This window comes from Diplotaxodon limnothrissa, linkage group LG20 (genome assembly GCF_057381915.1).
Source record: "Diplotaxodon limnothrissa isolate DT_005_m linkage group LG20, D_limnothrissa_male_GT1.1, whole genome shotgun sequence".
Taxonomy (NCBI): domain Eukaryota; kingdom Metazoa; phylum Chordata; class Actinopteri; order Cichliformes; family Cichlidae; genus Diplotaxodon; species Diplotaxodon limnothrissa.
In genome coordinates, this window is record NC_140615.1 from 29,784,569 (window position 1) to 29,928,747 (window position 144,179).

Below are 144,179 nucleotides of genomic sequence, written 5' to 3' on the forward strand. Positions count from 1 at the left end.
TGATCTCTTAACAAGTTTGTCTCTCTTGTGAAGCTTCAAGGAACATTTTGTCTTCCTGCAGGGGGTCTAGTTCTTTTTTTCCCCTCCAAAGGTTGAAAGGGGTGATGGCTGGTAAACACAGACCCAAGCAGAGTCCATAATTAGAGAAGCCAGCACACTGCCAAAACCAAGGCCAAGGGCTTTTACATGTCACCTTGTGCAAGGCTGAATTAACCCAGCTAATGACTTTGTCAAAAAACTAAGACGGCTGCAGACAAGATTAAGTACAAATTAAATAAATGAGCTGTGAAATGTTCAGTATTATTAACTTAAGATTTATTCAGATCATTAATTCACAATGTCTAAATCAAACAAACAATACAGGATGCTGATGAATAAACGTGCTTTGAAATGCATAATTTTCATCTTATTTTAGTATCACAAACTACTGGAAACGCAGGGTTTCAAACATGATGCCATTTTGATCATCATTAGACGATAAAAACAGTGTTTAGAATATTAATTTTCATATAAAATATATTTGCAAAAAAAAGCACAAGATTCGGATAAAGGTTACAGTACATAAAAGACATGCAGTCAGCATAAAAGGGCTAAAACTTGGTAGTACAGCACTGCTTCAAAACACAGCATCTAAATGCTGCAGCATGCCACAGATGAGAATGTTAGCAAAACCTGGTCAAATTACACTGTAACTACTACACAAAGAGAAATGAAGAACTTTAAGAATCGTTCCTTTCTTCAGCAAAAACATGAGATGAACCTTGGCTTTTAGCATTGAACTACACATCTTCCACAATGATACCATGCCATCAATTTAAAAAATATTGCTAGTGGATTAACGGTCTTATAAAAATGCATATAGTATCTAACTTTTACCACAGCCAAAGTAAGTTATTCCACTTCAAATAAATAAAAACAACACGTCTTTGAAAAACATGTAAACGTGTATTGCTACTGTATTTGTAAAAAAAAAAGAAAAGAAAAAAAAAGAAACAACGAATAAAACCCTTGAACATGAGAGCAAATGATAGCCAACGAAACCAACATAAAAAAAAATTCCTGGTATTTGTCACTAAACACATTCTGGAAAATATCTAACATTTTGTGCAAACAGATTTCAGTATTTGTTGAACATTTTCAAGACGTTTCCTGATTGCACAAAAAATGTACATCATTGGTTCAAAATATACAACATTTAAATGTCAAACAGATTGTTCATGGATTACTAATAAGTGGTAAAACACCTTTCTTTAGACCAGTATTTTGCAAGATTTGCAGCTTTTTCTACAAGAAAGAAAATATTAATAATATAAATAAAATAAAAAGTTTTCTGCTGGAGCAAATTTATTCCATACTAGTTTCAGGCTTTCTCTCTTACAATCAGTTTAAAGTCAGCCAGTTCTTAGAGATTGAGCAAAAAAGAAACTGTAATGTTTTCAGGGTCGGTGGAGGTTTGGGATTGTATAGGGGAGGCATGTGCAGGGCATCTGCAAGGACTCTGGGACATGAAACAAGCACCTTCGGGGATTCCAAGCTCCTCAATGGGGCTACTACCAGTGCTAAGAGTAAGCCTAAAGCTTGCACCTCTGTACTGGAACACTTTGAAGCTTCAGTCTTTCCTGGGCCTCCCTGGCCCGGTTTGTAATGTACCACACTCTGCTTTGGCTCCTGGAGGCAGTCCCTCGAACCAGGGTCTTATCACCTTGCTCTTCTGGGAATTCTTTAGACCCGTGAAGCGAAATCTCCAGCAGTCAGGGGCTCCACATCAGTCAGCTTCCGTAAGTGTTCTGTAAAGTGACTGGCTGAGTTCTGTGGGCTGCCATTTGGGAATTGGTCTTTGGTTTGCCTAACAGTGAAACTGCAGATGATGCTGTGGTACTTACTATCAAAGTTGCACCATATGTCATCAGAGGTCAGATCTCCAAGGCTTTTTGGACAAAGAAGCTGTAGCTGTTGTGGATGTAGCTGGAGGTGATGAAGATTGCTTCAGTTCCTCTATGAAGATCTGGCTCCAGGTGTGGCTCCTTTGACTCACTCTGCTGGCTCACTCTACCAGTGGTTCTGCAGAAGACAGAGATTAAGCTGATCTTTGGGGCACTCATTTTGCTAAAGATTGAGGTTTGACTTGCTCTTGCATCGTCGCAGACAAACGCTGGGTGACAGCAGCTGGCCCAGGAAGCGTCACAGGTATTGCTGGCTGTAGATAGACTGTTGAGACTCTTTCTGGCCAGGTTAGAGAGATTTCAATGGCAGTGTCACTTGAACAGATACTAGAGGAGGATGATATGCTGCCGTGGTGGTTGCCTGCCTCCAGTTTCCTCCAAAAACAATCATTCACGGTAGCATCTGCACAGATCTCTGGTACTGCTGACTGAGCCAACCTAGCTGAGGTTACATCTCCTCGAGCATGGCCCTCACTTTTTGTTCTTCTTATTGGAATGTGAGATGGCACTTGGCTAAAAGAAGCTCTCCTAATCTGAGCTGGAGGGACTGCAGGAGTTCTAGCCGACACGGTTGCATGAGGAGGTAGCTCTGCTTGGTCATCAGACTTTAACTCTTGAATCACTTTTTGTTTCTGCTGTAGTGTCCTGGTTTGGTTTGATTTGTGCTCCATGTAAAAATAAGTGTTTTTGTTGGTTTTGGGGTCTTTACTGTATCCTGATAGTAACATTTTCTCAACAGGGTTTGCCAGGAAGAGGGATGTGGTTTTGGAAACTGTAGAAGGTTTCATAGCATCTCCATTCACCACAATAGGACTGTGTACCATCCCATTTGAAGGAATGGTGTGCTGTGTTGAATGTACTGATGTAAATGAGGAGCGATGTGAATATTCTTCCTGAGTGGAGGCAGGATGAACAGAACGAATGCTCTCGGTGTCTTCTGGGGTTTAGTGCAAGAAATGGAAGAGGGGCATCTGGTCTGTGTACTGTAGAACAATCTGTCGAAAAAAAGAAGGAACTCTATAAGCTTGATCACAATACTGACCTAGTGGCGATAAAACCTAATCAATTTGAAAACTGGAGATCTTTTGATCTGATGTATTTGGTATCAGCTTGGATATTGACATGCTAATGATTTGTATATTGCATAATTTAATATTGGCTAAAATAAATGCTTTTGAAATCATACATAAGTCAGTACCATGAAGCTGATGAAATAATCTGGCATGCTACTCATTTCTGCTCAGAAATGAGTAGCATGCCCTAAAGCACTAAAGTTGTCAAACAACAATAACCAGGCAGTTGTATCTTAGCTGTGTGGCACAATGGCTTATTCTCAATGTTGCCAGTAAAATGACAGAAAGCTAAAGTTACAATCTCAGTATTAGCTAACACTAGCAAGAATAATGGCGTCCCAGTGTAAGACCTGAATTTTTGCACTGTTCTTTTGCCTGCTCCCTTTACGGTTCACCACAGTGGCTCCATCTCATTATGTCACTAGCATCATCTTCTGTCAAACAAACTCTCTGCATGACATTTGCCACTACACCCATGAACCTTGTCTGAGGTCTTCTTCTTTTCCTCCCCCCTGGCAGCCTGATATACAACATAATTTGGCCAAAGTATCTGCTATCCTTCTGCTGCACATGTCCAAACCATCTCAACCTGTCCTCTCCAACTTGGTCAACCTAAGCTATCCCTTTGATGTACTCATTCTTATTCCTGATCATTCTGCTTCCTCTAGCTCTGCCTCCTGTCTTGTTGTTAGTGCTATTGCTGTGGTGGCAGGATTGGTGTATGGCTTAACTGCAGGGGAGGGGCAGTGAGGTGGGTTCAGGGGCATTGCCAGGGAAGGCTGGGAGACGCTTCTGTCAGTAGTTGCCAAACCATGTCTCTCATATTTATACAATAGTAGGGATGATGTGTGGGACTACTATGCAGTACAAGAAATGGAACTGGCAGAAGAGGAGAGTGACCACAGCTGGCGGGCAGTGATGTAAAGCAAACAGTACAAAATAAATTGTGTGAAAATAAAAGAGAAAACACTGAACAAAGACACAGTGTGTGATGGTGCAGCTCCTGTAGCAGCAATTTGCTAAATTGGCACACAACTTTCCCCAACGTGAAGATGTTGGACCGACAGCCCGTGCAGCTGGTGCACACATTGGTTCAGGTGGTGGTAGAACTGGCTTCAATACACCGACAGTAGGAGGCAGTGCAGCTTAAGCAGCTGGAGAACCTGCAGGTCCAGGCCAAGTGTGAAACTCAGGTTCTGGACAACCTGGTGGCTTGATATGGGTCCACCCTCACAGCTCCCCACAGCACAAGCTATCATGCTGGACAAGATGGGAGACAGATTATCTGCATTCCTGGACATCTTCAATGCCACAGCAGAATCATGTAGGTGTCTGGAGACTGATTGGCCAGTGCGGCAAACACTGGTGCGCTGAATTATTGGGCATTAAGTCTATTCAGACAAGCATCTATCATCCCAGGACTCCACAAGATGTTATTCCTTTAAACTATTTGGCAGGGAGCCAGGGGGAGTGTTGGACCTAATTAAGAAAGGGTGAGTTTCTCATTCTGAAACTCACCCTGGCATGACGATGTGTTCACTGCCCTACAAATTACCTACAAACAAAGGCAAATACTTCAGAAGGAATTGGCTGATATGCTGGAGATGGGAGTAATATAAGAGCCATACAGTGGATGGTATGACCTCTTGGTTCTTGTGGTGAAAAGAGGATTCTGTAGAGTTCTGTGTAGACTAGCACAAGGTAAATGTGGTGTCACAGTTTGATGCGTATCCCATACTCCAGGTTGACAAACTGCTCAATTTTCCACAATACTTGATTTGACCAAGCACCACTGGCAGATTCCCTTGTCTCCAGAGTCTAAGGAAAAAACAGCCTTCTCTACTCCATACGGTTGTATATGGAGCCATGGCCACATTCCAGTTCTTCTTGGCCCAGGTGATGCAGCAACACACTGCATAAGCTGCCGCCTACCTGGATGATGTTATCATTCACAGTAACATCTGTGCAGAGCATGTGCAGCAGGTGGCTGCAGTCATGTAGTCTCTGCTGAGGTGGGGGTTCGGGGTTCATGGCCAACCTGAAAATGTTTGCAGTTGTATGAGGGTTACCACCTGAGAGGCAGACAGGTGCGCCCTCAGATGGCGAGGCCAGCAGTCATTGCATCCTGTCTGTAACAAAACCAAAACGGAGGTGAGGCAGTTTTGGGGCTGGCTGGTTCGTCCCGAACTTTGGGGAGCAGACCAGTCCCTTAACAGACCTCACCCAGAAAGTTGCCCCCGATTTGGTCCTGTGGATGCAGCAATGCCAGGTGGTGTTTCATGTGAAACCCTGCTCCAGACCTAACTTCTTCCCTCCCGTTTATTCTGAGGACTGACACTTTGCACACAGGGCTGGGGGTAGTTTTGTCGCAGCAGGAAAAAGGGCTGATCACCCTGTGGTGTATTTCAGCTGAAAACTGTGAGTGTTAGACTTACTGTAGCACACCTGAAAAAGAGCGCTTGGCTCTGGGGTGGTGGTCTCTCTTTATTCCTACGTCCTGGGGTGCTCATGGACCCTTTGCTCAAATCACGCCCCAATGCAGTGACTCTATTGCATTAAATATTCCAATCCCAGACCACCATTGGTATCTAGGTCTTACAGCCATATAAGTTCAACGTGATCCATAGGAGAGATATGATGATCACCTCTCCTCTTAACCTAGCTTCAATAGCACTTTCCCATAGCTTGATGTTAATGCTCATCAACTTCACTATAACCTTAAAAGCTCCAGGAAATATATAAGGACTTTCAAATATTTTAGCCACTTTTTTTTTTTAAATGATAATTACAGACCAACTTAAATTTTAAATTTTTTAAGGGTTTTTTGTACTACATCATGCAGGTCCTGTGACATTAGTTTAATGAATTGTCTTTTCCACTTGTCCACACCAAGTCTCTATTTAAACCCCTAAACACAGATGAAGCTGAATTGGTGCATTGGTGAGGTACAGTATTTTTGAGAACAGGATGAGAACAAACAACTATGGTGGGAAAGAGAAAAGTTGGTGATGGATGAATTTAAGAGGCTGCATGCATTTAACAAAGTTTACCTGACTTTGGTCATCCTCTCAATTCTGCACTAGGATGGAAAGAGAGCATGCAAAAAGGGACACAGAGGGAAAAGGGTAATTTAGACAAACTGAGAAGAGAAAGACTGTAAGCAAGGAAACAGCTTTTTGGACAGAAGAAAAAACATCCTCACAAAAACTGGTCTCCATATCAGAACAAATCTCTCTCCATGTTAGACTGAAAAGAAAGATAATAGATAACGCTGCTAGAAAGGATTTATCTGCCAGCATCATATGACTTAACAGATGTCAGCTTGTAATCAGGCCAGAAAACTTGTAATTCAGCTCCCTACACAAACTTGCTTCCCCCATAAGGTTCATCAAACAGCAATGGCAATCACATGATGAACTGCAAAGGGCTCAAGGGGAGTCAGTTTAGGTAGAACAGCTGGTGTTTATAAGGAAGTCAACTCCTCTAAAAAATGTAATGTGTGGCTCAAAGGGGGATTGTGTGGACACCAGTACCTCGTGACTCGCAGGACTCAGCGGTTGTCAATTAAGTACCTAAAATATTCTCGGTTTCAGGACTCAAGCTGAATATATGTTGATTGCTATTAAATGCAATGGTGAAGTAAAGTAAAGGGTTTTATAAGATTCAATGCAAAATCCAGAATCCGAAACAAATACCCATGAAACATTCCATGGATAGTTGTTCTGGTGGCAAATTCTTTGTATTTCTATATTTTAAATAGAAGAACACATCTCTGAAGCACCAGATGTCCTTGAACAACATTTTCTAAGATGGATGTGGGCAATCCTTGCCCGATCAAAAAATAATTTCTTTCGCATCCACACAAACCATATTTTTCAGACCATAACGTGCACTGGATTATAAGGTGCATTAAATGAAACAAAACAGTCAGTTAAGTCAAACTTTACTCATCTCATTCTTCTTGCTTCCTTCACTTCCGTATCATTGATTCATTAATGTTGAATTCTATCACAGCTGCTCTATTCCCATGTTGTTGCAGTATATTAATCACCAACCTCGTATTGTGGATGGATTATCTCAGTTGTTCTCCTGACTGAAGTTTGGTTTATTTGGTTTATTTACAGCATCCTGCCATGCGATTGCATTTGTCCCTAACCATCAGGAACCCTCACGTTAACTTTCATCGATTGGAAAAAAGTTCACGTTCATCCTCCAGCTTCACTGTCTTTATGTTATGCTAACATAGCTGTGTCGCTAGCGATCACGTAGCACATCATTATATACCACCTAGCCCAACTTCAGTAACTCTACAAACGTCACTGCTGTTTAGTTTTCTGTCTTCATTTATGTTGGAAGTGATAACAGAGCTGTACGTTTTAATTTGTTTCAGAAATCTCTCAGTCAGAACATGCTATATCATGTTTAGGTGGAGGCTAGCGAGCTAACTTCCTGCTAACTTCTAACTCTGTTAAATTTCATAAATGTAATAAATTCTGTTTTCATGGATGCCTGGATGTTAAACTTAATTGTTACACCTGGTAAAGCAGCAACGCTGATCATTTTATTAAAGATGAAAGATTTTAGACAGTTTTTAACTATCAGTGATTGACTTTGGGACCTGAGGCTGACGGCGTTTAGGACCCAGATTACTCCGCGAGGCTGAACGACCCATTGACCCACCCATTGAACAGAATTTGGTGGTGAAAAATGTTTCTTATGTTAACCCAAGAGCTGTTAAAACTGACCGGGAACACTAAAGTAAGGGGTGGGGGTGAACGTAACCGGAGGGTTAAGCGGTGCGGCTTCGTAGCTTACCAAAGTCGAGTTTTGAGCACCGTGTAGCACATAAAATCGGTTCTAGGTCAGTAAGCACAACCAGAATTCATACATAAGGTGCACCGGATTATAAGGAGCACTGTCAATTTTTGTGAAAATTAAAGGCTTTAAAGTGCGCCTTTTAGTGCAAAAAATACAGTAGTTGAAAATCATGAAAAGTGATCTTTTTAAACTTTTATGAAGACTTTGCTAAAGCTAACCTTTCAAACATTAACCAAAGCATCCTACAGAGCAATTTTATGTAATTAATAGATCTACTACCACATTTTGCCTTATCTTTAGAAATGTTTTGAACTGAACTAAATGCTTTAATACCCCTGAATTATTCTCTAAAAACAGTTTAGGACAAGCACCTGCTTGACAAATTAAAAGAGTCTAGTTTGAGTTTTTTTGTACTTTGTTCAAATTGAATGATTACTATTGTTTCTAGACAAAAACTTACCATTTTTCTCATCTGTCAAGCATGTGGGTAAAGTAAGAGGATTTTAACGACATAAGCAAATTTGAAACAATTTCAATCATGAGGCTTTGATGAAAGCTACTGAACTCTAAGAAACGATTGATAGGGTTGGATTTGACTTCATTTTATCAGAGGCATGTTGCACAACACAGATCTAACTAACGGCAAAAGGGAAAGCTGACAGCACGTGCTACTAATACTGCTACAGCACACCATCTACCTGGTGAGTTCTACATCTGCCTCAGATACATCTTACCAGCAAAGAACATTGGAGACTTATGGCGCAACTCTTCCATTTTCTGAGCAAACAGGGCATTCATCTCTCTTTGAAGGGTACCCACAGCCCTCTTCCGGGTGTCAAGAATAGAACAAGGGGGCAGCGTAGGAAGAGACTCCAAACTGCTCAGACTGCCAAAGCTCTGGCAGCTACTACTGTCACTGAGCAAGAGACCTGAATTCATGTCACTGTATGTCAGTTTAGTGAGTACAGAGCCATAAACAGCACCATAGTTGGGTGGTGTCGCCTGCTGCCAACAGTGAGTGCTCCTGCAGTCTGGTGCGAGGCTTGGTGCTGGTGTAACAGCATTGGAGGATCGTCTGCGGGGAATGCTGCAGGAACGGGTGTACCTCTGTGACGTACCAGGTCGATTGTGGATATACTGGGCACCAAGTGTTTGTCTGAACTTAGATCTGGGGAATGGCATGGGCGAGTACTGAAATTGGGCCTCCATACAAGTCTTGGGTGTGGGAGGAACCTGCTGTACGTTGGGCTGGGCACCTAGGGACCGGGGCATGGCATCAGGTTCTGACTGGACTTGTCTCTTTGATGAGGAAGAGTGGTTACTTTTCTTTGGTCTCTCCCCATCTGTCACCTTGGACTTTTGCTCAACCTGACCCTCTCTTTCAGCCTCTGGGCTCCCCCTTGAGCCAGTCACACATGTGATGCAGTTGGAGGACATCCCCACACTGCCCGAGCTGCTAACAGCGAAACGTGCAAACACATTTGGCTTCGTGTCCAGCCGAATGGCGCGCTTGAGAGGTTCACTCATTGGTCGTCGCTGAGTGTAGAACGAGCGCTTACCTTTACCTTCCTCGGGATGAAAATTTGTGTCGGAATGGTTCCACGGTCCCTTGGTTTGTTGGGGTGCCAGTGAATCCCCATTGTGGTGCTGAGAGGTAGCAGCAGAAGCCTTTTCTCCCTCCCCGGACTCTCGTTCCTCACTAGCTCCCTCTGAGCTGTAGTCTTTGGTGTCAATTGCAATGTCTGGTAAACCTTTCTTGATTTTGGGTTGACCTTTGGTAGGTGCACTGGCTGTGCGGCGCAGGAGGTGGGCCCCAAACGGGTTCTTACGGCTGTGCTGTACAGCAGTGTGACTGTCCAGGGAAGCCTGCTTTGGGTTTCTGTGAAACAACCCTTTTATGCCGCTGGCTGCTCTTGCCTGACAAAAACACAACAGGACATCATTGCCAAACACAATTCCCAAATAAGTTGAAGATATTGAAAACAATCTGCCAAATTACACTAAATTCATTGCACCCAATGAATTTACTGCAGTAGTACATACATAGGATTAGTATAATGAGCATGCTTAAAATAAGGAAAGTAAATTAAATCCACATTTCCTACAGAAACGCACATGTGTGACTGATCTCTCATAGATCACACTGACATGATCATCCAGCTGCAACCATGCTGACTAGCTTTGAAATCCACTTGGATTCAAAGTGTTAGACATTTTAAGCAACCAGCTGAAGATCCTGTAGCAAAATATCAGTTACATGTACACATGCTTGAAGGTAACTGGCAAAGTTGAACAAAAACCTTCTCAACACTGCATGGATGTTTTCACTAAAACAGAAGGTCAAAGGTTACAATGACTGGAACAAAAGAAGGACACTGTGGCCGTGATGATTGTGAAACTCAGTGTCTTGGGGTCTTAACTGACTAAACTAACTAAAATTAACTTCCATCAAGATGGCTGTAAATTCAAAAACAGTCCCAGCCTAGAGATCATAATTTGTGAAGATCATTTGTAGACCACGGATTTGCTGACTAGTCAAATTACTAGGACAGTACTGTATAACCAAAGGAACAAAGACCATGTCAGCAGGCTAACTCACCTCATCTTTTCGGGATCTTGACTATTGTAGAAAGAGTTCTTGGCAAAGCAATTCATTCTTAGAGAACTTGGAAAGAAAGCAACTGGGCTTCTTTAAGTTTCTGGAACGTCTAGTACATAGACACCTATACTGAAAGAATTTCACTGCCTAGACCAAAAACTGCAGAGGCTGGGGAAAAAAAAAGTGGGACCAGAACAATCGCATTCTACCACCTTACAATTTTCAGTACTTTAATTTAATGGACAGTTGAACAATTTGAGGGGGTGTGCACTGAGGAGAATGATGCAGGGTATGTGGCTCATGCAAGATTCTGACTGGATCTCACTACACCCAAGTTTTGAGTGGCAGCTTCAGGACTCCTAAACATTGTCTGCTTCTATGTTGAGCATTTCATAAAAGAGAGGTCCACTGCAATCACAAACAGACATGGGGAGAGAGTGGAAATGAGAAAGGAGAATGATAAAAGGAGAAAAAAATAGGTGGGCTGTGGCTTCAAACAGGAGTCACACAGCAACTCGAAGAAAGGCAACTTCAAAACAAGGACAATGTGGACAACAAAGTGGTCATTTACTAAATAGCTACTGATAGCTGAGGGCATCGAAAATATGGGCTGAATGAGGAATAACACTGAAGCTAGTGTGATCTGCAAAAACAGGTGCAGTCAGTATATTCTTATGAACAGAAAACTGAAATTTACACTGAAGTTTAAAAGCATAACAATAATAATAATAACAATAATAATGTATATATTTTACATGTCTGAATATGGTCTAGGTTACATAGTTCATAGTTCAGTTTTTGCTGAAATAACCACAAAGCAATAAACAAAAGGAGGCAAGGACGAGTGGCTAAGATTGGAGTGGATATTCTGCTATTAGAAAGTCTCCTAATCATAAGTACTGACAAGTTTTGTTTTGTTTCTAGGATTTTTGTATTTTCAAACAATATTTCAAAAAGAAAATGAAAAGAAGTTTTTGTAGAAAAACAGTTTAAAAACAATTTAAATTATTATTATTATTATTATTATTATTATTATTATTAGTAGTAGTAGTAGTAGTAGTAGTAGTACTAATAATAATAATAATAATAATAATAATAATAATAATACCAAAACACAGATTTTGGTATTATTATTTGGTTTTTGGTGAAATAACCTAAGGTAAAGTTTATTGTATATTCATTACTGTATATTCATTTTATTCATTCATTATTCATATATATTCATTCATTTTATTCTATTCTGTACAGTTGTGTACTGTATTTATTCTTATTGTATTCTAATTTTTGCTTCATAACTTTTGCACTGTCCACTTCCTGCTGTGACAAAACAAATTTCCCACGTGTGGGACTAATAAAGGTTATCTTATCTTATTACAAGAACATCTGTAAAAGCTGTCAGTGCACAACGCTTTCATGAACATTTCTGTTTGAGAGCAAAGTGAGCAAGACTTTAAGCTGGTTTCTGCAGTAATACCCACCTTACCAGTGACGTCATTAACAGCTACATGAACAAAGATGGAAGCTTCCTCCATTCCTTCCAAGTACACATGGCGATAGCCTGCATACAAAAATGTCAGAGACAGCTGCCTTATCAGGGACTCAAATATAACAGCCACAAAGGAATAGCTGTAGCCAAATACCCAATAAATACCAGCTCAACCAGCAGCAAAACTATCAATTGACATGATGTTAGCAGAGACTCGGAATCAAGAGCACCAAATTAGTTATATATAGTAGATGTATAGTGAGTTTGTACAGTGAGTTTCCGGTTTGAGTTCCTTGTTTAAGTATATAATCACTAAAACACAGCAGAAAACCTTGAACGAGTGTTAGTGCCATCCAAAAGCAGCACCATGTCTTACCTGGCATCATGCTGTTAAAGGCAATGGTACGCTGGCCAATGAAGTCCTGGCCAATTGGGTCATGATCCCACACAAGGAAACGAATCAGGGCCAGCTCGGGCATGTGAACCATGAACACCAAAGTCTCCTCCCACATCGGGTTGAAACCTACAGAACCATCCCAAATAGGGATGCAGAAGGGATGGGATAGGGGAGATATGTGTGGGAGGTGAGTGCAAAGGAAGAGCAGATAGGAGAAATAATATGATAGATAGCACAATAAGAGTAAGGCAGATAAGAGGACAGCATTTTGGCAAACGGGCATATAAAAGAGTAATAGAGACAGGGCAGCAAATTATCTTTGCACTCATCAATTATTCAGGGTGTGTTTGAGAGAGAGAGTTTTTGGTGCTGCCTGTGCATGTCTCGTCTTGCTGGGCTCCTCAAGTATATATCAGAAAGCTGTCAAACTATATACACAGATTCACCATATTATATTATATTATATATGTACAAAGCACAACAACAAACCACAGATGTCTACATGCAAACACCTGGACATTGACGTGACTGCGAGTGTCCACAGAAAACTCTCGACTACTTTTAGAAGCTGCAAGAAGCGTCTGCTTCACAGGAATTGCAAGGTTGAACTTGCAGTAAGCTTCATTTGCACGGTGCTTTCAGCTGACATGTTTAGTTGAATTTCCTGACATTACTCCTACAAGTTCACCCTGACATGGCTTTGCACACCACTAGAGGTCAGCAAAAACTAGTTAGCTGTTCCAAAAGAACAAACAAAAAAAAAACCAGCATCTATTAGCAAGAAACTACATCACTGATAGCAAAGCTCCTCTGTTGTTTTTTATATATATAATTTTTGCCTGTGTGCGTCACAAAAGCAATCTTGAGCACCATTAACTGTCTAATGAGATCCCCATTCAGCTTTCTGAACGTGTTCCTGTAATTATTTCAGGTGGTGATATTGTATTTTCAAACTGCTGTATGAATGAGTTCATTCAGTTTAATATGTCTGAACTGCAGTTACCTTTACACCCACGGTGATGTCTTTCAAAGCACATAAACCTTTCAATACTGAGGCTAAGGTCACTCTTTCAAAATAAATTCAATCCCATCTTTAAAACACAGGTAACTGTTAAAGAGCTGGGCCCCAAATGTTAACATTTCTGTTTAGCAATGCTGGGACACAGGTCTGACCTTTATCAGATTTAAACCAAACACTTAACTATGTACTGCATTTATGGCATCAAAGGCTCAGGAAGCAGAAAATTCTGCAGAGTGAAAATAAAATAAACAATAAAAGGTGAATCAAATGGACCATTATGGCAAGGCTGGGATGGTCAATTTGGTAAAGTAAATCCGTTGGATTCATCTTTCTTTGCCTTTAGACAACAATTCTGATGGCAAAAGAGCCAAACGGGACAGGCAAACAAAAAAAAAAAATTCTGCAGAGTTTAAAAGGTAAAAACAGTTGGAGTCCATAAACAGCTTCATGTTGGGATGTCATGTGGAAACTTGTTTTTATCTAAAATCCAACAGATGGAAACAGCTGTGGTTGCAAAAAGACTTCCAGTCATGACCTAACCTCTTTAAACACTTCTTCTTGGCTGAGTTTATAGGCTGAGCCACTCGTTCTGACTCATACTAAATGAGAAAACACTGTTTTTTTACCATGTTTAAGATGGATGATTACCTGTAGTATGAAACCACACACTCATTGGCTAACGACTTGTCAATCATCAGTCATCAGCTAATAAGCTTGCAGTCTGTTTCTCAGTCAGATCCGCCCCTTGGCAGAAGTGCTGAAGTCAAGACTTCAGAAATCAATGGACGGCATCACTCTAGCTGTATATATTTATATGTATTTTATCTCTTTGTAAAGTTTATTTTATCTGTTTTCATTGTAAACCTACATCGGTTTTTATGTCGTTTTCTTCTGTGTGTCAAGCACATTGAGTTTGAGAAATTGAAATGCACCATTTAAATACAATTGACATTTCATGACTAAATGGAGACCCACCATTATCATCCACCACTCTAGTCTGTTCCTTGCAGCAATCCACTGGGAGGCCAATGATCTCCACTTCCACAAAGGGATCAATGATCTGTCAGAAAGACATTGCACAGTTTTAAGACATCTACAATTTTGACCATTCTTTCAGCAGTCAGAGGTCAGGCCTAACTTGCAGTCTCTGCTTTAATTAAAGGTTTTTATCAGGTTGAGGTCAAGACTGTGCAGGTCCACGAAGTTCTTCGACCCCAAACTCTCTCATACATATCTTTGTGCAGTCATGTTGGAACAGGAGGGAGCCATCCCCAAATTGCTACCACAAAGTTGGGACCATGAAATCTCATTTCTGCTGTTCAATACCTAAGAAACTTTAACTTTTACAAATGATTGCTCAGCTGTGTCTGTAATCAAACATCTCTAACTTTGCTCTGCTTCACTTCAGCAGCTTCAGGTAATGTTCAGATGCTGATTCATGGTTTTCTTCAGTTTTGATCTACTGCAGAATAATTTAGGTTATCTGCTATAAAATGTCAGGCCAGGAAAATCTCCTTCATGCTTTTCTGTTTTTATCCACAGTTACTTTGACACAAAGGCATCTGCTGTGATCCTCACACCTCTGATGAAGTCTCACAGTGTCAGCTTTGTTTTTATACATTGATAGTTTACACTGAGTTTGTAATTGCAGAAAAAACAGTCAAATTGTTTAAAATTTAACATTTTTAATTGTTACGACCCGTCTCAAAAGCCGCAACATAAATAAGGAGACAAACACCAGATTGTAGGTGAGAAGAGGTTTTAATCCTAAAATGCATAGCAGGTTGGCTAACATGGCTGGTACCACCAAGGCAAGGCTAGTGAGGCTTCCTGAAAGCCTGCCTCAGGTATCCTTTTGTCCACACCTGGTCAGGTGTGGTCAATTAGCAACAGCTCAACCCACTGAAGAGATTAGGGGCTGCAGAGGGACGTAACATTAATTTAGAAGTACATATAAAAGATAAATGATCAGGATTATAAATCGAATCGAAACCTTGTGAATTTGAATCAGTTGTAGAAATCAGTGGTGATACCCAGCCCTACAAATACCCATAGAACAGCAAATAGCTTACATTGGCCTGCCCATAAATCATTCAGACTAAAAGTAAGGCGCCTTCTCTGCAAAAAGACATTTTGAGGAGGTGCTGCTTGTAAGGATGATTACAGATTTATCCCATATTCATTCAGTTCAACGTGGAACTTCAATCCTATAAATCTAGTCTGTGGTCCTACCTCTCCTCGGTCTCCCAGCATTGAGTCTTTGGGTTTGGGCAGCTGTTGTCCACTAATGACCTTTAACACCAGCTGTTTCTTCATCTGACCAGGAATGGGGTCTTCCACGTTGGGGTTAAAGGCATCTGCAGTGGGTAAAATGATTACACTCTACTTGTGATTTTTCACTTATTGTAATAAAATGACAAATGTCAACCACTTCAACTATGAATTTTTTAAACTTTATTTTGTGATATTATAAAAAGCAGGACACACACATCCAGTCTGAGCCTACCTGGTTCTCTACACAAAACACTGGAAAACTCAAGTGAACTAAAGAACAGTAGAGGAGAGGGAGAGCATTAAATAAACTAAATACTGAAAAATTAGAAGCAGTTAGGGACCTGCTCAGTTAAAAACAAACAAACAAACAAACATGGAAAGATGCACAGCCTCTTTAATTCTTCTTCTTGCTACATGTCCTGTACAGTTATGGATGATATCTCTTTCTCCATCTTCCTCCACTCTCACATTAACCAAAAATAAGCATCAAAACTAATGAAAGGCAATGAAACTGATAACACACTGAAAAATGACAAACTAGTGAAATACCTTCGCTCATGAAGGCCGGTTTGAGGATGTAGCCACAGTTGCCATTGCTATAGAATTTGGCTCTGTTGAGTTGGAGGACCCGGCCTTCAGACTGGTAGTTGAGTGCAACTGAAATCAAAGCATTTCACTTCATTGTTCATAGATTGGAAACCTTTAATATGCTAGGTAACAACCACTGAGGGAAAACCAATTGGCATGAGCACCACCTACATTAGTTTAGTCATGACAAACTGAAAGCATCCCTCATAATCTGCTATTACACTAAATGTTTGGCCATACTGAATATAGTTTCAACATTCATACCAAGCTGGCACCCAGCATTCCAGAAGGGCTGAGGGTTGAAGTTGGAGGAGTCCACACGGTACGAGGAAGGATAGATGCGGGACAGCTGCCGCTGGTTGAACTGAATGAAGGACGATGCTTTTTGCTGCATCACCTGGTGGGCTTTAGTCTCACTCAGAGATGACACCTGCCAGCCACAGTTAGCTGCCAAGGATAGCACAGTTTTCTTCCTGAGGCTCATAAACTTTCCAAGTAAAGAAAATGCAGTAGTAGGTACATTGCACTTATAGTTAGGGATGGGAAACTGAGAACTGGTTTTTGTAGAGAACCAGTGGTTCAGTTCCTTGGAATTGTTAGACTGCTTGCCTTTTGATCTCAGTTCCACTTACACTTCAGTTCATGTGCAGGAAGAGGAAAATCACAACATGGTGCACCGAGTGCATACGGACATTTATTTTATTTTTACTGCGCAAAGGATGCGAGTGCATAGAGCACAGAAGAAACTGCATTATGCTGCTAATATAACTTTGGCTAAGCTAGCCAAGAACCAAGAGTGATGTTAAAGCTGCCGATCACAGCCCAGCAGCCAGACCTTCAACTTCAACTGGTAAAACCAGCAGTGATGAGCAGTTAGGCTGCAGCCTCAGTTGCTACCTGTTCATGTTTCTACTGTAGAATCACTTTGCCCTGGTTTTCATTTCTGCATCATGCTATCAACAAAATAGCATTAGGATAGAGATTTGTGTCGGTGTGTGGGACTGTAGCGTATAGCTTTATACTGTTAAATAGTAATGAAGAGTTTCACAGGAAAGTAATGTATTGAGTAGTGTAATAAGTTACTTTTCTCTGGGAGCAATTAAGTAACATGCTGCATTACTTTTAAGAAAGGTGTTCTGTGTAATGCATTCATTTTTTGAGTAAGGACCAACAACAGAGTGGAACTACCTCCAACATGCACAGATATTTGACCTCACAGCAAGCAATGAATTTATACAAATGTAATCCCTTTGACATGCTGCTTAGCAATGGTTGACTCTCAAAGCAGAGCCAACAAGAATCGATAAGAGAACTGATAAATAATCAAATCGATAGCTGATAATGATCAATTCCCCATCCCTACTTATAGGGCACTGTCACCATAAACTAAGCTTTGTGCAGTGAAAATACATTTGCTAACCTTGTGCTTCGATGTCATAGAGACCCACAGACCGCGTGTATTTGACTAGATCTGACAGAGCTCTGGACAGCTTCATGGTTTTCTTCTTTCTGTAGAATAGACAAAAGACAAAAGGTGACACATGTGTGGAAACAGCTGGCAAGATAAGGAAAAAACATCACACAGAGTTGATTTTGAGTCTCCAAGTCTCAGGGGATGTGGCTGATTCAAGTGTTGGTGAACGTGTCAGCAAAACACAGTTGTTCATTTGAGCTGAAACCTTTTAGTGGGCGCTCAGGTCCTCCAGGCGATGCACTGCCACCCTGACCACTCCCATCAGGATAGAAATGTTTCATCATAGGATAGAGCTGAACAGGGTTCAAACCTAAAGTGTGTTTCTGTAGTTTCATTCATTTATTTTTTGGACCTCTGTCCATGTGTGTAAATAATGACTGTTCTTGCTTACGGTCTGTTTAGATCCACACAAAGATGTAATATCCCAAAAGGCTAGTATTAGGCATTGTATTGAAAAAGTAGAAAGTGTGGTGTACACCCCTCTCTACACCCTTTCTTATGATATTTTACTCGATATAGTTTCTTTTTTTGAGTTAAACTTTGAACACGGGCACCAGCCATGACAGTCAGAGTCAAACGCTTAGCCAACCAAGGTGTTCGTGTCCCTCGAGGCCTGGTATATGTTTTGAACAATCCATAAAAAATTGTCAGTAACGTAAAGTTCTTTTTACATTGGGTATGACCTTGACCTGATTTTCAACAAAATTACATCAGCTCAAGCTGTTTTTGATCTAACATCACACAAAATGTGAAAATTCTATCTAGAAAATTGTGGATATTGGACCACTAAAAAGAAAGACAAAGGGAACCAGTTAGACACACCTCACACAGACTGAGTGGCTTTTGCTTCTGCACACTTACACTACAATCAGCTGATTTCAGCTCATATGCAGGAGCAGGAAAATGGTGGTACAGCATTACAGATTTTCAGGACTTTTCCTTATAAAGTGTTTGATCTTCTCAACAAAATAACCTCTCGTCTACATAATCAGACGATTCAATTATTTTTTTTAACTGGAAGCAAACACGCAGAGACCAGTACCTAACTCTTTGACTCCCACCAACCTCTGGAACACAAAATCATCAGAACCCTGAACATAGGGGAAAAACTGTTCCCTCAGTCAGAAAGAGCTAGAAGGGAAATAAAAGGAACACACACATGTAAAGAAAGCTCTTAAAACATTGGGCTTAATTGGGTTTTCATCAAATTAGTACAGTGGTGGGAAAGAAGCAACTAGGGAGAAACAGTACGACACACAGAACAATGACAAACAGCCACACACTCAGACACAAACTGGTTCATCCCAAAGACAAAACTCCCAAACACAAAGTAAACAACACAGTGTGTGCTGTGCAGCGAGGAGTGCTCAGACCTCTACACTGGAGAAACCAAACAGCTACTCTATAAACACATAGCACAACACAGAAGAGCCACCTCAACAGGACAAAACTCAGCTGTCCATCTGCATCTAAAGGTCAAAGGAATCCAATGTTCACATTTTGGACAGAGAAGACTGAAAGAGGAGTGAAAGAAGCATCTATGTCCACTGTGGATGACCATCCTTGAACAGCTTATGACACCAACTGTCTGCCATCTATAATCCAGTTTTGAAATCCTTCCCAGACGCCTTAACGCCCACTCACACCTTGCGTCAGGTGATCTCAATAGGTCACATGACAGGGTGAGGCAAAGTCTCACAATGGTTTCACATGAAGCTTATATTTCTGGTGATTTAGCATTCGTCAAAATAACCTGATGAGACTAGAGACTGGCGGCACTGCTGTGTTGCAGTGGGTATGCCTGTATGTGATCAGCACAGTGAAGCATTCTGAAAATGTTCAGACCCTTTGAAAGCTGCCACATTTGGTAAGTTTCAGATTTGTCTGATAATCAGATTTTTCCACAATACCCACAGTTACAAAATAAATATGATCTGAATATATAACAGACTCAAAAGTTCCGTCTGAACTTTTTACTGACAGCACTTCTTTGTTAACCTTTCTGCATGGAGACTGTGTGTCTGAATGAAACACTGGTGCGTTGGTGTGTCATACTTGTTGTGATGCAGCAGGGCACGTGAAGCACTACTTGTGCTTTCTTGGTCTGTGTCTGTGTCTTCAAAGCTTGAGACCTTCTTCAGCTTGGATGCCTTTTTCTGTGAGGAGTGAGGAAGCACACGAGACTGTTCAAAGTTTTTCTTTCATTTTGAAAAGACAAGAAGATGACATTTTAAACCATCATGGACGCTTTTGATTAAATGTATAATAACAGACATAAACTTAATTTTAAAGAAGTCTTTTAGTCATCACAACAAAGGATGCAAATAAATGAATGCAGGTTAACCATCTTTTGTAAGAGTGGCAGTCTAGTCAATATCAAATACATAAAGATGACATTAATAGATTAATTGAATCCTACTTTAATTAACAAAAAGCAACTCTCTTAATTAGTGTGCTTATATTTAAATATGCTTAAATATGCTGTCTTCACCTGAACCAAGCAATAACTCATAATAATGCAAACTCTGTGTCAACAGGTCAGTTCTACAGTGTCAGTGTTTGTCGTCCTCACAGAAGCAGAAAACTGAATGAGACAACAGGAGAGTTTACCTTGCGTTTAGAGAAGCTCTCTATGAAGGAGCGGCCTGAGCGCTTGTTGCTGCTTGGAAAAGCCTCATCTGCTGTGTCCATCGCATCCTTACGTTTACCCTGACAAGAGAGGAGTAATGTATGTTTTAAAGAAATAAAGAAAATAAAGGTATCACTAGCTACATTTCCACCTCATACTGGAAGGCAAATACTTAAATGTGGAACACAATCTCAACTTTAAAGAGATGAAAAAAATCCATCAAAACTGTGGCTCACGATAGATATGGAGAGATAATTTAGGTGCATCTCAAAGATTCTAAAGGAAGAAAACATGAATTATTACATATATGCCAGTGAAGTCGGAGAGCACTGATTTCTCCCACAGTGGTGCCCAACCTCACACGCAAACTACAGGAAACACAGAAAAATAAAAGCTATGTGTAATCAAACTTAATGTCAATCATGACTTTATACTTGGAGATCATTTTGATTTAGCCTTCTTATTTTAACAAACATGAAATTATTGTTCTCTTGCCTCGGAATTTGTTTCCCACAAAGTTTCAACCCTATTGGAAGGTGTTACACGGTTCGACGTTGTATTCTTCCTACTCGTCTCATTTGGACTTCCAGATCAGCAGAAAACATGAGACACAGTGAAATTATTAGTTGTTTGGTGTATCCACTTTTTTGTTGTACTCACTGGTCTGTGGGTCCATAAATTCAATAGATTTTTAAAATTTGAGTGCAATTCATACACAGATTATTGTCCCATATGCACTAAATAACTTGTTTTTAGTGCATATGAGTCACATGATCGTTGGTGTTTTCTCTGTATTATTGTAAGGGGTTTACCTTACAGTATAAAGAGTCTTGAGGTGACTCCTGTTGTAATTTGGCGCTGTATAAATAAAATTGCATTGAATATAATCTTTCCAGTGTGTCCTGGGTCTGCCCCGGGCTTCTCCTGGTGGGATGGTGCCCAGCACGCATCCTTGTCAGATGCCCAAACCACCTCAACTGGCTCCTTTCGTTGTGGAGCGGCTCTAGTCTGAGCCCCTCCCGGACAGCATACCTCCTCACCCTCTCTCTAAGGGAGGGGCCAGTCACCCTTTGGATTGACCAGTAAATCGAGAGCTTTGCTTTTACACTCAGCTCTCTTTTCACCAGAACAGACGAGTGCAACGACTACATCACTGCCACTGCAGCCCCAATCTGTCTGTCAATGTCCCACTCACCCTCACTCACAAGACCCCAAGATACTTAAACCACCCTTTTCTGGTTTAGGACCATGGCCTGCGACTTGGAGGTGATGATTCTCTTCCCATCGCTTCACACTCAGCTGTGAACCACACCAGTGAAAACTGGAGGCCACCTGATGAAGTTGTTCAACTGCCTCAGTGACTTCGCCCCCAGTGATGGATGAGTCTGTTTCTCTAAAGAAGACATGTCAATGGGATTAAGGAGGTCCTGTGGTCCTGTGACCTAAGGTGTCCTGGTGCCACGAGGACTTATGTACACTCTTATGTTCGAGCATGGTGTTCGTTATGAACAGTTTGGATTGCCAAGAAGGGCGTTCCCCCAATTGTGCCCCACTCATGTGAGAGCTAAAATATTTGAGTAGGACAACAGAGTCTTCATGTGGAGCACCCTCGAGCACCCCCACCCAGGGACTCCAAGAAAGCCGGTTATTCTGCACATAAGTACAGAGAACAGTCAGTACCCGTTCCCTGACCCAAAAGCGCAGTGAGCGAACCTTATTGGACACTGGCAAAAACTCCAATCTTGGTATCCCACCCCAGTCGCTGCCTCTCATCGAGGGCAAACCCAGACTGGGACAGAGTCCAGCCCCTCTCCACAATGCTGGTTCCAGAACCCAAGCCAATATCTAGGCGTTACGTCTCAACCTCACAAACAGCTCGGTTCAGGCTCAGTCTCTTTCCCCACCAGAGAGGTGACGTTCCATGTCCCAGTCGCTAGACTTGGAAGCTAGTAATCAGTCTGCCGGGGCCTCTGCCTTTGGCCGCCACCAAGCACAAACTTCACCCGACCCCTATGGCGCCCTCTGTGGGTGGTTGAAATGGATACTGAGACAAAATATTTGCTCTCTGTGTTTACCTTACTGCCAGTTTTATCCATGGTCTTCCCAGCAGGAGGGAGGGCTGTGATGGTAAAGCTGTCTGGATCCTCTCTGTCTCGGATCTTGGATTCCTTCATCAAGTTGTCAAGCTTCTTCTTGGCCATGTTCTCTATTTGGTTTCTGTCAGCTGACATCTGGAGGAGGAGTTAAACAGATTCATTTCAGCTGTGACACAACAGGTGAAAAAGTCAGCAACTCTAAAACTGTCTTATTGAGATAGATTTATATCATCTGTAATGAATTACAGGATATGTAATGTGGACATTAATTTATTTTGTGACACTTTCCCAGAGGACCTCAAAGTACACAGGTCTGGGATGATATTTTTAAGGTCACTCTTTTTGTTGCTGTTTGCGCTCTTGTTTTTATGTATCATTTTCTTCCCTGTCACAACCTTTAAGCATCATGGTATCAGTAATATTGGTAACACAGTAACACATCAGTATCATTAACACTGCTCACTTTGAAAACAGTTCTGGTGTTCTACTGAATTTAGGTCAGCCGAACATGCTGGCTGTTAAACGCCCATTCAATTCCTTCGTCCACCAGGAACTGTCTGCATACTCTCAACACACGAGGATGTTCATGCACCCGGGGCCACTGCACCAATGTAGGGTCTAACAGGTCCCAGGATTTCATCTTAGTGACAAGCAGGGTGTCGTTGCCCAGCCTATACAGGTCTGTGGGCCCCTCCATTGGATATGCCTCCCCAGACCACCACTGACCCACTATCAAACTGATCATGCTGAATGATGTCACAGGCAGCATAATGTTCTCCACAGCTTCTCCAGACCCTTTCATATCTGTCACATGTACAAAGCACAGGACACCAGCAGTGGACCTGCCACCACAAGACAATGCCAATCATTTTCCACAGTGCCGAGCAGTGAGCACAGGGCGCACTAGAGGACGGTGTGTTGTCAGAGACATTCCCACCAGCAGCTTGCTGGAGTCAGTTTGTAGCTCTTGGAGTGCTGATCCTGTGACTCCTTGCATAAAGGAGCAGATTCTGTTCCTGCTGAGGGTTAAGGACCCTGTCCAAGTGCCTCGAGTAGCTGCCTGTCTCCTGGAATCTCCTCCATGGTCTTGAGACTGTGCTGGCAGATAAAGGAAAACTTCTGGGAATGGCACATGCTGAAGTTCTATCTTGGAGGAGTCGGACTACCTGTGCTACCTCTGTACGGTCCAGGTACTGCCTCATGTTACCAGTATTGATACTGACCCTAGCCAAATGCAAAGGTAGTGAAAAACGTTCAGAACAGACGAAGAGAATGAATGTGAGTGGCCTCCACCTGTGCATCCATTCCTGTTTAGAGGGTGGTCTCATTGTTGCTCCTCTAATGAAACTAACCTGCTGTTAATTCCATCAGCACATGCTGAAACTTGTTAACAACCCAGGCTGCTACTTAACTGATTAAATCAACATCCTAGAGTTGTGAGATTATTATACTATCTTATGCCACCTTATACTTCTAATCATATAGACCACATTATGCCTTGGATTAAAGATTGTGAAATCATTACACTGTTTTATGATGCATTATACTGCTGATTTATAAGAAATACTGTTTTCAGAGAATCATGGCCTTATTTGTCTGATTAGAAAGAACAGGAAGCGAAAGCACAGCAGCATTCCTCCAGAGGCCGTCCAAAGGTCAGGTTTCATCATGTTACATAACACAGAGCACAACTGTGTCAGTGATATAACCCATTCCAGATGTGGTGTAAAATGTCATTCTTATATACTGTCTTTAACCTCCTAGGACCTGGCGTCCACATATGTGGACATCACATTTTGGGTTATTTAGACCAAAATACTAAATTTTGCTCTACAAGGGCCTGATAGCCACTTTCGAGGACATTATACTGCTACTGTTCTATCGAAATTTTAAACAAATATCCTCATATGTGGCTCTCATTGTTCTTAGAAACAAAAATCAGGTAAAAAAAAAAAAAAAAGAAAAATCTGGTAATTCTTTGTTTTTCCATTCATCAGGTCCCAATCAGCTCAAATATCAAAGATAAATTAAAAATGCATGCCATGAAAGAGTTCAGGTCTTAGGAGGTAACGACAGGATTATATTATGAGTGTTCATTGAGGTTGACAGGCATTATGTCATTTGTAAGAATACTTTGATAACAATAACCAGGTCTGAGCAGACGGGGGGAAAAAACCCATCATGCAGAAACCCATATTTCAAACAAGGAGCAAAGATGCAGCGACACATAACATTACATAATTCATGTTAGTGATGTAACACATTTCAGATGTGGGAGTAAGACTCTGCATAATAATATGAATTATACATATAGTCAGATCAGAATCTGGATATCATTAAGGAACCAGTGCAAAATGGGAGAGGGACATGAAGCATTAGCAACAAGAAATACAAGCATACCTCACATTTCATCAGCTGGACAAAAGGACGCAAATTGTTTTGCTAGACTGAACAAATAGATACCAGATAGGTACATACATCCCCATTGATCAGCTTACAGTCATCCTCCATTTCATCAGCACTGTCCTCGTCAGACACATCTCCCTCCTCTGCATTCTCGTCTATGTTGGGAGGAAGTTTCTTTCCCTGTCAGAGTGGACAAAATAAATCACACGAGATTCTTATATTCTAACACAGAAGAGATATTCACCATATAGTATGATCACAATGTGCATGTCAATGTAGTATACACATCGATGGTGGTTTTAATGTAGAGCACTGGGTTGGAGGTTAATTGGATATTGTGGCTAAAACGTGCCTAATTCAAAGTAAGTTAAAGTAACATTAAATTAACCTAGTTAATTAATTAATTAACCTAAATAACTTCAGTACTGCCTCATGTTACCAGACAGAGCAGCACGGTGGCATGGTGGTTAGCACTGTTGCCGCACAGCAAGAAGGTCCTGAGTTCAATTCCACCATCAGGCCGGGGTCTTTCTGTGTGGAGTTTGCATGTTCTCCCCGTGTTTGCGTGGGTTCTCTCCGGGTACTCCGGCTTCCTCCCACCGTCCAAAGACATGCAGCTTGTGGGGATAGGTTAATTGGATAATCCAAATTGCCACTAGGTGTGAATGTGCGAGTGAATGTGAGTGTGAATGGTTGTCTGTCCCTGTGTGTTGGCCCTGCGACAGACTGGCGACCTGTCCAGGGTGTACCCCGCCTTTCGTCCTATGACAGCTGGGATAGGCTCCAGCGCCCCCCGCAACCCTGAAAAGGATAAGCGGAAGCGGATGGATGGATGGAACTTCAGACAGGTGGAGTACGTGTTCTGAAAAGGACTGCCCCAAAATTTGGTTTTTGTCTGAAAAGCAGAAAAATTGGTTTTCAGCTGCGTCAGTGTAGAGCGCTCTCCGGGACATGACCATCCCACCACAGTGGGACGACCTCAGTGAGTTTCACTGCAGGTTTACCAATCCGCCCCAGGGGTGTGTCCTCTCTCCTCTGCTCTTCTCCCTGTACACAGTACAGTTTGCAGATCACATGACAGCATTTAGACTCATCTAGGACGGCAGTGAGTGTGGCTCTGTGGTGCAGTCAGAGTAACCTCGAGGTGAATACGCTCAGAACTGTAGGAATGACCGTGGCCTTCAGGAGGAACCCCTCTCCATGCACAGCAGCACAGTGTCTGCTATGGAAACCTCCAGGTGTCTGGGATCCACGGTCTCCCAGGATCTGAAGTGGTCCCCCAATAGAGACACAATCATCAGAAAAGGCCTGGCAGAGCATCCACTTCCTCTGCCAGCTCAGGAAGTTCAACCAGTCTTAGAAGCTGTTGAAACATTTGTGCTCTGCAATAACACAGTCAGTTCTTTGCTCATCCATCACTGTATGGTTTGGATCAGCCACCAAACAGGACAAGGACAGACTATAGAGGACAGTGAGGACAGCAGAAAAAAAAAATCACTGCTGCCAAATTCATTCAGTACAAATCAAGAGTCGAGAAACGAACAGACATCAGCTCTGCAAACCATCACACCATGGTCACAACCTGTTCCTGCCGCTCCCTCTGATACATGCTCCAGATCAAAGCATGCAGTATATACTGTATACTGTTTTGTTTTGGTGTATATATGAAATAAGTATTGAACTATTTCTAAAGGGGCTCATTAACCAGGTGTCTAACAAGAAACATCTCATGATGGGTAAAACCAGTGAGTTCTCTCAAGATCTTTACAACCTTATTTTTGCAAAACATACTGATAATAATTTCTAAACTGTTCCAGGTTCCAGTGAAAACTGTTGGGGCAATAATCCAGAAGAAGAGGAAAAAACATAATTTCACTATAAACCCGCCACGACCACATGCCCCCTGCAAGATTCAGACAGAGGAGTGAATAATCAGAGGAGCACTTGTGGACAGCTACAGAAAGACCTGGAATCAGCAGGTACATTTGTCTCAAAGAAAACAATAAGTATGGCCTGTATGCATCACACAAGACTCCACTGCTGAAGAAAAAGCTGGCTCTGAAGGCTACTGCAGTTTCTGTGTATCTACTCTATTAAGGGTTGTAAGGGCGCCGCAATCCATCTCAGCTGTCATAAATTACATTTAATCTGATAATAAATGAGGGAAACACATCTCTATCAACATTTCATCCCTCAGAGCTTTCAGAGATCTGAATGTAGCTCATGACCCAGAAGTGCACCTGCAACCAGTTATCTGCAGAGTCTGCACTTAAGATATTTTTGTACAATAACAAAAACACCCAGATAATAATCCAGCTACCATCTAGTGTTCACACACACACACACACACACACACACACACACACACACACACACACACACACACACACACATAGTCCAAAGTGATTTTTGTTTTCTTTCTATTGGCTTCATATGTCACTCTCTGCTTCTGTCTCACTACTTTGATCACCCCATTATATCATATACCTTTGAAGTTACTCTGTGAGTTTCAGACTCTGGATAATAAAAGCAGTAAGATGAGATAATTGCCGGAGGACTGCTTCCTCACACCAAAGAAAATCTGTCACTTTCAAACATCCATATTGGGATTTTACCTTCACAAGGATCTTGCCCCTGAGTGCTTCTGGGGATGGCAGCTGCCCAGATTCATCAGCTTTGATGTTGGAGACATCCAGCTTGTCCCCCAGGATCTCAATCAGGTACTGAGCCATCTTCTTTTGCTGGGGAACACTGCAGTGGTTCTCTATAGACAGGATCACTGGGTAGCTAGCAGACAATCACACAGGTTGGAGAAAGAGGGCTGTGTCAGCTGGTTGTTACAGCACAGCTTAATTATTTCACACTTTTCACACTTTGAGTTTTCTTGATTTTACCGTCAGTACAGGTGGAAGAATACTGTAAATTACAGTAATGGCAAAGCATTGGCACATACATGGCTGTGTAACAGTGTTGTTCACTGTTTGACGATGCCTGTTTGTTTTTGTTTACACTACTCTCTGTATCTGGTTTGGAGTATTTGTTGTGTTACTGAGGTTTAATTTTGGATTACAGCTGGTGGACTAATACCAACCCCATTTTAACACTACTTAGTTTAAATTATTAGTCCTTGCAATATTTTGTAAGCAGGATACTAGTTGGCAAACTAGCTGGCAGGTTTCCAGGGTAACACTACAAGAGCGCAGTAAGGTGATGGTATTAAAAAGCCACAGAGTTGACAGAGGAGATCACTACGGTCACACTGCAGCAGAAAGCCACTCTGGGCCTGGTGGAGGAACTGAGAACATTTTTATACATGGACCATAACATTCTTTATGGGAGGATACAGGCCCAGAGAAGAATTTCTTCAACATCAGCAACAACTGGTGCTACTACAGTGATGAACAGTAATCACACCACAAAAATGTACAACAAATTATTCATCAATTTTAACAGCAGAAGTCTGTATGCTAATTGATAGGAGATAAACTGGAAGTCTAATACATTATAGTTCAATACTGAGAGTAAAGCAAAAAACATTCTGGACAACAATGTGATTTCACATTGTTTCTTGATTTCACAATTTGTGTTTCTTAGTTATAACAGTTCTTGTTGGCAATAAACCTTACACCACTGGAAAGCCTGTTTATTTCCCCTTCATTGGTGCTACATTTGCAAGGAAAGTGGATTTAGCAGTGGGTGGGTTGAGCAGCAAAGTTGAGTATGTGGGTTGCGCCCATGAAAAACTTGCCAAATCTTCTCCATCAGTGCCAGACAGCTTCTTCTGCTATTGACTTGTTTGGTGTCGTTTCCTGGATTGGATGACTGAAGTCTGAAGAAACAAAACATATTGGTAGCATGTGGAAGAACCATAGACAACCATAAGAGCCTGGCAGTTTCTCCTCATACTGGTCACCAGCTGGGTCACCCACTGCCATGGGATGGCATCACTTTATTCAACCAGCATTTGTTGTGAGTTAGCCAGTATGGTTCTGTTATGTATTAGCAGAACTGGAGGCAGGCCATTCCATCCTCTCCACTTCCAAACTCTGAAGGTAGTGTCTAATAAACCCCGCTCTGCGGAGCCAAACATTGTCATCTTGGAGAGTAACATTTGGTCCCGGACTGTGGAAATATGGGCCACTGTTTGCAGAGTCTCATCTCCATATCTCCATTTGAAACATTTTTTCCGGCCAGGACTGAAATCGGATGTTGTTCAATACTGCCATGTATGCCAAATAACTGCCAAGCCAACTGAAATAATTCCTCCAGCTCCCCTTTGTCCTATCCCAGTAGTAGAGGAGCCATTTCAAAAAGTGACTGTTGACTGTGTGGGGCCTTTACCTAAATCTAAAACTGGAAACCAGTTTCTGTTGACGGTTATGTGTGTTTCAACTAGGTTTCTGAGGCAATCCCACTACAGAGGATTACAGCTCAGATTGTTGCCAAACCTCTGGCAGACCAAATGTTGAAAAGAATCTCACCAATGGTTGTGCAAACAGACCAAGGCACCAACTTTAAGTTGAGAGTATTCGACCAAGCCCTTGAAACATTAGGCATCGAACACATAACCTCTAGTCCTTACCATCCTGAGAGTCAGGGGGCACCAGAGAGGTTTCATTAGACTTTGAATAATGATAATAATAATGGATTGCATTAACATAGCGCTTCTCTAGGCACCAAAGTCCTGGTGAACTGGGGTTTGGGCGTAAGATGAGGGGTCCTTTAAAGGTTTTTAAAGAGAGGCTGGCTAATCCGGTTGACAACACCAAGAGCCTTCTGGAGTATGTCAGAACACTAAATGACAGGGAATAAGCCCTCTTTAACCTAACAAGGAATGCACTAGCCGCTTCACAAGCAAAGATGAAGAGACACTTTGAGCAGAGGGCAGTCGACCGTTTATTCCAGCCAGGTGACAAAGTGCTCCTTCTCCTGCCTTATCCTGGCTCAGCTCGTTCTGTTAAATTGTCTGGTCCTTATGTTGTAGAGAAAAACCTCAGCAAGACCAACGACATTATTCAGACCCCAAACCTAGACGTCCTACTAGAATGTGTCACGTCAACATGATGAAGCTGTACAGCTCTTGTGAACCTTCACAAAAAGGTGGCCCAAGAACAAGTGGCTACATTCCCAATGGCTTCTGTTTCCAAGGTGGACGCTACGCAAGATGAAGAAGGGTTGGTGTTACGGGGTGCTGAGCCTCAAAGTGCTCGACTAGGCAATTCCCTGATATTGTCAACACTATCACAATACCTGTCCCACCTTCCTGATGAACAGAGCAATGATATCATAACACTCATGTTGGGATTCCCATCTCTGTTCAATGACGTCCCATCTCAAACCACTGTTATAAAACGCGTTGCTGACTAAACCTACACCAATCAAACAGCGCGCTTATTGGGTTAGCCCAGCAAAGAGGGAAATCATAAAACAGGAAGTTGAGTATATTCTTCAGAATGGCTTTGCAGTGCCAAGCTCCAGCTCTTGGAGTTCACCATGTCTCTTAGACACAAAGTCAGATGGAACTCCAAGATTCTGCACTGACTTTCGAAAGGTAAACTCCTCCAGCTTTTGTAACTCCTGACCACTTCCTGCAGTACACAGTTATGCCTTTTGTAATGCTCCTGCAACCTTTCAGAGACTGGTCAACAAAGTTTTGGGAAACATCCCCAATTGTAGAGCATACCTAGATGATATAGTTGTGTATAGTAGTGACTGGGCAACCCCCACGGCTACGTTGAAAGAAGTCTTCACTAGCCTAGAAAATGCATCCCTCGCTTTGAACCTTGCCAAGTGCAACTTAGCTAGAGGCAGTGTCCTCTACCTTGGCCAGCAGGTTGGTCTACAAAATGTGTGCCCTGCAGATGCCAAAGTCTCTGCAATTAAGGAGTTCCCCAACCAACCACTAGGAGGGAACTGCGCTGTTTCGTTGGGATAACAGGATATTACTGGCGATTTTGTAAAAATCTTTCCTCTGTTGTTGCCCCTCTCACTGACTTAATCAGTCCCTCAGAGCCTTTTGTTTGATCTGAGGGTTGCCAACAAGCTTTTGAAAGCCTTAAAGGCCTACTTTGTTGCACTCCTGTCTTGTCTACTCCTAACTTCTCTTTACCATTCAAACTGGAAATAGATGCCAGCGCAGTTGGGGCAGGAGAAGTGCTTCTCCAGGAGGATACCCAGGGCATTGACCATCCTGCGAGTTACTTCTCTCGCAAGTTTGATGAACATCAGCTCAGGTATTCTACCATTTAAAAGGAGACACTTGCTTTGTTGTGGGCGTTGCAACATTTTGAAGTTTATATAGAGTCAAGTCAGAGTTCACAGATCACCACCCTTTGGTTTTCCTCTCTAGGATATATAATCACAACCAGCGTCCTATGCGTTGGTCACTGATTATTCAGAACTATGTTCTCGTCACAAAAAAGGTTCGGAAAACTTTGAAGCACACTCTGCCGTGCTATTTACATATGTCACCAAACCCCAAGTTTGGTTCTTAATGGGTGGGGGTGTTACATGCCAAGAGGTGTGGCTTTGTTTTTATGTTGCAAAAGCTGTTACACTATCAGTGCAGCAATCAGCATAGCAGTCTCCACGTCTTCTACTTAACTCTACAGTCCAACTGCCATAGCCAGAATCTGGACTCATTGCTGAGCATAAGGTTCCTCCACATCTCCAGGTTCAAATGTACACATTGCCAGCACCAGTGCAATCAGGCCCCGATGGAGAAGGGCAGTCATGGCAGGCCTCTCTATCGGACTGAAAAGGCTTTGTGCAGTCTGTTCCAGATTGTCAGGGTAGAGAGCACGAGTACTGATGAGGAAACTCTTTTTGTGCTGTCGTCCTCTTGCGTTGCCAACTTCATGGTCTGTCTTTGAAATCCATCATTGTATGGAACTTAGCCTTCAATGTGGAGATGGTAATAGGGGTCGCTCCACATCATGTTGCAAGTTGGTTTTGCAGAACACCAGTTTGAAGTTGCTGTATAGCACAGGCCCTATCCAGATCAATTGAACATGACATGCACCATCTGACTGCTTTAGCAGGGTCCATGCTAACAGGTGCTGCTAATAAGGTACCAAACAGTCTCCAGATAATCAGAACCTGAGGTACCAGACTCTCAAAACAAGAGTCAATAGCAGCAGAAGGTGTTTGGCATTAGCAGAGAAGATTTGGCAATTTTTTCACTGGCACAACCCGGTCGTCAGTGCAAGTCAGTTAAAAAGGATAACTATGGAAGCATGAATGAGAGCAAACATACTCATTCTTGACAAAGGCGTACTTGTTGATTGTCTCAATGACATCTCTGAAGAGGATCTTGGAGGTTAGGGTGTAGCCATGATGGACAATGGGCTCACCGTCCTGACCGTCCCAACAATCAACTGTGGACAGCAAAGAAGAGACAAAGCTGGCACTGAAATGTGCAAAACTTACAAAAGCAAGACAATGATGGGATAGAGTTTAAAAGACAACGTGTTCCCTAATTACCATTTATTCGTTTATATGACAAAACTAAGATAAGTGAAGCCTGCAGGCAAGTTCACACACAGCACCCTGAATGTGAGTTTACACTACACACTAATATAATCTTATATAACTAAGAAGACTGTATCAGTAACCTTTTATTAACAGAGCTGACCCAGATGACTAATGACTAACTAAAAAATAAAAAAATACTACAAAAACCCAAAGTCTCTGACACGTAATACACAGCAAGTGTAACCACTCCAATAAAAGCATTAGTTTTGGTAGTTTGCTGGTCTGGAGCTTTGAGGGGTGTGTCAACACAATGCCCCAGCCGTAAAGGTCAAGACAGTGCAATACTCAGGCTAAATTAAGAACACAGCTTGTTACATTATTGGTGTTACAGTGTTGTCTGAGTCAGATTCTGTAAACTGTTGAATTAAACAAACAAGGCAATGCAAAAATTGGGACCACTGCCTGCCTTTAAGAGTATGACACTATTTAAGTTGTACCTGTGTACTGTGAGTGTATGTATGAGTCCATGCTAACCTTCCACACAGCGACAGCCAGACTGCAGCACCCAGGCATACATATCCACCCTGGACTGTGACATTAACTGATCACCCATCAGGTAAGTGTTGTGTGATGAGGCGATGAAGTAGTTGCACAGGGGCTGGGTCATGTCCTGGTTCACGCTGTAGTGATCTGGGTTGAAGATGTCCCCTGCTGGGCTGCGCATATAATTTGTAAAACCTGGAACGAAGTTGGACAAAGAATTTTCCTACAGGGTTCGTCTAACCATTTATCCAATCATTTGGTCTCAGGTCTAGTCTGAAGTGTAGGTTCAACTATATTGGAAGTTGTTAAATCTTAGTACTTTAATGTAGTAGTATGTTCTGAACAGGTATAGCTCTGAGTTTGGAAACATGGAAATATGTTAACTTTAAAGACTCAGATTCTATATGTCATTCACAATGCTTAATTAAAACATAAAATATAGAAATTAGTAAATGCAATATTTTATCAAGACATATAATACAGATAAATATTATAAAACTTTCGTTCCTTTATTTAAAAGAAAATGAGAACAAAAGTGAAAAAAATCACAACATTAAGAGAACAAAAATACTTTTCAGTATTAGACAAAAGATGCTGACATAGCTGGATTATACTGCGTGTAGTTTTACAATATATTAGCAAAACATTGGGGCATTTCCTTCATATTACTATGATGATAAAAAAAATATGGTTTTACACTAAAGTTTTAAACTAAATATTTCTATTGCAAAAAATCACTTCTATTGTTCGCCCATGCTTGCTGCTTCTTAGTGTTTCATCTTTAACTTTATGCTTCTTGGAGATCAGCTGGTGTTTTGCTGATGTAGACCTTTAGCTGACACATGATTGGGCAAAATGGCAAAATGACCAAAATCAAATTTCAGAAGCATTTCCTAAAACCAGTGTTGGGCAAGTTACGTTTAAAAAGTAATTCATTATAGTTACTAGTTACTTCTTCAAAAAAAGTAACTGAGTTACAAGATTCTAAAAGTAATTAATTACTTGAAAAGAAACTATTTTGTTACTTTAGTTTAATTGGCCATTTTTAACTACTTTTGATGTTTCCTCTACATTTCACATTAAAAACTATTTACTTTGCCTTGTTTGGTAACATTCTTTTCAGCACAACCTCACGTGTCTGAATTTGCAGTTATGTTTTCATTTTGACATACTGTATTAACACAATTGATCTAAAATCAGACAAAAAACATAACATCCGAGAAGAAAAAGTTATATTTTTTACTGTAACAACCACAAACATGTTTAATGAATCATATTTCATAACTTTAAATGTAAATATAAATTGTCAATTTTAAAATCCTATGCACAGGTTTTGCAAACAAAGTTATTTGCAGCCATTTACCTTTTACCTTGATTTTTTTAAATAACCATTTCAAACTATTTACATAACAATCAGCTGTTCTGCATTCAATAAGATGCCACACAAATTATTTGTGCCACTCCAAATATTCCTGTCCACTATAAAGGAGAACATCACAGCCTGATACCTGCAGGTCTGACAGCAGCAGGTGTATCACTCATCCTGTTTTCATTCAGCAGTCACCTCATTGTTCTGACACACAACACAAAACTATCCACAGCACTACACACTAACTACACAAGACAACACATTAACTACACACTCCAAACACGCTAAACGTCACAAATCTCTCACATTTCAAAACTCTCTCTCTCTCTCTCGCGGTCACTCCTAAACTTCCCCCTCTTCCTAAACAACCAAATGTAATATTACCATATCATTTTTGATTGGTCGACATGGTGCATTTTTCCACCAACACCAATGGGCTGTTTCTGTTTAGTTTTTTTTTTATTTTTTGGTCATAAGCAGAGAGTGCTTGCTAGCGCTGTCCTTAGACAGTAAACGTGACGAAACTATTCAGGAAAAAACACAGCGTATATATTGTTTATCATGAAGTGTCATCTTGGCTTACCACGACTACTTTATTGTTCCTCAGTCAAACAGCAGCACTCATGCGATTGTTTTGCCCCCTTAGCTCCAGGTGTTGTGTCAAAAAGTGATCATCAGCCAGAAAGTGAGCAGAGTGAAGCTGACCCCCCCCACCCACTTGAAACATAAAGGCAAATAGGCGGAGTGGTTAGTGCTACGTTTGTGTAGATTTGTGCAGGTAAAATTAGTGTTTGTGCTGCTACGGTTTCTGAGATATAACGATTTTAATTCTTACAGCCTATGCTGTTTAACAACAGTGTCTGTGGCAGTGAGTTTCAGCAGCTGTGGAGTGGACCACTTTTATAGAAGACTGTCCACTTCTTTTAGGCTTGCTGCATATTAAGTTTTATTATTATTTTTTTTAGTAAACCAATTTAGTCAGTGGAAAGGTTGATATTTCTTTTGTTACCAGTGCAGAAACGTACACATGGTAGGCTAAAGTTTTTATTTTTTTCTGTGGAAAACTGTGAGTTACATGTGAAGTGATTCATGTATACCTAAATTATTATTTTTTCACGTACCCAGTTTGTCTCTATGATTCTATTTTGAATTATATATGTTCATTATTATTATTGTAGCTGTCTCAGAAAAAATTAAGTGCTTGGTTTCATAGGTTGTCACCTACATGTAGAAAATTGAATATTCCACAGCACCTCGGCCAGGGATCTTCAACCTGCGGCTCTAAAGCCACATGTGGCTCTCTGGCCCCTCCACTAAGACCAAGTAAGTTCTGTTTTATTATAAAGACAACAAGAAAGGGTTCTGTTAGCAGTTTGTTTTTTATGAAATATCTGCATTGACTATTCACAGAATGTACAAGGCTTTTAAAAGTGATTTAATGTTTCTTAGCTTCAAAACTATTTACTGTAAATCTCAGGTTGGTTTCCCATCTTTCCTAATTTTCAATTTTTATGGAAAGGACTCACTTAGCTGGCTTCATTTTAACAAATACTTTTCCCGTTGTAAAGGTTAGATGACTCATTTTCTTCTAAAATCTAAAGATAAACATTTTCATTTACATTTCCATAGCTTTCACTAGGGCTGTTCGATATAACCATATATATCGGATGACGATATAAAAACGTCTATCGTTTCATTTTACGCTATCGTTTGTTTCGTGGTGTCGCAAAATAAACTCTTTACGGCAATATTTTTTCATCGTTTTGATGGTCACTGTATTAATTTCTTAAAGTTCTCTCTTTCTCTTATATTTAATATAACCACACTACGGACGGACAAGCGCCTGTTTTTATGCGTTGTTGTTAGCAACAACGACGGTAAAACCATCGCATGTCCGCTTGTTTATATTCCACATAAACCTTTCACAATAAAGCTCAAGATCCTGTTGAGACTTTTCAAAATAAACTGAATCACGTGAAAGAGCAGATTATTTACGGATGAGAAGTAAAAAAGAGCCGCCAGATGCTAAAAAATAAACCTTAGACTCAAACGTTAGAACAGGCTTTTCCCTGCAGCACGCCGTGTAATAAATACTCACAAAGAAAACAACTTATGTCTAAAAATTTATCGTTTCATGCATCGGTTAAAACGTTATCGGAACGATGAGATTTTGGTCATATCGCACAGCCCTAGCTTTCACGATACAACAACTAATTTTCTAGATATTTATAAGCGCTTTCTTTTTTTTAGGCTCTAGACATGTTTTGTAGCAGCAGGGAAAAAACTGAACTGAAAAGAATGCTGACCCCTGACCTAAGCCATGAGGTCAACACAAAAGAAATACAGAAAAATTATTGACAGAAAAATGGAACGGTTACTTTCAAGAGGCTACAGGTGAAGATGAATGGGTGTGTAAAAGCAAATATACATCAGACTGACAAAGAAAAGAGCGTTAAAAGATTTTTACTTTTGAACTTTAACTTTATATGCAAAACTGAACTTACAGATAACACACACACTAGCCATATTGAACACATGCAACTGTAATGAACCAAATAAAACAGAAAAATGCAGGCAACACTCATTATACTGTGTATAACAGTATAACTGTGAGTAACTGTCCCTGCACAGAGCTCATTTGCTGTGGTGCTGTCTTCTGTTTTGAATTCTGATGGACACAGAGATGGATTGGAGAGTGGCCTGAGGCAGGTAGACTCAGGTAGGCCACGCTCCTGCTTCCACAGCAGTGCCAAGATGAACTATAGCAGACTCTTTGAGGACAGAGATGGCAGGAGAAACAAATGGCACTTCCCTTGTCATTCCTTTGCTGAGGTAGCAGTGCTGTGAAGAGCAGCGTTTTGTAAAATAAACACTTAATATGTTCCTCACTGTCTTAGTAATTACAGCGGAGATATTGCACTGAGCATCGATTTGGATCGCACCAGACCTCAACTGGTCAGCTTCGAACATTGCACTAAGCAGCTCTGCCCTCCTGTATGTTTGATGGGTCACACCATCTGTGGCAATGGCTTTCACCAGCTGCAAGACTGGGTTTTCACTGTCTTTCAGAACAGCATTTTAAAATGTGGAGCTGTCACAGAAGGCACAACATAAGCACTGAAAAAAATGCATCAAATGCACAGGTACTGAGCACAGAGATTGTTGATTCCTCTAATCTAATAGGCTGATGAAGGTTTCCATTTTTTAATAATCCCACCTTCACTCTTTTGGCCCAAAAAGATTCATCTGCATGGAGCCATTCGGTACATGGAGAGAGGTAGGAAGTCCTCTTCCTTTTTTTGGGTGGAACAGCTAGGCCCCTCCAGTTCTCAGCTGCATCTTCATCAGCTGGAGGAATGTTTGTGGCAGCATCAGATCCCACAAACAGGTGAGCATCCATTTTTTATTTTGTCTTCTGCACTGTGAGTTGTCATGGATCCAGAATTGGCATCTGTGACTTCCAGTGATCCCACTGTTGCCTCATCTTTGGTCTTTTCTTTTGCAGAACAAATCCGCATATTTCCCTTGATGAAGGAAAGATGACGAGCAATAAAGCGATCGACTCGAACAGGCAAGTTTTCATGTCTGAAAAGGCCATGTTTTATCTTTTTGAACTCAGCTTCAACAGTGGCTGACCTTGCTGTGATGCTGGTGCTTTGGAAGAGAGGGACCATTATTCCTGTCCAGAGTGGCAAGTAACTTGCCACTCTTATTATATGAGGAATAATCTCAAGGAGAAAGTGAATATTATCTCTATCTCCGTTTGCTGCAGCAAGTGACCTGCTCTCCTCACATATTTCTGTTACCCATTGTCGTAGGTCAGTCTGGATCTCATCCACCGAATCCACTCTCTCACTTTCCTCGGTCTGTTCATCTGGAATGATGATGGAGTCTTGAGCAATTTGGGCTTTCAGGGCGCAACATCAACCCTGATAAAACAAGGGAGGAGTTTGGCAGACTGGGTTCCAAGAAGGACATGAAAGCATTCATTAAGGTAGGACTTCAGATCAGGATGAGGAGTGAAAACCTTGACCAGAGCTCCCAGAATTGCCAGACGAAAGTCACTCACAGCTTCCTTTGGTACAGGTACACCTACATGAATCCATTCTGTCAACCAGTTTGCGATGGCATTAACATCATGTTTCTCTTCATGTTTCCTTTTTTCTTTCTCAGCAGGTGATCCAGGTGATCGATATATGCATTTTTTATTTCTTTTTTTTTTCTGCTCATTCTGTTGGTTTTTGTTTTTTGCCCTTCTCCCCCGTCCCTCTTCTCAGCTGTTTCTCTTTCCCTCTTTCTTTCTCCCCTTCTTTCCCCCAGTCAAGTCTGTCCCGTATTCAGTAAGTGAAAATAAAACAAACAATAAAAGGTGAATCAAATGGACCATTACGGCAAGGCTGGGATGGTCAATTTGGTAAAGTAAATCCGTTGGGCATCTTTCTTTGCCTTTAGACAACAATTCTGATGGCAAAAGAGCCAAACGGGACAGGCAAAAAACCCCAAAAAAACCCCAAAAAAACATCATGTTTCTCTGATAGCATTTGCACCACTGGGACACCGGGGCAATTGTTTTCTGTCAGGATACCTTGATAAAGGAAGATAAGGCCAGATTTGCCATTTGGTCTCAGCAGTTTTTTCACAACTAAACCGGTTGCATCAAAACACACAGTTGGGGGAGATTTTTTTGACAATGTCTTGTACACATGGATCTGAGTTTGACTCTAGTAGTTACAGAAAAACCTGTCCAGTCCAATATCTCGGATGCTACCACTGTGAGGAACACTATATTTTAATAATTGCAGAGATGCAATGGGGTCCTTATCTCCTAATTCCAAGTCTTTTCTCTCTTGTTTGACCTTTCGCAGAGTGGCCAAATTTGGAAGGTGGCTTGGCTCAGGATCTCCAACAGCCATCAAATCTGCTGCCTTCGCTGAACTCCATACAGCTGGTTCCATTCTGCCCTCACACAGCTCTTTAGCGATCTGTTCACGCAGGTTTCCAGACATGAACCGCTTGGAGTGGCCAGTGTGCAGGGAGAGATCTGTATTTCTCATGAAACCATTGGACTATTAATTGCTGGCTGTCTGTCACATGACATTTCTAACTGGCCATGACACTCCTTACAGTTGCCTCTAATGTCCAGATAATTATTGGTGACAGCTGGATGGACCTTTGCTCTTCGGAACACAAGTGTACATGTATTTTAGATTTTCTTCCATACAAGGTCATTGATGATATGAGTCCAAGTGCCAGGCTTCAAAATTGTGTATTCCCTTTTTTGAGAAGGAGAAAACTTGTCATTGTATTTAACCTTTTCAGGAATAAATTTAACCCAGTCCTCAAAAGGTACTTCAAGTTCAAAAGCTTGACAGTTTTCTTGTCCAGGAGAAATGCAACGTGAATCTAACTCTCCTTCACTATTACTTTCCAGATTACTTTCCTGATCAGTGATTTCCAAAGCTGACCAGATGTGTCTATTTAGCTTCACAAAAGTGTACAGGGCCTTTGCTGACATCTTGTTTTCTAGCTGCTGACTCAGCTCTTTCCAGACTGGGGCAGCTGGAGTGGCTATTTTGCCATTTTGGACTATGGCCTCTTTTGAATTGCAAAGAATTGGAAAAATGGAAACCTTGTCTACAGATGGCTTTCGAACCATCTAAATAAATTTTAAAAAAACCACAAAAAAACCCCACACTATGTTTAGGATGGAGCAAAAGATGACTTCTGACCTATATATTAAGCAAGGAGAAACCCCTCCCCCAAGTTCTCCACGAATCTACACTTTCATATTTTGTCGAATTCTTGTTTTTAAGATGGAGCTATTTAATTTGTGAGTTTTATTGACTTGAGTCTGAGTGTTTAACCCATTAACATGTACTGTACAGCACTTAGGTCCAGTGTACCAGATGTTTTTAAAGTGCTTTAGAAACATAATTTCTTTTTTAAAAGTTTTCTTGGATTTGCACATTTGTAATTGCTGTATTTTTGAAAATGTTTAACATTGAAAAAAAATCACTTTGATCCAGCCATATCATGTATTAACTCCGTAACTAAAACCTTTAAATGTAAGCTTACCTTGTTCAGAAATCAGATTTAACACGCTGTTGTAAGAATCCTTCAGAAATAGTCATGCCAAATAATACTTTTTTCTGCCAAATATAGGGTTTTTTTAATCCACTCTAAAAACAATAAATCCTCAAGCATTTGCATCATAGTTTTAGGAATGAAAAGTGATTGAAGTAAAGAAATTGAAGTAAAAAAAAAAAAAAAAAAAAAACTACATTCTACAAATTTAGCTGATTAAATACATTAAGAAAAGTTTATTTTAACAGAAATTTATTGAACAAATGAACATACAAAGCGAAAAGTCATTTGAAAAAAACATTTTCATACCATAACAGCACATCTCAGAAACCGTGGCAGCACAAATGATAATTTTACCTGCACAAATCAGCACAAACGTAGCACTAAAAAAGTAGACCATTTTGGTCCTTTTCGAGGCAGTCTTGAGGGATGATGACCTTTGAGAGTGACCTATAAAATAAAGTTTAATATCTCAAGGAACCGTAGCAGCACAAACGCTAATTTTACTTGCACAAATCTGCACAAACGTAGCACTACAAAAGGAGACCATTTTGGTCCGATTTGGAAGAGTCTGGGGGGATGGTGACGTCATCAGCCAAAAATATAACTTAATATTTCAGAAACCGTGGCAGCACAAACAATAATTTTACTTGCACAAATCTGCACAAACGTAGCACTAAAAAAGTAGACCACTTTGGTCTGCTTTGGAGCAGTCTGGGGGGATGGTGACCTTTGAATGACCTATAAAATAAAGTTTAATATCTGAAAAACCATAGCAGCACAAACGATAATTTTACCTGCACAAATTTGCACAAACGTAGCACTAACCGCTCCGCCTATTTGCCTTTACGTTTCAAGTGGGTGAGGGGTCAGCTTCACTCTGCTCAGAAAGTGATTGCTGTCCGCGGGAGCGCGCGCGCAGCTGCTTAAAGCTGTAGCGCCCAGATTACTTACAGCTACTTCCGTCCAACTGATATAAGGTGCGGTAAACTAAACACAGCTTCAACCGTCTATTTGTTGAAAAATAGTAACGCGACCGCATCGCATTTTCTTGTTAGTAATGGTAACGGCTAGACCTCTTCGTGGGGACGTAACAATGTGGGGGCTCGTCCAGGATATGAATGGAAGGTACAGCGATTAGTAAGTTTAATAAGTTTTGGTGTGTTGTTTGCCAGTCGTTTGATTAGTTGTATTGTATCTGCTACGCTCTCTCCAGTTAGCATAGGGGAGTGTGTGTAGCTGAGCATAAGCTCCTTCTTCAGGCACTCATTTTTTATTTTGCCTTTTTTGTTTTTGGAGTAATCCTGGGTGGGGATTTGTCCAGTTGGAAAGGAAGGATCAGGAGAGGGAGGTCCAGCTGAAGAAGGAGTTGGAACTTAAGCGTTTAGAGGCAGGGCTTGCCAGAGCCAGGGAGGTTGAATTGAAAAAGGTGGAGGCGGAGACAACTGTCAAGTTGCGACATTTGGTACTCCAGCAGGCTTCCCTTCCTGCGACTGCCTCCATTCGGCAGGCAGACGCACCGTTTGACGTGGGGAAAAACAGTCGTCTGGTTCCGGTGTTCCGCGACACTGAGGTTGACAGTTACTTCGAGTCATTTCAGCGAATAGCCACAGCCTTGCACTGGCCAAGGGATTCGTGGGCCATTTTGCTACAATGTAGGCTGGCAGGTAAGGCTCATGAAGTTTGTTCCTCGTTGTCAGCTGAGGACAGCCTGGACTATGACAAGCTGAAAAGGGCTATCCTGCTGGCTTATGAGCTGGTCCCAGAAGCTTATAGGCAGTGTTTCTGGAGGTTGAAAAGGGGACAGGGTCAGTCCTATCTGGATTTTGCCAGGGAAAAAAGTGTCCTTTTCGATCGGTGGTGTGTGGCCTGCAAAGCTACTGACCTGGCTTCGATATGTGAACTAATGCTCATAGAGGAATTTAAGAACTGCATTGCTGAGCGCATTGCAATATATATTAATGAACATAAGGTTTCCTCGCCAAAGGAGGATGCAACGCTGGCTGATGAGTTCGTGCTTGTCCATAAAACTAGTGTCAGTAGGTATGACCGATGCGATGCCCCAGTGAAGGCTAGCGAGGTGCCAGCTGTGCAGTACCCGAAGAGTGAGGTACTTGTGTCTCGTCCCAAGGCAGACCGAAAGTGTTTTTTCTGTTTTAAGTCTGGCCACTTGATCGCAGATTGTGAAGCTTATAAACGGAAACAATCAGTCTCAACTTCACGTGGGGCTGATTAAAACCATGCCTCCTGTCAGTAGGCCCCCCTCCCCTGACACCCCAGATAAATGTTTTAAGCCTTTCATTTTTAAGGGGACAGTTTCGCTGTCTGGTAAGCCCGGGGACGAGTGTGAAGTGCTCATTCTGCGTGATACTGGTGGCTCACAGTCCCTCATACTAGCTAGTGTGCTTGAATTTGATGAGAAGTCTGACTGTGATGCTAGCATCATCGTAAGAGGTGTTGGGATGAGTTTTGTGCCTGCTCCCCTTCATTGTATTTGGGTACAAAGTGAGCTGGCGGGTTTTTTTCAGTGGCTGTGCAGCCTTGTTTTCCAATTAATGGGCTGGATTTTATAATGGTAAATGACATAGCGGGTGGGAAAGTTTATCCTACCCCTGAGGTGACCATCAATCCTGTTGTAGAGCCTGCTTTAGATGCCCTGAGCCAGCAGCACCCAGATGTGTTCCCTGTGAATGTTCTTACTTGTTCTCGTGCCCAGCAACAAGGTGGGGGGGTTGATTTGTCAGGATCAGTGATTGCCTCTATTCTAGAGAAGGATGTGATGCCCTGTACTGATGAAAGAGATAATGGAGCCTTAGAGTCGGCTCAAAGTGTGGTTGAGCCAGCTCCTGAGTCTGAAGCTCCTTTTCTGCTCACTTGGGAAGCACTTGTGGAGGCTAGTAAAGAGGACCCTTCATTAGTCAAGTGCAGCTCAGGATGATGGGGGTGAGGGGATCAAGAAGCAGACATTTTTCATTTGGGAAGGTTTATTGATGCGCAAATGGACCCAAAGGCCTGGAGAAGACTGGAGTACAGTGTGGCAGATAGCGGTTCCGACAAGTCTGCGGCAGCATGTGCTACAGTTAGACCATGGTCAGGTCATTTGGGTGTCACTAAAACATATGACCGTATACTGCAGCATTTCTTTTGGCCGGCAATGAAAGCAAATGTAGTGCAGTTTTGTAACACCTGTCACATTTGCCAGCTTGTGGGTAAACCGAAGAAGGTGGTGCCCCCCGCCCCTCAACGTCTTATCCCTGCTGTCGGTGAACCATTTGAGCATGTCCAGGTAGACTGTGTTGGCCCCTTACCAAAGACGCGGGCAGGGAATCAGTTCTTGTTGGGCAATCATGGCTCAAGAGTTGGCAGTTTGTCTTGTAATCGGAAGGTTGTCGGTTCGAGCCCGGCTCTGACAGTCTCGGACGTTGTGTCCTTGGGCAAGACACTTCACTCGTTGCTTACTGGTGGTGGTCAGAGGGCCCAGTGGCACCAGTGTCCGGCAGCCTCGCCTCTGTCAGTGTGCCCCAGGGCGGCTGTGGCTACAATGTAGCTTGCCATCACCAGTGTGTGAATGGGTGGATGACTGAATGTGTAAAGCATTTTGGGGTCCTTAGGGACTAGTAAAGCACTATACAAATACAGGCCATTTATCATTTATTTACCATTTAACCATAATGTGTAACCAAAAAGCTGTGATGAAGGTGTCACTTTTGTATTGTTCGCTATACGTGATGTGAAGCAGGAGTCTTTGGGGTTCAGCCCAGCTACCCTGTTGTTTGGCCATGATGTGTGGGGTCCACTAAAAGTGCTGAAGGAGAGTTTTCTCAGCGGTTGCATGCCTAAAACTAATGTGGTGGAGTTTGTGAAAACATGCAAGGACAGGTGGCAATGGGCTGCTTTGTTAGCAAAAGAGGCTCTCTGTGTATCCCAGGCCAATATGAAGAGACGGTTTGATCAGAAGGCAGTGGAAAGACAATTTCAGCCTGTTGCTTGTGTTGCTGCGCGCGCCTAATTCTGCCCTCATGGCTCATTTATCAGGCCCCTATGTAATAGTGAAGAAAGTGTCTGACACCAACTATTTTTCTCAACACCCCAGAACGCAGGAGGAAGACTCGCCTATGCCATGTTAACATGCTGAAACCATACCGCACCACAGAAACCAGCATGACAGAACAGGCAGACACCGCTGGGATCGCTGTCCCTGGTTCAGTCCCTGCTTCCCTGCTAAGTGTAGAAGTCAAGGGCGTTGATGATCTGGGTACCCTTTCCGAGGGACAGCAATGTGGGCGGTTGTCAAATTCTTTTTTTTTTTTTTAGCCAAGGACGAGACCCACCTGTCTCATCTTCCTCCGTCTCAGTGTAGGGATGTACTTGACTTGTTGCACTCCTATCAGTCTCTCTTTAGTGATGTGCCCTCCCGCACCAATGTTTGTGAGCATGACATTGACGTTGGCGACGCAGCCCCAATCAAGCAGCATGCATACCGCTGCCCCGTCGCCAAACATGAGGTGATGAAAAAGGAAGTTGAGTACCTAGTAGAAAACGGCTTGGCACAACCTAGTTGTAGCCCCTAGGAAGGAAGCTTTAGCTCTTCGCCGGTGACCGTGTTCACAGATCACAATCCCCTCGTTTTTCTGAACCGGATGTGCAACCACACACCACTGACAATATCGTAGCTGATGCACTCTCATGCAGCTCACAATGAAGTGTTTTTGTTGTTTTGGTAGAGCTTGAATATAAGGGGGGAATGTTACATCCTGTGAGGCTTTGGGAGTGTGTGGGTAGGGTGTTTGCCCGCTCTCTCCACCTCCTCCTCTCTTGCCACTCCTACCCCCTCTGTCTCTCTCACTCTTCTCTCTCCTCAGGACACAGCTGTTTTTGATTAGCCTCGTTTGCCACCAGGGCCCAGTTAACAATCACCTCTGAGCAGTGTTGGGCAAGTTACTTTGAAAAAGTAATTATAGTTACTAGAGATGGCACGATACCACTTTTTTATGTCCGATACCGATATCATAAATTTGGATATCTGCCGATACCGATATGAATCCGATATAGTGTTTTTTAATCAACAAAACTGTTTTTTAAATATCTTGCTGCATTTTGTATAAGTTCATACTCAAGTTTAAAACAACAACTACACTAAAGCTATTCTGTTATACCCCTATGCAAAAAAAATATTTCATAGTTCAGCAATACTGATCAATCTAATAAACTTAAACCTACACCATCCTCCCTATTCTGGTATTTTAAAGAGTACTTAGCATAAATATTAAGCAACCTAACTAATAGGGTTCCAACTCCCAGCAACAACAAAAATAAATAAATAAAAAATAGGGAACCACCCCTCACGCTCCACCTCATGATGCTTAATCGACGTAATCAACCTTAATTTGATGAAGTGTGAAAAAAAATGCACAGAAATCAATTATTTTTCAAGAAATATTAAATAGATTCAACATCTTTCTTCAACAAAATTGCAGACTGCACAGATGGTACCTTCCCAAAGGAAAAAGTACTATAGCTTACTAGGGTATATATATTAGACTTAATAGTTACTATATACAGTAATTGACTTCTATTCATTTTACATCAAATTAAAACTTTGGGTGTCAGATAATTATTTATTAAAAGCTAGACATTTTAAATGAGAATAAGAAAGAAAAGTATGTCTTTGTGCCCCCTTTTCCCTGTTAATGCCCTATCGGCCCCCCTGGCTAAACTTTGCTAGATCCGCCCCTGCACAGTTACCAGCGTCAGCTACGTAGAAAAAGATCCTGGTGTAGAAAGTAATATTAAATAAATTCTAACAACAGCTGATCAAGCTTAAACGTGCTGCTGTTGTTCAGCCGCTGGTTTCCTCTTTCTGGTGCAAAGTGGGCCAAAAGCAAACAAGAGAGATGGACTCGCGACAGAAAAGCCGATCAGCTGATCGTTAAGCAGTTTCATGATTGAAGTAGCAGCAGGAGAGGCAGTCGCTTGTTAAGCTTAACGCAGGAATGCTTTACAAACATTCAGAGATGGACTTACACACTTGCTTTACTTCTCTCGGGATAACTTTGTTGGAGATGAAATGCCGGGTTGCTAGCGAAGCTCCAAATGCTATCCAGACCACCGACAGGTCCTACATGCCACAGCCGCTCTATCACGTGATGCATACTGCTCCGACGTGCTAACGTTCTGAGGTGAGTTACGGCGTGTTGCAAGTTTTGTGAGGTGCTTTCGTGATATTTAATGGATCGGACTACATTTTTTTATTTTTCTCCGATATCCGATCCAGTAATTTAGGTCAGTATCGGACCGATACCGATACGTAACATCGGATCGGTCCATCTCTAATAGTTACTAGTTACTTCTTCAAAAAAGTAACTGAGTTAGTAACCGAGTTAGTAACTAAGTTACAAGATTCTAAAAGTAATTAATTACTTGAAAAGTAACTATTGCGTTACTTTAAAAAAAAAAATAGTTTAACCCTCTGGGGTCCAGGGTATAATTGGCCATTTTTAACTACTTTTGATTTTCTCTCTACATTTCACCTTAAAAACTATTTATTTTGGCTTGTTTGGTATCATTCTTTTCAGCACAACCTCACGTGTCTGAATTTACAGTTATGTTTTCATTTTGACATACTGTATTAACACAATTGATCTAAGAAAAAAAAAAAGGGGGTTCCTTTGAGGGGTCCTGAAAAAGCGCTATATAAATGCAATCCATTATTAATATTATTATTAATAATAATAAAAAACATAAAATCCGAGTAGAAAGTTATTTTTTACTGTAACAACCAAACATGTTTAATGAATCATATTTCATAACTTTAAATGCAAATATAAATTGTCAATTTTTTAAATCTTATGCACAAGTTTTGCAAACAAAGTTTTCAGAGAGGTAGTGTTCAGTTAATGTTTGAAGAGATTTTACAAAAGAGTATGGGTGAGACAATGATGTTCAGATTTTTAAATGTCACGGGGATTTTCTTAAGAAAATATCCAGGCCTTAAAACCGTCATCGTCCACATGGGGGACTGTAGCTCAGGTGGTAGAGCAGGTCATCTACTGATCGGAAGGTTGGTGTTTCGATTCCTGGCTTCCCCTAGTACTAACCCCAAATTGCTCTCCGATGCATCCATCGGAGTATGAATGTGTGGGTCTTAGAAAGATGTGCTTGTGCGAATGGGTGAATGTGAATGTGAATGCACAAGTTGTGTAAAGCGCTTTGAGTGCTCAGATGAGTAGAAAAGCGCTATATAAGAATCAGTCCATTTACCATTTACCACTCCAGCCCAGCAGGTGGCCTTTAAATTAGCGGCAGAAGAAGAAGCAGCACCTAAACACGGGATGTCAACAAACGTCTAGAAACTAACTCCTCACAGCGCTTCGTTACATGTATTACCCTGACAGTGCTCGCTGGACTATATGAGTGACCTTCGTTGAAATATTGAATGCAGTACTGTAGGGTGTCTCTCTCTCTCTCTCTCTACCAACAACCAAATGTCATGTTACCATATCATTTTTGATTGGTCAACATGGGGCATTTTTCCACCAACACGAAAGGGCTGTTTTTTGGTTTGTTTTTTTAATTTTTTGGTCATAAGCAGAGAGTGCTTGCTAGCGCTGTCCTTAGACAGTAAACGTGATGAAACTATTGAGGAAAAACACACGTATATTGTTTATCATGACTCTGGTTTTACGTAGCCTATCAACACAACTTAAAAACTGATATATATCACCTTGTTGCTTTGTCATCTTGAAATGGTCGTGTGATTGGCTTACTACGACTACTTTATTGTTCCTCAGTCAAACAGCAGCACCCATGCGATTGTTTTGCCCCCTTAGCTCCAGGTGTTGTGTCAAAAAGTGATCGTCGGCCAGAAAGTGATTACCGCCCGCGGGAGCGCGCGCAGCTACTTAAAGCTGTAGTGCCCAGATTACTTACATAGACAGCTACTTCCGTGCAACTGATATAAGATGCGGTAAGCTGAAGACAGCTTCGATGTCTGCTTGTTAAAAAATAGTAACGCGACCGCACCGCATTTTCTTGTTAGTAATGGTAACGGCATTGTAACGATAGAAATAGTAATAGTTAGATTACTCGTTACTGAAAAAAGGAACGGCGTTACAAGGGGCGTTACAAGTAACGGCGTTATTTCCATCACTGCCTCTGAGGTTATATAAGCTGGGGATGAACTGTGAGTGAGGTGGTTTTTTCCCTCTGTGGCTCTACACGTTTTTCCGCTAGGTTTTGGACAGACAGCCTCCTTGCGAGTAGTGAGTAGGCGGGCTTGTGGGCCCCAGAAGTGTCTCCCCTTGGTGAGGAGTTAAGGAAGAAGTGTGGGAAGTGCCTCCCTTATTTGTTAAAGCCGGTGTTGCCGGCTCTTTAAGTTAAGGTTATTTGTAATAAAGCCATATTGTTTGTAATAAAACGATATTATTATAGAACACCTCTGTCTGTTTTCCTTTTCATTCTATTTCTAGACCCATTTGTTACTGGTCCCCACACTCACACCCCTAGACCCCTTCGTGGGGACGTAACAGGCATTGTAACGATAGAAATAGTAATTAGTTAGATTACTCGTTACTGAAAAAAGTAATGCCGTTACTTGTAACGCCATTATTCCCATCACTGCCTAAAACCAGAAGCGATGTAAGCACTGAATGAAAAGAAGCTGCTAGAATCTGAAGATGAAAGTCTTTAACACATCAACCACAGCCTGGTTCTTCACTATAAGACTGCACTTCAAAAAGCAGTATAATGCAACAGGGAAGCCATTTACTAGAAGAAAACTAAGAGTATTCAAAAATTCAAGAGGAACTTACCATCAATTCCCAAAACATCGTGCTTTTGGTTCTCAGAGCACGGCTCAAATTTGCGGATGATGTCCAGGCAGTGGTCTTTACTCACCTTGGCCATCTATAAAATGTAAAAAATTCATGTCACAAATACCTCTTTGATCCAATTGGTGATCTGGCTGCACGTTTTTATTTTCATCTTGGCTTCAGGAATCAGCTGTTTGGCACCTGTCCTCATTGGTCAATCAGATTTCGACCTGACATTTTTACAATGTCTTGACACTGTTAGCTTGTTAAAGGTGTCTTTAAACAAAAGTCCAAAAATAAGACAAAGTTGAACTGAAAAATTGGAAATTGGAAACAACAAGTAAAGAAAAATCTTACATTAAACAGGACATCAAGCATTTTTGTGTGTATATATGTTCATAGAGGGACTAATAATTCTGTTTTCCTCTGTATGTTGTCCTGTAATCACAGCTCAGAAACACTAGCTGTGGTATTGCTGTGTTCAGCTTTTTTATGTCATTTCATATAAAAATAAAAATGTCAACAGAAAAAGAGTTAGAACAAATGCAGAATGTACTTACTTTCATTTCAGTTTATTCCACTCCAATCAAATGTTATCTATATAGCCCCAAATCAGGTCACAGCTGGCTCAAGTTGATGTGTAATAAAATAAAAAAATAAAAAATAACTCTCTCAGACTATCAGGCAGCTGCACTGAAAGATAACTGACTCCATGTTGTTAGATCAGGGGTCTCAAACTCCAGTCCTCGAGGGCTGCTGTCCTGAAACCTTTCCATGTGTCCCTGTTGCACACACCTGAATACAATTAGTAGCTCATTAGCAAGAGTATAGAACTGGAACTATAGAACTTGGTTCAACCCCTAACATTCATTCCCTCATGAGCTGCTGTAACATGAATCAAATGGCTGAATTGCCTCCTCAGCATGCAGTCAAGTTCTAGAGTCTTGCTAATGACATACTAATTGTAGGTGTGTTGCAACAGGGACACATGGAAAAGTTTCAGGACAGCGGCTCTCGAGGACTGAAGTACAAGACTCCTGTTGTACATGGTGTAACAGTGGTAAGCAATGTTGCCTCACAGCAAGGAAGTCTTGAATTCGACTCCACCATCTGGCCGGGACCTTTACGTTTGGAGTCTGCATCGACGGAAATTCTATGCACAACAACCCATAACGTCAAAGCTAAGAAAAACAGCTCCATCAGGTTTGAGGTGTGGGCCTTTTCCAAATCGTGTTCGATTAACTGAAATTACTACAGCTGGACTCCAATCACGTTCTAGAAACATCCGACTGATGATCAGTGGAAACAGGATGAACCTGAGCTCAGTCTTGACTGTTATGGCAAAGGCTGTGAATACTTATGTACACACTTTACTGTTGCTTTTTATTTTAATACATCTTCAATAATTTCAAGCAAACTTTTCTCACTTTGTCATTAATGTGTATTGTGTGTAGACGTTTGAGGTGATAATTTGTAGCTAGACTCACAGAGATGTGCCCACCTGCTGTAGTGCAGGATATGGGATTTAAAGCACAATCAGCAACATCTTAGTTTGGCTCTGATCAGCAGTAAACTGACTGGTGCAACTCTATTTTCTAAGTCTGCAGATCAGTAGCATTGTGGGTTTTCACAGTAAAGAACACCACGAGAAATAATTTAAAACAAAACAAAACAAATTAAAAAAAAGAGCCGCTTCAATAAGCAAAGTAACTTTGAGTCCCATTAGAACCAGTTTGTACCTTTTGCTCAGCCTCCAGGAAGCGGGCCAGGTCATCAGTGTTGAGATGGTCCTTGTGGTTGCTGTAGCTAAGCATGAGGAGGTACAGATCCCTGCGGGTCGACATCATCTTGTAGAAGGAACAAAACTCCTCAAAGCCCAGAGTTCCCTGGGTGTCATCTGTGTCTGCCTCCTACACATCAGGTACGAGACAAATTTCCAGTGTTAGAAAACTGTCTTAATACTGTAATACTGCAATACTTAATACTCTTTATAGTGCTTCAAGCAGGACTACAGAGTTTCCTTGTTTGCCTACTAGATAATAATAAAAGATCAGAATTGATTATTGTGATATTTACAGCTGATTTTGTCTTTTGTCTGCAGAGCAGCTTCATGCACACTGGGCTCACAACATTAGAGACTTATACACATGCTTCTATGGCAGGGGTGGGCAACTCCAGGCCACGAGGGCCGGTGTCCTGCAGGTTTTAGATGTGTCCTTGAGCCAACACAGCTGATTTAAATGGCTAAATGACCTCTTCAACGTGTCTTGAAGTTCTCCAGAGGCCTGGTAATGAACTAATACTTTGATTCAGGTGTGTAGACCAAGGGTGAGATCTAAAACCTGCAGGACACCGGGCCTCAAGGCCTGGGTTGTTGCTGCCACATTTTTCAAATCAGTTTGTACCAAATATCTTAAGTGATGTAAATTCAAGACTTTTATCCAAATAATATGTTCAGACTCAATGTACCGAGCCTCCGTTAGAGTCCCATCCAAGTTGTGCTGGCAGTGGGAGCTAAACATCTTATGGACTGGGGCCTCTGCCAAGCCAGCTCTGCATCTTTAATCTCCAAATGATCCAACTCACCACCGATGATACAATTATTAAAACCTGTAATAATGATAATAATATTACTATCATTATTATTATTATTATTATTATTATTATTATTTTAAAAATAACACCTTCCCTGACCCAAAGGCGCTATAGATCAGCGGTCCCCAACCCCCGGGCCTCGGACCGGTACCGGTCCGTGAGTCGTTTGGTACCGGGCCGCGAGAGTTGAGGCTCAGGTGTGAAATGTATGGTTTTCAGGGTTTTTATCGGTTTTCAGCGTTATTTTGTTGTCGTTTACTCGGTTTTCCTTGGTCTTTTCACGTGTTTTATGAATAAATTTTCTTTTTTTCGGTACCGGTACTAGTTTTATTTTGTTGTATTTATCCGCGACACCTTAAAGGCCGGTCCATGAAAATATTGTCGGGCTTAAACCGGTCCGTGGCGAAAAAAAGGTTGGGGACCGCTGCTGTAGATGATATAAAACAAAACTGAATTATGTTGAAATTGAATTTTTTTAGGATACAGTGGTGTGAAAAAGTCTTTGCATGTTTCCTGATTTCCTATTTTTTTATATGTTTGTCACACTTGAATGTTTCAGATCATGACACACATTTAAATATTAAAAAGAAATATTACGACTGTGGTTTGCTGGAGTCCCACAGCTTTATAACCTCAATTAGTTTCTCACTTGTTCCTGAATATTCCACTTGATCAGGCAAGCCCTATTTGGGTAACTGAGAGCAAGTGTGACAGTAACCAGGCCTGGGTGTGGCTTTCCAAAGATGTGACACAACACAGTTCATTTATGTTATAACTAAGGGCAATCACTTTTCCCACACAGGGCCACGTAGGGTTTTATTCTAATTCACCTTTCCTTCAGTCTGTTGTACTGCTGTAACAAGTTAATTTATGGGATTATATAAAATCTGTCTAATAAATGAATTTAGGTCCAGCATTTAAAGTAAGTCTGTCACGTGTGATGCAGTAAATTAAATAATTGTGTTGTTCTTTGTAAACAGTGAAAACAGCACGTAAGGGAAATGCAGCTTAAAGGCATCATCATCATTCTAGCCTTACTGACTCCCATTTCTTATTTATGAACCAATATACTCGACAGCTAATATCCACTAATTCACCAATCAGTCCAGCCGCTTCTTGTTCCTACAAAGCTTGCACCCCACATGCACATGTGCAAGACTCCACTGTGATTAATCAGTGAGCAAATCCCCTGCTGAAGAGCCGTGCTTCTTTACATTTTATTTAGTACAATAACACCTCCAGCTGTTACATCCAACCTGTGTCAATAACGATGTAGCTCTGCTTTGTCACTACAAATGTATACAGGTCTCCATTTCCTGGAACAAATACACAACAAGGCTAGATCAGATGGTACCATGCGAGGGACGCCTGTTGCAGCAGCTTTTTGTATGGTTGTCAATGAATCTTGTATTTTTCAGGCTTGCTGACTGTGGCTCAGCTACATAAACCATGTGTGTTCAATTTTATTTATATAACGTCAAATCACAACTGCTCACTGCCCGTTATATTGTAAGGTTAAGACCCTACAGCAATACAGAGAAAACCCTCTGGCAATCACTTGGTGACAGCAGGAACGAGAAGATTCCCCCTTTAAACAGCGAGAAACGTCCAGCAGAACCAGGCTCGGGGAGGAGCAGCTATCTGCCACAACTGGTTGGGGTGAAAAGAAGAAGACAGGACAAAAGACACATCAGGGCTTTATGAGAATGATGTTTTTGGATTTTTCCGGTGCCATTAATCCTTTGGGGTCCAGGATGAATTTGGCAGTTTTTCACTAATTTAACTTCACATTTATTTTTCGGTTTTAAAAACAGTTTACCTTCTTTGGCATCATTTTTTTCAGCACAACCTCATATCTGGCTGTACAGTTAGTTTTCATGTTATTGATCCATGAAACCGGATAAAACAAACCAATTAGTTAAACTGTGGGAATGTTTTTAAAGACAAAGGCCTGGATGACCTCTAATTTTCTGCTTTGAAATTCAGATAAAACCCAGCCCGAAAAATCGTAGGTAATGCTATCCAGAAAAAACAAAAACAACTTACTCTGGATGGCATTACCTTGGCCTCCAGTAACACTGTGAGGAACCTTGGAGTCATTTTGACCAGGACATGTCCTTCACATATTAAACAAATATGTAAGACTGCTTTCTTCCATTTGTGCAACATCTCTAAAATTAGAAATATCCTGTCTCAGAGTGATGCTGAAAAACTAGTTCATGCATTTATTACCAGCACAGAGAATGTGCTGGTATTGTCTTACCAGGTCCGTGAGATCTTCGACTCCCACCTCCAGCAAAACATCAACAGCATTCTGAAATGGCTGGGGACATTAAGTCCAAATGGACCACATTCTGCACCTCTATTGTTGAGGCTGCTACAAGGAGCCCAAAAAGGTGAAGGGAGAAGGGAGCCATCAAACTGAAGGAGGAGTCCTACTGGGCTTGGTTACCTAGTGGGACTTTGGACACAGCAGATCAGCAGACCAAGCTGAATGCTTGAAGAGAAGAACGTTTTAGGAGTGACAATGGTGAGAGAGCAAGTGATAACGAGTTTTGAGATGTGAGGCCGGCAGGTTTCAGCCCTGCGATGTGTTCCTCTGTCTTGTGGTGGACAGAAACTATTTTTAGAGTGGCACAAATAAATTGCGTCGCATCTTAATTGTTCTGTAATTTTAGCGGTAGGAATATTTTTAAATGGATGTCCAAAAAAAAAAAAAAAAGAAAAAAAAAAAAAAAAGACTTGAGGTATTGGCTTACTTTATGCAGAAGTTTTTTAATTTACAAATTACAGTTGCATTTCAAGTTATGAAGATGATTCAATAAACATCTTTGTGGTTTTTACAGTAAAAGAAAAATCTAACCATTTCCTACTCAGGTTTTTTGTTTTTTATGTGGTTTAGATCAGTTCTCTACAGTATGTATATGTAACTATAAATTTAGACATGTGAGGATGTGGTGAAAAGAATGATATCAAATAAGGCAAGCTAAATAGTTTTTAAAGGTAAAATCAAAAGTAGTGAAAAAATTGCCCCACTGGGTAAATAAACGCTGTCTTTAAGGACAAGAGCTTATTCATTTGTAACCCGGGCATCCATGGTGTTCGTATGGAAAAAGTTAATTGGATGCACACCCACCTGCCCTGTTCCACAGTGGTTCACTGCAACTTTTTCCCTCTAACAAGTTTTACTGAAAATTCACTTGCTAGTTTCCCAAGTAGAGAAAAGTAATGTTGTCTGATACAATACTACTAATACATCCATGGAAATGTTTAGTTATTTATGGTTAGATTTGATGATGAAGTCTGTGGTGCACTGGTCTACCCTCATTTACATGACTGCACTGCTTTATCTGTTCTCTCTGTGTGCCTTTTACTGTTCATTCTTGGTGTGGTAAAGTATATTCACTAACGTGTGGAATGTGATCATATGTAGTATCGCTACACACTGAGAAAGAGGTAAGGACACTATTATTTATCTTCATTGTAAGTAGATTAAACCAAAGAATGAGTTTAGAGATCATTAACACACAAATCCTCATCAGTGTCAGAACACACCTGCAATACGCCAGAGGCCATCTGTGTCCCAGCAGCACCATATGGCTGACTGTCAATAGATCGTTTGACTTAGTGACAGGAATCCGGCTAAAAGGGCCAAATCAACCTTCAGCACACTAATCCTTTAGCCAACATCTATATTAGTCACAGTCTGTTCCCTGCTCACTCACACACTGCTGTCTCATGTGACCTAGTAACACCTTTCTTGACCTGGATTGACAGTGGATCATATTTTACACATTTTACAAGCTGCATTAGCCTTTGCACTAGCAAGCTTAGTAAGTCATGGATCACATCCACTTGTAGATGCTGTTGCATTGCTGTAAGTAAATTAACCAACAGCCTCTGGAGTGAGGTTTCTTTAAAGGAATACTACAACCGTTCACTTTATACATGGGAATTAATTTGTACCAAATAATATCAAATGTGGACATTTTAATTTAAAAGCATAATCTCCCCCCTAGCTCTCAGCCTCATATCCAATGCATTGAATAATTTACCTAATCCTATAAAGCTGGCCAGTGCAGGGAGATCGAGGTTGGATATGGATACAAGTGGAATATTTTTGCATCAGAAGACGCGAAAGCAGGCATGAGTGCAGCAGAAGATGATGGTGGTGCTTGTTAGCAATTTCAAGCTGTTAGCTGCACCTTGACCCTGCCCTCGGGGTGGCTGTAGCTCAGGAGGTAGAGCAGGTCAACTGCTAATCGCAAGGTTGGTGGTTCGACCCCTGGCCTCTCCAGTCTGCATGCCAAATATCCAAATATATGCAGGTTGTTCCCCGATGCATTAGACATGTGAATGCCAGAAAGCATAGGTGGGGAATAAACAGTCCATTTAGAATTTTTTACTTGAATTTTCCCCACAGGCAGAACTATGAGTCTCTGTATTTTAAATTGTGACAAAACACAGGCCAAAGCTCAGATGGGTTTTACAGACCGTCACTCACAGGACAGATCTGGTGTAGTAGTAGCTCCACTACACCAGTGCTGGGCTTGATAGGTTCAGGGTAATTGTAAACAGGTGACCATTTAAAACAATGAAATGTAGAGTTTCCAAACTTTCTTAGCAGTGTTAACAACATCTTTGACCAAAAAACACTATCTGTCTGATGACTGTGCAAATGCAAAGAAAGAACACATTGCAGTATCAGATGGTTTATAACAGTCATAGTCACCGCAATTAGTGTCCATAGATGTCAATATGATGTCACTCCCTGCCATACATACCTGCTCATTATTACTTAATACTCAGCAGTAATGGAGCACAGATATCTTGGGCCACATAGGAAGCCATATTATTTGTCAGTTACTTGCATTAAAATGCTCCAACAGGAACCAGCAGCACAAAGAGATTTGGAGAAGTGCCTCAAAAGAGTTATATATGATCCACAGGCGTAAACCAAGATGTAGAACCCCAAACTAAGATGCAGTGGAAGCTCAGATGTCCCAGTTTTACACTGGAAATTGAATGTATCTTACATTTGTGGATCGGTGAGAAGATGGCAGCATTAAATTTGTCTCAAAACAGATGGTGGACACTGTGCGTATCAGGCGATTCGTCCACACATATTTAAGGTTTTGTAAGTGACCGAGAGAGAGCTGCATGTAGTTTTACACATTTGTACAGTTTTCAGAAGGTAAAATGATCAGATTTATGAGCTGAACTAATAAATCGTACGTACACGATCAGTATTTATTGTTTGGCTGTACACATTTTTAAAATTGCTTTTGCAATTTTGCGTAAAGATTTGTGTAAAGATTTCTTTCCATGAGTCCAGTTCAGTGACTGAGGGAGGTGAGGCCCAGCCACAGGGTTAGCACATGACGACTGTAGCTCTGACTGTGAGAAAGATTGATTTCAGCAGCTGCTGACAGAAGACACGTTTTCCATTCACAGTGCTACGATAAATCAAAGTGCTATTGGTCTTTAAACACCTCACTAAACCATGTGCCCACACATGCCTTTGTGTCCCGTACGGTCCTCCTGAGTCTGGAGGTCACTCAGGTTAATTTGCTCTGTACCTTGAACATCTGTTTGACCTTCTGTCGGGGCAGGTTGACATTGAGTTTGTGCAGGAGCTGGAGAACTTCGCTGATGCTTAAGCTGCCATCGCCATTCTTATCAGCCTCTGTGAAGGTCTGCTTTAGCCATGTGGTGACACTCTGGTTAAGGAAAGTCACCACAACAGTTCAGCACATTTATCGTTTATAACCAGAGCAGTGTAACGTCAGTGCAATGGGTCAGTTCAGCCTGTCAATGCTTTAAATTGCCCTCTATTAATGTTTTGAAATTCTATAGTATGTAACATATGCAGTTACACGATACAGGTGAAGAGGCTGAAAGTAAACAGTACAATGAAAAGGATATTGGTCACGGGTGCGCTGCCTCTTAGCAAGGCTGTCCTCATCACTGATCCCAGCCACCAGGTACTTGAGGCCTGTGATCCAAGTGCGTGCCTCCTCACCAGTCGTGGACACCAGGTCCAGGGACTCCATGTGTTCTCCATAGTAGAGGCTGAAGCAACAGTTTGGGTCAAAGCTGCCCTCTGCATAGCGCTGGAAGATCTCAGACTGCTTACCCTCGCACACCTCCCGGATGGAGTCGATGGAAACTGTTGGAGGACACAACAAGTCGGTGAGTTAGCGGTATAAGGTAACTTTAACACAGTATGGGAGTAAACAGACCATGAGGTATAATAATAATATTCATAATAATAATAATAATTTGATGTACTCTGGCTGTTGAGTCATTTGTTCTTGTGTATCGTTTTTCTAACTTTATTTTGAGCCTTACTCTTGCTGGGTTGTGTATGCTGCCATCTGGTTGTTAGTGTTCTTTGCATACCTCGCAGGGGGAGTTACTATAATAAATTCAAGTTCTTCTTATTGCTATAATTTTATAAATTATGCACAAGCGTAAACTGTGTTCAGAGTGTTGAGCATTAGGAGAACGTCTGGAATCACTGTCTGTTGCTGATGATGGCGATGATAACGTCAGTTGTCCTCCTCCTCCAAGGACCGGACAAGTCACAACTTTTCCATTTATACGCTTGTACAGCAGGCTGTATTTCACCTACAGTTCAGCATTTTAACAGCTCAGGATTGGTTTAAACTCCAAAACAAATAAAGTTCAGTTAAGTGCCTGCGCTCTCTGATAGAACAGGCACTTAATTACTGATAACATTCAAGTTTTAAACAAATGATGCTTAGTTCTGACCACATCACAGACAGAATCTCTGTCCTCAGGTCGTCACACTGCTGCTTCGTAAAACAACAACAATCTGTAGTAGATGCTCTGATGCAGAAATAGGAGCATCAGAGCATCACATGACTTCAGTTTCCTGATGGAAGGAACCACTTATTTTCTCTTCTCCTGTAATTTTGTCTGCTGCATTTCTTTGTTTTCTTAATTCTGGTTTGTTCTGAGGTTAACTGCTAACTTAATTGTAAGCATATTCTCATGTTTTTGCCACTCAGACACTGAATTTGTGTGGCTTGTTCACTTTTTGCAAGAGAAACGTCTTTGCTGGGAACATCCATTGGGGCTAATGACATCTTCTTTGTCCACTATTGTGCAACTTTAGTGACACAGTATAAAGTAAGTATAGGAAATGTAAGCAGAAATGTAGCCTTAGTAGTGTTTACCTTGGAAATGTGAAGTACAACACGACTGCTTAAATGTTTAGTTTATAAATAACAGCAAGTTAACCTCGTACGTTGTTAGGAGCCTGCACAGTATCCTCACATAAATAAAACTTTTCTACGTGGGGTGGGGCTTTTTTTTACCACTTACTTCAACCCATCTCTTCTGCCATGCAGCCACATCAGTAACTTCTATGAAGCATTTGCACTTCCTGTAATATGGAGTGCAGCAATCCTCAGCTGAGTGTTGAGTGGCTGCACTTGTAATTGTTTATGCCACTAGTGTTGAAACAAGTCTGGTGTTTTTACTCTCAGCAGGAACAGCTTCCTGGCATATTTTAAGCAGTATTGTGCTTTGGTGGAGGCCCGATCTCTTGTAGCTCTGGTCATCACAGGCTGACAGGTGGCTCTTGCTCTGAGCCATGTTTGGGCTAATGACACGCTGACACCATGTAATCGACTGATTTTTCAGTAAAAATGAATACAAGGACGGTATGATACAGCATGACACATCCCCATAATCAGTTACAGAAGATGCTTAAAGTTAGTGGTACTTTACATGTTGCTGCTACTCCTGTTAGCCTAACAGTCTGCTGATTGGCTTCAGCATGTGACACTGAACCAGTGGGTGTGTCTGTGGGCAAGTCACTGCTGTAGACCACAGCAAGGCTCGCAAAATTTCAAAATCTCTGGTAGCCCGTCGGGCAGGCATTCTTCAGTTTTTGGTAGCCCACAATAAATTTAAGGAGCCCGAATAAAAAAGAAAGCAATTTTTTAATGTTTTGTTTCCATTACAATATTATACATTAAAGTATAATATTGTAATGGAAACAAAAATTCATCAAAAAAATTGTTCAAATAAAAATCACAACAACTGTATACAAATTACAATCATCAACTCAAATACTTGGTTTAAATTGAACAGAAATTTCTATGAACTTGTAAGAACTGTGTAAAAAAAATTTGCTTTTTGAAGTTTGCAAAGACTGCTAAATTTTGCCAATGGTAGTTCACTTTTTGCAATATAGCACACTGTTCTAAACAGCTTTTTCAGGAGTTCTTGTTGTGCTTGGTTTATTTTTAGTATGTTTTTTGCAATTGCTGTTTGTTCCTGGAAAGATACTGCAGACTGGGCAATAATGCATTTCTTGCATTTCTCATGGGTTCTGATGCGGTCTTTCTTAAAACTACTAGTCCCAGTAACAAAGGCGCTTGTCGACTCAGAAATCAAATGAAACTCACAACACACCTGGCAGAACATCATGTTATTTAGCTTGTCATATTCCAGCCACAGAAATTCTTTTGTCCATGAAACCAAAAAAGCTGCACTTTCTTTTTGCCTCATAGTCTGATTTGTCATAACTTTTCCGTTTTGTGGTAAGCTTTTCTTTGGCTGTCACTTCTTCACCCTGACCTGTCTTATTTGGCTGAGCAGAACTAAAATACCAGCGTAAATCCTGCTGCTTTTACACACGCACACACATAACGGTCAGCGATTCTTTGCGCACTCAACCTCTCACATGTTTAAGCTTGCTGCGAGAGATTTCACTTGTCGCGTTTGAACAGTAAGCTAATGAGTGATAAGACGAAGTCAGAGGAAATGGTGCGCAATTAGTCGTCACTCACCAATCAGTGCTGCTGCTCTCTACAAACCATTCGCGCGATCGCAAAATGAAAGTGAAAGCAAAAAAACAAGCGCAAATTCAAACGCGATTTCAATATGTCACATATTGACAGTGGCTCATCGATGCCAATGACATAATTACTCAGCTACATTGGCGAAAGAATGCAAAAGCATAGACATATTTTCCTTCCTATGATAGCCTGACGGGCAGGGCTGAGTTAGATTTTGGTAGCCCACTGGAAAAATCGCTAGCCCCGGGACGTCGGGCTAGCGATTTTGCGAGCCCTGCACAGAGCAGAGCTCTGCACCCGAGCTGAATCAATGAAAAACTGCCTAATTTAATTTGAAAACGTTTTTTTTTTTTTTTTTTTAGAAAGGATGTTCTCCCACCACCACAACCCCCTCCAAAAAAAAACCTAATAAATAAATAAAGCTCTAATTGTTTTTAACTTTCAAGGGAGCATGTGTGTTATTTTGTGTGTAGGACACTGCGGGCAGATTAAAGCTGATGAATAATTAAGTTGACTTAAGAAGCTCATTAAATCCAGGGATGGAGCAGGCAGAGCAACAGGGAACCGAGTCCCTAAGCTGCTATGAGACCTCATTTCTACTGAGAGCTACTGCTGAAAATCCCCTTTGATTCTTTTCTAAAACACTCAAATCTTTTTTGTCGTTGTTGTTTTCTTTTGGATTGGAAGTGTTTCAGGCCATTGGGGAAATTTATTGGAGCAAGAGTTAAACCTATAAGACCTTTAAAGCCTGAAACAGTGAAAGGTAAACAGGGGAACAATGTGCACTTAACCATGAATCTGTCAAAGATCTTTGGAGATGATCTGCTGTTTCTAGCTGAGCAGTTAAACTGAAGCAGATCTGAGATGCTGAGCATGTATAAAAGGTAACCTCATATATTACTATTGTGACTCGTACCTTTCTGACCCCAACTGGTCATGGAGGAAGCAAAACAATTACCAAAAGGTCTCAGAAGCACATGATAATACTATTGTGCCAAAAATTAAAAGAAACATATGGAACAATAGTCCATAACTGGCTTCTTATTAACAGGCAAAGCTTTTTTTAATGGGCCGATCCATTATGCTGTTCGACCAGCTTTGCAAAGCTTGCCCATCCTCCTCCTTAGTCTTCAGTCTCAAAGGCTGTCATTCTCCACTTTTCATGTAACTTATATAGAAGCTTTACTGAGGGGACTGTGCACTTCTCAAGCATAAGTAGTCAATGCTTTACAAGCTGCTGACTCAATCTGAGGCCATTTGAATGCTTTATACTCTTCAAACACTTTATCCTTGCACTGGATTCTGCAATGACAAGCTACTCTGTTTTAGCTTTCAGCTGTTTAGCATGTAATATCTTCCTCCTTGTTTACTTCAGACTTAGCTAAGAAATAATATTATGAATCTTATTCACTTTTTTATACTTAATACTCATTGATTGTGCTGTTGACATCCACTTTTCTGTATTTTCTATAAACTCTGGTATTGCTGCTAATTTGGGCCTCCTCCAGTTACATTGATCTGCTTATCCTTAGGTCTCTTTTGTTATCCACCTGAAATCAGTTCTTATTTCTTCTTTCAACTTAGTTTGTGTCTATTGTGCTAGCAGTATTGTTGCTACTACTAAGCCGGTCTGTGTTCAGCTTTCAGAATGACATGCAGGAATAAATCTTCTCATATATTCTTTTAACATATTTGCTTAAAGTTACATTTGGTCAAAGTGCTGGTATTGTATAAAAGACTGTACGCTGCCACTCAGACTATAAATATATGATCTTTCAGAATATAATTCTTTGTCCGTATTGCCCGGCCTTATGTTGTATCCTTCACTGAAGATGTAGCTCACACTCAGGACGATCAAGCTGAGATATCTTTGCAAGGACAACATGTAGAAATAGCTCTGAAATTTCAATAAAGCCTCACCTCTCACTAAAAATATGGTTCCGGTAGCTTCAGGCACAACATTAAGGCCACCTGCCAATATTATGTTGGTCCATAGTTTGCTGTCACTACACCCCTAAAGGTGTGCTCAAACATACCTTTGTGGGCCCTCCACAGATTGTTCAGGACATCCTACAGATGCTCAGCTGGACTGAGATGATGGAATTTGATTTGAAGGCCAAGTCAGCACCTTGAACTTCTCGTTGTTCTCCTCAAACCATTCTGAGAACGTGGACGGCACAACCCAAGGTTCCCCAGCAGAACATTGCCCAAAGCATCACGATGTACGCCCTCTTTACTGTAATACTCCCTGGTCCCATGTGTTCCCAGGTAATACACACATGACGTTAAGTCAAGTCCTGATAATCACATGCCCATTGCAGGCGTTTCCTGTCTGCAGCTATGCAACCCCACGTGCAAACCACGATGGACTGTGTATTCTGACAGCTTTCTATCAGAACCAGCAGTGAGCCTTGGCCACCCATGACTCTGTCAACTATGGTTGCTCTATTGGACCATTTTTGATACTGACAATGGCAGAATGTGAATACCCCACAACAGCTTCAGAGATGTTCACACCCTGTCATCTAGCCATCACTATTTAGCTTGTGCCAAACTCATCCAAATCCTTATGCCTCCCCATTTTTCCTGCTTCTAACATGAACTTTGATAATTTATTCAGTTTCTTGCTGGTGCCGTGATGAAAAGATGATCAGTGTTATTCACCTTACCTGTCAGTGATCATAATGTTACGCTTGATCAGTGTATATTTAAAGTCCCAGAGTAGCGACACACAGCTTTCTTACTGTGCCTTTAAGAAGACAACACTCACTCTTGGCCTTTTCATTCTTGCGTGACGGCCTCCAGCGGATGCAGGACTTGTGTTCGTCCAAATAGAAGAACCGCACGAGTCCCTTGGAGCTGCCGCGGAGCTTCAACATCTGGGTCCCCATCTGCATGGAGCTCATGCATTTCTCCACTGCAGGCAAGAAAACACAAAACAAAACAGACAGACGAAAACACGGAATATTGTCAAAAGGGAAACTGCTGGAATGTGCACTGAAATTCACAGGAAAGCATGAAACAGAAATGTACATACAGTGCATGTTTTCATTCAAGAAGTATGTATGTGCACATGAATATATATATGTGTAGTTCATCAAAATCCATCAGAATTGTAAAGCAAAGCAATTGCTCCCTCCAAAGCAAGTGAATGGTGTGGTAATCACAGTAGAGCCACACTAGATGGTGTGGGAACCACATGTCCCTGTGCCGTGGTTACACCCCGCCTGACCACATCAGTTTCATTTTTCTGTAGCATCCACTGTTTTCACAGCAGCATGCAGGAAGGTAATGTGAGGCAGGCAAACTGTTTTTATTAAGAAAGTGGGAATCTGTCCTTAAAAGTGTTCGTGCTATAAATTCTCACCAAAAATATGCAGATAGTGTTTGTACAGCAGAAACGGAGCTGTGGACATACAGACGACCCGCTGTGATCATGGAAACTAATGCACTGGATAATCTTGTGTGGCAGAGAAGAAGTGAGCGGCCTCTTGGCTTTAAGCGAACACAAGTTTTATTTTTTTGAAGAATCAATAGTGAAGCCACAACAATGTCCACAGACCAATGCTTCATCACAGCATGCCTATTGAGCTGCACCACTCACACATTTTTCACACCGTACACCAGAAACAGCATTGATTTCTGTTTTTCTGATGAAAGATTTTTGTTACAATTTAGATACAAATTTTGAATGTCTGTTTTACAGTAACAGTCAAGTCATTCTAATGCTCTGTGTTGTCAATAAGTCTAAGTGTCAAGTGTAAAACATTTTCAATTGTTCAAAAAAAACCAAAAAAAAAAACCAAAAAACCCCCACCTGACTCGAGCCATATCAAGCTAGCAAATTGCTCCCGTAACATAATCAAGCTGTGAGATTTTTACTGTACTCCACATGGCAGAGCTACATAAAACCCTTACAGTAGTACTTACAGTAACACTAGCACAGTTGTGTGCTATGTGTGCTGTGTGTAAGCCCGCTGGTATGCTGCAGCAGTATGCTGCAGTATGCTGTGATGTGTTTTTTCTTTCCCCCTATGACATATTGCAACATATTGAGCAGACGTCACAGATTTGGGATGAATGCATGAATTAAAGAAATGTTACAGCAAATCAAAGCATGTGCATATAGTGTTTCAGGACAACGTTAACTACTCAAAGAAAGTGTACACATTTTGCATGTTGTTGAAATTTTAAAATAATGTTTTATGGCTCTGAGTTGGCCTGAATGTGTGCACTGTGCTTTCATGAGCTTGAGGCATCACAGCAGGATAAAATCATATAAGGTAGGTCATATTTTAGTCCATTCTTATAATGCCCATCTTAGACTTCTGTAGAGAACCTTTGGAGAGCTTAGGACATAACATGCATTACATGTTAATTGTCGTGTGGCCGTGTCATGAAGTTTCATATGCAATGGCAGCTGGTAGAGAAATATAAAATCCAGGTGCTGAACCTGCCAATCACAGCAGTTGTGGGCTGCATCGACCAAGCATAAATTGGGTATAAGTGACTAAAGGCAGCCAAACTCCAGTACAAATTTCTTAGTGCCTAGTAGCTGTAACAGAGCTGGGGATCTTCACTCTTCTAGCCAAACAGAGGGCAGTTATCCATGAAATGATCTGTTGTCACAGCATCCAGACTCTCACGGCAGACTGTCACACTGCTGAAAACAATGCCTTGAAACCCATCGAAAGCCTCATCTTCAACCCTTTGTCAAGTCTGAAATAAATCCACTCTAGCAGTCATCGCTGCATACATCGAGAGTTCTACAGTCAGCTCTTCACTGATTTTAGAGGGAAACTGTCAGGATGTCTATAAGGTGAAGAGCAAGCAGACTGTCCATTTTGTGAGCATGTTTCATTTCAACACATCTAATCAAACTGTTTTCAAAGAGACCCATTTCAAGATGGAACACACTCAGCTTTATGGTTGGCTTAAACACAATTAAATCACATATGAGGGCGCAGCAAAGGAAAGCATGCTCTGCTCACCCTCCCCTACAGGTCAGCTAAAAGAACAATATGTTTGCTGACATCCTGTAGCTGGCCAATGTTGGAAAATCCCTTGGGAAGTTTAGTATTTGAAATTTCTTCCTGGTGTAGTTAGCTAAAGAGTGCTCACAGACAAGTAGCATAGCTTGGAAAGTTACAGGTTTCCAAATTAAATGTTACTTTTCAACACTGTAGCCTGTGGCTACAGCCTGCTAGTAAAATCATGAATCAACCAGTTTGAATCATGCATTTAAATAATGTACAAATGTAGCATGACACCAATAAATCCTCAAATCATGTAAGAAAATAATAACAGAGACCTCACAGGACAGAGATGAAGGAATACATCTGTCTGTTGGTAACACAGCCTGTGGGAGGCTGACTGAGCCCGGGTAACACAAGCTGCTGTAATCAACACAGCATCAGTCTGTTGGCTTAGTTTGAACAGTTCACAATTGGAGTCTAAGCTCCAGTAAGTCCACAGATCAGATGACAGGGAAACTGTGCCTACATGAAGGTACACAGCTGTTCTTGTTGGTTGTTTTTATGCATTAAAACTCAAAATACCACAAAGAGCTCAGTGCTTTCACACCAGTAGAAATCGAGGTTTTCTTCGTGCAGTTGAAAAACTCAACCCCACTCGTCTATCATTCTGTATGCAGATGGACAATGGTCCATTAGAATTTGAGAAAATGATCCTGCCACTGATCCTGGCACGTTATCAATCCCATTATCAGCTGATCAAAAACACCATCATTATTAAAAATGCCCTTTATGCTCCGCTCTGTTGTTTTCTCACTCCAACCAGGTGGTGTTACTGATCTGCCCTCAACTACAGCTCAACATGTAACTGCTCTAACAGTAACGACATGTTTACAGAGCTGCCTGATCCTGCTCAGAACCACGACAATCGCATCCTAAACATGAACAACAGCTTTTAGACACAAAACTAGAGCATGAGTCACACAGAAAAGCTGTACAGTCGACACCACTGGGTGTCTGGGCTTGTTGCCATGGTTACAACCTCACACTTAAAGTGCTGGAATTTCAAATGGATAAAAAAAAAAAAAAGGAAAAAAAAAAGAAACAGGCTCAGACTCTGAATGTATGATTAATGACACTACAGAAGTCCTAAGAAGAGAACTTTTCTTTATCCAGCTATAATGGTGAAAAGAAAAAGAGCATCACTGAGATGCAGCACAATAATCATTTTACCTGATTACCTTAAAAAAAAAAAAAAAAAAAAAAACAGCAATCTCAGCTGAAGATTATTAAAACGTTAAATGCACAAATGTTACAATTATGAAGAATAAATAGAAAAAGCAAACACAGCAGCTTTTTTTCCTTCCTTCCTTGGTCCACATTTTATATTGTTTTACGTTATGGTGACACCCGGTGAGATCGTGTAGATCAGCCATTATTTTTGGTTTAATTTTATTATCTTTATTAAGTTTTTATCTTTATGTAATGTTCACATATATTGTTAATTAAACATACAATTGTTAAAAACTGCATCTTTTTGCAGGCATTTTACTTTAATTAAATTTTAGCTTATTAGAAGCAAAAACAAATGGCTGTCCAGTCGGGAGTTTGACCAACATGGACTTAATCTGGAGAGGGGACCTGCTTGTCCCTGCTGTCCTGCAGCCTGAACAGTGGGATACAGAAGAAACTCGGGTGGCATTCCAATATGTGCATCAGTAAAACCACACAACAGCCATGGAGGTGCTGTTAATCTCTGTCTCTCTTCCACAGCGTGTTTGCTGTCCTGCCATCCTTGCCTCATCCCCAACCAGTCGCAGCAGATGGCCCCGCCCCTCCCTGAGCCTGGTTCTGCCGGAGGTTTCTTCCTGTTAAAAGGGAGTTTTTCCTTCCAATTGTCACCAAGTGGTTGCTCATAGGGGGTCATATGCTTGTTGGGGGTTTTGTCTTTATCTTATAATATAAAGCAGCTTGAGGCCACTGTTGTTGCAGTTTGCTGCTATATAAATAAAACTGAACTGAACAGGCATTAGTGGTCCTTGTGAGTTAAATCAGTAACCAGACAACAGGTGGCAATGGAAGTAAAGTTGAGGCCTGGATCTCAGTGACGTGGCAGGATGACCTGAATGTGGCCACTGACCTGCTGCAACAGTCACAATGTGGGCCGAGGAGATGGACTTGGCTATTCTCCTCAGTCAGGTCACTGGGTTAAGCCCAGAGCGAACCATCTGTAGATGGGCCAACTGAGGCAACAGACATAATGAAGACTGACAAAGTCACTGTGTCAGTGAATTAGAGACTACAGTAAACCTATAATTAGCAAAGGGATCTCGTTTGAACAGCACCTACATGTTAAATATTGGGAACCAGTTTTCTTATAAAGAATGTTGCTGCAGCATCATCTGTTGTTAGAGTTGGGGTTATTTCCACTCTACAGTTTAAACTTCCTGTTGGTACAAAGTTTAAGATGCATTTTATAGCAGTTAATAAACAGCACATTACTGGTCACTGGTTATGAGAATATGAAGGACGACTGTAGGAGAGAGTGGTTAATTTAGCTTTTGAATTGCCAAACCCACTAACCAAATCCTACAGTTCTGTGATTGGTCTTGTTTGCTTCCACAACATATTCTGTAAATGAAGCTCTTCTTCAGCCTGGTCATTGGTCCACACCAAAGTTTGACTCTGAACTTTCCCACAATAAAAGAATCAGCCTGGGTTCATTAAAACAGACCCAACCCACTCAGCTGTGGAAACACTACCTCTGTGCAACATACATGTGATTAAGCTTACCCATGTAGCCCAGTCTCCACTTGGAAAAGGCCACAATGCTGCTGCCTATCCAGAAGAATTCCTCCACCACATGTGTCAGAAAGACCTGCTGCTGGCTGTTATTGGGAACAACATCTTTGTTTTTGTCCTCTTCTGTGATAAAAGCCCCTTTAGCCAAAAGTCCAGGCTTGTCCCCAGTCGCTGCAGCAGCGGTGGTACACACGAGGGCTGAAGACAGCGGGCTGACGCTGAAGATGCTGTTCATCTCGGATTTGCTCACTTATAACAGAGATTGGTTTTGATGCTGCCTCGAAGTTGCAGAAATGTTCCCACAGACAGTTAATCTGAATCAATGTGGATAATCTTTGGGTCAATTAAGTTTGCAAAAAAAAGAAGTCACAACTTCTTTAAAGTGAACGTTCTTTACGGGTAAACCATCCAACTCCACTAACCACAAGAACAAAAGGATTATTATCAGTAATATCAGGGGCTGCTTTCATGTTTAGCTTCAAAACAGATGCAAAGAAAAAAGCACACGTAAAAAAAAAAAAAAAAAAAAAAAAAAAAAATCACTCTCTGAACACTTAAAACAGTTTATCAATAATCTTCAAATGTTATTGCATCAGCAAACCTGCTCATCTCAAAACCATCTCAATATTGTTCCATTTCAGAGCAAAAAGATGCAGCTTTGGTGCCGTGTCGTTGTTTCCTTAGTCCCCAGGATACACTCAGCCAAAACGGCTGGCTTCTCATGAAAGACAGAGAGAATGCAGCAATGGACAGCAGAACAGACATGAAAGCACAACTCACAAAGGTAACTGTGCAACATGTGTTGGGCAGGCAGAAATCCTAAATCCCTAGCAAGCTGTAATCCCAGTCCAGGAGATTTGCTAAATGTGTGAACTGAAATGCAACAACCAACAGGAAGAGAGTGAGAAAAGTCAGCAAGGCTTAACAAGGTCATAATAAAAATGTTCCAAAACCAATTAAAAAGTCTGTTTAATATGAGTCGTGTCAACGGACATTTCTTCTGAAAGAGAGGTGTCAGGTACCCCCACCCATCTGCAGATATCGCATAGTCCCAGCTAAATCAAAGCACCTAGCTGCCGTCTTACTGGGGCTCAGATATCGGTACATATGAGGAGTTTACCATTATCTTGCACCAGATTAATAAATTCATCATAAAACAGGTCAAATTCCAGGCTCGTGACTGTGTGATGCAGCAGTGTGAGCATACTGAGTCAAAATAATGTCAGAGGCTTGGATTGAAATCCCTGAGCTTGACAAACAGATACCAGATACTGAAGACAGAACAGCTTAATGTAGAAAAATGACAAAACCATATGAAACTACAACCAAGATTACATTGATAATATTTGGAATTTTTATTTCTATGTTCAGATTGCATAAAAACTAAACGTATGATGCAGTTTGACTTTTCCTCTTTTTCTGGCACCACAGGTAATGTAGGCAGCACATGTACCACAGCTGCAACTCTTATGGAGGTGATGGTGGCAGCACACGCCTTATACCACATGAAAAAATAAGGATGCCCACAAGCACAGGAAATGCTACACATGGTGATGCCATAACAGCTCTGCTCTCTAAAAGGCACCAGGTATCAGGTAACATGCAGATATCACGTGTTCCCATTCACCATTCAAGAGAACTGGACCCAGTTGATTTACATGCGAAATGACTGTACAAATGTGTTTGTGTATTTTAGGAATTTAAAGGCAGAATGAGCTGAGGCCACAGCAGATGGCCCCGCCTCCCTGAGCCTGATTCTGCCAGAGGTTTCTTCCTGTTAAAAGGGAGTTTTTCCTTCCCACTGTCGCCAAAGTGCTTGCTCATAGGGGGTCATATGATTGTTGGGTTTTCTCTGTATGTATTATTGTAGGGTCTACCTTACAATATAAAGCGCCTTGAGGCGACTGTTGTTGTGATTTGGTGCTGTGTAAATAAAATTGAGTTGAATTGAATTGAAAATTTCCAGCATGAAATCCTATGTTCTATTTAGCTAAACAAACAGGTGGCCACTCCATCTCTGATAAACCCCACTGTTTGGTCTCAGACTGTTGAGACATGGGATTGTCACTGTTTGCACAGTCTTAGCTCAATATCTCTCTGCACTGAGCCCACGTTGATAACAAGCCTTGTCATTATGACACAAGATATGCACTGACCAGCCACTTTATTAGGTACAACTTGGTACCAGGATGGACCCCCCTATTGCCTTCAGAACTTTCAGAACTCTAAATTTTTTGCAGCATAGTTTTACCAAGGTGCAGGAAACATCTAAGATTTGTCATCATGTCATTGCTTCAAATTTGTCAGCTGCACATCAACCATGCAAATCTCTTATTCTCATCCCAAATGTCCTCTAGTAGATTGAGACTTGCTGGAAGCCATTTGAGTACAAGAAACTAGTACAACAGATGTCAAACTCATTTTACACGGTGTCCTACATATGGACCAGGAAAATTCCCCTGTAAGTGTAAAGATGTAAACTGCATATTTAATCCGTGCGATATCTTCAGCTCAATACATGTCTCAGTTTTTCTACACGATAAAGAAAAGCTGCTGGAATAAATGACAGAAATCTGTCAGCGCTTTTAGTCTGTACTGGGGGTTTAATCTTGTCCCATCTTTCCAATATGCCAGTATATTTGTCCATGTTTGAAATTGGTCTGATGTTTTCAACATCGCCTCTTTCAAGTGAACAAGTTCAAAACCAGATTGGAAAACTCTGGGTCGACTTGAAGTTAGAAAACACTCTTTGGCAACAGCCTAGCCTGATCGCTGACCTAGTTAGCTGACCTAACGAACAAATACAGGCGGAGCTTCTACAACCAACCCTTCTTTGAACACCGTTAACTTCATTCCATACACATATTAATATTATTATTACTACTACATGGCAAAATGTTACCCAAGAACTCAAAACCTGCCCTGATGTCTTATTATTATTAACATATAATACAATCCTGCCAAGTGAGTAATTTACTAATAACAACAGACATAAAAATTTACATAATTAGTGATGGAGTGTGGTATGTAGTCTGAGCAGATTAAGAAAACTGGAGTACAAATAACGGTCGATCACTCACCATGACCTCGGCGTTTGGCCTTGACGATTCTGCCAGGCAGACATTTTGAAACACTGTTTTCAGACAGCAAATTGGGTTTATAATATACTCGTTTGCGCACGTTGGCCCGAGTGGCATAAACATGAAACTTAGGGAACTCATCCCTGAGATACCAAAGACATGCCGAATGGTGGAAGGACGCAATTTGTGGCATAACAGCTTTTGGATATTATTAAATAAGACTAAAAAGAGACCGTCCACTTCCGGGCTTGCCGGTCTTTTTCACTTTCAATATTATGAAAGCCTTAAAAACAGAAAGAAGATGCGACGAAAGCGGCTTAATAATTTGTCGTATTCATATCCACAGATGGTCAAATCGCAGAACAACATTATGCCGGATGTCATTTTGCAGCCGGGTCCTGCACGTGTATGCGCATGTCGCATTGAGGCACACTTTAGAATATCGGAAATATAAACTCTATAACACAACATTTGTGTACAATGTGAATATTAAATGTTAAAGCATGTGTTTAGAGTATTTCCTATTAAAAAAAAATACAAAATACACACTCTTGTCCCAGTTTTACAAACGTTTATTAGTCTAATCCTTTCATTTTACTAAAGGGATGTTTGATTTCATATATCACACCTTGACACACTGACATCACTTTAATGGAATTATTAGTGTAAAGGATGGTATTCCTCTTTGGAATTCTGAGTTGTGGATATATTTTCTAATCTGTCAGATGCAGAAAGTCTCTGATGAATAGTGAAAAGTACATTTCCAGCTTTCAGTTTAGTTTTCTAAAGTGTTTCTCTCTAAAAACACCACTTTGTGCTGGTATTAGACCTTAAAAAATAAGTCAACTAGATGTAATGTTGATGTTTTATAGGTAGTCCAGAGAAAAGTAGGACAAAACCCAGGTGACTAATTTTACCAGGTGAAACGTCTCCTTCGACTGTGTTGTTTAATCGTGCTAGAATCTGATTTTAGAGACTCTGAGAGGGTGCAGACTCTTGTCTATTGCAGCGGACACATTAGTGGCCCTCTGAGTCTGATGATTGATGACAAGCAGTGGGAAAGCTCCCTGTGGGCAGAGTGGGGGAGTGGAAAATCAGTAGTTTGTCATTTAAATACTATCACCTCACAGAAATATGTTTGCTGTGTGTGAGCCTGTGCACTAGGTGTGGAGTTCACTGACTGTGGTGCTAAAAACCTCCAGCAGCACTAAACCTGTACTATGGGACAGAAAAACTGAAAAAAATACCATCCAAGATTTTGCATCAGCTGCTGTTTCATGTACTTGTTGCTTGGCCTGCTGGTGCCCATCCATAGGATAACCAAGCTGTAGAGGAAACCTTCTTCAGCTTGATGGCTCCAAGGGCTGGGCCATACCCTACCGTTCACTTTTTTTTTTTTTTTTTTTATTGAAAGAAATTTTCATATACAAAACAAGTCAAGGAAACAGACCAGAATTGTAACAATTTACATTATAAAGATGGTGCAGCAAGTCATCATAACTTTACAGGGAGAAAATAAAAGTTTCTAGGGTCGAGTAATAAGGAACATAGACCTTTTGACATAGGAAGGAAAATTAGAATAGCAAGTATTTTGTGATTTTACAGTATAGTACAGCAGTTTTTTTTGTTCATATTTGAAATAAGCTTAAGTCACTTAAAATATTGACAAAAGTAATTCAAGGAGACAGTAAACATAGGAGAGGCATTCTTCCACTTACATAAATGAATAAAAAACTTACATAGTACTATTACAAAATTGACAACATCTGAGATTTCAGAATCCAGATTGTCCATAAAGTAAAGAATATCCTTAGATGTGAAGGAAGGTATATTGGAAATTCTGAGTGAAACCCAACAGTGTATTTCAAACCAAAAAGCATTAACATACTGACAAGTAAAAAATAGATGCTCTAGTGTTTCTGGATCGGAAGAACAGAAAGAACAAGAGTCGGCCTCAAAATTAAACCTTTTATACAGGAATTCTCCAACTGGATAAATGCCGGATATGATTCTGAAGTGTGTTTCTTTCATTTTAGGCGCAAGTGGGTATTTTAGGTAAAAAGAAAATGACTTTTCTTTCAACATGCTATCAAGGTCATGTCTGACATTGACATTGTAGTTGCAGAATACCATTTGCTTAAAGGTATTAGAGATTAACTTATTATTAAATTGTTTGTCCTTTATTGAGGTATTACCTATCGTCAGTGAAGGTAAGCATGTTCTTATTAGTGAATACTTTAAAGTATTTACGATAAGATTTAACAACGGTGTGGGTAGTGCTTTACAAATCTTATTATAATTATTAAATGAAATGTCTATTTTATACTTATCAATAAATTCTTCATAAGATAGCAAGTTTCCATTTTTATCAAGCAGATCAACAACAAAACATACACCGCTATCATACCAGTCTGATTTAAATAAGGACTTCTTATTGATGACTATAACCCTATTATTCCACAACACAGAATTGTGAGGTGAAAAATTGTGGGTGAAAATTAGTTTCCCAAAATTCAAAGTTTGCTTATAGAAACTAGACAACTTAAGAGGAATCTTAGATATTTCATAATCACATCTGAGCAGAAAATCCAACCCCCCGACCTTATTAAAGAGTTTGTTTGGAATATAGTACCACATAGATTGAGGATAGGAAATGCAGTCTTTTATCCATCTGAGCCTGAATGCAGCAATAATGGATTCAAAGTCTAAAGCTTTCAAGCCCCCATTTTCATAGTCTTTAACTAATTGTGATTTGCGTATATAATGTGTTTTATTCTTCCAGATAAAGCTGAATATAATAGAATTGGACAGCTTAACCATTTTAGGAGATGTAAAAATTGAATAACAGGGGTATATGAGTCTTGCTTTAGACAGTAAGATACGACCTAATATGGATAAATCACGTGTTAACCAATGATTAAATATTTTTTTAACTACATTTAATCTAGGAGTTATGTTATTATTCTCTCGATCATTAGTATTTTTACTGATTATTAAACCAAGGTATTTTACCTCCTCTTTACTGGAATATTGTTAATAGTACTGTGATTACAGCTGTGTACAGCTAAGATTTCACATTTTTTAAGGTTTAGTGTTAAGCCGGATGCTTTTGAGAATGAAAGAATTTTATTAATTGCAGTAGAGACCATATTTACATTCCTCAGAAATAAGGCAGTGTCATCAGCAAATTGACTAATTTTAAATTCTTTATCAAGAATGTTTATGCCTTCCAGATCTGAAGAGAGTTTGATATAAATGGCAAGCATTTCTGCTGCAACAATAAACAATAACGGGCTAATAGGGCATCCCTGCCGAATGCCACGATTAATTTTAAAACTATTAGAAAACCCTTGATTGAGTGCAATACTACTTGTCATATCTCTGTACAACATTTTCACTACACTAACAAATCTGGGACCAAAACCCACAGCCTCCAGAGCTTTAAATAAAAAATTATGCTCCAAAGAATCAAAAGCTTTAAAGAAATCAAGAAATAAAATAAGGCTATCATGAGGAATTAAATGATTGTAATCCAACATATCTAATACTAAACGGGTATGATGATGGATATGACGTCCTTTTATAAAGGCTGACTGTGTCTCATCTATTATTTGAGTTATTCCTGTTTTTAATCTGTTGGCATAGACATGAGCTAACAATTTGTAATCACAGCAAAGAAGTGTGATAGGTCTCCAGTTATCTAAAAGAATAGAGTCCTTGTTTGGTTTAGGAAGTAAAGAAATTATTCCTCGTTTCAGTTGGAGATAGCATCTGATTATTTACACATTCATTAAACACCTCTAGTAATAGATCTTTAATGTCACTCCAGAAATATCTGTAAAATTCAATCGTGATTCCGTCGGGACCTGGTGATTTACCACTCGCCATTTGGGAAACAGCAGTATCCAATTCAGTTAAAGTGATTTCAGACTCATTGAGATTTTTAAAGTGTGTGTCAATTTGAGGAATTTTTCCATGGATAGAGCTAAAAAAAGAATAAGTCTCCGAACTGGAATAATTTGTAGTGTAGAGGGCTGAAAAGAACTCGGTAATATAGTTGTTTAGAGTCTGTTGGTCTTCAGTCAGGGTATTATTAATTTGTAACTTCATTATAGTTTTTTTTTGTTTGTCTAGTTTTCTCCAGGTTAAAGAAATAAGAAGAATTATTTTCCCCCTCCTCAATCTATTTAGCCCTTGAACGAATGAAGGCACCTTTTGCTTTGTCTGTATAAAGTTCATCTAGTTTGTACTGCAACTGGTTTAGTTCTATAGAGTTTTCCTCTGTCAGATGTGATAAATTGCACAATGAACTTATTTTTGCGGTGATTTCAGCCTGTTTCTGTCTCCTTTTATTAGCCATTAATTTTCCTTCTTCACTGGCAATTTTTCTGACATTAAACTTCAACCATTCCCATTTACTAGTAGAAGAAAAATCCTCCATTGCTTTTACCTCTCCTATTAAGAATTTAATTTTTATACAAAAAGATGAGCTTCTTAAGAGGTTACTGTTAAACTTCGAGTGAGAATTCTTCGGTTCTGATAATCTATTATCCGGGGAGATTGAAAGTGTTATGGCACAATGGTCAGTAACAGGGGAGTGAAGAATCTTACAGTTGGATGATAGGGGGAAGAGACTACCAGTTATTAAGCAATAATCCAGTCTTGAGCATTGAGAGCGCTCAGAATTACTCCAGGTGTAATGCAGTTTTTCTGGGTTTAAGTTACGCCAGATATCGATTAGGTTGAGGGTGCAGGAGAAATCCATTATTATTTGGTTAAAATGAGAAGAGTTATATTTAGTTGGAAATCTATCCAGTTTTTCATCTGGTACCATATTAAAGTCACCTGCAACAACGACTTTTTCAATTGAATAAATGATCTTCCATTTTTCTATCATTTTTTTCAAATCAGAAATTAATTTCCGGTTTTTAGCTCTATTGTTGAACCCATAAACATTTACTAAAATGTACTTAGTATCATCCAACTCTATGTTAACCATTAACCAATGACCTTCCTCATCACCTTTATGATCAATAACTCTTCCATTAAAACGATGTAGAAAAATAGCCACTCCTGCTGAATGAGAGGTACCATGAGATAAATAAATATCACCGCTTCCCCACTGCTTTCTCCAAAATATATGATCATCTTTACTACTGTGTGTCTCTTGAAATAAAAAACAATTTGTGTTAGGCTGTTCCTTACAAAAAAGAAAAATCGCTTTACGCTTTATGTTACTTCTTAAACCTCGAACATTTAAAGAAAATATTGAAAGAACCATTGAATATAGCTTGAAAGTGCTGTAATAACTAGAGTAGGGCAATGGAACGTTTTACCTCCTATTAACTAATAAACCCAGTGAAAGTTAAGGACCATTGAGCAAGTTACCGGCTTAAATTTAGTTGAACAGTTATACCTTCTTATCTAGGTCATTATAAAGTTCTTTCATTCTTTGATTTGACGACCATCGATGACAGCATATCCGTCCTTCAGGAAAGCTTTGAGCCCTCTGCTCCTTGCCTCCTCCACCCTCGGCCACAGACGTTTGCGGGCTTTGTCTGTCTTCCTTACAAAAGTCCTCTCTAAACCGAATCTTCTTCTCCTTGCAGAACTGCGCCTCCTTGGACATCTTCCACACTAGGTCTCGAACAGTTCTCATGGCAAACTGTATGACAATCAGCCTGGGTTTGTCACCAACTCGTCCCTTCTGACCCAGCCGGTGCACTGTATCCACTGTGTTGTATAGCTGCTCGGCGTTCGCAGAAATGATCTTGGTCAGAATTCTGATTATTTCTTCTCTCATGCTTTCCCCCTCCTTTTCAGGAACGCCAGTTAGCAGCAAAGACCATCTCCGTTTGTATCTAGCATGCTCCAGACACATTTCCCGAAGAGCCTCGTTCTCTTTTTTCAGCGTCGCCATCTGCGTTTTAATACGTTTCACATCTTCCACCACAGATTTAATAGCTTCCGTATTAGCATCCACAGACTCCTTTACTTTTCTTACAGCGTCTGTGTTTTCTTGCAGCTGGAATTCATAATTCTTTAAATGTTCACTTTGGGTGTCGAATTTACATACCAGTTTTTGGATAGCGTTGAGGAGAACTGTGTTTGAAACTTCGTTTTGCGTCTGTGATTCGTTAGCCTTCATTTTCTTAGGATTTGGACTGTGAGATTATTCTGTTATCATATGTTATCTTATATTTGTAGTTAAAATAGTTGAATTATGGTAACTGCTGTAGGTCATATAATATCCTTTCGTCTAGATTGTGTGCTGTGTATGTAGCTTAGTTTCCATTATATTTTTGGGTTAAAAGAATGTGACCATTTTTGGATTTGTTAGACAGGTGTACATTACCCTGTACCCTTGATCTACTGTGAATGTGTTACACTGTTTCTTGACATTTCAGACTGCTAAATCATGAAGAGAATGTTGTGTGTAGAGGACCTTGTGCCGATAATAGAAGAAACAGACCACATTCCATACCCCCACCTTTACAGAGAGCAGAAAGACAGGGAGCCGAGGTCATAACTTAGGCGCCATAACAGAGAAAGAATGTGAATGTTTAGGCTCTTACGACTAGGTGGGGGCCACTAGAGGCTATAAGAAGCTGAGTAACCAGTCACCATTTTGAGATTTGCTGTGACCCTCTGCATGCATGTCTCCCCATCCGGATGGTTTATGCTCATTGTATGGAAATAAATGATTGTTGATTGAGCATTTATACACCGAGTATTGTCCTTCCTTCAGCCCAAAGATTCAAAGAATTGGGAGATCTTAACAGGACTTTTAACCGGTGTGTGGTGTCGATCAGCTTGCGGTCTGTCTTGTGATAAGTCGTGCTGCTGATCCATCCATTCAATATCTTCTTCGTCGCACGCCTGTCGAAGAGCCGCTAGGTGGTAGCCATGATCTTTGTTAATGTTAGCCATTTCGCCGCTTCGGAGAAGGTGGCCGAGAATGACGGAGAGAAACACAGGGAGGACGTTTTTGAGTTTTAGAGATGAAGTATAACTAGTCTGCTTCTAATTCCGGTTTACTTGATTGCGGTCAAGACATAAAGGAGGTTCTTTTCAGGAAAAGCCTCGGAGCCCACTCAAGTTGAACCGCTCACTCCGCCATCTTCCCAGAATATCCTACCGTTCACAGTAATATCGGTATAATGTTGGGCAATGATAGGAAAATGAAATATCGCGATAGAATATGGGTAAAACGCGCATGTGCAGTGCCTTTGTTTTCATACGCACATGGCGGAAAAAGCATGACGGCAACGGAGAATGTGAAGGGCGAACGTGGATCGTTGAATGAAACGGATGATCAACTGGTCTCTGAATGCTATTGACACCCTTTTCTCAACGAGAATCTGGGCTCGGGAGAGCCTGAGTGCCCTGGAGGGACTTTCCCTGCCGGATACACGATGGACGGGTGGCAGAACTGGAGGATCATGTGCCTGGCGGGACTGTTGATCGAGGACGCTGAAGATATCTACCTATTCGGAACCATGATAACAGGGTTCATGCTGATCGGAGTTGGCTTAGCCCTGGTTTATCGGAGAAATAAGAGAGCGGAACCGGCTGTTCAAACCCCCCCCAAGGCTGCCCGCTGGAATTGAAATGGAACGAGGCGCAACCTCTCACAACGAACGTAATATGGTCAACACCTTGGAGACGCTTGCAGCTGCTGTGAAGGCTCAAAACAACACCATTGAGCGTATGAGGGGAAACATCAGAGAGAGGCCTGCTCAAAATGAGACCCTTGAGCGACAGTTGGAAAACATCGCGGAACGGATCACTGCAGTTGTGAGGTCTCGGAATCAAAAGAACGATAACACCATGGAACAGAAGTTTGATACCATCATGGGGAGGCTCGCGGCTCTCCAACGGGAGATCGAGAGGCCAGTGTCGGAGTGTTAAAGAGCAGCCTGAAAAATTCTCCTGGGCTGCTCGCATGGAAATGAACAAAACCAACATAAACATTGCGGATCCCCATCACGGCGCCAGCTGCAGGCCCAAGGCTGGAGCCGAACAATCACTCCCTGATAATGACTGTGTTACGGCTATTCTTCCCATCCCATGCAAGGACACCTGGATTGGCTGGAGGACTGTTTACTTAGCCTGATAGGCCGAAGGACACTGTCTCAGCTAAACTATGGACACGCACACACACACACTTACACTGATAAGCACTCACTCATCCCCCCTCCCTTTCCAACGCCTTCGATGCTTGTGCCCTACCGGGGAAGATAGCAGTCAACTGGACCAGCACAGATGCTGCAGGACCGGATGCGCTGTCTACACCGGCTCTCTCTCACCCTTTACCCGCCCCTGTTGCTTGTCTTGTGTTTCTATGGTGTATTGATAGTCATGTGCTTTTGTGCTGAGGTGTTTTTTCTGTTATCAAACTGTTCTCCCACTAGGAGCTCAGTCTGAGTGGAGTTTTTTTTCTCCTCCTCTTACCTCATGTAGTGTATTTTCGTTGTTTTTTCCTATCAGCCTACCTTTCTGACATGTCTGCCCAATGTGATGTTTGTGTAAAGTTGGTCAGAAGGTTCCTTTGTAAGTGCGCATGCGCCATTAGCGTGCTGCTCGCTGTAACCCTAATTTCCCTCGGGATGAATAAAGTATTCTGATTCTGATGAACCAGAATTGGCTTGTAAAATTGCTGCAACTTCAGTGTGGAACTGGTTTGGCTTTCGTCCGTCAGATACACAACAAAGCACTATTTTTGGTAGAGCATGCTAGCGGGCTGTCGTTATTACCGTGTTTTTTGGAAAATACGGCACACTTAAAATCAATCCTTTGATTTTTCTGAAAGTCGACAGTGCCCCTTATAATCCCGTGTGCCTTATGTATGAACTCTGGTTGTGTTTACTGACCTCGAAACGATTTTATGTACACAGCGCTCGAAAATCTGTCAAATGTTTTAGTACGACTTTGCTAAGCTACGAACCCGCACCGCTAGATGGATTGTCGGAGCATTACAGCTACCGTAGGCAGGAGCCTCGCGGAGTGATACGTACTGTGCTTCAACATAATATTACCATTGTGTGTGTGTATAACCTCTTTTTAAGTTTTGTGGATATTATACATGGTTATGCTGAGGCTATATCGGCCAATTTCCACTGGAAATGCCTTTTGGGTAAACTGTCAGCAAGGAATTTGCATTTGCACTGTTAAATTTTATATAACTTTAATGCACATAAAATACAGCTGTTTGTTTAAGTGAAAATACATAGATGTTTTTTTGTTTGCACTAATAAAATTGTGATGTTGTAAAGTATTTTGTCTAGTGTCAATTATATCATCAGTTATATCGTTATCGCAAATTTTCAAATGTATATCGTGATAAATATTTTTAGTCATATCGCCCTGCTCTAATGGCTCCCCTCACCTCTGGTGTCCACCATTTGCTTGGTGCCTGTCTATGATGTACTGTAAGGGACATTATTATTGAAACGCTCTCACACACAATACATGAGCACGGACACACTCTGGATCTTCCCATATCGAAAAAAAAATAGAAAAACTTAAAAGACTTGCATAAGATTTGGCTTACTTCATCTAGTGAATCATATAAGGCTTATATGATTTACTCATGAAAGTGGCCACTTTCATATATTGTTTTAGTAAGTATCCAAAACATACAAGTTTCATTTATATACATTTCCAAGGGCTCTTATATCTGTTTTCACTCTTGTATGCTTTTCATACAAGTTTCACACAAGACAGATACAAACTTTATAAGATTTATATATATCTTTTCCATATGGGTTGTCCTGTCATATGATCTGCCTGTCACTAACCTGGAGATTTGTGAGTGTGCACTTTCAGATCATATGCCTGTGTTATTCAACGTTGTTTTTAAACATACTGCAGTTAAATCTGGCAATTCTGCTCGGCGCTGTCGGGTTATTAATCCCTCCACTGCCGCACAATTTTCTGTTGCTTTTAATCAGCTCGGTGGCCCTTCTGACTTCGTCTCCTCTGACACAGAAGAGCCTAATTCCTGGTTTTATACTTGCTGTCAAACAATCATAGTCTATGTAGCTCCTTTAAAAACCAGGCAGCCCAAGGCTAAACCCGAGCCTTGGTTTAATGAGAGCACTGGTGCTGTTAAGAGGGAATATCATCGAGCAGAATGGAGGTGGGAAAAGGATTAACTGCAGGTGTCAGCTCCTGACTCTGACCCCTCTGTCTCTGTCCCTTGCACTGCCGTTTTTACTCAGTTTGATTTTGTGACACTCTCCACTTTAGAGGATGTGGTTTGCCGTATAAGGCCCGCAGGTTCCCCACAGGATCCTTTCCCTCCAGAATTCTTTAAAGAAATGTTTCCTAGTATAGGACAGTATGTCCTTGACATTATTAACAGCAGTGTGTCTTCTAGTGTGGTTCCTGCAAATTTCAAACATGCAGTAGTGCAGCCATTGCTTAATAAACCTGGCCTTGATCACACAGTTTTAGCCAATTATAAGCTGCCTTTACTTTCCAAGGTTTTAGAGAAAATTGTTTTTAGTCAACTGAAAGATTTTCTAGATGATAATGGCATCCTTGAGGTTTTTCAGTCAGGTTTTTAAACCCTTTATAGCACAGAATCAGGATTATTAAGGGTTTTTAATGACATCCTTCTGGCATGTGATTCTGGTAACCATGTTGTTCTGGTCTTGCTTGACCTAGCTGCTGCCTTTGACACAGTAGACCACAATATTCTAATTTCTCGATTAAATGATCCTGTGGGTATTGGTGGCACTGCACTTAATTGGCTTAGGTCTTATTTGGCCAAGAGAACTGTCTCTGTCAGCCTTCTCGGTTCCGAATCATCTTCTGTTTCTCTGTCATGCGGCGTCCCACAGGGCTCAGTTTTAGGGCCACTGCTGTTTTTACTGTATTTATTGCCTCTGGGTTCCATCCTTAGAAGACATGGGATCTCTTTTCATTGTTATGCCAATGACTGCCAAATTTTTTTGCCACTAAAGCAGAAGGATGACATCTCCATAAACCCTATCTTGACATGTCTACATGACATTAAAGCCTGGTTGGCTCTAAACATTTTACATTTTAATAAAAATAAAACAGAGGTGTTGGTGTTTGGACCCAGTGGTCCCTCTGACTTCTCCTCTGTAGATTTGGAAGTCTATTTTAAACCTGTTGTTACCGACCTGGGTTTTAAAATGGACAGTGATTTTAAACGTGAAACGCTCTCACACACACTACTGAAACGGTCTCACACACATTACTGAAATGCTCTCACACACATTACTGAAATGCTCTAACACAAATTACTGAAATGCAGTTACACACATTACTGAAACGCTCTCACACACATTACTGAAACACTGTCACACACATTACTGAAACGCTCTAACACAAATTACTGAAATGCAGTTACACACATTACTGAAACGCTCTCACACATATTTCTGAAACACTCTCACACATACATTACGGAAACGCTCTCACACACATTACTGAAACGCTTTTACACACATTACTGAAACGCTCTCACACACACAATACTGAAACGGTCTCACACACACAATTGAAACGCTCTCATACACAATACTGAAACGCTGTCACACACACTGCTTAAACGCTCTCACGCACAATACAGAAACGCTCTCACACACATTACTGAAACGCTGTCACAAACATTACACATTACGCAGTCACACACACACACAAAAGGAAATTCATGTGACGAAAAAATAAACAGAGTAGATACAAAATGGCTCTGGGAGTTTTAGTGCTCGAACCCTAATAAATTTATTCTATATCTACTTGAAAGTTTCTTTAAAAAAAAGAAACTTTCATGTCTGCACATTTATTAGGAAATGTGCACAGGAGACAGAGCCGGTAGGAAAAACAATACAAGTGTGAGTGTGAGGGTGTTCCATTCAGTCATGATCAATGCAATCCATGAGAGAACTATAAAAACGAGGACAACAGTCAAAGCAACATCAGCATCATCACCAATAACCACAATAATGCCAACAATAATGGCAATATCCACGACCACTGACCCACCATGAACAACCACAATGACTACTGTTTACTTTGGATGACGTGACAAAGATGTGTAATTCCACTTTTTTTCCAGGAGGAAACCTCGGTAAGTGTTAGGAGATATAGGGATAATCATACAATTTCAGACCCAGAAGGATGAGTTATAATTATTCATATCCCAGTGGAAAAGTCATTTTTAACAATAGTTCATTTGCACCTTGAGGCGACTGTTGTTGTGTTTGGCGCTGTATAAATCAAACTGAATTGAATTTAACATGAAAGTTTCTAATGAGGTCGTCTCATTCTTCTGACAGTCTAAACCTTCAGTTTTCACAGTGTCAGATCACCTGGTTTGAAACCGTTTGCTGTCTGATGATCTTGTAGAGATGTTGATAAGGATAAGATGTTTTTTCACTTTTTAATAATGATAACACTGCAGACAGAAATCCTGACAACTGGTATGAGGATTTCTCTAGAAAGCTCAAGATATAAGGGTGGAAGCAGGTAATGACAGTTTACTGAGATGTCAATGCAAGATGAAAGTCTGCCTGAGAAATGTGACATTGTTCAGATTAGACGTACCTTTAAAAGAGAAAGCTTGTAGCTGAAGTTTGTTGTTCTCTGAGAATAAGTGTGTGTGTGTGTGTGTGTGTGTGTGTGTGTGTGTGTGTGTGTGTGTGTGTGTGTGTGTGTGTGTGTGTGTGTGTGATAGAGAGAGTGTGAAACAGAGTACTGAACTCCCTCTTGGCAGCTATAAATAACAGGAACAGGATATTACATCAACAGCTGCAGGAGCACACGACATATTAAGACCAGCGTCACTTTGCATGGTTTGTAATGCCCTTGTGCACTTTAGCATCATTATTACTTTTTATTGCAGGGGAGGGTTCAGTGTGCAGAATATGCATGTGTTTCACAGTTAAAGCCCCAAACACAGTGATGTATAATGTGATGACACTGAAATCTGCAGATGTGCTCCTGCAGTTTTAAAAGAAACCACAGCCGACCAGCGTGTGAGCAGACAGAACCTACGCTGTGGTTCTCTTTCATAGCATTCGTTTCGTGTCTCACTATGGGAACGCCTCCTGCGTGACCTCATCAGAAGCTCAAATACCATTACGCCAGCCCTTACAGGCTGGCTAGGTGACGCCCATGTCAGGAGGGGCCAGTGCCTCCCTATATAATAGGCTGACATAGCGTCAGATGTCATTCAAAAACCTCTTCTCGCTTCTCACAGAAGCCTGTAGACAACTGTGCTATTGGGTGCTAAAGCTAAACTGTCCACAGATTCGAGTGAACAACTCGGTCGCCGGGCGCTTTGTTCCCAGCTTTTCAGTTGTCCACTAGCATACAAGCAGTAGCAATACTGTTCTGTAGCTAGTGCTGGTGCCAAGTAGCAATACTTTCACCCAGGGAAGTAGCAATATTTCCCGAAAGCGAAGTAGCAACACTTTGCTAATAAAGGTACCCTAGCTTCACCATCAGGTAGCGATACCCTTCGACGCTAGCGGTTTTACACATTAGGTAGCAATACCTGTAGAAAAGTAGCAACACTTTTCACCCCACGTTAGCGAGGAATAGCAATATTCTCCGCACTCAGTGTCAGTCTCGCTAACGTGCGCGGCCCTCTAGCTAACCATGGCTACGACGGCCAACGAAGTTGCAAAACTTTGTCCTTGCGGCAAGAAGATTTCTGCCTGGGATACACACCCCGTGTGTGCGGCATGCCTGGGTTTATCTCACGCTCAGGCTGCCTTGACACCCGCACAAGACTGTATCCACTGCGCGGCTTTCCCACGCAAACTACTCCGCCGCAGGTTAGCTCGCCAGGCTAACCTGTCGGGTGGCGACCCTTTGCTGTGTGAGGCTGCTGCGGCGCAAGGAGAAATTGAGATGGCCAATGATTTGGCCGCAACGCCAGGGCCGAGCTGGGCAGAGGCAGACCCTCGGCCCATCGCGACCGCTTTCCCGTCGCTGGAAGCACACGGAGATCGTGTGTTTTTCCCCGATGCTGGAGTCACCTGGGGAGGAGATGCTAACGAGGACGGAGATGAGTCGGCGGACTCGGACCTCCTGCTGTCTGACGACGGCGAGGAGGAAGATTCCACCTCCTTGGCTAGCATCAGCTGGGCTGCAAAGCCCTCGGCTACCGGCGAGGTTGAAAAACCGACACCGCCGTCTCCCCTGGATCTCGACATGCAGGACATGTGCAAGCGCGCAGCCGCTAGGCTCAACATCCCGTGGCCCGCCATACAAATAGAGGTTGTAAAGACGGGGAAGCATGTGTTGCCTGTTTTTCCCGAGCTACTCGATGAGATAGCGGTGACGTGGAAAGCAAAACCTTACAGCGAGAAACACCCCATCGCGGGGAGCTCCCTGTTGGATTGTGAGGGGATGGAGTCTGTCGGCCTCCGCCAGATGCCACAAGTGGAGCCGTTGGTAGCGAGCCATCTTCACCCGAAGACGTCTCTGTCCTCATCGGCCCCGTCTCTCCCCTCCAAAGCAGACCGCTTCCAGTCTAGCCTTACAGATAAGTGCTACAAGGCAGCGGCTCTGTCAGTAAGAGCCCACAACGCCTCCTCTATGCTAATGGCTTACCAAGCTGAGCTAGAAGAGGACATGACAGCTAACACAGATACCACAGTGTGGGAAGAAATCTGCGTTATAACTGACCACGTCCTCCGCCTTCACAAGGTAGCCATACAGGCTACTGGGAGAGCCATGGGCCTCATGGTTCTTCAGGAGCGAGCACGCTGGCTCGGGCTCACCAACCTGACGACCAAGGAGAAAGAGGAACTCCTCGACACCCCTGTCGTCCCTCAAGGTCTCTTCGGTGCGGCTGTTACATCCATGCAGAAGAGATGTGAGGAGAAAAAGAGAGATGATGAGGCTCTGAAACTCTGCCTGCTGAGGAGGGCCCAGCACGCCACCCCAGCAGCGCCGCGCCAGTCATTCGCGCAGGCAGCGTCTCGCCCGGTCCCCGCTTTCAGGATTCCCAAAGTGCCTAAGACGCAGGCAGCCCCCGAGGCTGCCGGGGCCCCTAAGAATCCATGGACTCGGAAGCAATCTCCCCAGGCCAGACCTCAAGCGGCCCCTCCTCCTCCCCCCGCTGCCGCGATCGTGAGGAGGAAGAAGCGGCCGGCCTGACAGCCTCTCCTCTAGGCGGGAGCGAACCCAGTTTCCCCCCTTCATGGGCCGCCCTGCCGCCTCCCAGCTCCGTTCCAGAGCGAGTTCAACACAGAGTGCTTAACTCGGGCCGGCGTTCCTGTCACCGGACCCGCCAGAGGGAAAGAGAGCCAAAGTTCACAGTATTGTTTCACTAGCACTTATTTCGTGCATTCTGTATTAAAAAGCCCCGACACGCGCATCCAGGCAGTTTGCCGAGGGCGCTGTCGAGTGTTGCAAAACACATTAAAAAAAAAAATAAAAAAAGTTGAAAAACAAGAGCAACGTCTGCCATAACGCAGCCCGTGGAGACTCGCGTTTCCACGGCTGTGATGACGCAGATGAGCCCGTCACCTCGCTCGCCTGTGACAGAGGTGACGGGACACCGAAATGGCGTATGGTTCGCGCTGCGACCACAAGGGGGCGCCAAAACGCCATCTTCGGTGGAGTGGCCAGTGAGCCCTTTGTCTCTTCGCATGAAGAGCTGGGCCACCTGTGCTCAGTTAGCATGGGTGTTGAAGACACTGGAATAGGGCTACAGGCTGCAATTCAATGTCGCTCCACCACATTTCAAAGAAATCATTTACTCTCATGCTCTGGGCGTCAGTTTTCTCTTGGAGGAAATTTCCACCTTGAGAGACAAAAGAGCTATAGGAGTTGTCCCTCCCAAGGAAATGCACAACGGATTTTATTCAAGGTATTTCCTTGTGCCAAAGAAAGGGAGGAGGGGGATGAGAGCCATTCTGGATCTCCGTGCCCTGAACCGGCATTGAAGGACATACAAGTTCAGGATGTTGATGCATGCCTCGCTGCTACGGTTTGTACAAGCAGGCGTCTCGTTCACATCGATCGACCTGAGGGATGCTTATTTCCACATCCCCATATATCCCCCACGCCGAAAGTATCTAAGATTTGCTTTCCAGGGGATAGCATAAGAGTGTGTAGCCCTGCCTTTTGGTCTCTCACTGAGCCCGAGGGTGTGTGACGTGCACCGAGGCAGCAGTGGCCCCGCTCATGGAAAAAGAGCACATTGACGCCAACTCAATGCATTACTTTCATAGGGCTCAGCCCAGACTCCCTCCGGGTGAGGGGGGGCCACCCACGAGGGCAGGACAGTGAATGGGGAATGGGGCCCTCACACGCGCTCCACCCACATAAACTGTCTGGAACTGCTGGTGGTTCACCTGTCGCTAAAACACTTTCTCCCTTGGCTGTGAGGTCATCATGTTTTAGTGAGGTTGGACAATTCCACTGTTGTGGCCTACATCAACAGACAGCAGGGTCTGGGGTCCCCCCAAGTTACACACACTGGCACACAGACTGATAGTCTGGAGCAGTGTCCACCTGCTGTCACTGAGAGCAGCTCACGTGCCGGGGGTCTTGAACTTTGGAGCAGATCTTCTCTCCAGGGGCAACCCACTGTATGGGGACTGGAAGCTTCACCCAGAGGTGGTGAAGCAGATCTGGCTGCGATTCGGTCAGGCGACCGTGGACGTTTATGCATCCAGGGAGAATGCTCAGTGTCCCCTGTTTTACTCGCTGCACGATCAGAGAGCTCCACTCGGGGTGGATGCCCTAGCTCACGAGTGGCCGAGAACCCTCCTCTATGCTTTTCCCAGTGGCCCTCATTTCTCCAACTCTGGCCAGAGTGAGGGGGAGAAGTCACTATATGATCCTGATAGCCCTGCACTGGCCAGGGAAGCACTGGCTGGCGGTGATTTTTCAGCAGCTGTGCTTGGCCGTTATTCCACCCCCACCCAGAGAGGCTAGCTCTATGGGCTTGGCCCGTGGGTGGTTTAACCTGAACACGGTGGGGCTCCCTCATAGTGTTATCGACACTATTCAGTGTTCTGGGGCATCGTCTACTAGGACGCTATATGAGCACAAGTGGCGTGTGTTTGAAAGCTGGTGCTTAGAATCACAGGCCATCCCTTTTCAGTGCTCTGTGGCTGTGATTCTGTCACTTCTTCAGGCCCTGATTAATAGGGGTAAAGCCTTCTCCACCATCAAGGTGTATTTGGCAGCAATTTCAGCCTGCCATATTGGTTTTGAGGGAAAGACTGTTGGCCAGCATCCCTTAATATGCCGTTTCATGAAGGGTGCACGGCGTAAATTGCCTACGTCTAGGCTGTTGGCTCCATCGTGGGACCTTCCCACAGTGTTGGCTGCGCTCTCCTGTTGCCAATTTGAACCCCTGGAACAGGTTGGGTTAAAATTTCTGTCCTTGAAGACGGCTCTATTAATTGCTTTAGCTTCTGCTAAACGTGTGGGAAAGATCCACGCTCTCTCAGTGCATCAGTCATGCATTCAGTTCTCCTCGGATAATACGAGGGTCAGTATGCGGCTCACCCTGCCTTTGTCCCGAAGGTTGTCGGCACATGTTCACCAATAGAACTGCCGGCCTTTTGCCCACCGCCTTTCTCCTCAGAGGAGCAACAGCGGCTGCATACCTTATGTCCAGTCCGTGCTCTGCGCATTTACATGGACCGAACCCAGAGTGTCAGACAAAGTGACCAGCTGTTCGTGTCCTGGGCTAAACCACATATGGAAAAGCCTGTGTCTAAACAGCGCCTCTCCCATTGGATTGTAGGAGCAATTGCCCTGGCCTATACTAGCAGGGGCCTTCAGCCCCCTGCTGGCTTACGTGCACATTCCACTAGAGGTCTGGCGACCTCATGGGCTCTCTTTAGGGGAGTTTCTATTCAGGAGGTGTGTGCAGCTGCATGCTAGACTTCACCTCATACATTTGCTAGGTTTTACAGGTTAGATGTGACAGCACCTAACCTAGCGCGTTCAGTCCTCCGTGCAGGTTCTTCCCGGGTGGGGGCCTCTCCCCTGTGAAGTGCTGTTGGGGACAGTTGTCTTCTTAACAGGCATGTCTGGCAATCCGGGAGTCAGTATTTCTCCCATAGTGAGACACGAAACGAATGCTATGAAAGAGAACTTAAGGTTATGTATATAACCCCGGTTCTCTGAGTAGCATGAGTGAGTGTCTCACCAGACCGCCCTCCTTGCTATGGAAGCGAGGAAGAGGTGGGCTTGTTTTGAATGACATCTGACGCTATGTCAGCCTATTATATAGGGAGGCACTGGCCCCTCCTGACATGGGCGTCACCTAGCCAGCCTGTAAGGGCTGGCGTAATGGTATTTGAGCTTCTGATGAGGTCACGCAGGAGGCGTTCCCCATAGTGAGACACTCACTCATGCTACTCAGAGAACCGGGGTTATATACATAACCTTAAGTTTTTACTAGTATTTGCCTGACAACTTAGATTAGATTAAAACATTCTGACATGCAAATGAAGAGCTTCTGTGATATTGTGTAATATTATGTTACATGTTAAAACATGACATATATTATTAAAATACAATATTACTGGGGGTCTTTGGTCTGATGTTCTTACCCGTATTTACACACTGTAAGTGTATATGTATGTGTATGTTTGTATGTGTATATGTGTGTGTATGCATATATAACTATGCATATCTGTTGGAGGGTTACTGAGTTACAAAACCTTACTAATACTTAACTAATGCTTAACAGTGTGAAATGGTTGTAAAGTGCTACCAAATAAAGCCCAACTGTCACTATCAAAGCCTTTAGGGCTCATTCTTTCAGTTTAGCCAGTGGCTTCTACATACAGAGCTGATGGAACAGTAACTAAATAAACTCAATAATCACTGTCAGATGCCAAGTTAACACTAAGTTAAAAACTTGTTATACATTGATTCTAAATGTATGGATTCACTAATCCCTTAAAATATTATTCTCACTCTCAGATCACGTGCTAATTCACACACCAGAATGTGCACAGGACTCCAAATGCGTACATGCCATGATCCCCCGGTCTGTGAATAGGACTGAGGGACCGTGAATATATGTCTGCCTGTCGAGTATGTGCCCAAGACCAGAGGAGAGGAAGAACAGAGCTCATATTAAAGGTAGTAGTACTTAATAAACTTCAAATTTAAAAATTACATGTAATGTTATCATTTTCATTCACATAGTCGATCTCTATAGAAGGTGTTTTGATTACATCTCAAGTATTGTATTAAATTATAATGTTTAAATGTTCTATATAAATTATACATTTTCACATTGTGAAGTCTCCTGCAAACTGACGTAGACTAACTTTGTTAATCAGTCATGAAAACACTCCGTAGCTTTGTGCTGGATAAACAGGTTAGCTTGCAGTATTATGCACATATGTATGTATATTCTCATTTATGTATTCTAATCTTATTCCCGTATTATTTTATTATTATATTCATATAACACAAAGTTGAATTACACTCTGATGGCTTTATCAGAGTGTAACTTAGGGTCGGTATCTTGCCCATGCAGACTGGAGTAGCTAACGATTGCACCACCGACCTTAGTAGATAACAGATCTACCTGCTGAGCTACAGTCACACAGCATGTAAAAAACATTAACTGCTAACACAGACACCGTTTTCTGCATCTCAGCAGCAGCAGGCCCTTCCTAACCCAGTTTGTCTCGTGTGACGTGTTGACAGTCTCGGTGCTCCCTGACACTGATCCTGCTGGAGGAGTGGAACCTCACACTTGCCATAGATATTCCCTCATTTGGTGTTCTGATGATGACAATGCTGTGCACATCAGTCCACAATATTCAAAGGGTGTTAATTTTGGAAGAGACCAGTCCCATAGCCAGATGAGTTTTATATTGAAAAGCAGTGAAAATGAATGAAAAAAGCAAAACTAACTACCACATTCCCATGCTGAAGGGTCTAGAGTTGATATTTGTTATATAATTTGTCACACATCTATATGTTACCCTAGATCTAGATTGGCCTTGGCTGTCCTGTGAGGATAGAGTGTTTATACTTAGATCCTCTTGCTTTCTAATTGGACTGGCAACTAAATATAAGTATCTTATACTTAAGATACTTACTAAACTCTGCACCTTTTCTGTGCACTTTGAATTTACATGTGCTAGTGGTGTTGCCAAATCCACAAGCTGCATTTGTGTAATGGATGTGATTGCAAGCCAACTTCATTCTGGTTGATGGCAAATCAACAGGACAGAGCAGGAGGTTGTTGAAGCTTGAGTGAACATACACACTGCTCAATGAATGCATTCAGGCCCACTTTACAGCTGTAACAAACAGGAAAAGGTCTCTCTCTTAATTTCATAAAATGCAATTTCATTGCATGTGACTGTTTTACGGATGTCAGTTTATCTTTGAAATTCAAACATTTCCTAAAATCTGATTAAAAAGGAGATGTATATGGGGAAAAGGCCTGGGTTGCAGTTCTGCTCTTATTCAGCCCAAAGCTGTTCTATCTGGTTCAAGGGGCCAGTCAAGTTGACATCCATGTCTTTACGGACCTTGGTTTGTGCACTGGTCCACAGTTATGTCTGAACAGAAAAGGGCTATCCACAAACTGTTCCCACAAAGCTGGGAGCATGAAACTGTCTAAAATGTCTTGGAATGCTGAAGAATGAAGGGTTCCTGTCACTGGAACAGAGGGGCCAACTCCTGAAGCACAGCTCCACACCATAAACCCCCCTCCACCAACCTTTACACTTGGGTAGAGTGTACACTTGCAGTTACACTTGCAGTTAGACACATACTGGCAACTGCTAAACCCAGACTTGTCCATCAGGAGAAGCGTATCATTCCAGACCTGCCACTTCATGACTGAGTTGCCCTTTTCCCTGTTGGCCCAGGGAAAAGGGTAACACTACCTGGGTCTGGGTGCAGTTTCCCCCTCCAGGGGCAAGGGTACCTAGACCTGGGGTATAGAGTACGCTTGGGGAGTGTGATCGTGTGTACAGTGTCTCTTTATGTCTGTCTCCACAATGGGTGAGTGTTGAGTAATTGCATATGAGAGCATGAGGGTGGGAATGGATGTTTGTATCTGTGTGTGCCTGTATGTCTGTGTCTATATGTCAGGTTGGGTATCAGACGCCACATCTCTAGGGACATCTCAGGCCCTCCAAGGTATGGAGGCCTATCTCCCCCCACCACTTCCCCTGCCGGTGGCAGACGCTCTCAGACATCGGTGAGTTGGTGGTTCTTTGTGTCTGGGGATGGGCGTCCAGGTACACACCGGCTCACTCCTTCGTGGCTGCTTGTCGGGGCCTGGAGCCTGGGGCTCGCTCGGGGTGGGCTGCCCTCAGCCTCTTGGCCTGGGGTTCGGTCACTCTGGCACAGCTGGCTGCCGGCGGAGCTCACGGGCACGTCACTGCAACCCACCCTGGCTTCTGCTCCGCGGCTGCTGAGTGACCCCTCATCTGGGACTCTCCTCAGCTCTTTCTGGGATAGTGGCGTGGCTGCCCCTCTGTTGGTCTTCCTTGGTCTCTTGTGTTCTGAGGGCCTCTGGATGTCTGGAGTTTTGATCTCCTCCATACCTGCTTCATGCCCTGGAGGACGGGGCTGTGGCTCCCCACCTCTAGCAGATCATTACATGAAGGAACCTTTTAAATCTCAGTGCAGTCCTCACTAAGACCAAAAAAGTGGACCACATCAGTCCAGCTCTGAGGTCCTTACACTGGCTGCCTGTCCGTCAGAGGATAGACTTTAAAGTTCTGATGCTGGTCTATAAAGCTCTGAATGGTTTAGGACCAAAATACATCAATGACCTCCTGACCCAGTATGAACCATCCAGATCCCTCAGGTCATCTGGATCCGGTCTTTTATCAGTTCCCAGAGTCAGAACCAGACACGGAGAAGCTGCATTCAGCTTTTATGCTCCTTATATCTGGAACAAACTCCCAGAAAGCCTCAGATCAGCTGAAACACTCAGTTTATTTAAATCCAGGTTGAAGACTCACCTGTTCTCAGCTGCATTTGAATAAAGCACCAAATCCACACTTTAAGCTTAAATTTCAAAACTTACATTTAACTACTGATTTTATCTACTGTTCTGATTTTATCTGTTTTGATTTTATATACTGTTGTTTGTTTGTTTGTTAATTAGTTAGTTAGTTTATTTGCTTGTTTTATTCAATTTTAAATCATGCTTTTTATTTGTTCTTGTTTCTAATGTCTCTGTAAAGCACTTTGAATCACCTTGTTGTTGAATTGTGCTATACAAATAAACTTGCCTTGCCTTGCCTTGCCTTAAATAGAAGCGCGCTTATGCTCACAGGTGTACACACGGGTGCTCACACACACAAACTACACCTCAAAGCACACTGTGCGCTGTCGATCTTATGTGCTGCACAATAATGTTTAATATTTAGTATTTACTGTTATATTCCCATAGATCATCGTGATGTTGTTTATTATGTTGCTCTTTTTTTTCTTCTTCTGCTTGTTTTCTCTTTTTTCTTTCTCAACAGGTGATCCAGGTGATTGATATATGTATTTTTTGTCTGCTTATTTTGTTGGTTTTTGTTTTTTGCCCTTTATCCCCATCCCTCTTCCACACTGTTTTTCTTTCCCTCTTTCTTTCTCCCTTTTCTTTTCTCCAGTCAAGTCTGTTCCGTATTTAGCAAGTGAAAATAAAATAAAATAAACAATAAAAGGTGAATCAAATAGACCGTTACGGCAAGGCTGGGATGGTCCATTTGGTAAAGCAAATCCATTGGGCATCTTTCTTCGCCTTAAGACAATAATTCTGATGGCAAAAGAGCCAAATGGGACAGGGGAAAGAAAGAAAAAAAAAAAGACAATGGTTTACAGCCAATCAGAACGCAGAACACAATGTGCTGTAAAGAAAAAAAAGAAAAGAAAGAAAAAGCATGCAAAGGCCACAAAAGGTGATCCGCGTTATCGCGAGGGACCACTGTATTTTGATTCTGCATTCTAGAAATAGATTAAAAATGCATAGTTTACAAGGTGCAAATCACTGAGTACACTCAGGACCAGGAAGGTCAGACTAGGGAGAAAACATATAAAATACCTGAAATAAAACATCTTTAGATAGATGAAATGTTGTATCAAAAAGAATGGCTCATGATTCAAAGCATGCCACATAATCTGTCTAACATAGAGCCCACAGTAGAGCGGGCCCACTACTGTTTGTTGTGACAGCTGATAGAAGCAACTGGATGAATTCTGACATGTTCAGGACTACAGTCTATCAGCCAAAACTGCTCACACTGTGCTTCACAGTGCAAATGGATAATGACCCAAAGCATACTTCAAGAGCATCTCAGGAAATAGGATATTCTTCCACGGACATGTCAGTTAACCGATCTCAAGCCAAAAGAGTCTGTTTTTACAAAACTGAATGCAGAAAGAACCACAAACAGGTGTGCTGGAGCAACACAAGAGACAAAACCAGAGGTCACAAAAGTACACACATTACTGTGGAGGAAATGCAAAGGTGCTGGTCTTAAACAGTTTTAGCCATCCTGTCCTGCACACTGGCCTCTCCCTAAAGGACAGCTGCTTTCATAAATGGGCTCAATGGTCTCTACATAGTCTGCAGAATGGAACGCTCAGCAGGTGTGAGCCTGTTTGAAAAAATATGAAAGAAATGAATAAGAACAGAAAATGTCAGACATGATCTAACCCATAACTGGGCAGCTACTGCCAAAACTGTCTGACTCTAAAAGAAAACCTGTCATGGTCTGACCAGCCCTGCTGGGCGACCTGATTGTTTATGTTTGTTTTTATTTTGATGGAGCCGCGCTTCCCCGGAGGCGGGTCCGCCGGTCCTGTTGTAGCTCAGTTCGGAGTTTCTGCACACCGGCGATTGCACTTGCTAGGGAGTTAGAGATCCCATTAATTGCACTACAGGAACCTTCAAGAGTTTCAGCCTTGAATGGGAAATTACTAGCCGAAGTGACACACCGTACTCAGGAGATCCAATTGATACTCTCCGGCAACCATGTTGAGAAGATCGGTCTGCTTTTATTCAAAGCCCCTGAAACTCCTCTGGTATTAGGTTATCCATGGCTACAGCAGCACAACCCCCAGATTGACTGGCTGCGTGACAGGATGGAGTGTTAAATGCCACGAGCAATGTTTAAAGTCGTGTGGATGAGTGGAAGACAGCATTCAACACTCACCTGGGGCATTTTGAGTATCTCGTTATGCCATTTGGCCTCATCAACGTTCCAGCTGTGTTCCAGGCCATGGTGAATGATGTCCTTCGGGACTTCATTAACCACTTTGGTTTTGTCTATCTAGACGACATCCTCATTTTCTCAAAAACCCGTGCAGAACACATTAAACACGTGCGTCTGGTGCTGTAGCGGCTACTAGAGAATTGACTGTTTGAAGGGAGAAAAATGTGAGTTCCATGTGCAGCCTGTCTCTTTTTTGGGCTTTATTGTGGAACAGGAGCAGCTGAGGGCGGATCCTGCAAAGGTTAAGGCGGTGGTGGAGTGGCCGGAACGGCAAAGCGGTCCAGAAGTTCCTGGGGTTTGCTAACTTTTACCGACGGTTTATCCGCAATTTCAGTAAAGTGGTGTCCCCTTTAACTCACCTCACCTCTCCCAAACAGCAGTTCCTGTGGTCACCGGCGGCGCAGCAGGCCTTCGACCAGCTGAAACGCCTGTTTTCTTCTGCGCCTGTTCTCATCCAGGCGGACCTTACTCAACCATTCGTGGTGGAGGTGGATGCCTCGGACTCTGGTGTGGGGGCGGTCCTCTCACAGCGATTGGAAGGTAAATTACATCCGTGTGCCTTCTTCTCACGTCGTCTGTCTCAGGCCGAGCGAAACTATGATGTGGGGGATCGAGAGCTGTTTGCTATCAAACTGGCCCTTGAGGAGTGGCGTCACTGGCTGGAGGGGAGCGAGCACCCACTTCTCGTTTGGACAGATCACAAGAACCTGGCCTACCTTCAAGTGGCTAAATGCCTCAACGCCAGACAAGCCAGGTGGGCCTTGTTTTTCACCCGTTTCAACCTTGTGATCACTTACAGGCCAGGCTCACGCAACACGTAACCCGATGCCCTCTCACATCAATTTTCATCGGTGAAGGATGTAGAGAACAAGGACAAACCCATCCTTCCTGCTTCCTGTACCGTCGGGGCAGTCACCTGGGAGATTGAGAGGCTGATCAGAAACGCCCTGCAGCAGAATCCTGACCCTGGGTCAGGCCCGGCTGGCCGACAGTATGTCCCTGCGGCCGTTCGGGGCAAGGTGATCCATTAGGCACATACGGCAAAGTTCTCCTGCCATCCAGGTGTATATCGCACCCTTAGCTTCCTCCAGCGTCTGTTTTGGTGGCCCTCCCTCGCCAAGAACGTCCGGGAATATGTGGCAACCTGCCCTATTTGTGCTCAAAACAAGGTGCCAAGCTCCCCACCGTCGGGCCACCTGCGACCGCTCCCCGTCTCTAAACGCCCATGGTCGCACATTGATTTCGTCACTGGACTGCCGCCGTCAGCAGGTAATACTACCATACTCACCATCATTGACCACTTCTCCAAGGCAGCGCATTTTGTGGCCTTGCCCAAACTTCCCTCTGCCTTGGAGACGGCTCAGCTGCTCACACAACATGTGTTCCGGCTACATGGCATTCCTCAAGATGTTGTCTCTGATCGGGGGTCCCCAGTTCACCTCCCAGGTGTGGAGGGAATTTTGTTCTGAGCTGGGGGCCCGAGTCAGTTTGTCGTCTGGTTTTCACCCTCAGACTAATGGCCTGGCAGAAAGGGCCAACCAAAAGCTGGAAGCCATGTTGCGGTGCGTTGCCTCCTCCAACCAGTTCTGGAGCAAGCAGTTGGCCTGGGTGGAGTATGCCCACAACGCTAGCACCTCGACGGCCACGGGGGTGTCTCCCTTCGAGGCGTCCTTGGAATACCAACCCCCGCTCCTTTCCATCACTGAGGGTGAGTTGGCAGTTCCATCAGTGACATCAGCAACATCACATGCGGCGTTGCCGGCAGGCATGGCAGACTACCAGGGCAGCATTGCTCAGGACAGTGGAGCAGAATAAGAAGCTGACAGACCGTCGTCGCGTTCCGGCTCCCGTTTACCATGTCGGGCAGCAGGTATGTCTCTCCTCTAAATACATCCCGCTGCGGACTGAGTCTAAGAAGCTAGCTCCTAGATTCGTCGGTCCGTTTCCTGTGCAAGAAGTCCTTAATCCTGTGACTGTGCATTTAACCCTCCCTCGCAATATGCGTATTCACAATGTGTTTCATGTGTCTCAGGTGAAACCGGTCCAGACCAGCCCATTATGCCCACCCTCCAGGGCCCCACCATCTCCCCGGATTATCGACGGCGCACCAGCTTATTCCATAACACATATTATGGATACAAGGCGTCCCTGTAGGGACTTTCAATTTTTGGTGGATTGGGAAGGGTATGGTCCGGGAGAGCGCTCTTGGGTGCCGCGGTTTGTGATTCTTGATGATGGCATGGTGAAAGTTTGACAAGACAAGACAAGTTTGGTAGGTCACTGGGAGGCTCCCGTTAAGGGGGGGATACTGTCATGGTCTGACCAGCCCTGCTGGGCGACCTGCTCGTTTATGTTTGTTATTTTGATGGAGCCAAAATAACAAACTGGGAACTCCTGGGAAGCGCGGCTTCCCAGGAGGCGGGTCTGCCGACCCGGAAGTAGCTCCGTTCGGAGTTTCTGCACACCGGCGATTAATCAACACTCACCAGCTGCCGTGAATTATACGCCGTCAGACCCCGATGTATTTAACGCTGTGACCAGGCTTCAGTCAGCTCTGGATCATTAGACTAAGCTCGTTAGTGTTTAGATCGTGTGCTCTTTCAAATGCCCTTTCAGATTGCTTCTCACTCTTTTTTTTGCTTCTCACTTTTTGTCTTTCGTACCAGGAGGTGGAGAGGAGAACACTGGAGCTGAATCACGAGTGGGGAATTAACACACGGAGTGTCGCCTTTTTTGCCATCGCGAGCCGGGTGAATTGACTACGGGGAGCCACGGCCGCAGGATTTCACACTGAACTGTTATTATTTCACACTAAATAAATTCACTGTCTCATTGCAAAAGGAGATCTGTGTTCGAGTCCGCTCCATCCACACACCACGACAAAACTACTCTAGATGTCATTTCCTGTTTATAAGTAACAAATATATTCACAATTATTAAAACTGTATTATAATGCACTTTTGGCACACAGGACATTAATTACTCATAAATAATAAAGATCAAAATTTGCCCTTAAGATATATTAATATATATGACCATCTTTTATTGCTGTAACTTTGAAAATAAATCTGTAGGTACATATACGGTTATTTTCACTGCTTCCTCCTCGTTGGTCTTTCACGATTCTTATAATCATCTCCACAGCCAGGAAAAAGAATTCCACCTTGTCTCATTTGGCCTCATCTGCCCTTCTCTCAGTGGTTGTGGGGGATTTTTAGACAAAAGAACTCACTTTTGTGTTTGGTAACAAAAACCTGCAATTAATGTTTGAATGAAATAATGAATTGTATGACAAATACTTCCTAGCTGTATATCAGTTATAATGCCTGATGTGGAAAGTGTTTCATCCTACAGGGGTTTTTACCCATATTTAAGAGAAAGCTAAAAACACTGTCAGGAGGCCATAAAGGCCCCGTGGGGTCTTCTGTGCTATGAAAACTGTTATTGGTGTTTCACTGCAGAATAAATGCCTCCTGTTTGTGACGTTTGCCAACATTCAAATTACTGGACAAACCATTTTGATTAAACGTAACAACTTTAAAACTATTGGTAGTTTTAACATAAAAAATAGTATTTTACTTTTAAATTGCTATAATATAATTACCATTGTAATTTTTTTTTTCAGTTTCATTACAGGGTTAGCCTTAGCTTAACCTTGCTAACATGCTTTGAAGACACTCTGAGTATTACAAACACTGCAAACCTATGAAAGGAGAACATAAGATAACTCATAACAATAAAAAAATGACTCCTCTTACAGCAAATGGGGATTTCTTGAATGTCAGCAGTTACTGTATTATCTGTGTACTCACACTGCATTCTCCAGGAGTACTGTACTATTCACTGTGACAGACATGTCTTATGCCATACTCCTGCTTGTGCTTTGCATCTTTCGTCTCTGCATCGTCTGCGTCACACCATCAGTCGTGGTATGGTTCCCTCTGTTCAGATTCAAATTGTGGTTTGAAGATCGGAAGTGACGCAAAATAATAAATGTCTTAAACCAAAAGTAACCAGAAAGTAGAAAGTACTACATTTATGTAAATAATTGTGTAAAAATGGAGGGAGTAAAAGTAAAAAGTTGTCCTAAAAATAAGTACTCAAGTAACGTGCAGATACCTGAAAAAAAAGTTAAGTATACTAATGAAGTATTTGTACTTTGTTACTTCCGACCTCTGGGAGAAACACAGTATTTGGTGATGCCTGTGGGTTCATACTGTGCTTTTCTAATGAAACTATTGAAAAATGTTTCTAAAATCTCTTGAAATAAAGCTAAAGTCTCAGTTTCAATCACATATTGTTGGATTTACAGTTCACTGTGGTGGTGTGTTGAAGCAAAACTCCAAGATCTGCATATTTGTCCCCCAAATTTTACAGCGCACTGTATTTGGGTATGACAGAGAGGTACTTATGTAGCACTCAGTGTGCTTTCAACCTCATTCACCCCCATTCATACGAGCACATTTTCTGTGCTTTCTATCTAACAGTCATCCATACTCTAGTGCATGCATTGGAGAGCAACTTGGGATTAGCATCTTGCCTGAGGCTCTTTGGCACGCAGACTGGAGTATACAGGGATCCAAAGTCCAACATTCCAGTTAGTAAGTGACCTTAACTTCCTCCTAAACCACAATGTGTTTATTCTATTCAGCCAAATCAGACTAAAGGTCACATGGTATAAAGAAAAGCAGCAGCTGGGTTCAAAACCGGTACTTTATACTTTCAGATATTATCATATAATCATATTTTCCCATGCATTAAATTGTTCATGTATTCCATGATATAAATAAATGCATAAACATTAAATTATGATGACCACTGGAAAATAAATACGTCCATATTACACCCTTATTGATGCCAGTGCTAGCAGCCAACCTTAGGTCAAAGAGCCTAATGAGGGTTAGGAAGCAGCAACTGTCAGAGACACAACAAGTATTTCGTTGTATTTCATTTAATTGTCATTGTTCAGAAATTACATTGATTAATTAAAAATCAAACAAACAAACAGATTTCTTATCAGCTTAGGTTTCAAAACTTGTTTTTGGTGTCTGAGATGCACAAGAATAATTCAACTACAGAAATTGTTGCTAATTGGGTTTTCATTTTGAAGTTTTTCATTATTGTGTGCTCAAATCAGAGACCTTGCAGAAGTGCTGGAGTTTTTTCATGTTTAAACTAACCAATACTCAGACACTGTTTGATGTATTTGTCTGAGATGATGATTCAATTTGATTACACCCTTATTGTTGAAAGTCATTGGTGAAAACGTCAGGCTTTTATCTTTAAAAATATCTTTGAGATATTTTTGTTCAAACGTTGTTTCGGACTTCAGTCGGTTTTTGGTTCCAAACATTTTTTATGCAAATTGGCGATGGCCTAGCAGAAATGTTGTGCATTACATGCCTTGGTTTTACGCAAGTAAACCAAGGTATTAATCATTTTTTAAACACACACACAAACAAACAAACAAACAAAAAGCCCTAACCTGATCATTTGTGCAAGTGGCTATCACAACTATGTCTTGAGTAATAACCAGGACAATAACCAACATAAGATCACTTCTCACCCCAACCGGTGGCAGCAGATGGCCCCGCCCCTCCCTGAGCCTAGTTCTGCCGGAGGTTTCTTCCTGTTAAAAGGGAGTTTTTCCTTCCCGCTGTCGTCAAAGTGCTTGCTCATAGGGGGTCATATGATTGTTGGGTTTTTCTCTGTTGTATTATTGCATGATCTACTGTGCAATATAAAGCTCCTTGAGGCGACTGTTGTTGTGATTTAGCGCTATATAAATAAAATTGAATTGAATCACCAGAGTCACATATTAATAATAATGAATAGAGTTCACATCTAACTACCAATACTGAGTCATCATTCAGAATATTATGCAGGAAGATCTGAATAATAAGAAGTTTGCATACTTCCTTTTCCACATGCTCAGAAATAGATTTCATTTACAGTGTCAGGTATTTTAAATCCACACAGCACAATCCCAAAGAGTCATTATCATTCATAGAATATAGAATTGCATTTATGCCTGAGGGAACAGCCACCCACTGACAAATAGTTTATTACGTGTCTTTATTTTTATTATCTTTATTTCTAGAACACAGTGTATAAATGGCACTGTGATCTTGAAACATCCTCTACAGCTTCCTGTTATGGCGTCAGAGATATTCAGTAATATCAGTGACGAGTGGAGTGGACGGGTCCTGAGATAAACTTTGACATGAGTGACTGAAGTGTAAAAAACACAGTTGGTTATTTAAAAAGAGAAAACGCACTAAATATGGCGTTATTTTTATGCCACTTTTCTGAGCGCACGTAAAAGAAAATTGCAGGTGCAAGTGTTGCTTTTTGAGGAGAATTTTATTTTGAGCGAAGAAAAGCTAAATTTGAGTGGACAAAATTCATTGCTGCATGCAAAAAATGTATTTCAGTGTTTGCTATTATCCATACATACACACACAATAGGGAGTGTGTGTATGTAGAGACTGCGGCACCCACGGTGTGGGACGAAGAGATTTCGCAGGTCTTTCCTCCCCACTGCTGTCAGACTCCATAATAAAGACTTTAACTGATCAAGCACACACATCCATACATATGCAATAATACTAAGTGCAATAATCCTTTCTGTCATCGTTGTATTTTTACTCAGTTGTATATAGTATTTGTATTTGTATTCTATTTTTATCTTATTGTATATTTATTTTATTTTATTCTACTGTATATAGTATTTTATTTTATTCTATTCTGTACAGTTGTGTACTGTATTTATTCTTATTGTATTCTAATTTTTGCCTCATAACTTTTGCACTGTCCACTTCCTGCTGTGACAAAACAAATTTCCCACGTGTGGGACTAATAATGGTTATCTTATCTTATCTTATCTAATAGCAGCCCCTCTCGCTCAGTTTTTGCATTTGCGCTCGCTCGCAATGTGTTGCTCGCGCTCTCAACATTTCTGCCTGTGCACGCTCAACTCTTTCTGTACACCATTATATTCGTGCCACACAACCAGCCAATCACAGACTTGGATGCAAAAAAATCTGATTGGCTGTTTTGGTCTCCAATCAGCTCGTAATGACGAAATGCAATATCCCAGAATCCATTTGTCCAAAACTCAAACGAGGCAGTGGCGGAGGAACACAGAGTGGCGGAGTTTGAAATATTTGGTCTTTCTGGGTCACAAAATAAACTTTTAAGATATTTTCATGCCATAATGTAGCTGCGTAAACTTCAAATATCTGCTCGATTTATCAAGACATCACATATTTGCACAAGTGCTCTAACGTTTTCAGAGATGCCTGTTTCTTGTCAATTTATTGAATATTTATTTATGATCCCCTCTGTTAATCCTTGATATTTATAATTTAGTTATCTGTATATATTAGTGCTATTTCTTAAATGTGTCAAATCTGTAACATAATGTATGTTTGGAGTTTAGTCTGTTACTGTTACTATTTTTACTATTTCTTCTTGGAGCAACTGTACCCCACATAATTTCCTTAGGGATTAATAAAGTATTCTGATTCGGATTGTTTCAGGATACATGACCTGCCATTATCCAACGACACATCTGCTCACCTGTATCTTTTGCTCGTTTCTCCTCCTCTTCTTTTCTCTTTTTTCTAAACTCAGCACCTGATGGCTTTGAACTTTTCTTGTCCATCTTCCATTGGTTTTAATTTTGCACTACAGTATGAACACAAATCCACCAACTCGAGGATCACCACAACATAACCTAATAGACCTACACCTTAGTTCACAGATTCACTTTGTCTAGGGTTTATTTCTGGGATTTCGCACAACCCAGGATTCAGATCATGAATACATAACTTGGATTTACAACATTTTGAATGAAATGCTCTATTTGGAAGCAGCCAGCCCCCCCCCCCCCCCCCCCCCCTTTCGACGGGTTGTGTGTGAGACTTTAAATCATCAAACTGTAAATTATAAATTTTAAATTGTTATTGATCCCTTTGCCACGAGTCCTAAAGTGTATATTTATTTTCTTACTCTTCTTATATTTATTGTTTCCTTGCACTGCTGTAACTGGAGCCTTGTCGTCTCGTCTCTCTATATACTGGACGGTAGCGGAGATGACAATAAAGTTTACTTCAGCAGCGAGCAGGCGCACCGAAGGCTCTCGTGCTCACTTTTCGCATATAGAATTTCGAAAAAACATCGGTGCAAATTATAAGTCTGTATCATCATGTCTGGTGTTTTCATGTTTGTTGGTTTATTTTTATTTTGTTTTATTTTGCGAGTTGGTTGTTAGACGCTGGTCCAGCCAGCCAGAGAATCCCCCGCCGCCCCGCCCTCTCCTCCCTGTGCCGCAAGCAGCAGGCGCACCTCGCCAACGAAGGGCGCCCTTACTGCCAGCAAATGGGCAATAGAAAACCGATTGGTGCCTATGCCATTCCCAATATGCGCTGGCATGATGTCGGGGCAGCATGAGTACGAGTAAAAAAAAATTTTTTGCCGATGCCCGTGATGCCGCCCCCCACCACGATGCCGCCCTGGGCAACCGCACATTATACCTATAGGAGCTATGAAACCCTATGCCATCAGCACAAAAAGTGTTTCTGTGCTGATGCTGATACCACAGGAGATTTGTGGCTTTTCTGCTCAGCACTCAGTGACTCCATCTTTAACATAAAGTGGTAAGCCACAACAACTGCTGTGCTTCCTATGTGCTTTTACCTTCCAGAAATACCAGTAAAAGTTGATCCTGAAATTCACATTCAGGCTTTCAAAAACTGGTCAGTATACTCCTAACGTCGGTGCCAAGCCAGGATAAATAGGGACGACTGAATCAGAAACAAGCATAAAGAATTAAATAATACGAACACAAAGTTGTGAATTATTAAAAACCCTTTGAAAAGCAACCATAGATGAACCATAGATGTTCTTTCAAAAAAAGAAACTGTAGGTGTTAATTGTAGTCGTACAAAGTAGTGGACCAGGCCAGATCAGGGTCGAGCTGTCCCTGCTACATGCCTGCACACCCCAGCATGGAGATGTGGGGTAGGGATTATAGCTGCACCTCATGGCTTTGTGAAATTCTCATTATAGTGTTTGGTTGGTCTTTAGGTTGCCCTGCTTCTGAGAGCCAAGGTGATCCAACACTAATGAGTTGTTCTATGGTTACTGGGGCTTAAGGGAATGCTAGCAAGAGCAGGAGAAGAGGAGAGAAAGGAGAAAAGGGGAAGGAGGAGGCGGGAAGCAGTAATGAGGAGTTGTCAAAGATAAAGGATTTCATCTGCTCGCATCTCCTCCCTCATCTCTCTGTCTGCCCTCATCCTCACTCAGGTTCGAGCGAGGATCTCAAAGGTTCCTAAACCTCACAAAAAGGGAAAGCATTCGATTTCACAGCCTCATCCAATCAAGCTGAGAAAGAAACGAGTATTTATAAGGCCAGGTGTTTAGAGTGACAAAGTCAAGAAGGTGATATGTCTGACAAAACCAGACACATGCTGAAGTCACATGTTGTGTTTTCACCAGAAGTGAGCAGGATGAGTCAGTGGGTTAAATGTGAGGAGAAACTCTCTGTCACGCCTCCTTCTCTTTAACCCCTCATGCACGAGGCGCTCTTCATCCTGGAAGATTACTTCTTCAAAGCTGGTGCATGCAAAGAAAGTATGAATCTGGGACTGTTTGCGTATCTTACCTTTCTCTGGGCACAGGTTGCGAATATTGCTGGATTCGTCCATTGATGTAATCCCAAAAGAGGCCAAGCTCCATGTGTTGCTAAACCCGGGACAGACGGGCTGGTTTCATCCTGATGCCATCTGGAGGGTTGCTACTGCTGCGGACATGCCTCACCCCATGGGGGCTGTCATTTGAGGTGTGACAGAAAACACTTTGGGGGCAACTTACTTACCCTCCCCAATTTCTATTCTGCCTTTGTTGTACAGTGTTTCCTCTCTCCTCGCTTTTTCTCTTTATGAAAGCTCATCCCTCCTGTCTCTATATGCTAAGGTGGTGGGTAGCAGCAAAGACAACAGCGTGCTCTTGCACACTTCTTCTGCTTCTTCTGCCTGTACTGTACAGACTGAAAGGATGGGGGGAGGTGTTGCCTAGAGCGCTTTGGGAGCGTGCTCAGCGCAGTCAACCACTCACAGTTCGAGCATGAGAGGGGGAATTGCTTGGTTCAATGCCGATTACCTGGGAAAGCAAGCGTTATTAGATGGAGGAGGGAAGAAGCAGGGAGTAGAAAAGAGAGAGAAACAAGGGGAAGGGAAACTCACTGAGGAGGAGGAGCAGGAGGAGAGAGGAGACAGCAAATGAACTGAGATACATCTGCTAAGAAAAAGAAGGGAGAATAAATTTGCAAGCAGCATAGAGCAGCAGCATGAGGTGCACATGTTTTATTCAACAGGGAGGTGCTGAGAGAGGCAACCAGTCAAACAGGGATCTGTTTGTCCCAGCAGTACACAAAGACAGGAAGTGACATACGGAGGGAGATAAGAGAAAGAAGACACAATAAGATGAACTTCCCATCCATGATTTAGATCTGAGGTACCCTTCAAATTCTCATAGAAAGTGCAGCCTTCCAGTAAATTAACATTTCATGATGTTATCTGAATTCTCAAGTTCTGATCTGCTTAAATAAATAGCAGAATGTTGTGGATTATGTTTATTTTTATTTTCTTTCATTAAATTCAGAAAAATATGATTTTGTTCAATTCCCTTGAAAGTGAGCTCTACCCCTCCACTGGGAAACACTCCTGTTAAAGATCACACCGTCAGCAGCTCTTCTCCAGAACTACTCTGTATTGATTTGTGTTGGCTGAACCGTAAACTCATGTTGTGGCAACTTTACAAACACATGATGAACACCTAATGAAACGGAGATATAACAGGAGAGCTACTAAATTCCAAAGGGAATTTATGAATGCACCATGCAATATTTTTACTGCGTTGCTAGTGAGGAATCGAACAACAACACTCTGCTCTTGCATGACATTTCCAGTTTGATCCTTAAACCCACACTCCTGAATCCCAGAACTGCAACGTTTAATTTTGCGTGCCCGAGTAGTGTGTCATGGTCATGGGTCATTGGACCCAGCATTTTGAGTTTATTGTATGTTTGTGATTCTTTGAGTTGTACTGGTTTAGCTTTCTACAGTTTAGTTTATTTGTAATATCTGGTTCATGTTTTCTTGTCTGTCTCATCCCTGTGTCCCCTGTGAGAGTCTGTCATGTCCTCTGTGTATGTTTCCTCAGTCATGTCTGAGTTTGGTTTCCCTCCATGTCTCTTGCTTCCTCGTTCTCCAGGTGTTAGTCATGTCCGTGTGTTTCGTCTCCTTTTTTTCCGTTCCCATGTTCCCCTCCTTGTGTTTTATTCCTTGTGTCCCCTGTGTGTCATGTGCATCCATGTGTGTTCTCCCCAGCCCCTCACGTCTCTTGCCCTCTCGGTGTCCCTCGCTCTCTCACCCTCTCTCTGTTCTGTCTGTCTGTTTCTTTCCTCTGACCTGTGTCAAGCCGTGTGTCTTAGTCTGCATTTCACTGTTTTCTGTTTTATTTTGACAGTCTCTCATCCTGTGTTCGGTGTGTTTAGTTTTGCTTCCCCCATATCGTTATATCTGTTCCGAGAGTGTTCCCCGAGAGTGTTCCCTCTGTGTTTCCATATCCCTCGTCACCCCTCTGTGTATATATTGTGTGAATTTCCCTTTGTTCATTGTCAGGATGTCTGCTTATGATGGATCCATGAATCCAGGTTTTCATGTTCTGTGTTCAGTTTTAGTGTTAGTTAGTTTTGGTCAGTTTTAGTTTTCCCAGTCTGGGTTATTGTTTAGTTTGGTCTTAGTTCTCTTTTGCTCTTTTGTTTTGCATGTTTTCTTCAGCCTCAATAAATGGCTCATTTGTTTTGTTCAGTCCATTTCTTGCCTTGAAATTTGGAAATATTTTACAAAGCTAACACAAACGACATCTTTAAGCTTTTGTTTTAGGCAACCAGGCTTATGAATAGTCAGTTACGGAAGCCTTGGTCCATTATAATGACTGTCTGCCACACTGCACTGTATGTCTACATTTAACATATCTTTATATGTTGTTCTGATCAGAATAGACAAACTATGTCTGTCCTGCTAGTAAATTATCTATAGCAGATGTGATCAGGAGATATTTTATTTTGTATTCTCATAATCAGTTATCATTGATTAATCATTTACCATTGTGGAATCTGTTGACAGAATAATCTTTTAATTACATCTGTGTTACTCTGAGCAAATATTAATGCACACTGACTGTTTATTGAGGTTTTGTATCATTCTTGTTATCTGCTTAAGTTGTTGCACTTTAGTGCAGTCACACCGCTCAGACCCACCAGTCCTGTTGGGCCCAGGCCCGCCTGCGTTTAGTTCTGCACGTACGCCGGCCTGTAACCACATGCACGCACTTATGTAACACACGCACGTTCACCTACACACTTAGTAATAATAGGAGGGTCGTCTGAGGACAGTTTCTCTGATAGATACACTTTCACAAAATGCACAATGTAATACACACTTGTTTTTCTCTTAAGAGTAGCAGTTGATGTCTATATAAGGGAAAACTCTTTGATAGGCGGGGAATTGTTATCATTTGTGATCATTTCCAGTAAAGATCCAACTGTGATGTCATAATGGCAATATAAGGAGACGGGATGGTCCAGTTGACGAAGGATTGGATTGCAAATTGTCTTTCCCACACTGACTGCGCAAAGTGTGTAATAAAGGTCACTATTTTTTGACACCTACTTCGGCCTGGGCTTGCTTTCTTCTCTTCCCTAAATCGAACGAACCATAACACAGAATATCATCTCTTAGTTTGTGATCTTGCTCTAAACTGTGCAGCTCTTGGTCTATTGGACATTACATTGAAATGAACTGACTGTTCCTGTGTTTAGAAAACAGCCCAATCTTGGTAACCACATGTATCAGCTCTATATGGGGATTGTGCTCACATGCTATTATGCTCCACTTACTAAATCTTGAACACAGTGTATTGAATGAACTCCCATCATGCCCTAGATCTAACCTTGGACAGCCTAATGTGCCTTCTTCTCTAACCCTCTTCCTCTAGAGTCAACATGCTTAAACAACCATTTTTTAATCTAATAGCCCTCCATGTGGAATAACTCCTGTGTCTGCAACATCAGCACAAACCCAACCAGTGCTATGAAGGCAAGCATCAGCTAACACGCCTTGTTATAGAGCAGCCTGTGTTTCTCTAGATATTGCTTCAGTGACATGTCATACAGATCTCCTGTGCCCTCGTTTATTTGCCTTTATCAGCTCTTGTAACTCAGTTGAAGAATGTCAGAAAACTGCTGTAACTAGGGCTGGGCCATATCATACCTTTCACGGTAATACCGGTATAATATTGGGCAACGATAGGAAAATGAAATATCGCGATAGAATATGGCTAAAACGCACATGCGCAGTGCCTGTGTTTTCATACGCACATGGCGGAAAAAGCATGGCGGCGACGGAGAATGAGAAGGGTGAAAGCGGATTGTTGAATGAAACGGATGAACCAGAATTGGTTTTTAAAATTGCTGCAACTTCAGTGGTGTGGAACTGGTTTGGCTTTCGTCTGTCAGATACACAACAAAGCACTATTTTTGGTAGAGCATGCTAGCGGGCCGTCGTTATTACCTTTTTTTTTGGAAAATGCGGCACACTTAAAATCAATCCTTTGATTTTTCTGAAAATCGACAGTGCCCCTTATAATCCCGTGTGCCTTATGTTTGAATTCTGGTTGTGTTTACTGACCTCGAAACGATTTTATGTCGTACACGGCGCTCGAAAATCTATCAAATGTTTTACTACGACTTTGCTAAGCTACGATGCCGCACCGCTTGATGGATTGTCGGAGCATTACAGCTATTGTAGGCTGGAGCCTGGCGGAGTGATACGTACTGTGCTTCAACATAATATTACTGTATTGTGTGTGTATAACCTCTTTTTAAGTTTTGTGGATATTATACATGGTTATGCTGAAGATATGTCAGCCAATTTCCACTGGAAATGCCTTTTGGGTAAACTGTCAGCAAGGAATTTGCATTTGCACTGCTAAATTTTATATAACTTTAATGCACATAAAAACAGCTGCTTGTTTAAGTGAAAATACGTTGGTTTTTTTGGTTTTTTTGCACTAATAAAGTTGTGGAGTTGTAAAGTATTTTGTCTCACATCAATTATATCGTCAGATATATCGCTATCGCAAATCTTCAAATGTATATCGTGATAAATATTTTTGGTCATATCGCCCTGCTCTAGCTGTAACAAAAAGAAATGAAAACTGTTACAATAGTCGAGTGGCTGCCTGCTGCCTTACAACTGTACTAATATTTTGAAATCCCCACTTGTAGCATGAAATTAAGTCATAGTGTTATAAACCAGGTTCTTTGACACTAAAGCTGCAACAATCATTATTCATATATACTTAAAGAATAAATGGAGTTTTGCTTACATCCATTAGGTTTTTATGGTGCTTTAGACATTTGTTGTTGTTGTTTTCCAGCCTTCGTAACCTACTGTTATCACTCACACCACCTGGCTTCATGTTGAGATTATGTTGGCCAAGTATTCAATAATGGTATTGTGTTGGAAAAAGTGGAATATGAGCAAAATCTTAAGGGGTCAATACATCAATATGTCATGGTCTAGAGTGTTTATGTTTAAGTTTATTATTATTCTGTGGTTTTGTTTATGTGGGTTGTTTTTTATGGTTATCCCTTGCGTTTTGTGTCCTTTGTACTCTCGTGTTCCACGTTTCATGTTCCTATGTTCTGTCTCCCCAGTCTGTGTTAAGTTTACGTGTGTTTTTCCTGTTTTATTTTGAAGGTCGGTGTCTCTTGTCAGTGTTTCTAGTTTTGCTTCCGCTTGTCTCGTTATGTCCAATTAATTCCAGCCGTGTCTCCCTCCTGTCTACCATTCCCTGATTGTATTTAAGCCCTGTGTTTTCTTGTGTGCATTGCTGATTCATCTGTGTATGTCCCTGCATTGTTCTGCATCTTTTTCTGTGTCTCCCTGTATCTCTGTTTCAGGTTTGTTTTTGCTTCGTTTTCCCAGTTTAGGTTTTCTCAGTTCTGTTTTTGCCACCCTCGCCTTTGTTGTATGTTCACGCTCCATAAATAAAGCTCCCTCACATCAGTAGTGCCTGCATCTTGGGTCCTTTAATAATTCCACATGGTTTTCCCTGATAACTGTGACACAATATTCAGACACTCAAACAAAAATATACCTGTGTAAACAACTGGAATGAATAAATTAGAATACAAGTGACTGGCAATCTGATTTTTCTGTGTTTGCTAAATCTGTGTCATAACTGTGGGTCTTTGCCCTAGTGTCTTGAGTTTTTGTACTGGCCTCTTTATTCATTCATTTGGGTTTAAGAAATATTTAAGTTAAAGCTCTGTATTAGTTAGTCTTGAGTTTTGTATTACCTAGTCTAAATCCTCTACACAGAATAAGGTGAATTATGGAGTTCCACAGGGTTCCATGCTGGGACCAATTCTGTTTTATTAGAAGGCACAGTATCATGTCTTACAGACATAAAGACCTGAATGGCCGCTAACTTTCTGCTTCTTAATTCAGATCAAACTGAGGTTATTGTACTCGGCCCTGAAAATCTTAGATAGAATATGGTATCTAACCAGCTTCTTACCCTGGATGGCATTACCTTGGCCTCCAGTAACACTGTGAGGAACCTTGGAGTCATTTTTGACCAGGACATGTCCTTCAATGCACATATTAAACAAATATGTAGGACTGCTTTCTTCCATTTGCACAACATCTCTAAAATTAGAAACATCATCTCTCTGCGACCAGGCCCATCAGCATCATCGGTGATGAGGTGGAAGCAGTAATAACTCCTCATTCTAGGACAGGTGAACACACACAGGCATAAGACATAATATTTTTTTAGATTTATAGTGTATGTATTATTTATTTATGCTTTTTGCACTTCTCTCTTACACAATGTCAGTTTTCCTTTTACTGTTTTTTTTATGTTTTTAGCACTGTTGTACATTTATAAATTACTGCACTATCTCATACTAAAAGGCACTTTTATTTTAACTTTGTTGTTTATTTATTTATTTATTTTATTGTAGACTGCACTATCCTTACTCTTTAAAATGCTATTGTGACCTCCAAAAAATTCCCTTCTGGGATGAATATCTAACTACTGTAATTCATTATTATCAGGATGTCCTAGAAACTCCCTGAAAAGTCTTCAGTTGATCTAAAATGCTGCAGAGAGAATAGAGACACAGAGTTAAATATAGAATCCTGCTCCTCACATATAAGGTCTTGAATAATTCGGCCCTGACTTATCTTGACGATCTCATAGTACCATATCACCTCAATAGAGCACTTCAACTTCAACTGCTGGTTTACTTGTGAGGATGTTCACAGTTAATGGGAGGCAGAGCCTTAAGCCTTCACACCCCTCTTCTGTGGAACCATCCTATACTTTGGATTTTCGAAAAAGACACTTCCAGGATAAGGACTTCCTCTGTGACATATACTGGCATATACTGTGGATGAAGTGACCCTGAATCCTCCCTTACTTATGCTGCCGTAGGCGTAGGCTGCTGGGGACTTCACTCACCTTTATTTACTCACTATAGGTTTCTGTAGCACTCTGCATTTAATCATAAGCTATTATTAATCTCTGGCTCTCTTCCACAGCGTGTCTTTCGTCCTGTTTTCCTCCCCACCCCCAACTGGTCACAGCAGATAACTGCCCCTCCCTAAGCCTGGTTCTGCCAGTGGGTTCTTCCTGTTGCTCATCGGGGGTCATCTGATTGTTGGAGTTTACTCTGTGTTACTATAAGGTATATTGTCACTGGGAAAAGCTGTAAAACTTCTGAAAATACAGTTGAAAGTCCAACATTTCTTCTTGTGGCTGTTTTTGATGAGCAGCAGATGAAACAGTTTAAGTATTATTAATGGTGTCAAAGGCACATTTAGGCCTGTGAGACTCATTTAAACATGTCTGCATCTCTGCCATTCAAAGATACTTTGTATGTAGTTTATGTAATATTTAGTACTGAACTGTAACTGTAGTCTTTTGTAGAAGCAATGTTTTATTCAGTGTTTTGTTTTGTTTTGTTTTCAATTTTAGTGTATTTACTACTACTGGGGAGAACACACATGAGGCCTGAACAAGTTTATAACCAGGGGTGCACATAAGTGGAGTTTCCGCTGTCGAAATAAAAGACGCGCACCAGATAAGAAGTTGCAACGCGCGTTTGCACTGTTTTTGTCCGCTAGAGTGGGATTTTCATGGCATATTCTGCACCACATCTCTATGCGTTCATCATTTGTTTGAAGCCAGTTTACCTCCTGCAACCACTTTTCCGAGAATATGCGCTTCTTTTGCGGTTCGGACTCCTTCTGAAATTTCATTGTAGGTGGAGGAACACGAAAGTAATTGCTTAAAGGAGCTTGCTTCTTTAACAACTTTAAGAATTCTTAACAAGCGTCTGTCCTCCTCCAAAAACTCTTATGTACTCAAACGCACGTTGCAACTTCTTATCGGGTGCACGTCTTTTATTTTGACAGCGAATGTGCACCTGCGGACCACTTATGTGCACCCCTGTTTATAACCTTTTGTCCTCCACGTTGGAAAATGTCTGAAAATAAAATGGGCATCACTTTGGCCAGCTCCTCATTTTATCTTTGCAGTCTCCACTATCATTAAAATGCAGCCAGATTCTGCTCATTTTACATTTTCGTCGTTTCTTTACTTTTTCCAGACATGCATGCATTTAAATCCAGCTCCCGGTCTCTCTGTGTACCTGGCCTGTACCACTCCACTTGCTGTCTTTGGAATGTCAACCAGACTTCCTTCTTTCACATAATGGTATGATCCCAGTCTATCTTTGCATTTGATTGGCCACATTATAATCCCCTCTGTTAATCCTTGATATTTATAATTGAGTTATCTATTTATATTAGTGCTATTTCTTAAATGTGTCAAATCTGTAACATAATGTATTGTTTGTTTGTTGTTTAGTCTGTTACTGTTACTATTTTTACCATTTTTTCTTGGACCAACTGTACCCCACATAATTTCGTTAGGGATTAATAAAGTATTCTGATTCTGATTGTTTCAGGATGACCTGCCATTATCCAATAACACATCTGCTTACCTGTATCTTTTGCTCGCTTCTCCTCCTCTTCTTTTCTCTTTTTTCTAAACTCAGCACCTGATGGCTTTGAACTTTTCTTGTCCATCTTCCATTGGTTTTAATTTTGCACTACAGTATGAACACAAATCCACCAACTCGAGGATCACCACAACATAACCTAACAGACCTACACCTTAGTTCACAGATTCGCTTTCTGGGATTTCACACAACCCAGGATTCAGATCATGAATACATAATGGGCTTGGATTTACATCATTATGAATGAAATGTGCTCTATTTGGAAGCAGCCAGCCCCTCCCATTTCGATGGGTTGTGTGTGAAACTTTAAATCATCAAACTGTAAATTTTAAATTGTTATTGATCCCTTCACCCCAGTCCTAAAGTGTATATATTTTCTTACTGTTCTTATATTTATTGTTTGCTTTCTTGCACTGCTGTAACTGAAGCCTCATCATCTCGTGTCTCTATATACTGGACTGTATGTAGCGGAGATGACAATAAAGTTTACTTTGACTTCAGCAGCAAGCAGGCGCACCGAGGGCTCTTGCACTCACTTTTCGCATATAGAATTTCAAAAAAACATCGGTGCAAATTATAAGTCTGTATCATCATGTCTGGTGTTTTCATGTTTGTTGGTTTGTTTTTATTTAGTTTTATTTTCCGAGCTGGTTATTAGATGCTGCTCCAGCCACCAGTGAATCCCCCGCCGCCCCGCCCTTTCCTCCCTGTGCAGCAAGCAGCAGGCGCACCTCGCAAACGGAGGGCACCCTTCCTCCCAGCAAATGGGCGATAGAAAACTGATTGGTGCCTATGCCATTCCCAATATGTGCTGGCATGATGTCGGGGCAGCATGAGTACGAGTAAAAAAAATTTTTTGCCGATGCCCGTGATGCCGCCCCGGGCAACCGCCTGTGTCGCCCGTATCAAAAACCGCTACTGGTCGTAGGTTTGACACCTCTGATCTACAAAAACCAGTGAAAGAGTTTCAAATGACAGGACATGTATTTGGCAGCAGTCCATCACTATTGGTTGTCATTTATCGCCTCAGGCGAGCTGTTCTGGAAGCAGATGACTTCACTACCAGCTCATGGCAGGCAATTTTTATGTTGACAACAGATTGGCATTTTTTCCCAGTGAAGCAGAAGCCATTCGTGTCCTGCTGACTTCCCAAGAGATGCTAGCTAAATCAAACATTAAGCTACACAAAACTGCATCCAATATCAGCAGTGCCATGCAAGCGTTCCTCGTGAATATCTAGTCAAGGATTTGAAGGATCTGGATTTAGGAGTGGAATCACGATGTCTCGCAGCTTCACCATCTGTGTTTCTGATAGAACAAATATTCAAGTTATGCAGCAAGCTGTGCATAACAGTAAGCTGAGGGGATGCCTCTCTCTGTCTGTCCTCTTCTCAGGCCTCTTTGTGGCTCCTCCTCATCTGTTATCTGAAGCAGTTACAATCATGTTCAGTACAATTACGCAAAGTGTCACACACATATCTGCTCCCAGGATAACTCTGAAACAAATAAATGATGCGATTGCATACAAGTTCCCTGTGTATGCCTTCGCTACTCTGTGTTACTCTCACTTCATAAGAGATTTCTTCTAAGGACGAGAAGCCTTTGACCCAAAGGGACATTTAGTCTGCAGTGAAAAGTTTGTTTGACCCCCTTTTAGATGTTGTAGCGCCAGCCACAGTGGGGAGGAAGACATTTAGTGAGAAACCTCTCTGTAGAACGGTATGACTGAGGCACACCGATGCCGGTATCATAGAGAGAACAGTGGAAACTCTGGGGAGACGATATGAAAGATTTAGAGCAGATTCTACTACCTTATATTCCAGTTTCTTTGTCCACACACACTTACTACAGAGAGTTGTGTGTTTTTCAGATGTGTCTGTCATCGCCATAGCTGCTGTGGCTTACTTAAAGACCGTTTCTACAGTGGGAGAAATCCATGTGGCATTTGTTATCACGATAAAACTGGCCCTACACCCAGCTCGTGCCGTGCCCCACCTTGAGCTTTGCACAACTGTCTCGGCAACTGAAATGGCAGATTTTATCCAAGAAGAAATGAATATTGACATTCATTCAATATCACTACTGAAAGAAACCCAGCAGACCATGGAGCTCCAGCTGCTGTGACTCTGAAAAGCATCAACTGGTTTACTGGACTATCATTTCTATTAAAACATCCACAAGTTCATATTTCTCAGACTTGTGTTTTTGAGCTGCTACATCCAAATATGGATGCAGAAGTTCACCCCTGAAATAGCAACCTTTAGCACAATGATTAAGGAAAGTTGGACTAAAAAGGTTTCATGACTACACGGGAGGGCATACTGAAAGTAAACGATGGGCCATTATATTCACTTGTATGAGCACTCGAGCTGTGCACATTGAGGTTATAGAGACCATGAACGCTGTGAGCCTGGTCAGTTGTCTCAGATGTTTCATTGCCATAAAAGGGCCGGATGAACAAATTTCACTGGATCCTGTAATGAAGGCAGATGCGACACAGCAGATCCTTAGTTAAAAATTTTTCATAAAGACAACAAGTGCACCTGGATATTCAACCCTCCTCACTCTTCCCACATGGATGGAGTGTGGGAGAGGATGATTTGCATCGCTTATACATATTTTAAATGCTCTTCTTCTCAATTTGAATCCATTGCATCTTACAAATGAGAACCTAGTCACTCTGATGGTGGAGGTTCCTGCCATTATGAACTCAAGACTGTTGTCCCAGTGTCCTCTCACCCAGAATCACCCCATCAGTGTTGTTGACACAGGATGGGGATTTTAACATTAACAACCTTTCCAACAAGATGGAGAAAGGAGTATGTGACAATGCTTCAAAAAGAGAGAAAGCGGAATCAAGTTAAGCCCAATCTTCAAGTGGAAGTTGTGCTGTTGAAGGACTCACAAGTGAAAAGAACTAAGAGGACCTTTAGTAGCCAAGGCAGTAAAGTATAGTCAATGCAGTCAAACACGACACTCCTAAGTTTGTGGCTGGTTTCAGAGATAATTTTACTATTCCATTGAGAAATTGATAGTGTTATAATAAATTATACCTGATGGGGAGTGTGTGGTTTGTTTACTCAAGTTTATATAGTAAAAATGGTCAAAGTTAATAGAATCTATGCAAGTATGAAAGTATGAGTATATTCTGAGTTTACAAAAGGGGATAAAGGGGGGAGGAGTTATCTGTTCCTGGACTGGCCAGTGAAATGGAGGTATTTTGTTTCTTATCCTGTGTACAATAAAAAGACAGAGTTTTCTCTTGCTGAGCCAACCTGTTCAACATCTGATTTTAGTGAGCCAGCAACTGCAAAGTATGAAGTGGATTTATCTGAACTGAGTCAGCAGATTTTTGTTTCAACTTGTTTTGTTTCCCTGTTGTGAAAAGATGTTTGGTGTTTCTGAGGCTGCTGGAAAAGATTTTTTGCTTCTGAACTAGAAACTAAAAGGATTATGTCTTATGTGGATGAGCCCTTTGCTTCCCAGACGGCACACTGAAAGACTGTATGTTCAGAACCCACCTCATTCTTTGAATTAGCTGGCAACCCCTAACCTACTCAAGTAAACTTAAGTAAATGTAAGTGTTTGGAAAAATGTACTTCAGTTCTTTTATTGCATCATGTTCATTCATTAATGAGCTGCTGTAACATGAATCAAATGGCTGAACTGCCACCTCAGCATGCAGTCATGTTCTATAGTCTTGCTAATTTTATGCAGGTGTGTTGCCGTAGGAACACACCTGACAGGCCCCAGTCTGTCCCCATGGGAGTACAGGATTGCCGCAGGGCTGTGTGCTCAGTCCACTGCTGTTCACCCTGCTAACACATGACTATACTGCACACTACAGCTCAAATCACATCATCAAGTTTGCAGATAACACAACAGTTGTGGGTGTCATCACCAGCAACAATGAGTCTGAATACAGAGAGGAGGTACAACACCTGGTGGACTGGTGTCAGAATAACAACCTGTCTCTAAATGTTCAGAAGACTAAAGAGATGGTTGGTAACTTCAGGTAGAGCTCAACGACCCACACCCCACTGCACATCATCGGATCTGCTGTTGAGATGGTCAACAGTGTGAAGTTCCTGGGTGTGCACATATCAGCTGACCTCTCCTGGAACCTGAACACCACCGCCATCAAGCCCAACAACATCTTCACTTTCTTAGGAAACTGAAGAACGTCTCCCTCCTCCCATCCTCCCATCATTTTACCAGGGAACCACTGAGAGCATCCTCTGTTACTGCATCACTATCTGGTACGGGAACTGCACCCTCGCTGAAAAGAAGTCTCTGCAGACTAGTGAGGACAGCAGAGGGGATCATTGGAGGCCCTCTTCCACCCATCTCCCAACTCTACGACAGACACATCATCCGATGTGTGAACAGCATACTGAAGGCCACTTTCCACCCCTCACATGCACTGTTCTCCCTCCTTCCATCTGGCAGACGGTTTCACAGCATCAAAACAGTAACGACCAGACACTGCAAGAGCTTCTTCCCCCAAGTAGTCAGAGCCCTCAACTCACTACCACAAAAGGACTGATATACACATACACCTTTACAAACACCTACAATACTCATCAAAAGACTCAAAGCAACAAAAACTTCCACAAATCCACTACAAACTGGACCTGGGAACAATATGCTTATTTGCACACTCAGTCACATCTAAATTATACTACATTTGCACATTTTGCATCGTGCACATGTCTTTGCCCTGTCTCGTCTACAATGCCCTGACCATAACTTGAACCTGGTATTCAATACAATAATCTCACTTTACTGTAATTGCACATGGCCACTTTGCATTGTCTCTGTCCTGTCTTTGTTTATTGTACATAGATATAATTAGTAATAGTACCTTTTCTCTCTTAACCTTACCCAAAGTTAGTGAGTTATTATTCATTTGTGATTCCAGTCTCATATCTCTTGGAGATATATTTTTTTTATTCTTATAAATGAAACGGCATTCCGGTAAGAGATACTGTGTATATTGACAATAAAGACCTTGAATCTTGAATAGTTTCAGGACTCTGGCCTTTGAGGACTGGAGTTCAAAGAGCGTGGATATAATTGTCCGGTGTATTGGTTTGACAGTGTGAGCAGTTGTTGGTAGACGTAAAGCCTATCTTGAACATCCGATGACCTGTATAGTGCACTCTATGTAGTATTTTGTATTGAATTAATTGAAGACTGGGATTTCTAATTAAATGAAAGGTTTTTAAGCATATCTGAGACCAGAAGTTTTGGAGTAAGCAGTACTAGTGTGTGTGTGTGCGTGTGTGTGGGTGGGTGTGTGTGCATGCATGTGTGTGTGTGTGTGTGGGGGGGGGGGGTGTCTGAAGAAAAGTCTGGAGAAAAGATAGATACAGGAAATCCTATTAGAGTAAAGGAGGAGATAAAATAAGCCTTTGTGATGCTGTGGATCTCTGTTCAGCAATAACACTTCAATAACTGTAGCCCATCACTGTAGCTGTAATGCAAGTTTCAGGTATACAATCGCATTCCAGATTGTAAACAAACAACCTGCAAAAAAATATGATCAAAAACCAAGTGCTATAAAAATGCTCAAAATTACAAGTATGGTTATTATCGAAGATCACTTAACTTGAAAACTGTCACATCATGAGCAGGTGTGCAGGACTCAGAAGCGGACTTGCATGTAAAGATTCAGAAGGTTTATTTACAGGCAATGAAACAACACAAAAGTCAGCAGAATGTTTCTCAAAGGGAGGGAAGGTGAGGGAGGAAATTGGCACGTTCAATCCAAAAAAAAACCCACACAACTCTCTCTTTACACAGGAAGGCTCTGTCTCACCATTCACCAGGGACAGAACACCGGTGAAGCCCTCTGCACAGGGAAACACACAATTAACTGCCAGAAGTTGCAGGGAGCACAGTCTGTGAGATCAGCCAGGGTGTAACTAACGGGGTAGGCCAACAATCTAGCGATGAATGACTATCAGCCACCACCTGTAGAAGGATGGGTGACTATCCACAGGTGAGCAGGGTGGGGACTCAGTCTGAGTCCACGACCATCACAAACAGAGAGAGGGAGAGAGAGAGAGATCTGTGGGAAGGGCTGGGACCATGACGAAAATTCACCACCAGATGACACTAAATGCTGCACAGGGGTAACATCAATCACCAACATAAAAAAAACAACTTAATCACTAACTACTTTGGTATTGTAGCCTAGGGTCTTTAAAATTGATTAAAAAAAAACAACAGTAGATAAAATCAGAACAGCAGATAAAATCAGTAGTTAAAATGTAAGTTTTGAAATAGTTACTATCTTACCCAAGGATATTATACATACAGGTTGGATCAGCCAAGATCAGGGGCCACTTACCTTACAAAAAGATGACCTGATCTACTACCTGAGCCACAGCCACCCCTTGCCCCAATACCTGCATAACCTACCCTTCTGGCAACATGTTTATAGCCAGTAATAATGTGGCAGCCACAATATTTGCATTTGTTCCCATGCTTGACTGCAGCTGTAGTAGTCATGTAGGTTCACATGGCGCTGGTAAAGGTTTTGTGGGGATAGGGTTAAAGAACAGTACCACCTGGTGATAACAGGCCTTGTGATAACAGGCCAGGTGGATTTGACAGTTAACCAGTGACATTCAGTCAGGACAAGCAAAGCAAGCAGTGCTTGCCTCGTCAAATGTAAAAATAGACATAAATAAAAATGTACCAATGAAAAGTGATCTGGGAGAGCGCTGCCATAAAGCTCATTGCCTGCCACGTATTTATTATGTAAATCTCTTCTTTACATTGCTGTCATCTTGTGGCCTCAGACAGATATTGTTGCTAAAAGCTTTGCTTATTTCAATCATAACATATTAATACTATTATAGCAGGAATAATATGTTACAATTCTTCATTCAGCCAGGAAAGAGTACAGAAAGATGTCCGTGCAGACATCAGATTAAAGGATCATATTGAAACAGTATGCTTTAATCTGATCCATTTTGTCTCATTAGATTGGTAAATAGTGGAGGAAGTTGTTTTTATTTATGTCTGTAATGGGCTGCAGGAGTGGGTGGCGTCTCTTTCTGTAAAAATCACCACACACCACTGCAATGAACCCAGCAGAAGAAATATGTCCTGTTGGAAATATGTGTTGATCCAAAAAAATGTCATAAGTCTTATTATTATTGTTTTGTAGCTCCGATAGACCCCACAATATGACTTTTACATTTTGGTGACTACTTGACCTTATTTTAGCACAGTAAGTAACACAAACTGTGTCAATAACTGCTACGAATTTAACTGAAAATAAGATAAGATAACCTTTATTAGTCCCACACGTGGGAAATTTGTTTTGTCACAGCAGGAAGTGGACAGTGCAAAAGTTATGAGGCAAAAATTAGAATACAATAAGAATAAATACAGTATACAACTGTACAGAATAGAATAAAATAAAATACTATATACAGTAGAATAAAATAAAATAAATATACAATAAGATAAAAATAGAATACAAATACAAATACTATATACAACTGAGTATTATGTTTGGAAGGACACTTTCAATTTGGGAACATTTATGTTTTTCATTTCAGTGTTTGTTACCTATATTTTCCAGTGTTAATTTTAACAATAGTTTTAATAATTGGATTATAAAGACTATGATACCAGAACAACATAAAAACAAAGATCTACTGTTGCAAGTGTTGTCCCACATTTCTCTGGCATGTTACTTAAACCACGCCATGCTAAATCACGATGATACAATTCCACAGAATGGCCGTCACACAGTCTCCAAGCAGCCAGTGAACTGACTGAGACAGGTTAGGTTTGCAAATGTAATGACGAAAAACCATGATCACATGAAACAGGGAATAAAGGAGCAAAAACTGACAATCTGACAATCATCCAAGCATCTGAAGTATAAAATTAATAAAATCACATTAGCTCAAATTTACAGCCCCAGGGACCCCAGGGGCTATGTTGTTGTGGGGCTTTTGCCCCCTGGTAGGGTCACCCACGGCAAGCTGGTCCTGGTTGAGGGACCAGACAAAGACTGATTCAAAAGACCCTTATGAGTAGAACATCGAGGGAACAGTTCACCCTGCCCAGGATAGAGTTAGCCAGGCCTGGGGAAGGTGCCCGATGGTGAGCGCCTGTTGGCGAGGCCTTAGTCCATGGGGCCTGGCCAGGCACGGCCTGAAAAAGGGACATGGGCCCATCCTCCTGCACCTACAGCAGGTGCCGTAGGGGTCGGGTGCAATGTGTGTTAGGCGGAGGCCAGGAACAGAGGCCCTGGCAGACCGATCCCCGACTACCAAAGCTAGTGATTTGGACATGGAACGTCACCTCTGTGCCTGAGTTAGTCTGTGAGGCTGAGAGGTACCAGCTAGATATAGTCGGGCTCACCTCAACGTACAGCTTGGGCTCTGAAACCAGTCTCCTGGAGAGGGGCTGAACTCTGTCTCAGTCTGGAGTTGCCCTTGGTGAGAGGCAGTGAGCTGGGGTGGGTATCCCCTCAGCTTGCTGCCTGTACATTGGGGTTTCTCCAGGTGAATGAGAGGGTTTGTTCCCTGACACGAAGGGGCAGGGAAAGGGTCCTGACTGTTTTCTGTGCTTATGCACAGACAGAATTTGTAGGTGTACCCAAGTGGCAGAAAGCTCACACTGAGGTGGTCTCAGAATCTCATTTCTGATTTTTGCAGATGTTGTGGTTCTGTTGGCTTCATCTGGTGATGGCCTCAATCACACTAGAATGGTTCACAGCCAAGTCTGAAGCGGTGGGAATGAATGTGAAGCCAAATCTGAGGCCATGGTCCTCGTGGAAAAGGGTGGAGTGCCCGCTCCGTGGAGTAGTTTAAGTATCTCTGGGTCTTGTTTACGAGTGGTGGGAGAAGGGAGTGGGAGGTTGACAGACGGATTGGTGCCGCAGCTGCAGTGATGCGGACGCCGTACCAGTCTGTCGAGGTGAAGAGGGAGCTGCGTGTAAAAGTGAAGCTCTCAATTTACCGGTCAATCTACGTCGCTACCCTCACCTAGGGTCACGAGTTGTGAATAGTGACCAAAAGAACGAGATCGCAGCAGAAATGGGCTTACTCTGAAGGGTGACTGCCTTCTCCCTTAGAGATAGGGAACACCTTGGTGTTCCCTAGGGAGAGAGAGGTCTGGGCATGTCTGCTTAGGCTGCTGCCCCTGCGACCTGGCCCCGGATAAGTGGAAGAAGATGGATGGATGGAAGTTAGAAAAGGTATTAATAATAATTTTACTAATGGTATAGGGATGTGCTGTCTTGCTTTCTCTCTTAGTGATGCATTCAGGCCATTGGAGTCCTGTTTTCTTCCCCTGACTGCCTCAGCCTGCCTAAATGTTCTACTAGAGCGATTAGAACATGCTGTAGGTATTACAGGTACTGTACTGCAGTGGTTTGTATCATATCTATCTAATAGACTCCAATTTGTTCATGTAAATGGAGAGTCCTCTTCACACACTGAGGTTAATTATGGTGTTCCACAGGGTTCAGTGCTAGGACCAATTCTGTTTACATTATACATGCTTCCCTTAGGCAGCATCATTAGAAGACATAGCATACATTTTCACTGCTATGCAGATGACACCCAGCTCTATCGGTCCATGAAGCCAGATGACACACACCAATTATTTAAACTGCAGGAATGTCTTAAAGACATAAAGACCTGGATGGCCGCTAACTTTCTGCTTCTTAATTCAGATAAAACTGAGGTTATTGTACTCGGCCCTGAAAAGCCTAGAAATATGGTATCTAACCAGATTCTTACTCTGGATGGCATTACCTTGGCCTCCAGTAACACTGTGAGGAACCTTGGAGTCATTTTTGACCAGGACATGTCCTTCAATGCACATATTAAACAAATATGTAAGACTGCGTTCTTCCATTTGCGCAACATCTCTAAAATTAGAAATATCCTGTCTCAGAGTGACGCTGAAAAACTAGTTCATGCATTTATTACTTCCAGGCTGGACTACTGTAATTCATTATTATCAGGATGTCCAAAAAACTCACTGAAAAGCCTTCAGCTAATCCAAAATGCTGCAGCAACAGTCCTGACAGGGACTAGAAAGAGAGAGCATATTTCTCCTGTTTTGGCTTCCCTTCATTGGCTTCCTGTTAAATCCAGAATTGAATTCAAAATCCTGCTCCTCACATACAAGGTCTTAAATAATCAGGCCCCATCTTATCTTAATGACCTTGTAGTACCATATCACCCTATTAGAGCATTTCGCTCTCGCTCTGCAGGCCTACTTGTTGTTCCTAGAGTATTTAAAAGTAGAATGGGAGGCAGAGCCTTCAGTTTTCAGGCCCCTCTTCTGTGGAACCAGCTTCCAGTTTGGATTCAGGAGACAGACACTATCTCTACTTTCAAGATTAGGCTTCAAACTTTCCTTTTTGCTAAAGCATATAGTTAGGGCTGGAACAGGTGACCCTGAATCCTCCCTTAGTTATGCTGCAATAGACATAGGCTGCCGGGGGATTCCCATGATGCATTGAGTTTTTCCTTTCCAGTCACCTTTCTCACTCACTATGTATTAACAGACCTCTCTGCATTGAATCATATCTGTTGTTAACCTCTGTCTCTCTTCCACAGCATGTCTTTATCCTGTCTTCCTTCTCTCACCCCAACTGGTCGCAGCAGATGGCCCCGCCCCTCCCTGAGCCTGGTTCTGCTGGAGGTTTCTTCCTGTTAAAAGGGAGTTTTTCCTTCCGACTGTTGCCAAAGTGCTTGCTCATAGGGGGTCATATGATTGTTGGGTTTTTCTCTGTATCTATGAAGCGCCTTGAGGCGACTGATGTTGTGATTTGGCACTATATAAATAAAATTGAATTGAATTGAACTAATCTGCTCTGTAAACTTGGCTGGACCACTTTAACCAGCCAGCAGAAGACAAAAGAAGATCATGTTTAATGGGGCTGGCAAAGTATTATGAGCACATTAAAATGTAATGAAGACCAGTACACCACCATTGTTGAGTAAATAATCCACATAAAGTAAATTAATTTTATGTTAGAGTTGGGGAACCTACACACTGAATGAACCAGCGATGGGGCAGCTTAGCCCCGTAGCTGTACTCCAGCAGATGACTGCAGATGTGTGAAGACTAAGCATAGCCCAAAACAGAAGATTGTGTTGCTGACGAAGGGAAGATTACTTAAGATTGAGGCATTTCAACAGATTATTTTAGGTACCCTAACACTGACTATGAACACTATAGCACCAGTCCAACATAGTTCTGTAAATACACCACAGTACAAGCTAAACTATGTACTCTGCACTGAACTGCCAAGTATTTTCATGCAACCTTTGAATAATACAAAGTTAGTACACTTCAGTTTGTTTGAATGACATTTCACAGTATGAGAATACATCATTTATCAAAATCTGAAATCTTCTGAAACCCAATATCCGATTTTATAAAGATTGCATTACATATGAGCTTTAGATTTCTAGGTTATCAGATGTTACTGAACAGTCGTTATATCTAAATGCAACCTCTCTTCTCCCGCTCCTGTCCTTCCTTTCTTGCATTCGTTGTTCCTTGTCTCTCCCTTAGAAATGCAGCAGCTAGAACTGTGAGACAAAATGCACAAAACATTTGTGTGTTTGCTGATATTCACTGAACTGTTAGAAATTGCTGGCCACCCCATATGGAAAAGAAATAGTAAAAACATATATGATTTACTCATGAAAGTGGCCACTTTCTCATTACTTTCATATATTTTTTTAGTAAGTATACAAAACATACAAGTTTCATTATATAATTTTTCAAGGGATCTTATATGTGTTTTCACTCTTGTATGCTTTTCATACAAGTTTCATACAAGACAGATACAAACTTTATAAGATTTATATATATCTTTTCCATATGGGACAACACATTACTCCATTTATGCTGGTGCCTCATCGAACACTAGCTAGATGTTGAAGTAATACAACCAAAACTTACAGACATCTGCACACATCCTGGTCCACTTTAACCCCTGGATATAGTGCTATTAATGATACGGAATGACAGAAGATACACCAGTAAGACCAGTAAGCATTTCTGTGTCACTGTTCCCTCCAGTTAGACTCAAAACAGTTTGATGTTTGAAGGCACATAGGGATTTGAAATATCAAATAACTTAAAAGTTTTAAATTGTCTTAAACAGATATTTGTGCAATTTCTTGCTGGTAAAAGTGAAATGTTGTCAAAAAATACTCAAGTACAAACGTTTGTATGAGTATCCACAGTAAGACTCTGTTGGACTCTGAGGACATAGCGCGCATACAGACTTATCATTATCACTTCACTTCAGAAGACAATAACTCTTTGTAAATGTAATAAAAGTCACATTAAATAATCCCTGGTTCAGTGTTTGGCAGCGTGTGGGACAGTTTTCTCAGCTCTGGCCTGAGACAATGATATGGTACTGATCCTGAAAACTCTAAAGGATCCTCTCCAAAAGGTGAAGTTCTGCACTTGCAGTGTTATGCAATCACAAGTATTAACCCCCAGAACAGCACCCAGGAAAACTGGTGGTAATGTCTTATGAATCCACCAGGGGGAGCAGTGTGGAGTTTTGACATTACCTGACGGATGGCATTACTGCCGCTAATCCTGGGATATTAAATTTGTGTGATTCAGTTTCATACTCTGTTTCAGAAATGTTGATCTATGAAAGGGACAATGCAAATGCAACAACGGACACATGTCCCACAATATAGGGTCCAACCTGCTGCAGTAGTTTGTTTGTTAGCAACGAAAATCACGTGCTGACTATGCAATCAATAGTTTATTAACAACTGATGTTGATTTTATACATTTTGGTATCATTTTTTGGGATTGTGGAATCAAAGCAACATCATCATATGGATGTAGAGGGTGTAAATCCTGCAAAATGTATGACAAACTATGTCTTAAAATGCAGGAACTGGCTGTCCATCCAGGCTTTCTTCAGACTGACAATAAATAAATAAACAACAGTATTAATGACAGGATTTGTAACATGTATTGCGTAGCTGTCTTAACAGCTGTTTTATTAATAGTGTAAAGACTGCATTATTTTAAAATGCAGTAAATTCCCAGCTGTGAATCCCTTGTATTTTCTTCTTCTTCCACACTCTGCACATCTCTGGTGAATCGCTGGAGTAAAAAACAAGTTTTGAACACGGGTAAGAAAGCCGGCCAGCGTCCAAAGAACAACTCTGAAACACCTTCATAAAGCTTCACATAATAAATGACAGTAGTTGTATTTTAGTATTGATTGGTGGCTTAAGGCTTTTGCACAATTATTGTGCACGATTTCCACAATTTAAAAGTTTAAATATTAAGTTGTAACCTAAAATAAAAATTGTAGGTCATGCTCATAATTCGTTATGGTGAAGAGAGAACTGAGCGTAAAAGTGAAGCAGAGATGCCTCCTGGGTACTTTTCTGTGAGTCCCTTCTGGCCCTGAGGAGGCCTCCGGGCAAACCCAGGAGGCGATGCAGAGATTACACCTCTCACCTGACCTGGGAACGCCTCGCTGTATCCCCGCATGGCAATGTTGGCATGGAAGAGGGGGCTGGAGACAGGGAGGTCTGCTGCCTCAGCAACCCAGCCTCAGATAAGCAACAGAAGATAAATGGATTTATTGCATTTCTTTCTCGTGATGTTGTTTTTTCTTCCAAAATCTTTTCCAGTTATGTCTTTCTTTCTTTTTTTTAGTAGGATAAGAATGGGATGATACTGCTCCTTTAAACAAATTAGAGAAGTGTTCAGATATGATTATTTTTTTAATGAAGAATATCCACTCCCTCTTTAAAACATGATTAAAGTCAGAGATGTGTTATAGCAGCATCTGGCGGTTGATTTTTGTTGGAGCTTTTTACTGAGCTTAAAAGAGACCAGGAGCACGACCGTTTATTGTTCCTGAGTGGATCTGTGTTTGTGATATATCTGGGTAAAAAGAACTGCTGGTTAACTAAACTTCTTTCAGGCAGAACCAGGCTCAGTGAGGGACAGGCATCTGTGACAACTGGCTGAGGGTAAGAGGAAGAGAAGATGACAAAATAGCAAGAAAAAATATTCACAAATCCCAACTTAGGCTGTATAAGAAGTTTTGAAGCTTTACCAGATAAAACTAGAGAGAAATATAAATGCTTATCCTTATCAGGATCACGGAAATAAAATCCAAGAAGTAAATAATTCTATTGACCCAACAAACTGTCCAATTCAGGATTAAGGCTGAGATAAAATGTGACTCGTTGAGTCTATGGCAGGGCTAATAGAGACAGAGAAATGCTCAAACACACATTCACACACCTAGAGGCAATTCAGAAAAACCAATTAAGGCCACAGACATGCACATTAGATTATTTCTTTGGTCTGTGCGAAGAAGCCAGAGAAGACCACAGAGACACAAGAAGACCGACATCTCGCTGTGAGATACGTGCTAAACACCCTGGTGGCATTGCTAATTTAATTTCCCTTCCTCCACTACATAGTGCCAGCTATTAAATATGGATGCAACATGTTTTAAATTCTCTAAAACGTGGTACTCTACGTGCTTGTGGCTTATGGTGCAGTTTTCACACCGATAGTTTATTTACTTTGGTCAGAATCAGTTGATGAATTTTTAAACTTGTAGCTTTTCCTCATGATTTCATTTCTTTTCACACAGAAAAATCCAAGTGAACTCCTAGAAAACCAAAAAGCATGGTCCCATGGCTGAAGGGTGAGAGTCTCAGAGAACCAAAGGCCAGCCACCCGGCACCTGCCGTGAACACAGTTCTAGTGCCCCAGGTGCTCGAGACCTGCCCCCTACACCAAAGAGGCCCAAGGGAGCTGGTCATCACCCACACCAGAACATCCAGTCACACGCCTGAACTGGGGGGGGCAGCAACATCCAGAAGGGTGTGGTAGGGACCATAACCATGCCCCAAAAAAGGGCCAAGCTCAGCATCAGTCCTTTGTCTTGCAGCATAAAGAAGTATGTAATTATTAGTTAACACAAACGTTTGGATATCAGAAGCCGTAGTCGAGTCTCCAGGCCTATCTATCTGGACTCATACGTGTCAACTTGCATTGAATTTCCATAAATCTAAAGTGAATTCCCCTGCTGGGCAAAGTCTTCAGTTGACATGCTTACTGTTCTGTCCTGATAGACCTTTATGTTCTGTTGTTGGGGTTGCTGACAGTAATGCTCTTTGTGGTCTTTCAAAGATTGAGAGCCGTCCATTACCGAAAGCAGAGTCAGAGTCAGGAGCTATAAAGGGAGCAAACAGTGTGTCTCTTAGAAACCTTTAGGCTTTTATCAGTGTCTAAAAGTTGCATCAGCATATTGTGGTTGTTTTTACTGCTGCACCACAGGGTTCATGGGTGCCGAGGGTTCGGTGTCTTTCAACTCTGAGGTCGTTTGAACTTAGACAGGAGCGCACAACACAACAGAAATCTGCATGCTCAAAGCTGTGGTTTCAAACACTGTGATCAAATGAAACCTGTTTTTCAAAACTGAGCAAAGTGTCTTCAGTTTTCAGGATGCTCTCGTCCATTTTAAAGCTACCATGATTCCAACACTCACTGTGCAGTACGATGAGCTGTTCAGACTGTTACTGATCATTACGTTATGTGCTAATGTCTTGCAGTTTACTGGCCTTCTTTCGCTACATAGCATTCAAGCTGAATTTGACAGAGATGTGAGTAAATATACAAACCTGTTTCCAAAGTAAGCTGAGAAACTGAATAAAATGTCATTGAAAAGTAGAATGCACTGATTTACAACTTAGAGCAAACAAACACAGTATAGCCAGTATCAGAACTGAGAATTACACAGAACACAGATTTTCAGAGCTGCTTAAAAATATTTTTTTAAACATATATATAATCTTTTTTAATTAGTGATAGCTGTGAACTCTAGGCAGACTCTGAAACTGAGAAAAGCCTGTGACGTGTGGCATCACAGTTTAGTATAAATAGCTTTAAAGCGTTTGAACTTCGATGGGGCGATAAACCTGCTCATGCAGTGATTTCATATTCTGTTTTTTATGCAGTGGTATTAGAGGCGAATTCATGTTTTTGGACTTTTTGGCCCCTAAATTCTTGAACTATTCACACGTAGAGCCTTACACAGAGCAGCCTGCAGCTTCCCATCATTAGTTCTGAAAGACTCGGGTTCTCTGGGGTACTTAACTAAACAATCTTACTAAGAAACCAAGAAAAGATAATCTTGATTGATTTTTAGCAGTCCATACCTGTGTCACTAGGATCAAATTCAAACTCACGATTGTTTGTTTGTTCTTAAATTAACAAAAAAAACAATACAATTTCTCAGTTTCAATATCTCATGTGCTGTCTTTGTGGGAAAATAGAAATTTCCATCGATTAACTTGATGATTTGCAAGTTATACTGCTACTTACATCTTTGCACAGCTATTTTCAGAATTTTATTTTACACAACAGGTATAGCAGCACATAAAAAATGCTAAATTACATACCTAAACCCTTTGGCATAATGTGGCAACGAGAAAACCTGTTTTACAAGCAGTGGGCAGAAGTTACTGTTCACAGAAACTAACTTAAAGATTGCAACATGACATGATTGTGCATTAGTAAATCCCCTTGTTTTGATTTTTGCATTATTAAGCAAACACAGAATATTATCATGAAATAAGGTTGAAAGATCAGATAAAGGTTAGTGTATGTTGGTCAAAATAAGAGTTAGTAATTGTAAAAATCATTATTGTATGGCCATCAACAGCCACAGCGAAAAAGTAATCTTAACAGAAAATTCTTTTACTGGCAAAAAAGGTTGCAAACACTTGAAAGTGGCAACAGAATGCCAGACATCTTTATAATGAACAATCCGGTCTTTAAGTCTGACGTCATCAGCTGTTTCCGGGTCCAAACGCTGCTTCAGGTCCCAAAGTCAAACAAACACTGCTGCATCACTGCGAGTTAAAAACTGTCCACAAACTTTCATCATAAACTGATCAGCGTTGCTTCTTTACCAGGTGTAAGAGTTATGTTTAACATCCAGGCATCCGTGAAAACAGAATTTATGAAGTTTAACAGAGTTAGAATTTAACAGGAAGTTAGCTCGCTAGTTTCCACTGTTCCACTGTGTTACTGTTCACGACTGCGGTGACACAGAGTCTAACACAAAACTGCATTTGATTGGTTTCCTGTCTCAATCGTTTCAATTCCTAACTGAAATGGAATCACACATAGTGCATAATAGTTTTGGGGGGGGGGGGCAATGGAAGGTACAGAATACTGTAACCAGAAAACTGATACTGGAGAGATTTGGCAGCCAAAGCTGCTTGCTGGTCTTTACATACAAATAAAGAACCTTGAGTTAACAGTTGTAGTGATTTTGTGCTATAGAAATAAAAGTCATGGCTCTCTGTTTTATCCTTGGATCACAGGAGAATAATAGTAAATCCTGTATGTGCTTGTGCAGAGAAGAAGATTTTATTGGTATTCAAAACAAATCATCAAATATTTAAACTGGGAAAATGTACCAGTGGAAAGATTTGGTAATTTTTAATCTGATGGCAGCAACACTTCTCACAAAATCTTGGACATTTTCTCACGGTGCACCCTCTCCTTCAACAACAATCTTTAAATGTTATAATTTTCATCTTTACTCCTGAGAAACTCTCTAACGTGCTCTTTTCTATACCCTGTCTTCTTAATGACCTGATGTTTCTTGTTAACACCACTACTTTGTTCCACCTTGTTGTTTTTTGAGATGTGTTACTGTCAAAGTCAAAAGGTCCTAATATTTTTCATGACATAATAAAATGTTGCAGGTTAAACAAATTAACCTGATACATTCTGTTTGTTATGTTTTAATAAAATGCACATTTTAAACTGAGCTTGTATGTCCTGCTCTTCACTGTCACTTGATGACCAGTTTGTCATATTAAAGCCATTTAGCATTCTTGCTCTCAGTCGAACAACTGTACTCTGTGACTCCAGTTTGTCTGCCTCAGCCCGACTCCTGTTTCACTGCAGCTCTAACTGTCTTCCTAACAGTCCCTCTGGTCCTTCATTGTTTTCGCTCTCTAGAATAATGATCCTAAGGCAGCTGGCGCCTCCATTAAGGATGTGCTTCCTTTCAAGCCTGACTTTAGTTGTGTTGAAATCTACTGGTGAGCATATTACAAAGACTGCTGTACAGTTATCCAAAAGGCCATAGGGTCCTGTGGGAAATACACTTATCAGGCAACATTTATCATCAGCCTTTTTCAGATCTGTCGTAGTTTAATCATTTAGTGAAAAACAGAATAATCACATTAGTGCCCACTCTGATGTTGATGGTGCTACAGGAACAGAAGGGTTCAACAAGGGTTCGATCCTGTCAGTCTTGTCTCTGTGTTTCATTCTTTAGCGTCCCCCTCCCCTCCTCTTACACTCACTTTAGTGTCTTCCATGTTAAATCTGTCATGTGTCCGTGATTGCTACCTTCAGTCTTCCGAGCCCATCATGTCGCGGTGTCTCTCTCTTTCCCTGTCTTAAGTCTGGGTCTCTGTTTGTTGTTTCCTGTCCTATTCTGATCCTCGTTCCTTGTTATTATGTTCAGTTTTGCTTCAGTTTTTGCTTCCCCTGTCTCATTATGTCCAATTTTGTGCCCCCCCTTCCCTGATGTCTTTTGTCACAGTGTCTGTGCACTTGCCCTTGTGTCTCCAGGTTTCAGCGGGCCTAGTTTTCTATTTTTCCAAGAGGTTAAAAAGGGTACCTCTCATCACAGGACACTGATGGATCCTGCTCACACTGGACTGAGTTAGAACTGGATATATTCAAATGAAAAGATATGCCCATCCCCCTAAAGTCATTCTTTTAATTTAACAGCCACACTCGCATGAATGGCTTTCATGGTAAATGGCCTGTATTTATATAGTGCTTTACTAGTCCCTAAGGACCCCAAAGCGCTTTTCACATCCAGTCATCCAAACAACTGGTGATGGCAAGCTACATTGTAGCCACAGCCACCCTGGGGCGCACTGACAGAGGCGAGGCTGCCGGACACTGGTGCCACTGGGCCCTCTGACCACAACCAGTAGGCAACGTGTGAAGTGTCTTGCCCAAAGACACAACGACCGAGACTGTTGGAGCCAGGGCTCGAACCGGCAACCTTCAGATTACAAGGCGAACTCCCAACTCTTGAGCCACGTTCAAGGATGTCAGAGCCACAACACAAAGACTAAGTTAAAACTGGAGCCTCTGAGACTGAATAATAAAAATCACTGTGTGGAAACCTCCTTGGCAGGTAGCTCCATGCCCTCCTGGGTTTTAATTGCACCTTAGAACACATATGCATCAACACTACAATGAGCGGGTGGAGGGAGGTTTGGAGTCTTCTCCCACCCCCATTCTCTGCGGCCTGCTGGAGCGGGAGGGCTAGTAGGAGGAGTTGGCCGTCCGACTGCGGTCTGGGGTGTGGGGCCTCCCTGCTGCTGCGGAGTCGGGGTGGTCTGCCTCTCCCCACCGCAGGGAAAAGGGTAACACCACCTGGGTCTGGGTGCAATTCCCCCCTCCAGGGGCAAGGGTACCTAGACCCGGTTTGTAGAGTACGCTTGGGGAGTGTGATTGTGTGTACAGCGTCTCTTTATGTCTGTCTCCACGTTGGTTGAGTGTGGAGTGAGTGCATATGAGAGCATGAGGGTGGGAATGGATGTTTGTGTCTGTGTGTGCCTGTATGTCTGTGTCTATATGTCAGGTTGGGTATCAGACGCCACCTCTCTGGGGACACCTCAGGCCCTCCAAGGTTTGGAGGCCTATCTCCACCCACCACCACTTCCCCTGCCGGTGGCGGACTCCCTCAGGTGTCGGTGTGTTGGTGGTTCTTTGTGTCTGGGGGTGGGCGTCCGGGTACACACCGGCTCACTCCTTGGCGGCCGCTTGTCGGGGCCTGGGGCCTGGGGCTCGCTCGGGCCCCTTTGGAGGTGGGGTGCCCCCGGCCTCTCGGCCTGGGGCTCGGTCACTCAGGCACAGCTGGGGGCCGGCGGAGCTCACGGGCGCGTCACTGCAACTCCCCCTGACTTCTGCTCCGCGGCTGCTGGGCGAGCCCTCATCTGGGACTCTCCTCAGCTCTTACTGGAACAGTGGCGCGGCTGCCCCTCTGTTGGTCTTCCATGGTCTCTTGTGTTCTGGGGGCCTCTGGATGTCTGGAGTTTTGATCTCCTCCATACCTGCTTCACACCCTGGAGGACGGGGCTGTGGCCCCCCCACACTCCCTAGCAGATCATTACATGGAGAAACCTTTGGAATGCAAGCATGCTGATCCACACAGGTATGCACACATGGGTATTCACAGACGCGGACTAAAGCTTTCTTGGCTGCTGCCTCAAAGCACACTGTGCGCTGTCTATCTTGCGTGCTGCACAATATCGTTTATTATTTAGTAAATATTGATATCTATGACTAGCTAGTTTATTGTGATGGTGCTTTGTTTTCTCTATTATTATGTTGCTCTTTGTTGTTTGCTGTCTCCTCTGTTTGTTTGTTTTTTTTTTTTGTTTTTTTTTTTTTCTCCATACAGGTGACCCAGGAGTTCTTTTTTTTTTCTCTCTCTTCCCCCCCCTTCTCACCGTCTCTTCTCCCCTTTGGTTTTCTTTCTTTCTCTCCCCCTCTTTCTCTCATTCATTCCCCCTGTCCTATTTATTAAAAAAAAAAAAAAAAAAAAAAAAATGACAAAGGATGAACTGAAGCTCTGCCATCACGTAATGTCGCATACTGCTGTTTCTGATGTCATTTAGAAAAAAAAAAAAAAAAAAAAAAAAAAAAAGGAAACAGAAATATGAGTAATTTCTGTGTCTGCGTGACTCAGTCAATGTCAGAGAGAACGCCAACATTACATCATTTGTTCTTAAACTGAGTTTAAGTGCTTGCAATCCATCCTGCCTTTTTATGTAACACAAAACTCACCTGTTTCATCTGTATAGTTTGTTATCAGAGTATACTGTCCATGTAGACAAATGAATGTTTTTAATTTATGAGTCTGTTGTTATATAAGATGTGTGCCAGCTCTGAGAAACCTATGATGTGAAAGAGCATGGATAATATTCCATGTGGCTTTTAAATGTGGGACATGGTTGCATGTTGCCAGCTGAGCCAGCTTTGCACAGAGAGCATCTGCAAACCACACACTCGTGCTCGGTGCTGGAGCCTTGAGCTCTGTCACCTTCTGTCTCCAAGGGTCATGTAGTCAGAACAGGTTAGGTCCCACAGTGGGAAATGTTTGCTGCACACAGAGGACACATTGGGGGTTGTACCAAGGCCCAGTAAAAAATAAATGAGGATTATTTTGAATTGTGAATCATGCAGATATATAAGTCCACATATAAAAGAAACTGATCTAAAAATGAGCAGAATACAACCTGTTTAAGTACGTTTTGATTCAGAGTCTGTGTGGCCAAACTTGGACTGACTAGTTTCTCCATTTCTTTGGCATTATGAGTATGATTTGAAAAGTGTTTTGACTCCTACTCATCTGGATGGGACATCTCAGATTGCAGCAATTATTCTTGAATCAGCCCTGCACACATGCAGCTATGTGAAAAGCAACAATTTAAAAAAAAATCACAAAAAAGTCAAAAGCATTTGTCTGCTTTCTGATTTTCTTGTTTTTCTTAGTTTTTGCATATTTCTCACACTAAACTGTATCAGATAATTCAAAACATACTAATACTACACAAAGACATCCTGAGTCATCTCAATCTGATTTTAGTGTGGACTCCAAAATCATAATTTTTTTTTATTTTTTTTAATGTTTTAGCCATTTAGAGGCGGACTTGTGTTTATTGATCACTGTCCTGCTGCATAACCCAAGTGAGTTTGCGTTTCAGGGGATGAATTGATGACTCGACATTCTTATTCAAGAGATTCTGGTCGAGACCAGAAGTCATGGTTCCATTAATTACGACAAGTCATTCCTGAAGCAGCAAAGCAGCTCCAGGCCATCACACCACCATCACCATTTCTGACTGATATCATTTAGTTGCTGTCGTTAGTTTAATGCTAGATCTAAAGGACATGAACTCTGGAAAAACTTCAACTTTTGTCCACAGAGTGTTTTTCCAATAGTCTTGGGCATCATTGTGTTTCAGGAAGTGTGAGAATACCCTGTGTGTCCTTTTGGGTGCAGCAGTGGTTTTCACTTTGAACATTAACACGAAGAAACAAGTGTTTAAAGTTTTAAAAATAAGCCATCTTCTGTCAGTATGGAGGGTGATGTTACGTGTGGTTGGTTGCGGTTGCAGGGCCCAAAGAAGCCGTTGTATTATTAATCCAGGATAATTAACCTAGGGCCTGGCATCCACATATGTGGACATCACATTTTGGGTTGTCTGTCAATTTTGCTCTACAAGCGCCTGATATCCACTTACGAGGACATTGTGCTGCCACAGTTCTATCCAAATTTAAAACGAATGTCCTCAAATGTGGATCTCATTTTTCTTAGAAACAAAAATCTGGTTAAAAAAATTCTGGTAATTCTTTGTTTTTACATTCATCAGGTCCCAGTCAGCCCAAATAGCAAAGAGAAATTAAAAATGCATGCTGTGACAGAGCTGCGAGGTTAATGGTGTGCCCCTGCACACCTGCACACTTTTATGTGCATGCATAAACACCCAAGTGTCAGAGTTTCAGCTCACATTTCTGAGTTCAGTTTCAAAAAGCAAACCCACTGGGTAGAGAATCGCACAACAAACCAGCCATCAGCACAACCTTTATCTTGCTCTAACCTGACTATAGTAACGCAAAAGAAAATTTTATGAATGACTGATGAACTGATGAATAAAGGTGGTGCTGTGTTTGTTTATTGGCCTGTCTTTTTTCATTTCAAGTGTCATGTGACACAGAAGATATATATAGATATGCGTGTGTGTGCGTGCGTGTCTCTGTGTGTGTGTGTGTGCGCGCGCACGTGCGTGCGTGCGTATGTGCGTGTTCTGGTTTGCCCACATTCACACACTTGCCTCCACCAGTGTGTGAATGTGAGAGTGAATGAATAGTGGTATTGTAAAGCGCTTTGGGTGCCTTGAAAAGCGCTATATAAATCCAATCCATTATTATTATTATTATATTCACTATTTCAGTCACAATCTTTTTAGCATTTACAGTCTTCCTCCTTTCAAACCAAAACAGGACATTAAACCAAATAGAACAGCACCCAGTTATTGGAAAAGCAGCCAGAAAACACAAACTGTGTTCCTGCAGCAGCTGTCAGCTCAGACAGTCAAATTATAGCATTTAAAATCACATCATATATCAACACATACATGACCCTGTGTTGGTGACAACACAACAACCAATACAGGCAGCATTACAACTGCTTGTTTGCTTCTGTGGTGGGGTTTCCCCTCTAAATATTAAATTCTCTCTTATTTGAATTATTTTCATGTCAGAGAAAATACATAAAGCAAGCCAACAATTTTACACCTGCATGTAAATTCACCAAGCCATGCATACAGAGAAGCATTCAGCCATGTCAGAGTGCCTCCTTTGCTCGCGCTGCATCAATTTCATGCTTACTCAGGTAATCTTTGCTTCCATGACGCACTCTGACTTTTGACAGTTCTGAGGTGGATACCAATGGATTGACTGGCCATCACATGATTGGTCGCTTTCAAATGACATACAAATGACAAGGTCCACATACTCAAGGCCTTGAATTTGAGTGACAGCTGTTGGAGTACTGACTAATGGCAGACAAATAAATGATAAATGCTGATAAATGGTTTTGTCCAACAACTCCGAACTTTGCTAACTTTGTCCTTTTGATTCAACGTTAAGATGGTTACTGTGAGCTTTGTTACCTGCTGTTCGACATAGTTTATAGCAACTAGAAACTAATGTAACTGCAATTGTTTCATGCAGCAAGATAGTTAACTAGCATTTGGTTGGTGTTAAAAGAAACTTTGTTATCAAGTCTGGTTTGCTTCCATGACTCACATTTGAAAAATGAAACTATGACACATCTTTAAAAAAGAAGTGTTTGGCCATGTTTCAGTCAATATACAAGGCTCCTTTATTTAGTCATAAATATGACTTCAGGATAATGTAAACATGGCTCATTAATCATGTCTTTCTTTCAACGGGGTGTTCTTAGAAATTAGAGTATTTCAAGAATGTGGGGAGGGCTGTAATGTTAATGTTCACCCAGAAATAGTACAGGCCTTAAGAGTCTCTGGCAAATGAGAATATCATGTTTGAAGCATGCTGGGTGTTTACTGCACCAGCCACAACCATTTGCTCCACAGATTAGAGTTGCTAATTATGTTTCCTCCTGTTGGGTTAAAAAAAAAGTGCCTTTGAAGCAGGGCTGGGTATCGTCACTGATTTCTATAATCAATTCGATTTGATTCAGTTTTGACTCAGACACTCAGCTTTTATAAAGGCTGACCCTCTGCATGCTTACAAGGTTTAATCCAGCAATTTCCTGAGAAAAACTAGAGCAAATATTGGAATGCTTTGGCACTAACAGAGTAATAAGGAATTGATAAACTCCTTCACAAAGTTAGGTCCCAAATTAAGGATAACAACACAGTACCAACCAAAACAGTTATTGAGTAGCTCAACGATCTCTTTGTTAAATGCCTGGATGAGTGTAGACAGTGGCAGCACTCTAGGTGGGCCTCGGGAGACCTTTCTGGTCACGTTCCAGGCTACAGTGGAGGAATGTCAATGACTGGAAGAGTTGTTCAGCCTTCCAGCAGCGTCTCCAGGTTGTTTTGCACAATGTTGGTGAATTAATTTTCCTTTTTCATCTTCAATACTAATATTTGTTTCTTGGGGCTGATTCTTCACTAACAGTTTTTCCTGTGTCTCATGACAGTCACTGATCCTTCCAACTAATGACAAGCAGATAAATGAACATTAATATGTAACATAAATCCCTTGGCTTTGTTGTTTTGTGGAATTCTACTCTAGCTTCTCGCGAGAGGAACATCTATAATGACAAAAGATCTTACAGTGAGATTGTGTGACTAAAGAAGAAATGATGCATTCTTTCTCTTCAGGATATGTAATAGCTTCAAGATTAATAATTACCCTCAGAGTGCTGTTACGCTAATTGCACCAAATAATCAAAGAAATGTAGTGTAATATTTTTGAATCCATTTTGGTTACTTTTTAACAAGTGCTTTAATCTGGGCAAACACACATTACACTGCACAGTGATGGTAGAGTCCTGCTTTCACAGGGAAAATGCTGATGAATTCCTAGCGCTGAAAGGTGCATGACTTTACGGCCCCCTACTTTCATGTATTAGAAAGCAGACCAGTCATTTTTCCAATCTTCCACTGCACTGGAGGTTGCCAGGACTATACTGCTTAAATCAAATTAAACTTAAATTGTCCCCTGTGTGAGACATATTACCTGGCTCTAAGAAACAAAAGGAAGAAGTGCTACGTTCTCTGTTATGCTTTCAGTGAACACATAATAAGGAGTGATGCACTGCCTGTTGACACAGCAGACTCTGGTTTGATTGGCATAAGGGAGGCAGTGAAAATTCAATCAAGAGTAAGTGAGCGCTGTTGGGCTTAAAGTAGTTGGACTTTTCTTACCCATGTTTTGTAATAATATAATACCACATGAAGAGATTAATCCAGACTAATCCAACTGGCTTCCCTCTGGCTTACCTCTCATTACATCTGAGAGAGGGTGAAAGGACTAGCTTTTTATTATTCAAGTGATCCACAGTGACAGAGCAGAGTTTACCTATATGTGCTTTTGCTGTTAGATCATCTTTACATTTCTCATTCATCATGTTAATTAGACACAATTAGAAACCCAGAAAACAATCCCTCTCCTCTTGCAGTTCCACTCCTGGAGGATCTCTATATAAATATCCCATAGGGGTCATACAAGCTAGGTCCCGTAGCTTTGGGTAGCTGTTGAAAGGATACAGTTGTGGTATATCAATGGTTAGAAATACCATTATTATTTTAGGATTAGTTCAACACAAAGTCAGGGCTGACCCGGGACCATTGCTGTGAGTCACAGTGTGCAGCATAAAGGCCCTTTCACAGTGGACATAGCATGTGCTGCTAATGCTAACTGCTAACTAAGAGCCAAGGATCCAGAATTTATTACGTTGGCTGCTGAGCTCTGTGGGTTTTTGCGGCAGCTCTACCTGTACTAGATGCGCCTGCTCCTTGTCATTTCTATCTCTGACTTTATGTCCTCTACGAGAGTTTGTGTTGTTTTATCTTCAAATGTTCAATAAAAACATGAAAAACATGTATCGCTAATTCATAATGAAGAAAGCTTTGTAATTATCCCCACTAATGAAGACTGTGTCATTTCTACAACACTCCCCCGCAGCGCTGTTGAAAAGGCTCTGGAGTAGCCCATACTGGAGGTCTCCGTATAAGCACGTAAACCTGTGATACCAAAATCACCGAACACGGACACACACAGACTGTTTTCATGGTAATGAAGGAAAACACTGGGCTGGCATGTAAAGGGGCATTTATTCTTCCAGGACCTAAAGCTCAGTAAAGTACCCCTCCAACAGCTAAAGCCGTCTGTTCTCTGATTGGATTGTTAAAGTTGTGATTGACATGACATTGACCAATCAGCTGAAAGGAAGAAAAATCATGTCAAAATTTGTACTTGTATGTTGAGAGTCACACACAACCAGGGAACCTGAGCTCAGGGTTTTACACGTAGTTTTTTGCTTTGTATCCGTGAGCAGACCTTAACAAAAAAATTTGGAACTCATATAAATATTTTTTACAGATGCACAAACATCAAATTTTCACATATTTTGCTTTACAAGATTACAAAACTCAGTTCTCAAATACACATTTGATTTACAAGTACAAAATATTTATGACAACAATTTGAGCCCACAGCATTCTCTGTGTGAATTGTCCCTGTGTAAATAAAAGCTTGTAAATAGTTCATCGTCTGCATTTGGATCCAAAGCAACCAGAACCTGGAGTTCGTGACAGCAACTAATATAACAAATAAAAAATACTATCTTCATAAGAAATGTATTCTTATAGCAGGCCTCTCACTGAGTCTGAGACCTTGCAGGCTATGTGAAAAGGATGGGAGGGGGAAGTGAGCGTGAGGAGACCATCAGTCTCAAAGGATCTCTGACTTTAACATGTGTGTGTTTAAGAAAGAAATTACATAAAGCATACTGTGATTGATAAACACAAGTCATGACGAGAAAAAGTATTCCTATTTTACTGGGTTAACGATTTTATTGCTTGTTTTTAAGCCTCTTAATGGACGCTCTCCCATCTTTTAACAAGAAATTGTCATGGTCCTGGGTCGTGCGACCCAGTGTTTTGAGTTTTAGTCTATTTTGATGTTTATTGTTTGTTTAGGTTCATTAAGTTATTCTAGCTCATTTGTAATTATATTACCCTTGTGTTAAGTCTCCCTTGCCCTTCATGTGTTTATGTCTGTGTGTCTTATGTTGCCAAGTTCATGTTGTCATTTCTGTCATCTTCCCCTGTACTCAGTCTCCCTGGTTCGTGCGTCTACCTGTCATGAGTCATGTCTGCGTGGTTATGTTTAGCTTATGTCATGTCTAATCTCCATGTTTCCTGTTTTACTTTGAAAGTCTGTATTCAAGGTCAGTGTATTTAGTTTCACTTCTCCTGTCCTGTCTTTAGGTTCATGTGTGTCAGCTGTGCTCCCATGTGTGTGTGTGTGTGGTCACTTCCCCTGATCATCCCTCATGTGTATTTAGTCTCTGGCTGTGTCCCAATTAAGAGACTGCACGCTTGAAGTACGCATTTTAAGTGCGGTTACGTCACCGCCACGCGACGACGGCTGTCCCAATTCGAAGTGTGCTTCAAATGCATGCTCCAAATGCGCCGTCGATTTCCCCAAATATCAAGCATGGTCCGGTGCATGCTTCATGGTCCCATATATCCCACAATTCATAGCGCGGCGGTGGGTGTGGAGAATTGTGCCGCAAAATACGGCAGAAGGGAGCGGCTGAAGAGGTTGTTTTTTTTCCCCAAACTTTATTGAAACCATAAAGCGAACAGTCAGTCATTCCAGTTCAGTTTGTACAGTAGACATACACGGCAAATAAGAGTAACAATATACAGTACAATGAAATAAGAAGGATAAATAAATAAAGGATAAAAAAAGAAGAAAGGGGGGAATGTGACAGACTTCATAACAACTTTGTATTTGACAGTTGTGACAGCTCATTCGTTAAACATTTCTGAATGAATTTCAATCAATGATAAACCTTTTTTATTGAAAGTTAATTTAAGAGAGTTAAAGTACTATTCAGTTTCAATCAAAAACAAATTAAATGATGGGGTTGAGTTTTGAAATTTACATTTATGTATATGGAATTTCCCTAATAAGATGGAGCGGCCGCAGAGTGAACTGTCAAAAGTACTGAATATGACGTCACTTATTTATGTGCGAATGTTTAATAATTGAAGTCAGTCATATATCCACAAACACAACAAGCTGAAAGTCAGTGATGTGTGTGTGTGTGTGTGTGTGTGTGTGTGTGTGTGTGTATATATATATATATATATATATATATATATATATATATATATATATATTCATATATATATATTCATAAGTCTTGTTAATGATCTCACTGAGGGGGTTCAGGCCTATGCAGAACAGAACAGAGGAGAAGTGTAGTCGGATGGTAACAAAGAGAGGGAAGGTAGTCAGGACTGAGGGCATTGAACTACCAGAAGGCAACATTGCAGACATAGAGGACAGTTACAAGTACCTGGGGATCCCGCAGGCGAATGGGAACCATGAAGAGGCCACTAGAAAAGCTGCAACCACCAAGTACCTGCAGAGGGTCAGGCAAGTCCTGAGGAGTCAGCTGAATGGTAAGAACAAGATCCGGGCCATCAACACGTACGCCCTGCCCGTGATCAGGTACCCTGCTGGGGTAATAGGCTGGCCAAAGGAGGAGATAGAAGCCACTGACATAAAGACAAGAAAGCTCCTTACCATGCATGGAGGGTTTCACCCCAAGTCCAGCACCCTGAGGCTGTACGCTAAGCGGAAGGAAGGGGGCCGGGGACTGGTGAGTATCAGCACCACAGTCCAGGATGAGACAACGAACATCCAAGAATACATTGGGAAGATGGCCCCAACTGACCGAGTGCTCAGTGAATACCTCAGGCAGCAGAAACCCAAGAAAGAGGAGGGAGACGAGGAACCATCATGGAAGGACAGGCCCCTGCACGGTATGTACCACCGGCAGATAGAGGAGGTGGCTGATATCCAGAAATCCTACCAGTGGCTGGACAAAGCTGGACTGAAAGACAGCACAGAGGCACTAATCATGGCAGCACAAGAACAAGCTCTGAGCACAAGATCCATAGAGGCTGGGGTCTATCATACCAGGCAAGACCCCAGGTGCAGGCTGTGTAAAGATGCCCCAGAGACAATCCAGCACATAACCGCAGGGTGCAAGATGCTAGCAGGCAAGGCATACATGGAACGCCATAACCAAGTGGCCGGCATAGTGTACAGGAACATCTGTGCCGAGTATAACCTGGAAGTCCCGAGGTCAAAATGGGAGATGCCCCCAAGGGTAGTGGAGAATGACCGAGCTAAGATCCTGTGGGACTTCCAGATACAGACGGACAAAATGGTGGTGGCTAACCAACCGGACATAGTGGTGGTAGACAAACAGAAGAAGACGGCCGTAGTGATCGATGTAGCGGTTCCGAATGACAGCAATATCAGGAAGAAGGAACACGAGAAGCTGGAGAAATACCAAGGGCTCAGAGAAGCGCTCGAGAAGATGTGGAGGGTGAAGGTGATGGTGGTCCCCGTGGTAATCAGAGCACTAGGTGCGGTGACTCCCAAGCTAGGCGAGTGGCTCCAGCAGATCCCGGGAACAACATCGGAGATCTCTGTCCAGAAGAGCGCAGTCCTGGGAACAGCTAAGATACTGCGCAGGACCCTCAAGCTCCCAGGCCTCTGGTAGAGGACCCGAGCTTGAAGGATAAACCGCCCGCAGGGGCGTGCTGGGTGTTTTTTTTGTTTTTTTTTCATAATAATCTGACAATACTATAATATTGGCCATATTATATTTACATTGCCACAGTGAGTTGACTTTAGTCTCATGAACAACATTAACTAATTGTTATTTACTAACTAATCTTAAATGACTGTTCAGCACAGAAATGAAGCCCAACAATCATGTTTTACAGTCCTGTGGTCTCAGCCTCAGATACTCAACTAATCAAAGTGATGTCATGACAAAAATGAATGACCAACAAAACATTTTTCTCCTTCATTTCTGTCAAACAAAGCTGTATGTAACGTGTCTCGCGGTTAGTATCATGGTTGCTAGGCAACCTGAACAGCGCAACGAAGCGTATACCGTCCCATTTCACAAGCCTCTCACTTCCGCACTTCTCGTACTTATAGTACGCACCGTACGTAGTACGCGTAGTGCACGTACTTCAAGTGTGCAGTCTCTTAAT

General features: G+C 41.8%; 1 protein-coding gene and 1 pseudogene across 1 annotated transcript; one reads left to right on the plus strand and one right to left on the minus strand.

The window, feature by feature from the left end:
* Positions 1 to 1,402: 1,402 nt before the first annotated feature.
* On the minus strand, positions 1,403 to 68,522 carry plch2a (phospholipase C, eta 2a). The gene is given in 30 exon segments (XM_085345580.1): positions 1,403 to 1,595; positions 1,597 to 1,727; positions 1,729 to 1,932; positions 1,934 to 2,076; positions 2,079 to 2,165; positions 2,168 to 2,236; positions 2,239 to 2,888; positions 2,890 to 2,938; positions 9,394 to 9,751; positions 11,912 to 11,991; positions 12,296 to 12,442; positions 14,313 to 14,397; positions 15,570 to 15,694; positions 16,161 to 16,268; positions 16,464 to 16,646; positions 17,620 to 17,708; positions 19,729 to 19,829; positions 20,284 to 20,382; positions 22,378 to 22,533; positions 23,125 to 23,127; positions 24,877 to 24,984; positions 27,420 to 27,591; positions 32,060 to 32,180; positions 32,812 to 33,015; positions 49,084 to 49,177; positions 50,823 to 50,993; positions 57,258 to 57,387; positions 57,604 to 57,847; positions 63,283 to 63,429; positions 68,279 to 68,522. Coding segments are annotated over 30 exon segments (4,695 nt in total).
* An 18,339-nt stretch (positions 68,523 to 86,861) lies between these two features.
* Positions 86,862 to 89,259, plus strand: LOC146611153 (uncharacterized; annotated as a pseudogene).
* Positions 89,260 to 144,179: the final 54,920 nt, after the last annotated feature.